This window comes from Chenopodium album, chromosome 25 (genome assembly GCF_948465745.1).
Source record: "Chenopodium album chromosome 25, dcCheAlbu1.1, whole genome shotgun sequence".
NCBI classification, from domain to species: domain Eukaryota; kingdom Viridiplantae; phylum Streptophyta; class Magnoliopsida; order Caryophyllales; family Amaranthaceae; genus Chenopodium; species Chenopodium album.
Window position 1 is genome coordinate 7,703,671 of NC_137858.1, and position 107,987 is coordinate 7,811,657.

A 107,987-nucleotide genomic window follows, 5' to 3' on the forward strand; every position below is an offset into this window, starting at 1 on the left:
ATCCCTTAGGGTCTCAAGGCTTTTCGCCACAGGGCCCTAAACCTCAAATTTTTCTATAAAAGCGTGGATTATAGCCTTCAATTTAGTAATTTTTTGACCTATTTCGCCCGAAATAAAAATTACCAAGATGTTTACCATTGTCCCTAATAACCTACGGGAGTCCAATTGGGTCGGTGGAACTATCCAATATGCCCTTATACGATCATTTTACCCTTTCACAACTTGTAGTGATTTCGTAAACTCAAGCCTACCACGGACGTTTATGACAACATATAATGATCATATGTGGTTTCAAACGGCATTATATGACCCCGAGATGTATCTCTTAGGGTTTCATGGCTTTTCGTCACCGGGCCTCGAAACCTCAAAATTCCTCAAAAGCGTGGATTATAGCCTTCAATTTTGTAATTTTTTGACCTTTTTTCGCCCGAAATAAAAATTACCGAAATGTTTACCATTGTCCTACGGGAGTCCAATTGGGTCGGTAGAACTATCCAATATGCCCTTAAACTGTCATTTTACCCGTTCATAACTTGTAGTGATTTCGTAAACTCAAGCCTACCACGGACGTTTATGACAACATATAATGATCATATGTGGTTTCAAACGGCACTATATGACCCCGAGATGTATCCCTTAGGGTTTCATGGCCTTTTGCCACCGGGCCCCGAAACCTCAAAAGTGTGGATTATAGCCTTCAATTTTGTAATATTTTGACTTTATTTCGCCCGGAAATTAAAATTGCCGAGATGTTTACCATGGTCCCTAATATCCTCCAGGAGTCAAATTGGGTCGGTGGAATTGTCCAATTTGCCCTTAAACAGTCAATTCACCCGTTCACAACTTGTAGTGATTTCGTAAACTCAAGCCTACCACGGACCTTTATGACAACATATAATGATCATATATGGTAGAGGTGATAAAAGTTATCCCGGTCCGATTTTTGGCGGGTTTTGGGCATAATTTTCCGGCTCTAAAAATTAAAATTTTTGGGTTTCTAAGTATATCAAAAGATTCAAGACTGTTTATCTGTGATGTCCCCCTGAAAAGACATTAATACCACTCTTGGTTAATACTAAAATGATTGTAATAATAATTATACATTATTCATTCGTTAGTCACCAATCAATTATGCCTTTATTGATTCAATCAATTATAATTTCAATTCATTGATCTCATAACATTATGTCACAATTTACTCCAAAATCTTCAATCAATCATAGTAATTTCATCAAACCCACAATCAATGCATTTAACAAATCATTAGCTCATAAAATCAAATCATGATTTCTCTATTTTAGTAAAATTATTCCCTTCATTAATCAAAATTTTTATATATAAAACAGCAATTACCTAATATATTAAAATTATAATAGTTTTATATATTACTTATATAGTTATATTAGTATTGATTCACGCACGTACCGCGTCCAAATAAAAGCTAGTAATACTAATATGATGGTGTTAGGTTCAACCTTATATTTACTAGTAGTTTTCTAAATTATTGTTATTGAAATTAAATTATTTTTCTTTTAAAGAAAATAAAAAGTATTTTTTGTCAACCTAAAGAGCCCTGTTCACTTCACCTTAAAAAAAAAAAAAAATCTTCCGTAAAAATAAGTGATCCAATCAATTCAGTTTAGCTTTTAATTTTCTTCTCTCATAAAGTATTCATTTCAGCTCTATTTAGTTCAGTTCAGTTCAGCTCCAATCAGTTCAGTTCATTTTAGCTCGGTTCAGTAAATGTGAACATGCCCTACGTGCTCGTAATTATTAAAGTCCGCTATAACTATCTGAATTAAAACTTATTTTATTGAAATCAACTATATACTATACAAAATTTACTAGTAACTAATTTATTTATTTTTAATTTTTTTTTTCTTTGGCTAAAATGAATTTATTTTTAGTACAGAATTTTAAAATTATATATTAGTGTCCAATTATTTTAGGTTAAAAATAATTAACATATCCAAGTAATCCATTTACCACAATCCGGAGTTAGGCCCTGTTCTTTTCGCCTTAAAAAAATAATATTAAGTAAAAATAATTTCATTTCAATAAAAATAAGTTCAGTTCAGTAAAATGAATTTCAGTTCAGTAAAAATAATTTCAGTTCAGTAAAAATAAGTTCAGTTCAGTAAAATTCAGTTTTCTTAAAGAAGAATTATAATAGAAAATCAGTAAAAATAATTTCAGTTCAGTAAAAATAATTTAATTTCAGTAAAAATAATTTCAGTTCAGTATAATTAAGTTCAGTTCAGTAAAAATAAGTTCAGTTATGTAAAAATAATTTCACTTCAGCAAAATTAAGGTGAATCAAATAGGGGTAATACTCAACTCAAGAGGTAGCGTCTTTATACTCAGATATAAGCAATCTTGCTTCCTCCTTTAACAAAATCCCAAATTCTCAAAATTTCTGCTCCTAATTTTTCAATCAATTGATTTCCTCTACTATTAATCTTTCCCCATTTCATTCAACAGTTTGAAATTCAACTTGATCAATTGTAGATTAAGATGGAGAACCCCCCAATTTAATATTGCACCAATGCGCATCAATTTAGACCTCAATTGCTGATTCTAACCCAAGGTAATTATCCTCCAAACTATTTTTATTTTAAAGATTATAATTTTATTGTCTAATGTTAATTGTAATTAACTAATTTCAATTTTTGTTTGTTTGATTATGAAATTTTGAGTTTCCTAAAATTTCCCTGAATTTTAATGAATTTATCTATAATCTGGTGATTTGGGTTAACTCAATTACATAATTGTTTTCTTTGGTCGATTACATTTCAATTTATGATTGTTAAATTGCCATTAGCTTTTCTTGTTAATTGATAATGGTTGGTTTTTGAGATCATTATACTCCAATCTAATATTTTTTAAAGATTATAATTTTAATTGTCTAATGTTAATTGTGATTACCTAATTTAAATTTTTGTTTGTTTGATTTTGAACTTTTGAATTTCCTAGAATTTCCCTGAATTTTAGTGATTTTATCTATGATCTAGTGATTAGGGTTGATTCAATTATATAATATTATAATTGCTTTCTTTGGTTGATTACATTTTCAATTTTTGATTGTTAAATTGCCATTAGCTTTTCTTGTTAATTAAAATGGTGGTTTTTTGGGATCATTTTGTGTTTCTGATTGAGTTGATATGCTTCTAAAGTTTTACTAAATTTCGCAATTTATATCTTTGTCATGTTTTGAATTTTTCATGATGGATATGGTGATCGTGGGTGAACATATACTCAATTTATATATTTGTCATGTTGTCTTTGAAGTTGCAGTTCTGACAATCAATGGCTTATTGAGTATCATCAAACTATCAAAGCATGGATTATTTTAGTAATTTGCCTGATGCAATTATCAGCTACATTCTATCTTTTCTCTCTACAAAGTCTGCTGTGAAGACGTGTATTTTATCGAAAAGATGGCAGTATGTCTGGACTAAAGTCCCTGCACTCGACATTACTGAAATGCCGCATTCACGTAGAAACCTGAGTGATGAGCAGCAAATTCATTTCAAGAATTTTGTGAATAAGGTTTTACATCAAAATGATGTATCCTGTCTGCATTGTTTTACCCTCAGAACCTATTCTGAGTATGATTATGACTCTATTGAGTCATGGTTGAGAGCTGTAGAAGGGCGTGAGTTTTGTGAGCTCAATGTAAAGCTTCATTGCCCCAAGACTTTTTACTTGCCTAGACAGTTTCTTTCCGGTCAGAAACTTGTGGTTTTAAAACTAGAAGGGTTTATGATTAGTAATATGGGGCATTCTTTCCATCTTCCAAACCTTGAGATCATCCATTTAGTTTCCATTCTGTTTGATGGCGATCTATTTCTAAAGAGTTTGGTGTTGGATTGTATTGCTCTTAAGGAGCTGCTTATTGATGGATGTTATGGTTTTGAGGAAACACTCTATGTGGAGTCTTCGACCTTAGAGTCTTTAGAAATAAAAGAATGCGCAATTAATCGCAGTGGTTATGTGTTACCTTTTATACGCATACAAACACCAAATCTTAGGTACCTCAGTCTCCAAGACGTGCTGGCTAATTATAACATCGGTGAACTTAAGTTGCTTACTGAGGCAAATCTTGATCTTTGGGACAGTGAAGGTTATGATGAAATTGAACATCATGCACTTCAGCTTATTGAAAAGATTTCTGGAGTAAAATCTCTGCGATTAGGAAGAACTGATGTAAGTTTATCCTCTTGCCTCGTATAGTTTTACTAATCTGTGAACTCTTTGACATTACCTATCAGCTGTACTTGTCAAAATTCCAACTGGAATTGTTCAATTCCTTGCAGGTTGTTTGTTGTTTTGAAGATGCTATACCAAACTTTGAAAACTTGATTGAGTTGAAGCTTGCCGCTGATTTTGTTATCCATGAGCTGTTAGAAAGTACTCCTAAGCTGAAATCTTTGATCATTGAGGAAGTAAGCACGTAATTCTTGAATTTTCTTTTAACTTTTTATTACGATTCATGTCTCTGAATGTGATTTTTGTAAAATATTTTGTGTTAATTCGTCAGGTAGATTGTGTTGGTGAGAGTTTTTATTCCAAAGTTGCGCCTGGTTGTATGTCATCTCTTGAACATGTTGAAATTTTCTTGGATAAAAGACATCATGTCAGATTGGCAGAGTATATATTGAAAGTTTCTACCGCCTTGAAGAAGATGACAATCTACTTGCATCCTACGACTATTAAGAGGGGGAGAGCTGTTTATCAAAGTTTATTGAATCTTCCAAGATCCTCACCAATCTGCCAAGTTAAAGTTGTCCATCTTGATTAATAGGTATTGTTGAGCTAAAGGTTTCAAGAAGTTCACTATTAGAGTTACAAGTTTTCGCGTAGTTTTCACCATGTTTGATGAGTGGACGTACTATTAGAGCAGTAAATTTGTAATGCAAGCTGAGCATTGAAATCGATTAGAAACATGAAGACTTGTTAAACACAGCCTACACAGTTTTAAAAGTATGTTCCATATGCATATTGGATGATATTGCATCTTATATATTCTGTGTAAAAACAATTGAAGTAACCTTTCCCTTTTTTTTATTCTTTAATTTTGAACTTTGTTTGGTTTGTATCAAATTCATTACTCTGAACTTCTGAAACAAGTTTATTGGTTATCTTATCACTGCCATTCTTCTGATGCAAATTATGTGTTGTGGCTAAAACTCTAATTTCGTCTAAAATTTTATCTTTACTCGTATGTCTTTTGCCTTCTCATAATTTGTTTTACGTATTCCTTTTCCTTTGGAATAAATCAATTTCCTCTGCTGAATGCTATATAAAGTATACTAGTGTAATTTACTTTGGTGTGAGGCTAATAGTCCTGAAAAAAAAAACAAAAAACAAAAAACTAGCGTAGCATAGCTAGAATTCCTCATGAATTGGGATATAGGATAGGTCCGTTTAAAAAATAAATAAATAAAATTGTAAACTTGTCCACCAAGGCACCAAGTCTAATCTCTAATACGGAGTATTCTACTTTCTAATTTTTTTAAGTGGATTTTTTATTAGAAAAAAATATGATAAAAATTGCAATGTCCAGCAGATTATTTTTAAACTGTTGTGAAATAAAGGGAATAAGAGAAGAATTGAGGAGAGAATAAATCTGTGTATTTCATTTCATATGATAAGGTACATATATATACATACAATATAGTTAGGGCTTGATTGGATAAGAATATAAACCCTATCTAGATTGTTCCGGAATGATATAAAGGAGGATAATGGTCATCCACACGATATTTCATAACACCCCCCCTTGGATGTCCATTATCGAAGACTGTGCCTCGTTAAAACCTTATTAGGAAAAACCCTGTGGGATAAAAACCTAATGAAGGAAAAAGAGTACAACATTCTTCGTAATACGCTCGATATGCTGCCTCATTAAAAACCTTACCAGGAAAACCCAATGTGGGACAAAACCATGGTCAAGGGAAAAAGAGTGCAACGCGTATTTTCTCCCCTTGATGAATACATAACTTGAGATCTTCTAGTGCCGCAACAATGTATCCAATATGTTTGTATATCTTCTCATATGTAGTAAGTAAAATATCATTAGTTGATCTTCAATTCTTTTAAGCTGAAGTTGCATCTTCAATTCTTCAAGTCTTCTCGTGAACATGTGAAGTGTCTTCATTTCACCATACATGTGTTTATCTCTAATATCATTATTTCAAATCTCGATCTGTTTAGTAGTTGATTTAAAAATTAAACTAATACGATTATGACTTCTTCTGGAAGTCGTTAATGATAGAAATTGATAATCATTATTTGATCAAACTTCATTAATAATAATTTGATGACAAAACTTGATATCATTAATGTCATTCTTCAATTTCATATGAATTAATATAACACATGTAATTATATACATTTATCATGGTTCTTCTAGACCATAATAAAATAGTTTCACACATAGGTATCCCGTTGATATTCTTTAGAATATTCATAATTGACATGTTAGTTCTTTGCAAATACAAATAGCAATTCTCACTAACTTTCATATGCTCAATCTTCAGGTTGAGATGTCATTAGTCACATTGACTTATCAAGAGTTTGATAATAATTGAATTGCAATATTCAAGATATAAACTTTGCAGGGCTGAATATTTAAATACGTCGTACATAAGTTCTTCAGGAACTCTTCTTACATGATTTATAACATGCTATTCAATCATCAATATTTTCATCACAAGTATAAGCCCATTGGAACATAAGTATTTCTTTCTAATATTCCATCAGAGTTGTAAAAATGTCTTACTATACTTTGAATGAACATTGACATACACCACAATTATTATATAGATTTTAAAGCATGCAATATGAGATATAAAAATATGATAACATAATTAACAAATTATACAATGAGTAATGCATTTACAACTTCGAACATATGTAATGAATAATCCAATAACCTAAGACTCACACATGCATATGAATATAAATAAGACTCGAAATAATGCAAGTACAGTGTGGATTTTAAAAATCCATATTTCTTTGGACTTCAGGTCCATGATAAACTTTTCTTATTATCATTATGTCGACATTAAAATGGACATATATTCCAGATCCCTTATTCACTAGTCCATTATATCACGCACATGCATTATTTATCGGTTCCATCATATACCGGTATCATCATATTATTCCTCAAGGTACAATTTTAATTTGCATGCTATTTTGACAATGATATCTGAATACATTTTTCATTGGTACCATCATAATTTTTCTTACATCATAGGCCATGTATTATAATAATTCAGATATCTATACCACTTTTAGGGTATTTCATTCACTATGATATTTATATACTATTACACTATTAGTGCTAACTGCACTATCTTGCCAAATATCATATCTATTAAACATATCTTTATTTTGGAACCGATCATATACAACATACACTTCAGGTGTAGTGATTCAAATACAATTGGCAAGATTTTATCTCAATGTATACACATAATTAATATGACCAAAATGTATCTTCAACGCTATGCAACATGAGTCATAACTGAATACAAATCAAATCATAAATGTGCAACATATCTTGATAGCATATGGACGAAAGTTGGCTAGAAAACATTTCAAATTACCATTATTTATATAGGGATCATCAGTTTAATTAATTTTTGCCAACTTACTCCAATTCTTCCCCTAAGTTGGTAAAATATCTCATATAGAGGGCATCACAGTTCTTCACCAACTTAGTATACAAATTTACAATAAAATTCATTTCATGGGAGGATCATAATCAACGAAATTTATCTCTTAGAATAATTATATTAAAACAAGCTTTTATCTCTTCTAGAGAGCAATTTTAAATTATTTCTTCATTAACTATACATTGCATAATACATATGTATTTATTATTAAATCTTTCACAATTTGTTCTCTTTAGGAGATCAATAATTCAACATCAATGGGGAGACATATGTTGTGCAGTTGAATTTCCTTCTTTTCTATTTCTTATGTGCTGACATGCATACAATAGCCCCAATCAAGATAATTGTTATACAGATATAAACTTTCTTGTAATTTCACTAGGTGATGATCTTCGGGATCACTAGAAACATTGATAGTATGATACTATTTACTTAAAATTACCACATATAACTTGTACGGGGTGAGCTTCTGGTCACCTAATATTTGTCAACATATAAATTATTCTAGTGAACTTCTGGCCACCAATTACTTAGAAAACTAATGTATTATCTCTTGAACTTTTCTTTTAACACAAATTATTAAAAAAAAAAAAAATCACAATCCAAATATAGCTCAATCTCAATGTTATGTCTTGCCATTTAATTTATTTCATGTATTTAACATATATGAGAGAGCGTCAGCACATTATTTCTTTCATATCAAATGAAATTTTAGGTTTTCATAACGGGAATTTATTAAACCCCGGATGGCCTAATTATTAATATCACATCCAATCACTTTTCCTTTAATTTTTAACTTATGGTCAGTTTTATAATATTGGTGATCACCTTATTAGAGATACTTTATGCATGGCCATGAATATGATGTGATATAAGTACACCAATGTTTTTCTTTCTATAATTGGCAAGACAATTGACTAATACTCATACTTCAGTAACTCCACTGGAGCATTTATTGTAATCTTGATACATGCTAACCTTGTTGGACAACATTTTATACTCTTCTGGAGTACTTTATATAACCATAACACATTTTAATGTACTAGGAATGATCTCTTCAGAAGATGCATAAAAATGTGTCACTTTCTCAAAATTTGTCATTATCAATTATTGCTCCTTTCCTCTTCTAAGGATTCTTATCATTGTAATCCTTTGGATTACCACACTTCAGGTGTGTTAGTTTCAATATTAACTAATCTAGTCCTTCTAGGACATCAACTTAATATGTACATTTATAGCTAGTATATAGGTAATGACATTTATTCATATCCATCTCCAAGATGGTATCATTCTAAATATTTGATTATCATGTGGCCACTTCTATTAAATAAATCATTGATATTTAGACTAGTGTATGTACCAAACTGACCATCAACATATTTAATTATTCATGTGCAAGGATTACATAAAAACAATGTAATAAACACTATCTCCCCCTAATCCTTGCATATGGGGGTATAAAATAGTCCAATAATATTTAAATCCATTCTCTTTTTAAGCCATAAATTCTTTTAGCAATGCATGTATCAAACAAAGCAAAGTTATCATTTTCCTCTTGCCCAATTATAAGAATCGTTATATTGAAAATTCTCAAAAGTGTGTCATGCTCTTTTTCTTCAAATTCATAAAATTATTTCTTACTCAACTGAATATTATGTACTCATGCATGATTACATTTCTTATGAACTTTTTGATGAATCATGATCAATAAAGTGAACAAACATTCTTGTTATCCTTTTCCATTATACATCAATATCTCATTCAATTCGGGGAATGAGAACAACTTAGTTACAAATAAATTTTTGAAAACCATACTTCATTATTTTACATATTTATGAAAAAGGTATCATATTTCATTCTTCACATTCATTCCACATATTATAAAAGATGAAGTTATAATAGAACAAAACAAAGCAAAATCACCACATATATAGAAGCAAACTTTATAATTAAAGATTCTGAGTTCCGTAGGAGGATGGAAATGAAATATAAAACTATTCAAAAGGCGAGTATGTTGATAAAAATTAAAGAGTATGAATATATAATTAGCATGCAACTTCACCCTCTTTTCAATAGATAAATTAATAATTAGATTTGATCAACCATCTCATAATATTGTATAGTGGTATTAAAGTCTAGTAGATTACACAAGGCTACAATATATAACATATAAATGGAAGCATCTATATTAATATATGCACAGCCACACAGGCAACATTGCCATGATCAAGTTTTCTATAAGTTCAATAATTTATATAACCATAAAACTAGGGTGCTGATATTGCCAAGGCAAAAAAAGTCATTTCCAAGGCTAAATTATTTACCCATTATTTGTAATCTATGAGAATCGATCTATACATGTCAAACTCATTAATTTTGTAATCTTTTAATACCTTTTGTTCCAAATATTGTTTTATAATATTTTGTTACTATAATTTAGTAGCTAAATATTTCAATTTAAATATTTCCCATTCTAAAGACAATAAACATAACCGGGCAAACCAACTAGTCATCATTCTCTGGAGAAATATATCGTACGTCCAAGGAGTTCTACATCATACGATTAATATCCATAACAAGTACGGAGTAGTAGTTTCTCAATGTTAGAGTAATTTTTTTTAAAGCTTAATTTGTATATTATTAAAAAGGTTTAAACTTATACGGAGTACTATAACAAAAAGAGTAAATAACCACTTACATGATACTCCTAAGAGACTAAAAACAATCAATCTAAAAACACATGAGGTGCATTATGATCAGTTGAATTTGGTGCACTATTATCACCATGGGCTAGATAAAAATTAAATGAATCCGGTACAAGGAATAGTAAATTGTAAGAGTATTGACACTCTGTAATGGTGAATAATTAATGGAGGATTTTGACGAAAATAATTAGTTGGTGGAGTTTGGAAAATTTTTAATCGGAATATTTAGCTATTAAAAATTATAGGTAATAAAAGATTATTGGCAATAAAAGATTATTATAAGATTACAAAATATTTCATTGAATTAATAAGTTTGACATTTATAGATTCTTATAGATTACGGACAGTAGTAGATAATTTAGCCTTGGAAGTCACTTTTTTGCCTTGGCAATATCAGCACCCTAAAACTAACTATAAAGAGTATAGTATTTTAACAGTTTAACCATCAAGATAGCACACAAAATAAATACGGAGTATATATGCAGTAAATTGTATTTTGATTCATCAAAGTATGCTATCAATATGAATATATGATAAGATTTGGAATATGATATTTTACGTATTATACCTTTGACAAAGCCATAATGCTAATGCAAGGCCATCTAGGAATTAAAAAAACAAAAAACAAAAAAAAAAAAAAAAACAAAAAAAAAAAAAAAAAAAACAAAACAAAAAAAAAAGGAAATAATAATACAATAGGATTTATGAAGGAAATTGATTCCGTGAGGTTTGCGTTATCATCAAACATAAATACATCATACATACAAGCTAAGAGTTAACAGAGAATCTCCTAACTAAATCCCTTATTACGTGGGTTAACAATTGACTAAGTTAAAGCCTAACTAATTGCTAGACTATTATAAGGCCCTGTTCTTTTGAGCTTCTGGGCAGAGCAGAGCAGATTTCGGCAGAGCAGAGCAAAGCAGAGCAGAGTAGAGCAGATTTCAGCAAAGCAGAGCAGAGCAGAGCAGATTTCATTATTATTATTATTATTATTATTATTATTATTATTATTATTATTATTATTATCATCATCATCATCATCATCATCATCATCACCACCACCACCACCACCACCACCACCGCTGCTACTACTAAGGCCCCGTTCTTTAGAGCTGCTCTGCTCTGCTCTGCTGAAATCTGCTCTGCTGAAATTTGCTTTGCTCTGCTTCAATCTGCTCTGCTCTGCCCTTCCCTGCTTAAAATTAATACTTAATATTGAATTATTATAATAATAATGTATATTTAATAAAAATAATAATAAATAATTAATACTTAATGATAATAATAATTAATATTTAATAATAATAAATAAATAAATAATATTTATTAATAATAATTAATATTTATTAATAATAATACTTCCTCCGTTTTCTTTTACTTGCAACACAGCCTTGTGGCACGTGTTTTGAGCTCTGGTTTATGTAATGTAAATGGACAAATTTTTCATTATAATTTTTACAAATGATACTTAACTCTATTCTAATTTTCGTGTAAAAATTATATTGATAAAATCGCTCGTTTACCCTCACTAATCATCTCCTAAAACTGCGTGCTTAAAAGGTGTGTTGCAAGTAAAAGAAAACGGAGGAAGTATACGATTAATATTTAATAATATAATTAATATTTAATAATAATAATAATTAATATTTAATAATAATATAATTAATATTTAATAATAAAATATTAATAATAATAATATTAATAATAATAATATTAATAATAATAATATTAATAATAATATAATTAATATTTAATAATAATAATATTAATAATAATAATATTAATAATAATATAATTAATATTTAATAATAATATATTAATAATAATATAATTAATATTTAATAATATTAATATTATTAATAATAATTAATTTTTAATAATAAAATTTAATGATTATAATAATAGTAATAATAGTAGTAGTAGTAGTTGTAGTAGTAATAATAGTAATAATAATAATAATAATAATAATAATAATAATATTTAATATTTAATAACAATAATAAAGCACTACAATTATTATTATAGTATTAGTAGTAGTAGTAATAATAATAATAATAATAATAATAATAATAATAATAATAGTAATAATAACAATATTAGTAATAATAATAATAATAATGATAATAAAAATAATAATAATAATAATAATAATAATAATAATAATAATAATAATAATAATAATGAAATCTGCTCTGCTCTGCTCGGCTCTGCTTTGCTCTGCTTCAATCTGCTCTGCTCTGCTCTGCTGAAATCTGCTCTGCTCTGCTCTGCTGAAATCTGCTCTGCTCTGCCCAGAAGCTCAAAAGAACAAGGCCTAATACTATAATGATAATAGTAATGATTTATTATTGTTATTAAATATTAATTATTATTATTATTATTATTATTACTACTACTACTACTACTACTACTACTACTACTACTACTACTACTACTACTATTATAATCATTAAATTTTATTATTAAAAATTAATTATTATTAATAATATTAATATTATTAAATATTAATTATATTATTATTAATATTATTATTAAATATTAATTATATTATTATTAATATTATTATTATTAAATATTAATTATATTATTATTAAATATTAATTATATTATTATTAAATATTAATTATATATTATTATTATTATTAAATATTAAATATTATTTATTTACTATTATTATTAAATATTAATTATTATTATCATTAAGTATTATTTATTTATTATTATTATTAAATATACATTATTATTATAATAGTTCAATATTAAGTATTAATTTTAAGCAGAGCAGGGCAGGGCAGGGCAGAGCAGATTGAAGCAGAGCAGAGCAAAGCAGAGCAGAGCAAAGCAGATTTCAGCAAAGCAGAACAGCTCTAAAGAACGGGGCCTAAGTATAGCAAGATATATACGGTAAATATAACACATATAAAATATACTCCGTATTTATATGTTAAATATATATTCTAACAATTTAGGAAATTATACAAACCGTCGATTTCATGAATATTCACTATATCCCTAATTACATTAATTAGTTATTTCACCATATTCATAAGTCTTATGTCTTATGCGAAACACTGATTAAGAAAAAATAATTATTTCTATTTGAAAAACCCCACATCACGTTACATATATCACAAAGGGATAAACATAACTTCTTTCATACATAATAAGGAATGACAACTTCTTAGATGAATAAGATAACATACATATATATAAACAAAATAGATTTGCTACTCCACATTACAAATGTTCACGCACAATTGCACAAAACATCCTAAATACACTTTAGAGATTCAAACTATATTGGATTTTATACAAAATATCCTATGCATTATCTTACCTTTTTCCTTTTAGAAATAACAGATTTCAACTAGACTTTCAAATTTCAATAAGAAATTAATGCTACATGCACCTCCAGCAGTTTATAGTTTTTAAATTCAATAAAGATAAAAGTTCACAAGATTTAATACTAATAACAATTCTAATTTTCCTTTCAGCGTCAAACTATTATATAGCAATAATCACAAATTATGCTCCATGCTCAATAATATTATCCAAGAAAAGACTATTAAGAAATAAACCAAATAGCATCTGTATCAATTAGAACAAATTAGAGAGTGAAGCAAAGAAACTACAAATCAACAATTCAGCTACATACTAGCCATAGACAAAGATAAAAACTATCATATAAGTATTCTCCGTGAGTGAAGTACACTAACCTTTAATTATAATTAAACACTAATTCAACCCTACTTAACAAATCAATGCATCATACACATATAAAAGAGGCATAAAATAATTATATTATGTAAACTTAAAGCTTAATAAAATAAATGAAATTGTGAGGAAACTTTCCTGCTAACGGGCTCACGATAACTGCATGGATCAATATCGCACGAGCATTTGATACCGCCTATCAATTTTCAAATAGCACCGCTAGTAATTTCCGTTGTATTTCAGCCTAATCGCAAGGTTGATTTGTGATTTATCAATTTGTAGAATGTTCCTTATTAATAGTATACCAAAATTTCAATAGCGACCCTCTGCATGAGTGACAGAATCTTCTTTATGGGTATTGACATAAGAGGATGAAGTTACTACTGGAAATTTTGGTAGGCACTGAGACAGAGAAGAGGGGGTTGCAGAGTGGTCGTAGGGGATGGCAAGGCGGTAGTGCTGCAGTGTTGGCCAATGGAGCAGGGGGAAATTTGGGGATTTGTTGGCTTTATTTGATTGTGATTAAGCTTCGATTGTGTGATTGACTTTTAATTTTAATTATGACTTGAAGCTATGGTGCTGATAACGTGTTGTGAAATAAAGGGAATAAGAGAAGAATTGAGGAGAGAATAAATCTGTGTATTTCATTCCATATGATAAGGTATATATATATATATACATACAATATAGTTAGGGCTTGATTGGATAAGAATATAAACCCTATCTAGATTGTTCCGGAATGATATAAAGGAGGATAATGGTCATCCACAAAACGAAAACTGTAGCAATTTATTAAGCACCAATATGTTGAATTTGTTTCAAAATATACTTTCCATATAAATAAATAAAAATTAAAAAGTAATAATAATATGGAAATTTATACCAAACAAAATATGGAAACCAAGCACAAAACGAATAGAGTTTAATACTTTAATGTATTTATTTTCCTAACTTAACAAGGGTATCATAATTTACAAACATGAGTAACATTAGTACTGATTACATTAGTATTCTACATGATTCAATATTATGTCATGACAAATTTTTAAAAAAAGCCGGTGTTCAGTAAATTAGTGAATGGCGGAAGTTGGGACAACCAACAACTGCCAAACCACCACTCCTGTCGCCACTCCCTTAGCTTCTCCTAAGAATCCGGCGTCCCCCTCCGATTTCGACCTTGCTAACCATCCCAATCCCCTGATTCCAGCGCTTCTGACCTCCCCCCATCCCCCGATTTGTCGAGTTTGAAGTCCGGAATTACAACAACTCCGAATACCTCGACCCCAATTGCATATATACCTTATTGTGGGTTTTTATCATTTCACCTCATCTACTTTGATGGTGGCAAACATGGCAGCGGCGGAGGTGGTGATGACTATGGCGGCAGAGGTGACGATGACGACAACTATGAAGGGAAAAATATGAGGGCTTGCAGTTGGTAACGGAGAGGGAGAAGGGGGTTGAGGTTTTGATGGAGGAGAGAGAATTTGAAGGTTTGTTAATGGTGGAAATGTTTAGTTTTGAGGAGAGATAAAGATACGGGATGAAAGTAGAGCCATTGGGGTAACCTTTGTATTTTGTGTTTATTTTTTTTATTTTAATACTCTGTTTTTGTGAAAAAAAAGGGTCACTTTTGTGAAGAAAAAGGGTCACTTTTGTGGAAAAAAAGGGTCACTTTTGTGGAAAAAAAGGGTCACTTTTGTGGAAAAAAAGGGTCATTTTTGTAAAAAAAGGGTAACTTTTGTGAAAATATGAATCACTTTTATAATAAAAAGGGTCACTTTTGTAAAGAAAAAGGGTCACTTTTATAAAGAAAAAGGGTCACTTTTTCGTAAAAATGTTCGATGTACAATAAAATTACTGTAAACCGGGGGCATGCAAAAGGAGTTGTTATGTCATATACTTTCTTTTTTACCAACAAAGTCTGTTGTTAAGACTTGTGTATTGTTAAAAAGATGGAAGAAAGTATGGACTCACATCTCTGTACTTGATTTTAATGAAATACCAGAATACTATCATACATCAGTGCCTTCATTGTGTGACAAGGCAAAAATTTGTTACAATAATTTTGTGAGCAAGGTTTTAGTTGAGAATGAAATCTCCTATCTACAATGTTTTCGTTACGAATTCTCTTGTGACGATGATATTGAAAACTACGAGTCATGGTTGAATGCTGTCAAGAAACGTGAATATTTTGAGCTTGATCTAAATTTTTATTTTGCTCGATCTCAAAGTTATAGGTTTCTAGAGTTGATTTGTGGTAAAAGGCTTACGATTTTGAAATTAAGGGGTGTGAAAATAGATGATACTCTAGAGTCTTTTCACCTACCGAGCCTTGAGGTCATCCACCTCACTAGAGTAGAGTTTAATGGCGATGAATATATAAAAAGGCTGATATCAAATTGCCCATCTCTCCAAGAACTACTCATCAGCGAATGTTTTGGTTTGGATGAGACATTGCATATGGAGTCTTTAACATTGAAGTCGTTAGAAATATGTAATACCGTAACTATGCAGGGACCTTCGAATATTATCATTAAAGCACCAAATCTTGAATACCTTAGTATTGAAGATGAAGTGGCACATTATATGGTTGATAATCTACCTTTGCTCACTGAGGCAAATTTTGATCTTTCGAATAAATATACCGATCTAGCTAATAAATTTAGAAGCCGTTATGATATAATTAATCTTATAAGCCACGCTTCCAAAGTAAGTACTTTGAGGCTTATAACTTCTGAGGTAAGTTTATACTCCTACAAGGCTACAAATTATATATTACGAGTATAACTTCTGAGGTAAGTTTATACTCCTTATTTTATTGTGTAGTTTTTAACTATTAATGTTTATTTAATTTGATGCAGCTTCTACTTAATTGGAAAGAGATACCAACTTTCGAGAACTTGACTCATTTGGAGGTAAAGGCCAATGATTTTACTTGTAAGTTACTAAAACGAGCTCCCAAGTTGATATCTTTGATATTTGAGGAAGTAAGTACATAAATACATAATTCTTTGTTTATTTTCCCTTCTTACAAAAATAAAATGAATTTGGATCTAATTGTGTCAAAATGTTGATGTTTGTTCATCAGGTTAATGGATTATTGAATCTCTTAATTCTTTAGCAATTGATGGATGTGGGTCGAGCCTTGAACATGTTACAGTCTCGTACGATTTGTATGATGTCAATTTGGTCGCGTGTATACTAAAGGCTGCAACAACCTTGAAGGAGATGACTATCATTATAGAATGTCCGTGTTCTTTAGGAAAGATAAAATTTCTTAAAAAGCTATTGACTCTTCCAAGATCCTCTCCATTCTGCACAATAGAAGTTTTCTTTTCAGAAGAAATAATGGATTCTTAAACAAACTCATCAACCAAATAGGCTACACTGGCTACATTGTTAAATTATTTTTTTGTTAAAAAATACCATTCTTATTTTCAAGATTAATGTTTTGTTTCAAATGTACCTCTTTGTCTTATTATTATTATTATTATTATTATTATTATTATTATTATTTGAGTATGTTATTAAACTTTGAAGAAACAGTGCACTAATCAGTTTAGACATTAAATCATACCTATTAGTATATTACACTGTGTGAAAGTGTAGCCGGATTACGCAAAGTGTTATATATGGTTTACAATGGACTACCTTATCAAATCAACAAATACTCCATAAAGAGATACTGATATATTCATGCAGAACCCTGAAGTTTAAACACGGCCAAATGCAAGTATATATAGTAGGCGTGTAGCATAAAGCTTTCACACTATCACTATTATTCATCCACAATTGAGGCAAAATCATAGCAAGAATGATGCTTAAATTATGTATATCAAATCCACGAATGAAAAGATCAAAAGAATATTTGGCATCTAACATACTGTTACAGGATGTCCAAACTGAATCTCCATATCCAGGAGTGCAAAGATGGGAAATAATGATACATCATAACTTTATTTGGAGGAGACACTAACTATTAAACTCTACATATTCTGGTTTTAACAATCTCCATGTAGAACCACTAATCACAACTCAAAACAATAAGACCATAATCAAATCCTTTAAGAGGAGCCACTTTGAATGCCAAGTAACCCTCTCACTGCCCGAGTAAGAAAAAAATTACATCTCCAGCGGTGGCAATGGAAACAGCAAAGATTAAGAGGCGAACCGCTTCTAGTCGGCTCTTGACTGACCAGCACGGGATGAGAGGATGATACCGACAATGAGACCGTACAAAGCCAAAGCTTCAGCGAAAATGAGGATAAGGATCATTCCAACGAAAAGCTTGGGCTGTTGGGCATTCGCTCTGTACCAAGAAGTAGGTTCATCAGAAGAATGTTAAGGGCAATCTAATATATATATATAAAGGGGAGTTTTTCCCCGAGTTTTTAGAGAGCCACGTAAAATTTAATTTTTTTAGCGCGCCATGTAAGCTTATGAATTTTAGTTGTAGCCAATTAAATAAAAGATTATTAATTTCTTTTAGAATTAATTAATTTAAATGCCACGCAAGGAAAATTGGCGAATGATATTTTTAAGTTTAAATTAATTAAATATAAAATATTATCTTTTGATATTATAAATTTTATCTAAATGTGTAACAAATTTTAGCACATCAATTAAAAAAATTATTTTAAAAAATTCTGAAAAAAAACCGTGCATCGCAAAGGAGAGTTTTTGGAGAGTTATGAGAACGTCCACGTAGAGCACATAAATTTTATAAAAAGATTATTTTAAAAATTCAAAAAAACCGTGCATCGCAATTTTTAAGTTTAATCTAATTAAATATCATGACTTATTTTAAAATAAGATTTTTAAGTTTATTTTTAAGATTTTAAAAAAATTCAAAAAATCATGACTAAAAATTGACGAATGAGATTTTTAATTTTAATCTAATTAAATATAAATTATTATCTTTTGATATAAGGAATTTTATCTAAATATGTAACAAATTTTAGCATATAAATAAATAAAAAAAAAAATATTTTAAAAAATTCAAACAAACCGTGCATCGCACGGGCTTCATCTAGTGATATATCTATTAGCAAATCAATGACTTCACAGCAAGACAGTCACACGATACAACAGACAAGGAAGAGTAAAACAGCTTTACAGCACAGGTTCAGATGGAAATTACTATAAGCATATCATTTCAGAGAAGAAAAAACTTAAACTAGAGGTAGAGTTTACAGTCATCAGAAATCATAGGACGCATAGAAATATGAGAAGTTGTATAGTGTACAATACAGCATATTTCAAGGAAGAGAACAGTAGCAAGTAAATGGAACAGATGATACCAACTGAAAGGCAAACCAGAGTAATCCATAATGGGAAAGCTAAACTACTGAAATTCAAACATGTATGTTCCTAATTCTACAAAAGCACAAAACGTAAGGCACAATAGAAATTAACTACAGAAAATCATACAAATATATATTTTTTAAAAACAAAAAAAAGAATGACCTAAACAGGCTAAAGGAAAAAACAGGAATGCCAGAAAAATAATAAATCTCAACTCTTCTAAAGAGTATGACCCAACGTAAAATCAAGACATGCCATCAGAACCATAATAGTATAGATAAGATCTAAAATAAGGTTAGCCCACCATGTCATATGCTCTCATTTGGTTTTAAATTAAATGGTAACCTAGGAAGTTGAAAGAACGATTTCCATTATAAATTTGGACTTAAGGAGTGTTATATGTCACTGATTGATTGTCAGAGAGATGTAGCATAACTATAAGTAGCATCATTAGATTTATAAATATGTGTACAACAGACACTTTTAGCAACATGCCCAATTAACTGCCAGCCAAGAAAATGTTCTAACTCCTGATTGCTCAATTGACTGCTAACAAATTAGATGGAAAAAAAAAATCCATTAAGCTAATTGTGGACAAATAAACACAAAACTATTTGTATATAGTAAAAATCAGACGGCCAGAAAGACAATAGTACAAATAACCTTATCAATAATCAGCAATACAGAACATAGACCACCAGTGTATAGCAAATTAATCAAGCACAAAACAATCTTGACAATAACATTACTCTCAACCTCAAAAAAAGGTTTTTTTTTTTCTTTCTGTTTTTTTGGGGAGGGGTGGGGGAGGGGGGGTTATTTGAAGATAAAATCACCCTTTACATCCAGTTAGGATAGTGAGTTAGCATTACAATCTTATGTTGGGAACTTGGGATAGTCTCAACTTCTCAAACATTCAGACAAAACAAGACTTACAAGAGTCAACAGCTCAATTTTCCATCATCAACATGCAGATGGTACTATGGGCAGGGATTACAGGTAGACTTAACTAAAATTATGATTAATGGTTTGATAGTACAAGAAGAAAATCGAACAGCAAAAAGACTAAATCTCATGACCAATACCTGGTCTAGTAATAAAATATTAGAGATGCATATTAATTTTAGATGAGATGAAGTCATGAATCCACTATTTTATAAACAACCAAGTCAAAAACAGGCTTTCCAGCTATATTTTATGAGGACCACTTCCTTGATAGTTTTACTCTTCAGTCTTAACACATAGCATTGACCTCATCAAATACTTACCACAACAAAAACAGATGCAAAGGAGTATTCAAGAAATCAAGGAACAATGTAAACAATTAAAACAAATTCCCAGAACCAGAACAGCTCAGCACCACTAAAAATCAACATTCTAACAACGCAACATACAATGGCAAGCTATTACTTCCATTGCAACCTAGATCCTATGAACACTGACAGAAAGATGAAAAATCAACAAACACAGCAACGAAGACATAAATTAGTATCAGCAAATATACTATACCCCCATCATTTCAGAAATCAAAACATTTCTAGATATCCGGGAAAAGTCGTCATCTATTCTTAACATAATGCCACTACTTCAATATACAATTGTAAATTCCAAAATGCAAATACTTAAATCATATCATCATATCCTTAATTAAAAGACACAGCTAGACTAGCAACAATCACAATGCTCCACCTAAAGATCCAAGAACAACAGATAGATAAAAACAACAATTCTAAGCAGATCCAATCCACAAAATCATTCCAATTCCCAATCAAACTAGATCAATCAATGTCATCAACAATCAAACGAAACGATACGAAAGTAGAAGATAGAGTGAGCGAGATATGTATATACCTAACACCAGCATCACCGACGATACCGATGGCCATACCAGCAGAAAGACCAGCAAGACCACAAGCAAGACCAGAAGAAAGATGAGCGTAACCATCAAAGAGGTAGTAAGATTTAGCCTTAGGGTTAATACCAGTACTAATGATAACAGCGATAATCAAACCATAAATACCCAAAACTCCAGCCATAACAACTGGAACAATCGATTTCATCACCAATTCAGGTCTCATCACTCCCATTGATGCCACTCCTACACCACTCTTCGCTGTTCCATACGCAGCTCCCATACCTTCAATCAATCATCAATCAATCAAAATCGAAATTCAATCAAATCAAAATCGAAATTCAATCAAGTAAACCCTAGATCTAAGCGAAATAAGCATTGAATTACATGAAATCGAAGAAAAGAATGGAGGAAATTAGGGTTTGACATACAGGAGAAGACGAGAGCAGCGGCGGCACCAAGGAAGCCGAAGAAGGGAGCGGTTTCATCGCCATTGAAGACAGCAGTAGACATGGTTGGATTGGATCTGAGAAATGGAGGTATAACAATGGCGATTGAAGGGGATGATTGTGAGAAGAAGAAGAGGAGAGAGAAAATGAATGATTATCAGGATTTTCTGGATGGGATCATCACTAACAAAAGAGGTTTTTATTTATTGGAGAGAGAGAGAGTACACGTGGTAGCAAGTAACAAGTCCGATTTGATTGATTTGTGTTTGGGTTATTATGGGCTATATGAGAGTTTTGGCCAAATTTTTACGATCTCCAACACACGTATTAAAACGAATTTGTTAGGGAAAAAGCTATTGTAAAAATTACTTCGTATAAAATTTGATCTCAAAAAATACGGTATTAAGATACGAATTGAAGAAAATTTACGTGACAATATTATTGTTTAAAGAGCAGTGATAGACTAATAGTTCATAGTAATATAATGTTGACTCGTAAAAGGAAAAATAGGCAAATAAATTGAGATAGATGGAGTACCATTTACATACCACAATTACTCAAAGAAAAAAAATTAAAAACATCAAGGTGGTGATTTATAAGTGTGTATATATATCCCCTAAAATCATAAAATCAAGGTGGTGATTTATAAGTGTATATATATATCCCCTAAAATCATTAATTGTTACACTAATTAGTACAGTACAATTATTTGAGACATCAAGTGTTTAACTACAATTATGACAAACACCTCAGCCAATATCAATATGTAGTCAATATGGTTGATACTTGATCCGGTGATCCCCTCACAAAAAAAAAAAAAAAAAAAAAAAAAAAAAAAAAAAGTGGTTGATACTTGATAAATACAAAGATGTCTAAAGTTTAGCAAAGGAGCTCAACTGTTTTCATTTCCAAGTTTTTATTGTATATGAATATATGATCATATATTTGAAATTGTCATTATTGTCTCAAATAAAAGTCCTTGTCAAAAAAATAAATAAATAAAAGTCTCACTACTTTTATTTATTTATTTTTTCAATCAAAATTTCCTTTTTTTTCCTTATTTATTGCACAAAATTCGTGTACAAAAGCAAATGAAACTTTTATATGAAGACAAAATGGATACAAAAATTCTATTGAGATATTTAGGAGGCAAAAGGGAAAAAAAAAATTATACACAAAGTATGATTTAATCATTTTACACAAACAACAACAAAGACTTAGTCCCAAAATGATTACGATTTAATCATTTTATACACACAAAAAAAAAGAAAGGCAGATTAAAATTCTTTAAAGTCGTGATGTGGGTAAAAGACTTGATACAACTGCACAAAACAGTTCTTCCCTATGAGAGCTCTGAGAACGACTGGGGGGGGGGGGGGTGATATTACTCCGTATTACAATTGGCACCTGTGCAAAAGATGTCCTACAATACTCATTTCATCTACATAATTGTCCCATCATGAGTCCAATCGAACTATCAACATAACAACAAATTCAATTTAAACTATCAACGTGACAACAATAAAATCTAGATAAAGGGAGTAAAAGAATTAAAATGTGGCGAAATATGGCAAAAAGTGTTCCTGGGACAAGAAACGGGAATTATTATTGATTCAAAGTTCTATGACATTTACACAGCATGCTATAATGCAATTACATAACTCGGGGAAATAGAAATGAGTATTCAAGCTCAGACTTCGCAACAGGAGAGGGATGCCTAACATCAGATCCGTTTTTCAAATCTCTAGCTTCCAAACGTTCTCACAAACAATCTGCATGCAGAATCACAATTAACAACTAAGATAATAGAAAAGAAGAGCAATAAGAGGACCTTATTCTGATCATCAACAACCCCCAGCAACGTCTCCACGCTAAAATGTGGAAATCCCTCAGGTTTTAGACATGAGAGGTCTGCAAGATAGTGCAAAGTAATGGCAGTTCATAATTACTGCATATATGCTACTGTTTATACTCTGCTCAATAAGTTAGCATAACATATTGTCACCTTGAACGATTTTCAGACATGGTTGGGAAACAAACCATGAGTATGCTCTTCCCATTTCTCAATCAACTATAAGGTAAAAAACACAACTTTACAACACTGATGGCCGGCCACATCACCTCTGCAAATAAAAAGAATTGCATGTCCACCTCTACTCGACTTGAATCATTGAAATTTTAAATGTAATTAATTCAGAACTCAAATTAAATAAAATATAAATACTTAACAAGCAGAAATCTTTATTACCCTCACATCAAAATTATAAAGCAGTAATAGCTATCTCATTTCAGTTTAACCACAAGTGCAGATCTGCAACTCTTTTGAGCGTTGAGGCCTGAAATGTCAAATGAAAGAATTGCACATAACAATCTCATTATTGATTAACTTAATTACTGACAATATACTCCTATTGGGAATCAATAGCCAGATACAATATTACGGATGCCCAGAAAAAGTTGGCACATTTCCTAATAGCATAATGGTTTATGAAAATACCTAATAGGTCACTACATATATTAAAGTGATTAGTAGAGGATTATGATGGCCTACCTATTTTAAAGGGTTTCGCTGTATAAACACACATCCTTAATCATGAAGGATTGGGAAAATGTGAGAGCGAATTGATGAAAGAGAAAGTACTTATTTGATCATTGATAAGTAAAGAATTTCTATAAATGAACTGAAATCTCATATCATCAAGAATCATTCCATACCATAATAAGTTCATAAGCATTAAGTAGAGATATCTAAGAAATTAATTTATTACCTATGCCATCATATACTTCCCCCCTAGTCCACCCAAGCAATTTCTAAAAAATCCCTAAAAGAATCAGGAATTTTTAGATGACAATTCTATTTTTCACTTACCTTGTGCGGAAGCCAAACCAACCACATCGTAGTTTGAGGCTAGTAGAGCTTGTTTACCATGCACGTAAATGATTTGAATCCATCCTTAGCCAAACAAATTGACTTCCATTGAGTCTATCTGAAGAAGGGACATAGAAAAGAAAAAAATAGTCTATAAGTAACATAAACTTCAAAAATATATTTCTTCGGAAAAAAAAAAAACTAAAACTTCAAAAAATCTATATCAGACAAGTTGCTCAAACAAACCAGACATATATTCAGACATGGATGACTTTCATCTACCATTCAATCAGTAAAAATAACATATCTTTCAATCTGCAATGATGGATATTTATTATATAACACCAAGGGCCAAAATACCTTTTCTCACCAGTTTAAAGTGTGTGTGCCTCTCATGCATCTCACTTGTGCCCGCAATTCAATTATGCATATCCAGTGTTTGAGATGCATATGATACACCCAGCCATAAGAAGGCATCAATGCATTTCCTCAAAAAATGATTCCATGATGTAGATGTGCATATCAATACATAAGGAAACATATAGGGTTTTTGTTTTCCAAGCCAGCACAAAACTTGTACCCTTGGTACCAATAGGAGGAAAAATATTTAATGATCTTCCCAAAGAGAAGAAAAGGTGTTGTATACTAATGGAAACAATCCTATTCTGTACAATGTTAAAAGACAAAACTGAGGTTTTCATCTATGAATAATCCCTGTGCAGAAAAAAAAAAAAAAATTAAACTAAAAAAATTTGGGGTGCTCTTTTCCACCCTGAGAAGTACAATTGGTGCAGAAGAAAAGAATGCATTCAAAAACCATGTTTTCTTCAAATGGAACCGGTCTCTATGGCAGATATGGAAGAGGTCGCAACACTTGCTTCACATAATCAGCAGAAGCCTAGACAAAGCTCAGACAGTACTTCTGTGAGAATGTCTGAACAACTTCAGAAATGCCAGAAAAGCTGCATAAATCCACCCACAATAGACAGCGGGAAATGCTCTGATCTGTTTCTCCTTTACATGAACAAGATTATATGAGCTAATTGTCTTAGGCAAATGCCAAAAGATGTGCCAAACAAAGGTTTCTATTGTCCACAATCCAACATCCCCAGTCACCAAGTGCTTTGATGGTTTGTATGTATTGCATACTACAGCAGCACATCAAGGCTTCACTACTGGCTTCATTGGCATGTGTCTCTCGATCAACTTGTCAACAAAAGCGCGAATCTGCAATTCACCAAGCAAAGAGATAGTATAAGTAATGATATAGAACAGCCATTCATATGATACTGCCCGCTAACATCGTCAATACCGATAATCATATAAGAACATTGTTACTTTTTTTAGTTTTAAATAGCATTGTTATTACTAAGCATATTACAGGTATAACCTTCAGGGCAGATAAATAGCACAACTTTCAACCACAACTTTGAGAACCGAAACAAGGGTAATGGGATTCTGCCTTTTGCCCCATTGCAAAACAAAGCCTCAAAGAAAGTCATTCAACAAATAACTACAACCCCACTTCTCAGTTAGCTTCCGCATTTTATAAGAAAGTATTCAAACCTATTTCATTAAGCTTAATCCAACAGGTGAACAAAATAAATAAATAAGAAAAACATAAAGAGGCAAAAGGACAACAGTAAGATGAAAGGCTATCAAAGAAGACATTCTATCCATCCGTAAATAATATAATATAAGTAGACCACAATTCATTAGGAGTGACTGAAAAGAAAATGACTTATATCAGTTATATGTACCATAACTATACCTCACTATATTAATTTTTTCATCTCAAGCCACCAAAGTAATATAATTCTGAATTTCTAAAAATCATTAAGAGTTGTAACGTGGGAAAGTACTAAGTTTAAGGGCAACTCTTGTTGGAAGGCTCATACAATATAGTTGTAGGTGACCAACTGTGTTTAGGGTTAAGTAAATATAACTTCTCTTCTGATCAAAGAATTTGGAGTAAAAAGACAATAGTAAGAAATACTATGGGAGTTTGTTAAAAACAAGAGGGAGTAAAAGTAGAAGATTAAGGCAAGCCATCACAATCAGATGAAGGCAAAGCTAGGTATTTACCAACCAAACAAATAAACAAACAAACAAAACGCACGAATGGCACCAGCTAAAAAGAAACTAAGTGTTACCTTATTCTTGCGCTTAAAATCAAGAAACTCACAGACAGCCATTGCTTTTTCGGCATCAGTTGTCTGCTCCATGACCTGAGAAATTAGACAAAAATGATGTCAATATATTGAAAATGGCACTTAAAACATTTGTGGGAAACTAAATATTCCCCTTGTACTATCTTGGTAGGGCGATAATAATATAAAATATAAAGTAGTGCTTGTATTGAAGATGGCTGTCAATTAAAAAATGTATCTGACCTTTGTTGCACTCTTTTTCATTATCGACTTATAACCGTCTTTATCAATCTTCCTCGCTTTGTACAAAGGCATGAGCAGCGAAGCTACATAATCCACAACACCCTGCTTAATATGCTCAGTTCCTATGTGCTGGTTAGCAGCCAAATCCTTGTTTATTGTCACCTGTGAAACAGAACTCTCATTAACCATTCCTTCTGGCTTCCTTGTGAGATGTCTTGACATTGTGCTTGAATCTTCCTCATCCTCAACATGTATGGAAGATTGATATTCATACTCAGCAGCTGCAGCCTGGCACTGCCATCTCTCAATGGCATGGTAGTCCTTTATCCCATCACTACCAGAAGAATCAACCCAAGCTTTAGTAAATGCAGTGCTGTCCCCAGCCGCACTTTCTCCAGAATTCTCTCTCAAGTTTAATTGGCATGCCATTTCATTTGAATGGCTCCGTTGTGATATGTTATCAGTAGACATTCTTGAATTGTCAATATTGGCACATGTAGCTGAAAAATCAACAGACCAATCTCTAACTCTACAATTTCTTGAGTCTATTTCTGATAAACAGTCTTGTCTTCCCAAAACACCACCAGACCATCTTTTTCGCTCAATATCATCCACTAGTGAATATTGCTCTCGCCTAGCAAACTTCTGAAAAGACGGTACCTTCGGTAACTGCATCATACTCACTCTAGCTTCACATGATGCATATGCCTAGCAATAAGCAACAGAAGTAATTGTTAAATTTAATGACAAACATACAATACCTAATTCTACCCCATCCGAAGATAAGTGATTACTATTATCAAAGGGCCAAATACAGACCATATAAACAGTGATGCCAGTTCAGAATTCAATTGATCTTTCAATATCTTATTAATTATGATGTATCTCACTTAAAAATTTAGTTTTGATACTTCTTGCTTTATCTTCTGGATTTTCAAACTAGTTAAGGCTCATAATATGAAAGCCCACATCTTTTGTACCAATTTCCTAAAGGGCATTAGCAACTAAACAAGGTCATAAACACATGCTTACAGTATACCTTCCTGATTTACTATAATTTCTAGTCATTTTCTTTTCCTTTTCCTTCCCTTATTGTAAGTTGTACCTTTCCATTTATACGCTGAACAGTGATAATTGGGGGTGGGGAGAGAGAGGAGCATACCTCAGCAGCTGCAGCCGCAGCAGCACGGGCAGCCTCTGCAGCAGCAAGAGCAGCCTGTTCTTCTTCTGACAATGGTATGTTCCCACCCTCCTCTAACTTGTTACCAGGTGAGCCATTTGAAATTTGTGATGCTGATGACCGAGCATCCATTTTTGAGCCAGTTGCATTTTCTGACTTCACTTGCTTAACAGCTAGCTTTTTTGAGCTTGAATTGACCTTATTTCCAGCCGCATAATGCTGCATATGTATAGGAGGTTTCCTTGAACCTGGATCTTTCCCTTTTGCTTTTGAAGAATCTGCATTTGTCATGTGCCTCAATAATTTCAAACCACCATTAGTAGCCTTCTCCTTACGGAAAACCTCAATCCACATGTGAACCAACTGGCTTGCGATGCTGCGTATGTCACGACTAGTATGAACGCAGACTTTCTCTTTGACAGTTTTTCCAATACCTACATTAAAAATCCAAAGAATTCATAGGTGAGATATCAGCTGAAATTACCACGTCGAATGCAGGAAACATACAGGCCATCCTAACATCACTACTAGTGCACATAGATCTTATTTTTGCAGGAACCAAAGCAAAAGTGAGTTGAACATTAGATGAGTTGAACATTTGTAAAAGAGATCTATACTGCAAACCAAATATATGCACAAAACTTTAAAAGTATTAAAATATACCTAAGCTGTCAAATGACAGAAAAGGTACCAATGAACAACTTTCTTTGATGTCTAGCGAAGTAGCTAGTAAAAGAGATTTAAACAACTTGCATATACCTGACAACCGGACAGCTACCAAGTCTCTGGAAACCAGCACAAGTATATGGACACAGAGACGCAGGAGTTGAGTTCCATTTTTTCCCATGGAATCCTGTCAATATGTAAGAGAAACGTTAAATTGCAATCTTAACAATCTCTCAACTTCAGTACTAGAGACTTCAAAGCAAAAATACAACATTAGCAATTGTTGTGTCTATCTTCCATTCAAGAGAAAAGGTGTCAGTACAAATCTCACCAATATCCACGAGTTGAGTACACCAAGCCCTTCTTTTGTCCCAGCAACAGACCTCAGAGATTCAACAGGAAGACTTAATAGCTCTTTCGCCAGACGCAATCGTCCAGCTAATGTTTTGGCACTAAAGAACATATCCTGAAGTAGACTTTCCCTAGCAAAAAGCTGGGATCTATCTGATGGGCTCTTATAGCGGACACTGGAGAGATCAATTGCATCAAGCCTTCTTGCAATGTCCTTAACTTCATTCTTCTGACTGCTTGATTGTCTCTGGGCAGCTTCAACAGCTTCTGCTTCTGCTGTGTAATCATTACCAGTAGTCAATAAGTCAATTATACGAACTGCCTCTCGCAGCCCACTCATCATTGCACCACCTACTGTATCTGGATGCTCTTTGCAGGTAGCTTCACCAGCAAAAAACAAACAATTCTCAACTGGTCTACCTATTATATCATAGTCTTCCCCAGAAGCTCCAACAGCAACATAAGAATACGCACCATAACTATAAGGATCTCTTCCCCAGTCCGTTACTACTGATGCAACTGGATCAGGAACAGCAGTATCACCGAATAGTTTACGTAGAACCCTTAAAGCATGATTTACATGATCAGAGGGGCTTATATTCTGTCCTTCTTTAGCTGCTTTACCAACAACTAATGCTATGAGAACAGGAGCTCCAACTGTTTTCTGGATGTTCCAGAACATAAAGCAGCGACCTCTTAGGTCAGAGTGCTCAGCCGTAGCTCCAAAGTAATCTACAGTATCATCCCAAAATATTTCAGGGAACTCCAGGACTACTTTATTGAGAACACCAAAACCCAGCCGCTGGATTGCTGAATGTTTCCACTGTGGCAATGGTGGAGAGAACTTAATGGATTCCGCTTTTAAGCAGCCAAGTGGCACAGTTATCAAGACGGCATCTCCGAAAAACTCCTTGCCACTGAAAGTTGACACTTTTACCTTGTATGAGCAATTATCAGATCCTACTGAGCCCATTGCACCATAAGAAATGTCAGCCACCACCTGGTTCAAATGGATGGAAAGTCCTTGAGCTATTGATTCCACAACAGCACCATAACCTCCTTTAATCATACAATGAGCACCCCCAAATCCTCCATAAATATCATCCTGGTTCCAATGAGGAAGAGATACTTCCTTCAGCAATGCAGCACAACCATACTCTAAGTGAGCGAAATGCCAATCCATAACTCTCCTCTCAAGAGGACTGAGTGTTCCATCCCTACCAACATTCTGCTCTGCAGGATGGTAGCCCTCAGAACCCATTTCATGATTGACAGTGCCAGTCAACGGCCGCAGTATTCCATATTTTCCATTGTCTGTTTCAGAAAGGATTTGACGACGTCTCTTAAGACCATACTCTAAACCATCTTCAAGAGACATTCTTGTAGCACTTTCTCCTTTTTTTGAAACAACAAACACCATATCATCGAGAAGACTATTAAACTCCGCTTCTAAAGCTTCATCAACATCCGGAGGAACCTTTTGACCAGTACTGATATCATAAAGTGGACAATCACTGTTTAGTATTGTCAGCTCAAGACCCAACTGAGCGCAAATCAAAGATGAAGGATCTGGACGTCTTTCACTAGCCACATCAGCCTCAACTCCCGTAATAATGCTCGCCCCAAGATCCACAGGAACTGAAAGTGATGAGCGGTCGGTGTAAACCCGACCACCTATCCTACTCCTCGCCTCAAGTACAATGACAGAAAAACCTTGTCTTTGCAAATGGCGTGCTGCAGTTAAACCTGCAGGCCCAGCTCCCACTACTATGATCCTTTTCTTGCTTTCCAAGTCACATGTATTTGCCTCCAAATGCTCATGAGCCATTGGCAGACAAGGGTCTACAGCATTATCAAGACTCTTCCCCAGTATACCAGCAGTTGAGAAGTCTGATTCAAGATTTTCTGTAGATGCTTTCTCATCAATGCATTGCTCTTCAGGTTCCCCTTCACCTTGGCATTCATCAAACTGCTTATCAGATGGATCAAGTATAATTTCAACACCAGCTTTCACATCTTCTTCTGTGGGGTTCTCATGAGCTAAAGCAACACCATCCTCTGCCTTAGGGAATGTATCAAGGCTTTTGACCTGACCAAGGATAAAAGATACCCCGTCTACTGAGTCAGCAACAGAAGCCCCAGAACCTCCCTCAAATTTTTTTTCTCCTAACAGTTTATAATTCCCTCTAGATTTGGGCTCTGCCTTCTCTTTGTTAGCAGCAATTCCAGCATTTATATATCCCTGTTTTAAGTATTAATGAGAAAAGACAAAAGGGGAAAATCAGAAAAGAAGAAATAAAATTGTGATGGAAGAGATGATGGAGAAAGATGAAGCTGATAAAATCCAGTAAACACTACTCACGCTTTGGTCAAGAAATGAGTAGATATCCCTCAGCAAGGAAGCACGCTGAGGTTCATCATCAGATGGAGTTGCAGCAATGCCACAATCAGCAAGAGGCAACACACGGGTAACGTCCTTGTTCCAAAGACTCAAAATCTTGTTTCTGCATTGCATCAAACCAAGAATTCCAATTGAAATAAATTTTTAAAGGATTAGATACAAACATAAAACATGCAGACATATCACAACAATTCTGGAAATCCTAATATTTTAATCAAACTAACATTCAGAGTTAAAAAAACAATGGTGTCAAAAAATCGTTTCTCATAAAGCAGGTCTGTCATAAGTATGCCTTGAAATATACATAAATTAACAGGACAATGATGTCTACTTTCACATTCCAATAATATAATGGCTTTCTCACATGGAAGAAACAAAATATAATTTCACAACAAAAACCAAACATCTCAAGATTAACAATCAAAAGACCAAAATACAGCACCTGGAAGAACTTTGTCACAATAAAGATAATATGGGGGAATGATTCGAAACTAATCACAACCTGAAAATTAACTAGCACATTAAGTAACGCTACAGCGATCCAGTTCTAAACAAAGTACTAACCTGCATTCCAAGTATTCTTGCAATCCACCTTTGCGCTTCAAGACCTCCTTGAATTTAATCTTCTCCACAAGACCAACTGCGCGAGCTTTGAGACCAACTGACACTGCAGCAGCTCCACCAACCTCAAAGTCAAGGCCTGCATTTGGAGAAGAATCAATTCTCTCCTTTGACTGAGAGCCCAGGTCTCTATCTACAGGATGGTACAAATCAAGAGAGCCGTGCTCATGCATCACAACCTCCCAAGCAACATCACCTTCATAAGCCATGTCGCCATCTTTCCGCTTTTTCGCTCTCCGGACAGCACGATCATTCAACACGGAATTACACTGGTTGTTGGACTCCGGAAAGCATCCAGAATTTTCTTGATAAGTGTCATTCTCACCTGGTGTGATGGGTTGGGAGGGCAAAACTCCATTGGCTCCTTCATTGACATTGATCCTGATGAGAGCATCACCTTCATTACTTTGATCAGAAGCACAGACTGGACCAGCTCTTGAAGTGTCCATATCATGCTGAATACAGTCATTATCAGATATAGCAGTTGCCTCACACTTGGTCGGTCCACGTAATTCTTCCACAAAATCTGATTTGGAGCAGGGAGCATCATTCACCTTGCTTCTAGCATTTAAGGGCACAAAACTCCCAACTCCATTCTGGGGTTGGGCATCTTGAGAACCAGAAATATGTTGATTAAAAGCCTTTGCAACAGGAAACCTTGTTGCATCTTTTTCACAGATTTTATTTGATAAGACAATTTGAGGCTGCTCCTGGACTATTTCAGCCTCCTTGCAAGATTCACCAATTTTGATTTCTACTCTATTTAACTCAGAAGAAGCAACTAATTGGGAAGCTGGATATGAATGGTCCACATCAGAGTTGCAAGTGTCAAGTTCCGTACTTATATCAGTAATCATACTATCAATATGTGCAGGATCCTTGATTGGTACATTTCCAGACCCTTTACCAAGTAAAGTGTCTAAACCCTGATCTCTCACTAATTCACAGTGGGGAGCAATGGAGCTGATTCGGCCACTGTCAATAAGATAATCTTCTGATTTATGACTATTACTTCTACATTTTGCATCTGAAAGAGAGTTCTTTTCAGCTGTAGATTGAAAATCTATGGAAACTCCCTTCCTAGAGTTTGAAACAGAAGCAGCACGCAACTTCTTGCGTACACCAGACTGCGTGTTTCTTAAAAAGGAGGAAAGAGAATCTGTCAAATTGTCATGTAAAGGGCTAGTAGATGCACCTTCCTTCTCCTCTACCTGATCACCTAATGCATGGTTATCTGGTACCTCACTGTCATCTCTATCTGCAGAAACCCTGTGACTCTTTGCAGCTGAAGAAGTCTTGGACCTCATATCCTTCTTCTTATGTTTGTTTTCCGGGCTCATCAAACCTTCCCGTCTCTTGACCTGGTTCTCTGATGAATTACCATCCAGAATCTCAATGTCATCTGCTTCAACAAGCACTCTTGGACTCTTTTCAGCTAATGCAGCCTTGGACTTCTTACTTTTTTCTTTTCGCTTCTTCTCTGACTTTTGACTTATACTTAAATCTGAAACCACATCACAAGCTTCATCCTCAGCACCTTGGACCAGCTTAGTTACGAGACCCTCATCCTTCTGTGAAGCACTAAGACATTCATCTGCAAGTTCGGCCAATTTCGATACCAAGTCCCTCTTCACTAAACTCCCAGGACCACTATCTTTCTTAGGACCCTTCAACTTCTTCCTAAAGCTTGCCAAGGTATCCTCCATTCCCCCTAAATCTCCATCTACAATCTTACCCTTAACCCCTAACTCCTTACCCCTCTCACCATCCGATCCCAACTTAACCTTCTTCGGGTTTCTTTTGCTTTTCAACTTGAACAATGCCCCAATTGGCTCATCATCATCAGAATCTACATTAATCTCAACCCCTTTAGACCTCTTTTTGAGGCCAATCTTTTTATCTTCACCATCCATATTCTCCCTCACCAACCCTAACTTTCACAGCCCTCCTTTCCTAACCCTAACCAAACACCTGGATCAGCAAAAAACATACAACCCTTTAATTTTAATCAATTTGGGGCATTTCCTATCTCCATACCCCAATCATTCACTCCCACAATTCAGCAAATAAAAAATTATTCCTCAGCAAAATCAACAACATTCAATCATTCCAAGCAACACCCAGAATTCCAAAAACAAACCCCAAATCAATCTCCACTGCTAAAACAAAGTATTCTAATTCCTCCAAATATAAAAACCCTTTTCCTGTATAATGCCAATGAAAACAAACAAAACAACAATTCATAAACTAGGGTTTAAAAGTTCTAGAGTAAGAAAAATACTGAAAAAAACAAACACAAAAAACGAAAAGGGGAGATCAGAAATTACCCAAACACACAAATGGAGCAATTTTCCCAATTGAAATTCTCGAAAAACTGAAGCTTTAGATGTTAAAGCTTTGATATAGCAGAACCAGAACACAGAAATTTCACCTAAAGTGAAGAAATATAAAGGGAGTATTTTTATATCTCAATGAATTTTTTTGGGGAAGAATATAACGCATGTGTATAAGTGTTTACTGGGAGGGAAAAGAAAAACGAGGCCTTTGTGTTTTAGGCAGGAGAAACAAAGGAGAGAGAAAGTGGAGTCAGCGAAGAAGAGAGAGAGAGAGGTGGAAAGGTGTTTTGTACTTATGTCTTCAATTCAATTCTTCAATATCCTTGTTGATTCTATGAGATTTTGAGATGTTATTGTATTAATGAAATTTGATGGTTGTTAGTTACCACTAATAAGTGAAATTGGTGTGGAAGATCGATGATGGATGATGTTGAGTACGACGTTTGATTTACAGAAAGGGGTAATCAAGGTGGTCGTGATGTGAAGTGTATGGAAGCTTGTGGTGTGTGATGGTGTCGTGAATAGAGTTATCGTGGAAGTTGAAGTGTGATTTTCTGGGGAAGGTTAGAAAAGATGGTGTGGATGCTCTGTTTTTAATGGCGGATGGAATTGGGATTGGGAATCAGGTAGAGTGGTTCAGAAGAATGGCGGGTTATTGTTTTGAGGTGTAATCAATTGATCGTGATGTGAAGTGTATGACAGTTGGTGATCTGTGATGACTGTTGCGTATAAGATATAATGGTGGCGCGAAAACAATCATCCTCATAGGGTAATCGTTGATGACAGTTGTGTATAAGATACAGTGGTGGCGCGAAAGCAATCATCCTCATATAGTAAATGTTGATGACAGTTGCGTATAAGATATAACGGTGGCGCGAAACTAATCATCCTCTTATGGTAACTTAACCAGCAGTTATGAAAGTCGTTATGAGTATTACGTATTCGATAAAACATGAAATTTGCATTGAAAAAAAACGAAATAATGTATAGTTGTTTACCGCCAAAGGAATAATCAACTAATCGCGATGTAAATTACATGAATAATAGTGATTTATGACACTAGTTGCATTAAAGAAATAATGGTAGTTCTTAGTAATAGATATGATTTATAATTGCAAAGTATACTCGTTAAAGCAATTGTGGGTTGTATGAAGCTAGGGTTTGTGGTTAATACTGCAAAGTGTGTATAAACTATATCTTAGTAGCGCGAATGGTAATTGTTAGTAGACAATATGGAAGAAGTTTTGTGGAGGTTGTGTGTTACATGATTATCGAGCTTGACATTGCAAATGTATAAAACATGTATTAATTGAAGAAATTTAGTTGATTAGTCGTGAATTAAAGTGTTTGTTTGATTTATTTATAAAAACAATCACGTGAAGAAAATGGCACCAAAATAGCCACTTTGACAACGTAAAGAAGTATTAGCAAAAGAAACAAAGGATTTTATATAGGGTGTGTGTTGATTATTTCCCGAGATTATCATTGAAAATTGTACACGTTGACAATCTTACAAATATGATGAAATGAAACAACGCCATTGTAACGCCCCGACTTTTAATTGGCGTTACCGGACCGTACTTAATGCGTCATTCGCAGCGGAAATTAATTAGCCATAGATAATTCTTTACTCATCATACGCAGCGGAATCAATCATATAGATAATCTCATAATCACCAGTGGGTTATGGGCCCATAAATAAACATACTCCTTAATAAGAAAATTCAATAAATTAATACAACTCCAGTCTTCCTTACTGTAATAAAATAACCAATCTATCTCAGCTCTCGATGATCCATAATACATAAGCATTGATTCAATAATCCCTCAACTATGTGGACTCCTTTAATCCTTTTTGCCCTTGATTAACTTGATCTCCGTCATCATTATCCCTGTAATTATCCATAAAAATAGAAAACAGAGAAAACACAGGAAAAATCCAAAAATGAGTGGAAAACTCAGTAACATTACTCTAGCTCGTAAAACCGTTTTTCTTTCAAAATCATTTGAGCACATATCTTATTCCTTATGCATTCATAGTTGTTCAGAAATAATATAATATCATTATTTTAAAAAGTTGAGTCGGCAAGGATCATTCCCTTTACATAAGATCATAGGTAAGCACAGGTTTTGGACATAACATAACCTTCATTCGTGTGGGATTAATTCCCCATTTCATTAACATACTTTCCTCCACCTATAACTCACTTATTTTCTATGTTCAGTTCATTTTCCATTGTCGACAAATGTAACCTCGTATCATATTAAATCATTTCTGAACAACTTTATACCTCATATAAATTCATAGCATGTTGGCACAATTCATAATCATTCATTCGTAACACTTAATTGAATAAAATAATCATTAGCGTTAAACATTTAACAGGGGCATAACATAACAGATCACATCCACATATCTTATAGATTAATAAAATAACTAGAAATACTTGTTATTCATAGCATTCTTATCATCTTGTACGATGGTAAAACATCTTTATGAACGATCGTACATATCAGGATATCGTAAAACTCATTAATAGAGTATCCTTGTGAGTTCTCATAAGTCCTTTAACAAAATTCAAGTATTCGTAATCTTTTTGGTGGACATGCTAGTCGCTGGACAGTATGACATGGCGGAACGTCTTCCGCGATGGGCTGGTGCCCATAACATAGAGCTGGTGCTCGACATAGTTGGGCAGGTGCCCCATGGGTACATGCATTGCATGACCGAAACATAACATATACTGCCAGACGGACTAGGGCTTTCACTTTCATTTATCATGTTGTGTACCTTTTAATAATTTATTCGTAGATTATTAACATACTTTCAAGAGATCCACAAACCAATAGAACATTGTATATATATAAAATCATTCAGATAATCATAAGACTGAAATAATTCAATAAACATGTTTAACATATTGCAAGTTATTCAAAATATATAAAAGGATATAAAAGACATGTCATGTCATTTGCACATACCACGCTTTTAAATCATAACATGCCAAACATACCATACATGCATACGTATGATACAATAACATGTCATTAAAATTACGCACGTGCACTCATAATAACTAGATATAATTGTCACACATACAGGTCTAAACACATGCAGTAGCTAAACATAATAGTTACAGATACGGAACTGAACACAATTGCAAAACATAATGGTTACACACACAGGGCTAGACATAATTGCTAGACATAATGATTACCTCATTTGATCATCTTTAATCATCTCACTTAGCTTATTCTCCCATAATTTTCATCCGAGCTCTTAACCTCCATCATTAGATTCTCATTGCTATGACTCATTCGATCACACCCAGTAATAATAAATATTCATTAGTAACCTCTCAATTCAAAACCTTTGACAGAACCAATATAAACTTATCTTTATAGAATAAAACAAGTATTACATTACTAGAGTAAAACAAACACTACTATGAAAATAGGTACTACTAGTCTACTACTATTCATATTACTAGTAGAGAAATAGATTAAAATCATATATACTACTACTATTCATATTAGTAGAGTAAAAGGATTCAAAACTCAAATCTCTTTAATAATTTAAGTATGAAAGCAATAACAAGACTCATTTTAGAGAATTAATCATACGAAATACAGTAAAATCATTTCTTATGTCAAGTGATTATTTTAGATAATAAACAAGTATAAAATAGCATAACATAGGTACTACTCCTGTTATTATTATCAAGGAAAAATAATAGTGAAATCCAAAGTATGAAATCATTCTCATAAGAGTCATAACTAAAATTAAAAGTAACAAAGTAAACTTACTTTGGTGATATTGAAAAGAAGTAGGTTCAATTCAAGAACTTGGTTTTAAAAGACCACTTGTGTCTCGGTAAGAACAGAACATATATATCACGAACATGGAGAAAGAAGAAGAGTGGGCTACAATCAGAGGCCGCGTCGGGGTGACTTGTCAACGGCAAGGGAGGGGTGGCACCGCCTTGAACAAGTACGTAAGGGGTGGCGGTGGTTGTGATAAAGCTATTAGTGATATTTCTTAATTTAGCCGTCGAACTTTTTGGCTATTCTTATACTTGCTGCTAGGAAGAAAGAAAGGATAATGACCAAGTTTGCTAAAGATAATCATAAGTTTTTAAGCAACAAATAGCAAGAAAGCAAAGCTAGACTAAGCTAGTTCATTGCTTAGCCGTGAAGAATGGAAGTAAAATGAAGAGGCAAGCTTTGTCTTTTGCGAGCAAGGACATAACGGTCATTTCACTATCTCGGGTAAAAATAAAGATCCGATGCAAATCTTTCAATATTTGACAAAACATAAAAATATGACTTATTAACCCGAAATACATTTTAAAATAATTACTTTGCTTCGTATAATTAGCTTCCGAAATAATATAATCATAAAATAAGATTAAGACTAAAATAGTCATGCTTGGTAAAACATAAATTAAACTTTAATTAGGCTAATAAAATAAAATTAGAGTATGATAAATCAAGTTTTAAAATCTCGGGTATTACAGCCATGTATATGGAGAGAATATGGAAGAAAAAGAAAACTGCCATGTGGCATGTCCAGCGAAGTGACAAAGTTGACGAAGGCGTTTATTTATAATTAATAATATACTTAGAATCTCATAGAAAACGGAGAGAAAATAAGATTTGTGTGGGGGGTGAGAGTAAGGGCAAATTGGATATTTCATAGGGCAATATGAAGTAATATTAGGTGGTAAATAACAATACACCAATCTTAAATAGAGAGGTACAATAATTTGTATGTCCAAGAATAATTATTCTAATAATACAAGAATAATTCTTTACCAAATTAAGAACAATTATTGTAGTACATGTATTTAATAGGCATCTGAAAGGAATGTTGTAAATCAATTGCCAAATTTAAGGGTAAAAGTTAATGCTTAATACTTGAGACTAATCATAGACTTAGGCCTCGTTCACTACTTCACCTTATTTTTGCTGAACTGAAATTATTTTTGATGAACTGAAATTATTTTTACTGACTTTCTTTTGTAATTCTTCTTTAAGAAAACTGAATTTTAATGACCTGCCTTATTTTTATTATTTTTACTAAACTGAACTTATTTTTACTAAACTGAAATTACTTTTTTTAATTTAATTTTTTTTTTTAAGGTGAAGTGAACAGAGCCTTAGACCTCTATTTTATTCTTCTTTTTATTCTTTTTTTTTTTGACAAATCTGTTTTGTTCACCTTGTATTGCTAAATTGAAATTATTATTTAATCGCTCAACCTATGTTATTTTTACATAACTAAATTGAAATATGCTAATCTATATAGGTGAAGACATGAGCCTGCCACGGGTTATCATGACTAGGAAGATGATATGGTGCCTTGTCATTCCTTGAATAATTCTTATAATACCAATTTAAGAGGATGTTTAAGGTGATTAATCACCACCATTATTCTCTTGATAAATAACTCTCATAACCCCCCATTTAAGAGGACGTTTAAGGTGATAATTCACCTCCCTTGATGCTTGGGATTCTTTTTCCATGTTCTTTCATGTTTCTCTATAAATAGAAGAAGAGTTTTTTTTTTTTTTTTTTTTTTCCTCCTAATTTTTACACTTGAAAAATACATCAAGCATAATAGTCTAAGCACATTCTCTATTGGGCATAAGTTACTTGATAAATCTTCCACCCAAAAGTGTCTTTATGTGGAAGTGGTGTGTTTACCTTAGGGTTCGTGCCGACGAATACAATTGGTCACATTGGTTGCGCCGAAAATTTGTTTTCAAGTCAGTGATTTGCATCACGATGCACCGATATTATTTTATTGTTTGTGATATTATCTATTTTATCTTACTTAAATGTTTTTATACTGTTTGTACTAGATTACTCCTTTATTTACAACAAATGCAACTAATTTAATCTATATTTGTATTTTATCACAAATTTTTATTATAAAACCTCATTTATAATATGCATATAATGACCTGGGGTATTATTCGGGCCAAAGAGCCTGTTCTCATTGACTGAACTCAGCTGAACCGAACTGAACTGAACTAAAATGAATATTTTATAAGAGAAGGAAATTGGGAGCTGAACTGAACTGAACTAAGCTGAGCTAAACTGAACTGAATTTCAACACAAGAGAATAGACCCAAAAACTAGTTCAAAATCCTAAAAAAGGCCCTTGAACTGAATAGATCTAATATGGTTCGAATTAGCAAGACCCGACTCAAACACCCGATTTCACAGCCCTCGAGGCCTTTGACTAATAGACCCTAAAAGCTAGAAAGTCCAAACCCCGATACCCGTCAAACACAACTTGGCTAAAGTCTTCCTTTTGTTCATTTTTTCTGTTGTCTTTCATCGTCGGTCCTCTCTGTTCAGTGTTAACTCTGATTTCTGGCAAGGCAAATCACCAGGTACATAACAATTTCATTCATTTTTTTTTAATAATTTTTTTTAAAATTTTTTGAGTGTAATTTCCATTGTTTCTTCTTGGTCAATATGCTTAGCGCATATACTGTAGTTATATTTTCTCTTTATTGATTTTTCCGGTATAAAATTAAAATAAAAACTTTGGGAATAAATTGAAAAATCAGCTAATGTTACAAGTTAATTTGGATGTCAAATCTCCGGTAAGCCACCAATTTTAATTGGGTAAGTTTATTTTCAGTAAATAAATTAAATTTCCTTGAAATATTATAAAAAAGATGGCACTGTTAAGTGTTAACCTGATAAAATTTTCAGTATAAAGAAGTAAAAATTGAATGATTCAAGTGCTTCATGTTGCAAAGATATAATCTTTATATGAAAATGTAATAGGGGCCTCAACATTATATGGGTGTTAATTTATATGTCAAATCAAAGATATGATGAATGCTTGCTGTTAGATAATTTCCGCCTTTAGAATTGCAGCTTACACCATTTTTTTGTTGTTGTAATTGTTGGGAATGCATAGTATGCTGCTTGAAGAAGTATAAGAGTTTATTGGGAAAGAAGAGAAGTTCAATTAGGACAAATTAGTTGCAGAGTGAAAGAATGAGCCAAAAGAGACCACCCCCTGATCCAATTGCTGTGCTGAAAGGGCACCGTGCGTCGGTTATGGATGTTTGCTTCCATTGGAGTAAACCCTTGTTGTTTTCTGGGTATATAATTTACTCCTTCAGTTATACTCTATTGTGTTAGTCATTGGAACTTGAGATGTTATTTTACTTACAAAATGTTGTGGATGGTTAGCAGTTCTTCGGATGGTGAGTTAAGGATATGGGACACAGCGCAGCATCGGACATTAAACTCTTCGTGGTATTTGTTTCATCTTGGCAATTTTCTATTTACAAACGGTTGTATCTTATGTATGTTACAGTCAAGGCTATTTCTTTGCCCATGTGCTTGTACCTTGTGAACTCATGGGTCAAAAATGGCCTTGGTCTTTGTACAGTGAAGATCCTCTTTCATCATTCACAAGAATCATTCATGCGCCTTTGGTTTTGATTGATTTATCGAATTGTTTTTGTATGAATAAAATGTGAATTGTACTAGGTGATTTTTTGTTGTTGTAGGGTTCACAGTGCAGCTCATGGGATTATGTGTGTTGCTTCTGATCCTTCTATTGGAGTTGACAAAGTTCTTAGGTTATATTACTTCTCTTTAATTTCTGTGTAGAAATCGAATTGGTGCAATTTTGTGGTGACATTTTGGCTCCTTTTTCTCTCTTTGCTGATTGCTTGGGTTATTCTATGTAGTCAGGGCAGGGATGGAACAATAAAGTTGTGGGATTTTGAAAAAGGAGGACTTTCCAGGTATTTAGACCCTAATTTCCTTCTGCAAACATATTTTGTTGCCAACTTTGTGTGTGCCTTGCTATTTAATGTTGTTCATGTTTGTTTAAGTGGGCTTTTAAGCTTCTGATGTTAGATTCTTTTTGGTAGGACACCCTCGGTCACTATCAGCACAAATTCTTACCATTTTTGCAAGCTATCATTGGTGAAAAGGCCCGCTGTGAAGTTGAAGCCTACTGAACCTTCCATTAAGGAGCAGGACGTGGATTGTAGTGGGGATATGTATGCAAACTTACTGTGTGATTCTACTAAGAAGACAGTAGAAAATCAACCAGAACATTCAGGTGAGCTTAGCAGTCTTCCGTTTTATCATTTGAAAGCACAAATTTTCCCCTTTCCCCAGCAACATAATTGTAATCTTTTCTATCCGCGCTGCAGATGCGGATCATAGGATTTTGTCTTTAAATCTTACTTTTCTTATTTCATATTGTATTAGATGCTGGTTTTGTCATTGGTTGACGAAACGTTGCTTCTTTTCGAAGCATTTGTGCCTTTAAGATTTACTGTATGATGTAACGTAATGAATATTAGAATAAATTGTTTTATGTTCGTATTAGGAAGCCAATGAATGAGGCATTTTATATGGTTCAATCCAGCTAGGAATTAGTTTTTATAATCGTTTCCCTTTCTCTAACGGCGATATGTTGATGCCCTCAGGCTATAAGTAGTAACAGGCTGGGATGTGGACCTTCTAAGTTTTTACCCTCATAAAGAAAAAAGTGGAATGAAAAAATGATCATCGTCTTTGCCTTTTGTGACATCTTTATTTTAACTTTGGCTAAAGCATTCCATCTTAACGAAGAATCTGTAGCTAATTTACCTTGAAAGGAATAATGCCAGTTAGTTTACCTATGAAAGACCAGTGCCATTGTCGTATTAGCTTTGGTTCTAATCATTGTCACCCTAATTCCTAGCTTATTAGGTCTATCTAGGACTTAGCTTCTTGAATCATATTCAACAATTTGAAGGTTGAAAGTATGACTGCTGAATCTTTCTCACTTTTTTTCATTGAACTACTTACAAATTAATGCTTCCTCTTTAGTAACTTGTAGGTTAGGATCATATTGCCTCTTTTACCAGTACCATATGTGAAACTTATTTCTATACCATCTTTAGTATCGATCTACTATCGACAATGTCATATTGCTGTGTTCATTTACTTTTCTGCGCCATTTTTGACATCTGCTCTCATGATTAAGCTCATCAACAACAGATGCGCTTATGAGCTGTATGTATTTAAGCTTGTCATTCATTGTCTTGCGGCATATCCATATTATATATGTCTGATAACTCATATTTTAGGGGTTTTGGATTACCGGAAGAACCCTAGATGTAGTGGGCTTTCATTGACTTGGGGAAACCTTCCATTCGATGTAGGTTACAAATATGCTGTTGTGCCATGCTTTGTTTATATTCTTCAAGATATCTCTAAATTAAATAATGTAGTGATTCTTGTAAACTTTTGAAATATCCGGTTCTAAAGCCTTTTCTAGTTTACTCAAAGGCAAATTAGGCTTGCATTTCATGTATCATGCAACACCATGAACTCTTCTTTACTTACTGCTTCAGGAGGGGTACAGATTCTGGAATTTGCAACTGACCGATCTTGCATTTGGTTTGGTAACTGTTGCCCTGTTGGTATATTACAAATTTATAACAGTTTATCAAGTTTCAGTGTCAACTCCTTAGTGAGTATAGGACAATCTTTTTTCGCTACGGTAAAAGTTAATCTTGGCGAGTATTATTACCTTGCTCAATTATATGTAAAAGCCACCACTAAGTGAGAAGAAGAAAGGGAGGAGGGGAGAGTGGGAGACCCATTCTTTAGTCTTTTTGACCTTTAATTATAATTTATGTACTGGTTTATTAGCGTGTGGTTCGATGCACAAGTATGGAGCCCACAACAAAATAATCGATCACCACTCTCACGTGCTCTGTACCACTATGTCAAGGCCATGCACCCCCACAACCACAAATGTCCCTCCCCTCCCCCCATATTTCCTAAAATACCTATATTTTGCTAAACAAGGTTAGCGATGCATCTTAGGTGGTAAAAATGCTAAGTATGGGATTGGCCATGGTACAACGCCTAATTTTTGGGGCGTTGGATGGTGCATCCTAGCTAAGGCACGACCATGTTGTAGGTGTGTAGCATGTGCACAGTGCACAAGGACAAGCCATTAAAACACCGCATCCTTACAAAATCATCTATTTTTGGCGATTGTAGTTAGTGTGTCTTAGGGCTAAAGCATATGCAAGGACAAGTCAAGGCAATGCAAGGCTAAGACGAGGGAATCTTAAGACTTCATGATTAAGGGTGTACCAAGGCATGAAAGAGTTGGTTTCGGACACCAAATAGGTATCCCAAGCTCTCTTAGGAAGCACCTCGATGCATAATCTTGTTAGGCTCAAAAGTGTTCCATGGAAACCAAATCTGATGGCTATAAGACACTATATCGGACCAATTTAAGAGGTTCAATATTCGGTGCCGAAAACTCACGAAATCATAGGGGATGCATCTTGAGGTCATATTATGTCATTTTGAACCATATATGACCATTGGTCGGTTACATAGAAGCCCGTGGTGGCCTATAGCCAATAGAAGGAAGTGTATACAAAAGCAACTATATTGACTCTTTAAAGGCAAAGTGGACAACGCCAACCACTCTAATGGCCTCCTGGAGTGTCGTGGGGTCCATGGGAAAAACCCAGCCAAATTTCTTTCCGGGTGTGGAAAAGTCTAAATATTGTTCAAAATTGAAGGCTATTATCCACGCTTTTGGATTAATTTTGGGGGTTTTGAGACTTGGTGCCGAAAATTTTCGAGATTGTAGGGAATGCATCCTATGGTCATATAATGTTGTGTGGAACCATATATGACCACTAGTCGATCATATAAAGGCTTGCGGTGACCTTAAGTCAATTAAGGGAGGTATGTACGAAAATGGCTAAAATTACTAATTAAAGGCAAAGTGGATGGTTGGAACCATCCAATTTACCTCTTGGGGTTTCGTGGGATCTATGGGAAGAACTCCTACTAATTTTGTAATCAAGTCCAAAAGTGAAGGCTATGATCCACACTTTTGGACTGATTTTAGAGGTTTTGGGACCCGGTATCGCTAAATCTCGGGAATGTAAGGGATGCATATCAGGGTCTCTATAATATGTTTAGAACCATACATGACCGCTAGTTGGTCATATAAAATCCCACTCAGTAATCTGTCGTTTGAACTTATTGAAAACTGTAGGCCAGATTCGACTTTTATCATTGTCGATTCTGTTAATTATTTTCCACCAATCAAGCACTAAATTGCAGTGTTTTAAAATGGAGGTAGTTGTGTATTTTTCTTCTGCCAACTACTCCATATGTTTTATAGGTCCCCCTCCCTTCAATGAGACATGGCTATGAATGGATATGTTGTAATTTGTGTTCAAATTGTTTCTTAAATTGCAGTTACTTATTCTAAGTTTTCTGCTGGATATATGTGTGAGGCAAGATTAATCGTTTGTTTTCTATCTCTAGATGATATACAGATTGAAGGACCAAAATATGTTGCAGTTGCAGGAGAACAACCCTCTCAGGTTGATGAGTGTTTTGCTTTAGTAATCTATTTCTTCTTGTATTCTAAGTTATTTACGACATCGATGCCGTTAATATGAAAAAGGTTGAGATTTGGGATCTCAATACTGCAGAAAGGTGTACGATACTTCCTCAAAGTTTTTCAAATGGAGTTGGGAGTGAATCCGAAAAAATGAGAGGTATGTTATATCAGCATTTTACTCAATATTATCTCTTGGTTCAGAGTTTTCCATAGTCAGTTATGTAGCAAACAGGACCTGGGCATAATAGAAAACTGAGAATAAAAAAGGAATGGTTGATGCTAAAGATATTGTGATTTTCTTCAGTAAGAGCTTCCATAAGGAGTTAGTAAAAAGTGATCTTAAGCTGCTGAACCTGAAACCTTCTTTTCCTGCAGAGCTATATTTTTCACCATTTTTGTTTGTTTCTTGCCTTTGTTTTCTTCTTTAATACTTTTATAGGATCACAGCAGAATCTGTTTAATTTAATGTTATAGTGACTGAAGTTTGTGCACGCAAGCCCTTCTCCTGTACTTGGAATCCCATCTTATGTCCCAACACACAGGGGTTACACTTAAGCATAAGATGAGGCATTCAAGAGTTTCTTCAATTCTCTGTTATAGCCTCAGCAGCAATCATTCTGAGTATACATACTTTTGGTCTTGTTTGGGGATTAACTTGTGTTTTCCAGATTAACTTTGTAATGCATCTGTATATTTCTGCAGGAATGTGCATGGCTGTTCAAGCGTTTATACCATCTAAATGCCAAGGGTCCTTACATATCTTGGCAGGGTATGCTTTTCAAAAGTTTTTATTACTGCTGTCTTTCAATTTATTATAGGTTCTGATAAATGGAAACCCTGCCATGATATTCTTGTCGTTTCTTCCACATCATTTTCTCCCCTTTGTACTAGTAATCTTTTCAAGGCATATTACATTCTTCTTAATAGGGATTTTTTTTTCTTTTAACTATGGGTTTCCCTTCCAAAGAGGTTTCAGCTTCTTACGTTCCTTTCTCTCTGGGGTATCTGGAATTATTATAAAAGACTTTGGAGTGTTTTCAACGTAGAATCTGGGTAAAAGCATTAATATGACCAAATATAACAAAACAAGGGCACTTATTCCCCATCTTTTACTTAAATTCTGGGTATACTTATTTTTAAAGTGCTGGATGAGCTTGTTTTGACGACTTCAGAGTAGCTGGGAGATTGGCATCAATGGAGTTCTGTTAAGGATTTAAGCTAATGAAGTTACTGATTGATGGAGTTTTTTTTTCTTTTTCTTGCAATTCAACCTTTTATTGTACTTATACTAATATCGTATAACTTGCATACAACAGCTATGAGGACGGGACTATGGCATGGTGGGATATTAGGAACACCGCAAAACCCTTGACTTCTGTAAAGTACTATTCAGAACCAGGTTTTGCTGCCCTCTTCCTGACATGGAGATTTTGTAATTTTCCATGAATAGGTGTGATATGTGTCAATTCTTGCATGCAGTTATTAGCTTGGCAGTTGATCAATCATGCCAAGGAGGTGTTGCTGGCGCTGCAGATGACAAGATCCTTCTATTTAGTTTAGATTACGATATGGTATTTTCCTTTATTCTGTGCACAGCTTATGTTCTATTGAAGGCTACTGTTATGTATAATTATCATGTGTCTCATATTTTGTAGAGCATATTGTCTTATTAGGCCTAGACATTAGGATGGAGTTTGATCAATATAATGGACAAGCTAACCCTGTTTTATAGATTGTTACACCATTATGATACGGGGCTGAATTTGATTAGATCCAGATGAAGATTACTAGTGCATACAGTAGAAAGGATGTTTTGCTCTAAGATCTCTAATGTTAATATTCCAATGTCATAAGTAGATTCTTGTTACAATTTGCTGCTTCTAGTTAATTGTATCTTTATTTTGTTTTATCAGTTTGGCAGCGTTCATTTCTTGATAGTTTCTACTACTACGTATTATTTACTTTTATGGGAAGATGGTATATCATATGGTTTATCAATTTTTGTTCTGTACTTAAAAGGAACTTAATATCCCTTGCTGCTGCTAATTTGTCTGACAATGTTTCTTCCAATAATTGCTGTCGAAGTCTTTGTTGTAATTGAGATTTAGATGATGTCGTTGTCTACTCTATCTAGGGAACTTGTGTGGTCAGGAAAGAAATTAGCTTGGAGCGACCTGGAATAGCAGGCACTTCAATTCGTCCAGATGGTAAAATTGCTGCTACTGCTGGATGGGACCACAGGTTGGTTGTTTTTCAATTTCTTTTTAATCTGCTTAAAACCTATGCGAGTGCTTTTCTAACTTCTATGTTAATGTTGTTGAATCTTGTCAGTGTCTTTCCCTGTTATTGGTTACGTTTGACAATCTAATCATTGCTTAAGTCATCTTGCTTCTGTTTTGGTGACAATTTGTTACCTACACCGATTGAGTTAATTCCTTCCTGTTTCGCCAATCTTCACTTTCTACTCTACACAGGCACACAGCTCACAACTGCATTGCATCTTATAAGCAGACAGACTTTTTAAATGACTAATTTTCATTCAATCCAAACCATTGAGTCAACTCTTAGATATGATCCATTGCCCTAGTTAGACAAGAGTAGAACAGAACTACCCAGATTTCATCTGTTTGTCACTGCCAAATCTAACCTGAATTTTGTCCTTCCCTAATCTGAATAGCACAAACATCAAGCATGGTCAAACAAAATTATATATATTATCTTATAATTTCCTGAATATGGATTTGGTTTTAGGTGGATTTTGGGTAAGCCAAGATGTGTGCTATTTTTTTCCCAAATCAAGTGGTGTGATTCTTCAGTATACCTGTATGTTATTCATTATTGAGATGAAGACCCTATATGGCACTGCCATCAGCTCTTTAATGATAAACCAGCAGCGTCAATGGTAAAGTCTATCAATGGGCTATATGTCTTACAATTTACTGCAAAGGGTGTTGGCTCCAATGCTGCCGTCTGATACTCTGAAGCATTTGGAGCAGAGGAGTTTGTTGCTTTAGAGTTACCAGATAAGAACTGTAGTGCAGGAGTCAAAATATTTAATATGGGAAGTTGACTTCCATTGAACCATAACATGCAAGAGGCGAGGCTTCAATGTTCAAGCATGTCTATTAGAGGCATTGGCTGTCCTTGTGAAGCAACAGTTATGAACGAGTTTGTAAAATAAACATTACGGTGAAGGTGATAGGCCACTAGACACATGGTCCATATAAAGCTCATTTGGGACATGGACCTTTTATTTGGAATTTGTGGCACTCATCCCAAGGAACGGACCATCTTCTAGCATTAAGCAAAAGCTGGTTTGGTGGCATGCACTCCTCCCTGCTCCCACTTATACCTTGTGCTACTGCTTGTAAATGCCTTGATTACTTCTACTGACTATACTATATTACTACCACCCCTTTTCATAATGCTTTACTATGAGTAAAGGTTATATCAATCCGAGTTGAGCTCAAGTGTATTGATCTTTGCCATTCCAGACTTGGTTCGTAACTCAGCTTGACCTTGAGTAACTCGAGCTTTCATTACAATCTCCAACTAAGAAGATACATTCCTAAAATAGTCCTATTTCCAAATTTTGCTGACCTTTGAGATCCTCACAAGTATTTGTTAAAATTTCTCTCTTAAAATATTCCTATATCTAGGATTTCGCTAACCATTTGAGATCCTCATAAGTATTTTTTTTAAATATACTACGTATTAAGCCTGCTTCTTCGACTCCAGCCTAGCTCTCTTTGGTCTCAGCCCCATCTTTATCAATGTCAGGTTCAACTAGCTTTGGAGTAGGTTAGACCGTTAAGCTGATTGTTAGTGTTTTAAAAACAATTTTCTACCAGTTTGTATATTTTAATCAATGGTTTCTTGCTTGGAATCAACATTTTGTGAAGTTACATCTTACATGTGTTCCTCTTTGTTTATTCACGATGTGACAGAGTCAGGATATACAACTATCGGAAAGGAAATGCTCTTGCTATACTCAAGTATCACAGTGCATTGGTATCTCTTTTGCTTGCTGTTACAAAATTGCTTGGATTGTTAAGTTTGCCACTGTTAGTTTGGTATATATGTCTTTGTTTATCCTAATACTTGCTCTTTGTCTTGTTGCAGTGCAATGCAGTGTCATTCTCTAGGGACTCTAAGCTGCTCGCTTCTTCATCAGAAGATACCACAGTTGCTCTATGGGAGCTTTATCCACCTCGAAACACTGACTGAATCAAAGTGGTGCAATTAATGATTCAAGTAATCTTCTAATCAAGTCCGAGTTCTCAGCTGTTCTCATTGTTATAACGAATGTCTTACAATAGGTGATTTAAGTACTACAGACTACAGAGTTTTTGCTCATGATAGTTGTTTTTGTTTATAAATTAGTTACCCTGCATTTTGAAATTATGTTTTTTTTCATGACAACTAATTTACTCTTATGTAAATTGAAAAGAGGGATAATTTAGAAGAAAATTACAAAATAATACTTTTCAAAATGCATAAAAGGAAAAAGAATCTCCTTTTTTTCAGTTATTCTATATCTTTTTACAAAAGGAATAAATTTGAAAAAAAAAAAAAAAAGAAGCCAAACAATGAAAGGTAAACAGATGATCATGTGCAATAAAAAAAATAAAAAAAAAAAAAAAAAACCTCAGACTCAGATGATATACACTACTTATTGCAGCTGAAAAGATGTTAGCATCTTTTCGATTTAAAGTTCAGATTTCTCACTGAACATTAATCATGGACATATTCTTCAGATCGCGTTCTAATCTGGCAAATCTTTCCTTAGCTGCTTCACCATTGCTTTGCCAGACATCACCACATTCACCTGCGCATGGCTGGTAACTTCTTTGGCACATCTCACGATTACAAGGGGTGTTTCTAGATTGTTATCGATGACACTAAGCTATGGTACGTACAAGCATACAATAGCTTGCTTGCATATTTTCCCAAAGTTCTGCAGTATACGCATTACTTAGAGTTCTTGATATAGTATTGCTTTGCTACCATTTGAGAGTTCAATCTAGTTTTAACATACAGAAACAATTACTTCGGTATTTTCCTTGAGCTGATCATTGTTACAACACTCCGGTTGGGTTCACAAAGTTCGATCTAAACAAATTCAGATTCATTTTACATTCTTGATAATCACTCACTCGAATACATAGCATGAAATCAGATCAAGATGACTCATACTTGATCTTAAAAAATAGCACACATCCATATGTAAAGATCATAAAGGGTGAATTTTTTTTAATTCCATAATAATATTCAACTAATTAAGCACAACTCACATTAAAAAATCGAAAATCTTTTATAAAGATCTGCATGGCATATTAGCATGAGCGTTGGAATTTTTGCATGGCATGACAGTTGGACATAACTGAATTATTGATATGTTGTAGATAAAATTATGCTACTTAATAGTTAATACTACATAGTATTAGTAACAACTTTAACATTATTACATGTACATTTAATCTGTATATGAGGTGTTTATTAGCAATTGGAATGTCAAACATTGACTCAATATTTGAATAATGTCAGTAAGCCGTAAACATAGGAATGCAAATTATTGTTACTGATGAATTGATGATTGAATTGTCAAACCAAATAAAATTAAAAAAAAAAAAACCATGTATGTGCATAATATTATTCTTTGCATTTTTAGACTTTCGTATATATTATAAATAAGAGTAATGAGACCTTGAGATAACATATAATGATTGATTGATATAATTTCATAAAACATTACATATTCTAATCTAATTGAGTATAATTATGTATGAAAATTAGAGCCGGCAATTAATCATGTTACTCTTACTCATGTTTGATTGAATTGGTTTTTGTGTTGGTGTCGACTATACACGAGTAAGTTAAATCATACGTAGTACGTAACTTCATAACTCATAGCCTAATAACCTTTTTTAATTTCAAAAAGGAAAGGGTCATGACGATGACTCACCAATATCTTCTTCCTCGAACTCGAGCTAGTCACTATCCTGATCAATATAATGCCTATTCGTAAACCTATTTAATATCATGTTTGCATGATTACAGTTATTATGATATAAACATTCAACATCCAAAAGTTATAGAATAAATTAATAAAATCATAGCAAAATGAACTGTAATAATCAAAACGTTGATGCTCCTTAGAAAATCCCATAATTATAGGGACTCAGATTCTATGTATGGGCTACTACTCGCAACTAAACTATTTATTCATATAGTATTATATGAGGAACATGGCTTAATGAATAAAAAAATAATATGGTTTATTCTCTCACTAACTACTAACATTCCTCCCAAACATAGGCTTGTTTTCTTACATGCATGTGTGTGTATATATATATCCTACATATCATCTTTCATATTTCACCATCAACAACCTCAAAAACCACGTCTTACATTTATTTTCTAACTCGATTTGTATTATATACTTATCTTAGCTTATCTCATGTCACATATGTTCTTTTTATTTTCTCTCTTTATTCTTCTTCCCCGCAGTATAATTGCTGCAGGGGGAAGCCGATGGCATCTCTTACAAAAAAGCATTGGCATTTCCGCGATGCATATGCAACTCCTAAATGATGACCGTGTCATTATATATGATAGAACTGACTTCGGCCCTTCAAACCTCACCCTTGCCAACGGCAAATGCTTCAAAAAAGATTGCACAGCCCACTCCGCAATATACAACTCTATATCCAACACGTTTCGGCCCCTCACGGTGTTAACCAACAATTGGTGCTCCTCCGGTGCCACCCTCCCCAACGGCACCCTCGTACAGAGTGGCGGGTACAAAGATGGGGAACGCGTGGTTAGAACATTCCAACCGTCTTGCAAAACATGTGATTGGGTTGAAATCCCTAAACAATTGTTGCAAAGTCGATGGTATGCTACTAACCACGCATTGCCTGACGGAAGAATGATAATTATAGGTGGTACAAAAGCCTTTAACTACGAATTCTACCCTAAAACACCATCCTCTAAACTCTTTACAATGCCCTTTTTAAAGGACACAACTGATCCTAAAGCCGAAAACAATTTGTACCCTTTCGTGTTCCTTCATGTAGACGGGAACTTGTTCATCTTTGCTAATAATCGAGCCATTCTATTCGATTATACTAAAAACGAAGTTGTACGAACTTACCCTACTATCCCGGGGGGTGACCCTCGGAGCTACCCTAGCACGGGCTCAGCAGTTCTCTTGCCTTTAAAGAATTTAGAAATGGGTTCGGATCAAATCGAAGCGGAGGTGTTGATATGTGGTGGTGCACCCGCGGGCTCTTACTTAAAAGCATTAAACTCGCACAAGTTTTTGCCAGCTCTAAACACGTGTGCACGTATGAGGTATACTGATCCTACCCCTACTTGGACCATCGAGACTATGCCAATGGCTCGAGTCATGAGTGACATGGTGGTCCTTCCTAACGGAGATGTTTTAATAATTAACGGTGCAGGGAAAGGTACTGCAGGGTGGGAGTTAGGACGCGAGCCAGTCCTAACTCCCATGATCTACCACCCAAATGAAGCTCCCAGATCAAGGTTCGAGTTACAAAATCCCGCTACAATCCCTAGGATGTATCATTCATGTGCAATTTTGTTACGAGATGGTCGTGTTTTAGTAGGGGGAAGTAACCCTCATGCTTTCTACAACTTCACAAATGTGCTCTTCCCTACCGAACTTAGCCTAGAGACATTTTCTCCACCATACTTGGATTCGTCGAAAACACGGCTTAGACCCGTTATAACCACAAAGAACTTAGGTGGTAAGATCAAATACAGGAAAAATTTTACAATCAAATTTTCAGTTAAAGGGTTGACTAAGCCGGATTCAATTAAGGTTACCATGCTTAGACCACCCTTTAACACACATTCATTTTCTATGAGTCAAAGAATGTTAGTTTTGACCAAAAAAGGGCCAATTATGCCTATTGGTTTGGGCCAGTATAAGGTCAAGATTGTCACACCTAGGTCCACTAACATAGCTCCCCCTGGTTTTTACATGATATTTGTGGTGCACCAAAATATTCCTAGTAAAGGAATTTGGGTTCAACTTGAATGATTTTTTTTAATTTTTTTTATTAAAATAGGAAAAATTGTCAATTAATTTTATTTTGTACCCAAGCCAATCTTGGTTAATATTTTAGATTAATCACATGTACTTTCTTTGATTCAAATTAAATAACACATTATCTTTTTTCTATTTCTACACATGTTGTCTGTCCTAAATTTTCAACACGCACTTTGATTACTGTTATTCCTGGCTTGTAAATGTATATTATTCTATTTATAACACCAAAGCGAGTAATTTTAAACACCAGCTTGTATACGAAATTGAACATATGAAGAAAAATATCTTGTGGAAAAAAAAAAAATTCTATCATGAGATAGGAAGCCTTTTAGATTCTATTGGTTTATTTCTGAGAAATGGGGATTTTTTATATTTTATTTTATTACTTTTACCATATGTCCTTATAGTAGTATAGATGGAGAAAGTGAGAATAAAGCAGTCATTGATTGGGCCTCTGTGTAAGAGGTTGCATGGCCTTTCTGATTAAATAGTGCACCTGATACAGTACAACTTGCTATATTGTAAACTGTAAAGTTGAACACCAAATATAAATTTTATGTAACAACTCACAAGTGTTTTGTACCAAATTGATTAGAACAAATTTGTTAGAGATATGAAATATCGGAAAATATATTTGTAATAATAAAGCAATACAAGTCATTCTACTCTATCTATTTCTTCTCTAATTCCTCAAAATTCGAGCCAAAAATGTTTTTCATGTCATATAACTACATATTGCCATATCGTATAGCATAATGTAATTAATAGGACTATGCTATACATAAATATCAAATATGTACTGTAATTGATATCTTCTTTTTGTTCCTTTAGTCCATACAATGTTTACCACTTTTTGAGTCAAAAAGTGAAAGTAGTAACTTTATTTATTAGTGGTCAATATATATAGAGGCTTAAATAGAGCAATCCACCACTATTTATGCACTTGTGGATCAAATTATATTAGCGAAAGCATTTTCTAGTCGGTGACCCCAGAATATACAAGTTTTTTAGCTGGAAAAATAAAGGCTCTGGGATCTTGTTGAGTTGTTGTACTAATTCTACACATGTATTAGATATAATACGGTTGCAAAATAGAGTATGATAGAATAAAAGGCACAAATTAGGACATAGCTACATACAAAGTAGTTTTACAAGTTGAACTTCTTTAGATAGATCGATATAAAACTTTAGTTATAATTTCAAGATCAAACTCATACTAAATTGAAATAAATTTTAAGCATGCTATGTATTGATTTAATTTGCTTCCATTCATTTAAACCGCTAGCAATGAACAACATCTAATATGACATTTCTTCCTCAAATAACGGAGATAGTATAAAACAGTTTCTTCAAAAAATCAGTAGAAGAAAGAGGACCCTCACTTTGCATGATGCAAATTGTAAGGGGCAAGGCTCAATGATGAGCTAATAATATGTGCTCTCACTCCCTACCAATAAGGCTACAATAATTCCCACTAAAATCACTGTCTTTTTTTTTTGCCTTCCAACATGTATTTCGCATAAATCTCCCAATTCAATACAACCAACTAAATATAAAAAACATATATAAACAACACTACCATAGTTATGTACACATTTATTTCTCCTATATAAATTCTTCCTTTAACCAAACACCAACCAAAACCACCAAAAAAGACTCAATTACTTTGATACTCAATTTTTGATATCTCATTTCATGTTACATACTCTTCTCCTCTTATTTACCATCCTCGTCCTATCCCCCCGTAGTACATTTGCTAAGGGGGGTGGTCGATGGGAGCTCCTACAAAAAAGTATCGGCATTTCTGCCATGCACATGCAACTTTTAAATGATGATCGTGTTATCATCTTTGATAGGACCGACTTTGGTGAGTCAAGACTCCCCCTACCCAAAGGCCATTGTCGTAGGGACTCCAACGACGAGGCCTTGCAAGTTGATTGTACGGCTCACTCCGTAGAGTACGACTCTCTTTCCAACACCTTCCGTCCCCTCACCGTGTTAACTGACACGTGGTGTTCCTCCGGTGTCACCCTACCCAACGGTACCCTAGTCCAAACCGGTGGTTTCAATGATGGAGTTCGCGTGGTTAGAACTTTCCAACCGTCTTGTAGTGGTTGCGATTGGGTGGAGCACCCGAACGAGTTGTTGGAACGTCGGTGGTACGCCACGAACCACGTCTTGCCTGATGGTCGGTCCATTATTATAGGTGGTCGTAGGGCTTTTAACTATGAATTTTATCCAAAAACAAAGCTTTATAATTTGCCATTTTTGTCACAAACTCATGATAATCAAGTTGAGAACAATTTGTACCCTTTTGTGTTTCTTCACGTGGATGGAAATTTGTTCATTTTTGCTAATAATAAGGCCATTTTGTTGGACTATACTAGAAATGTGGTTGTACGGACGTATCCTACTATTCCGGGTGGCGAACCACGGAGCTATCCGAGCACCGGATCCGCAGTCCTTTTACCAATGAAGAATTTGGAGCTTGGATCGAATGTTGAAATGGAGGTTTTAATATGTGGAGGAGCTCCGCCCGGGTCATACTTGAAGGCACTTAATATGGGTCAGTTTTTGCCAGCTCTAGATACGTGTGCGAGAATGAAAATTACTGATCAAAAACCCACATGGGCCATCGAGACTATGCCAATGCCTCGATGTATGGGTGATATGTTGATTCTGCCCCATGGGGAAGTCCTATTAATTAACGGGGTAGGGTCAGGTACTGCAGGCTGGGAACTGGGTCGGGACCCAGTTCTCAGCCCGGTGCTCTACCACCCGAATAATGCCCAAGGGTCTAGGTTCAAAGTCCAAAAATCGACTCAAACCCCAAGGATGTACCACTCGAGCGCGATTTTACTACGAGACGGACGGGTTATAGTAGGTGGGAGTAACCCTCATAGATACTACAACTTCACAAATGTGCTATACCCTACCGAACTTAGCTTACAAGCATTTTATCCTTCATACTTGCATCCGAGCAACGCCGAGCGTCGCCCGAATATCACCTTCCCACTTTCGGGCTATAAGATCCATTACGGAAAAAATCTCAAGGTCAACTTCATGGTTAAGGGGTTGGTTGACCTAGATTCAATTAAAATCACCATGCTAAGACCACCCTTTAACACACATTCTTTCTCAATGAGCCAAAGATTGTTGGTTCTAACCAATGTAAACCTTGTAAAGCACACGGGTCCGGGTCAATTTAAAGTCGAGGTAAAAACACCCGGATCCGTTAATGTTGCCCCACCCGGTTATTATTTGTTGTTTGTAGTACACCAAAATGTTCCTAGTATAGGGATTTGGCTTCAAATTGCGTGATTTTGACTTGTACGTACTAAAGTTTATGTACTAGTTTATACAACTCAATTGATGAATAATTCTTTTTTTTCAAATACAAACTAAAAACCAAGAAAGAAGATGTCAAATTGTCAAATGTACAAATTTTGATCTCTTTAAGAAACGTTGGTATAGAATTTAATTTATAGGGAAGGTGTTGTACATATTAAATATGTGGTCCAACCTATAACAAACTTTTAGCTATGTAAATAATTTCGAAGTAATTTTATTTTGTTTTGAGAAAAAAAAAAGTTGAACTATAGGAAAATTATACAGTGTAGCAGCCATGAATGGAGTGGACGGTGCAGTGGACCTCCATAGCTTTCTAACGAATTCAATGTTATGTACTCGATCCGTAGTTATTTATCATGAAGATTTTTTTGCGCTGAATTTTATGTCTCCGCCACATTTACTTTAATTTAATTGTTATAGTAGGTGCAAGAGAGATCAATGAACAACACATAAAGATACATACATAGACTTATGTGGTTCACTATTGATGTACACATATGCACTAAAATCGCTATACGGACAGGAATAGGTCGTATAAATAATTTAGTGCATGTGTGTAAAACGATTTTAGTGCATGTGTGTATGTACAAAGTAGTCCAGTTGACACTATCACTTTGATTTTGTCCAAGTTAATTTGATTATCCAAAGCAATACACATTATTACTGCATATATTAGAATTAATTGTCATAATTAAAAACGTCTTTCTTTGTGATCTACTAATAGCTAGAAGATTAATGCATAATTGCAACTTTTATATAGAATTTAGCAAAATTAAAGGCGACTACAAGTTAATTATCGTGACAACTCATAAAAGATTATAATCAGCCTAAAATGCAAGCAAGCTAAGCATTATACGGATATTATTATGCTGCATGTATCAATAAACGCAAAGTATATATGTGAAAGACAATGAGTCAATGACACAATAAGATTATTATCAAACATGAAGAAACTTTAAATACGATTTTAGTTAATAAAATCGTATTAACTATCTTTTTTGTAGTGTTAAACCAAATGACCTTTATATTTTATAAAGTAAAGTCGTTGGCAATACGCATCCCAAGTTTGATAACAACATACATTCCTAGATTAGGTTAATTAGTAAATATTCATCCTTTGTAACGCATTGTCTTATTTGGTTTATTTACATATCCCTCTTAATTCTGTACACAATCTATAAAAGCCTAAAAGGTAAAGATCTGACCTATAGAATTACCATATGTATATATTAATCAAAGCGTTTACCTCCTTCTAAAGTTCTAAATCAATTAATTTCGTTAATTCTTTTTCTTTGTCTTTTTTTTTTTTTTTTTTTTTTTTTTTTTTTTTGAAGTAAGTTAATTCTTTGTCCTTTCTAGTTCGTTCTGATCCTACTATTATATCTTTTCTCTTTCCATGGTCAAATTGACGATGTGTAATAATGTCACGTTAGTATAAAACAATATCATTTGTGTAATGTTTAAGACGTTTAGCATTGTCCAACTTACACAACAAATCCTACATTAGCTTATATTTATTCTCTTTTCTTCTTTCTTTAAGGGAATTAAACCCTCACTTAGCTTGAACTTAATTACGTTGATTGTAAAATGCTTATGGCCCAAAGCTTATACAGTAATAAACACTAAACAATGTCCAATTTAATAAAGCTATCGATTATGGAAATTGAATCGATTGTAAAATAATAAATAAATAAATAAATATTTTTTGGGCAACTTTTTCAATAAGATTAACGTATCTGTCCTTATTTGCATTACGTCCTATTTACAGAATACGGTGCAAAAGTTGAAAAAAAAATTAAAAGTAAACAAGTTTACTTAGCATTCCATTAGTTCCGCGGTCATAATCGAAAGATACGTCTTTAACGTGTTACGTATATGTAATAGACTTTTATTTACATTGCCAATTACAGGCCTTGGTAGTTGACTAGTTATGCCGCTTACTTGTGCAAGAAACAGTCATAATTGCAATTCCTTAATTAAAGACAAAGCCCACAATTTGTCTCAATCTACTCATCACATCAACTTCACAACATGTCTATATAATCCAACTTAGTGTCCCCTCTCAATTTCTTTACAAAAATACAAAGATATCAACCATAAACTTTGCTCAAAGTTAGTCATAGATACTTCCTACAATCAAAACCCCCCCAAAAAAAAAATAATAATAATAATAAATCAAGTATCATTCACACAATTATATTATCCCGTTTCATGTCAATAATCCCCGTCTTCTTCTTCTTTCTCTTTATCCTTATTCTCATCCCCCGCAGTATATATGCTGCGGGGGGTGGCCAATGGCAGCTCCTACAAAAAAGTATCGGCATTTCTGCCATGCACATGCAACTATTAAATGATGACCGTGTTTTAATATTCGATAGGACCGACTTTGGCCCTTCGAATGTCTCGCTTCCTAACGGTCTATGTCGTAAAAACCCTCATGACTTGGCCTTGAAGACCGATTGCACGGCTCATTCCGTGGAGTATGACTCTATTTCAAACACCTTTCGTCCTCTCAATGTGTTAACCGACACGTGGTGCTCCTCCGGAGCCACTCTCCCCAACGGCACACTTGTTCAAACCGGTGGTTACAACGATGGAGAGCGCGTTGTTAGAACTTTTCAACCATCTTGTGATGTATGCGACTGGGTAGAACTTCCCAACAAGTTATTAATCCGAAGATGGTACGCTACCAACCATATTTTGCCTGATGGTCGTATAATTGTCATTGGAGGTAGAAGAGCCTTCAATTATGAGTTTTATCCAAAAACAACACGTACTTCTTCTCAACTTTATAAGTTACCCTTTTTAGTACAAACTAATGTTCGTAACGTTGAGAATAACTTGTACCCTTTTGTATTTCTTCATGTAGATGGGAACTTGTTTATTTTTGCCAACAATCGAGCTATTTTGCTTAATTATGTAAAAAATGTTGTTGTTCGGACCTATCCAACTATCCCGGGTGGCGACCCGCGTAGCTACCCTAGCTCGGGGTCCGCGGTTCTTTTACCATTGAAAGATTTGGAGTTGGGGTTGAATTTGGAAGCGGAGGTGCTAATATGTGGGGGTGCACCACTAGGTTCATACTTGAAGGCACGTTCGCGTCAGTTTTTGCCAGCTCTAAACACGTGTGCCAGAATTAAGATTAATGATCCTAATCCTACTTGGGCCATCGAGACTATGCCAATGGCTCGTGTCATGAGTGACATGGTGATCCTTCCCAACGAGGATATCTTATTAATAAACGGGGCAGGTTCAGGTAGTGCTGGGTGGGAGCTGGGTCGAGACCCAGTACTTAGCCCAGTAATCTACCACCCAAGCAACGTTTTGGGATCTAGATTCGAACTCCATAACCCTACTCAAGTCCCAAGGATGTACCATTCAAGTGCAATTTTGTTACGCGATGGGAGAATTTTAGTGGGAGGGAGTAACCCACATAAGTTGAACAACTTCACCAATGTGCTATATCCTACCGAACTTAGCTTGGAGGCATTTTCACCCCCATATTTAGATCCCTCCAAAATAAAGTTACGACCCGTTATTGTCACCCCGGCTTCTAGCTCTAAGATTCAATATGGAAAGCTATTAGAGATTAAGTTCACAATTACCGGGTTAATTGACCTAGATTCAATTAAGGTTACCATGATTAGTCCACCTTTTAACACACATTCCTTCTCAATGAGCCAAAGATTGTTGGTGCTAACCAATACAAAGCCTATGGCGGATTCGGGTCGATTTCAAGTCAATGTTAGGACACCTGGATCCATTAACATTGCTCCTCCGGGCTTTTATAGTTATTTGTGGTTCATCAAAGTGTTCCTAGTGTAGGCATTTGGGTTCAACTTATGTGATTAGTCTTAATTTTATTTAATTTTTGTTAACTTAATTGTTACATAGTAATTCCTCTTAATTTTGTAAAAAGCTACAAGAAGAGAAGTAAGATACAATGCCAAATTAACCTTTTTTTGTTAAAAGTTGTGAGATCGAATTTTCTCTATACATATATACTATAAGCTAGACGTATACGAAGTATTAATTAAGGTTAAATTATGAGGCGGATTACAAACCTAATACTTTGTAGATGTACCAAGCAAGGTTTCATCAAGTACTAAAGATGGAGTACATAAACAATTACTCCATAACATACAAGATGTGTCGATTTAATAGGGTATATATTCTTCCTTATCCACCTAAATAATACTTCGTAGTCGGTATATAACACAAAATTACGCATGTGAAGGCATATTTTGGGGTATACATGAACAAACAAGAAATTAGCAATCCCAAAATATGCTACTTGCAATATTCATAATGATACATGTGAAGCAGTGAAGGTTGACATTCATAAGCTCATACAAGGTCTTTGTCTCATGACATTATAACTTAAAGGAAATGAATTCTTTGAACATCTAGTACACACAAAATGAAATATATTCGATCTATGGATCACTGGATCAGGCGGTCCATATCATCATTGCATAATTTTGTGATGTAGCTAAGTGTGGTACATACAAATACAATATGATGATAGATATTAATTAGTGGAACAAAATTGGATATATGATGTAATAAAGTTTATTTAGATATGTTGGATGCATATATAGTTGTATTTAGATATATAATTATTGCATTTGATTTAAATTCCTTTACTACAATATAGACACATGGAAAGTACAATTTGTTTCTTGTTGCATACTTGCATCTCATGACTACTCAAGCAAATTAAGATAGATCCACACCAGCTTTGATGCAAGGCAAGTCATATTAATTACGATATATTCAATTGCATGTTCTTTACTTCTATAGATTACACGGGCAAGTCATACAAATTACGATATACTCAATTGTCATTTTACTTATTTAAATTACACTATTCACACGACTAAATACTTCTATTAGAGTGAGCATTTTGTTGAGTGTTAATCGACTAATAATTGACACAATTTTGCAATTTAGCCTCACTCTACATGGACTATTAGAATTAGACCTTGTCGATCAAACTAGAGCTGCCAGGACAGTCCGTGAATCATTAAGAAGCAAAAACAGAAAATTGGGTTGTATTACCCGTGAATCAATAACATACAAAATCCAACTTATAAATTTGTTTTTTTATTGAGGGGAACTACTTGCTTTTGTACATAAAAGTGTTTGACGTCTACGGTCTACTATATCGAGATATATATATATGGACATATCCTGTGTATGTCAAACCATGAAACAATGCAGAACTGTAGTATTATGAATTGACTAGAGTTACTAGACCCATCTAGAGGTTTTTTTAAAAAAAATAAAAAGGAAATTTTGACAATTACCGCCTTTTGTTATATCCATTTTAGCAATTATCACCTTCTATTTTTTTTTTTTTTTTTTTTTTTTTTTTGAAAATTACCACCTTCAATTTTCAAAAATATCAAAAGTTACCACCTTCTTGGCCCCCAACTACCACGTGACGTCATTTTGGGCTTATTCTTTCCCTTTCCACTCTATTTCCCTCACATTTCTCATTCCTCTTTGGATTCTCATCTCCCCTTTCACTTTTTTTCCCCCAAACCACCAATAATTGTTCGTCAATTTTGATTTGGAGGAGTGAATTGAAGTGTTTTTGATTGTTTGGGGGAAAAAGAAGTGAAAGGGGGATGAAAATCGAGTTAGGAATGAAAAATGTGAGGGAAATAGGGAGGAAAGGGAAAGAATGAGCCCAAAATGACGTCACGTGATAGTTGAGGGGCAAGAAGGTGGTAACTTTTGATGTTTTTTAAAATAGAAGGTGGTAATTGCTAAAATGGACATAACAGAAGGTGGTAATTGTCAAATTTTCCATATAAAAATAAACTAAACTAGACCCATCTAAAAGTGTTAAAAAATTATCCAACCCAATTGTTATATAGACCCAACCTGATTCAAAATTAGTTAACCGGATTTTAGAATAATTCTCACGGATACAATGATTTAGACAGATTTAATTCCAATTGATCCAATTCCCACCCGATGACCCAAATTAAAACATATAACCCTATGAGTCTATGATTCTATCTTAATTTTATAACTCCCCAAATAAAATAAAATAAAATAATAACAATAATAAAAAAAATCCCCATATTAACACCTAAGCCCTATCTTAATTTTATACCTCCCCAAAGTAACACCTTTAGTAAAATTATATTAATAAAAAATTCCAATGTAGTACCTCCCCAGTTTATAATTGTCTGGTGTAAATTTAAGTTGGCCACGCTTAACTTGTTAACGAAAAACCATTATACAGTGTAGACATATAGTGGTACACTAGTACGCGGTACACTTGTAAACCAATTTACATGTAAAACACCAAAGCAAATTTTGACTAAAAAAAATAATTTTACTTTTGAACTTTTGTGAGAGGATTTATTGGTGTGTAACAAGTTCACTTGCATGTTTGCGGGTAGAGATGATTTCAATAGAAAAGAAGCCAAGCAAGAGAAATTAATAACTTAAGTGTTCCCAAGTTTATCCTACTATACGCATGCTATGGTACTACTATCAGCCCATCAAGAAACAACTACCTTCACGGCTACACAAGCTCCATGGAGCAATAACAATAATCCGATTGAAGTAACACTACCCTATTCAAATAAGCTCATTAGCTCAGGAAAATGAGTTTAGTTTAACGTTCGTAAGGGCTAGCCAAGTTTACCAAGTTAAAATACTTTCAAATAAGTTCGGATGAATTTAAATTAGATTAGATAAGTGAAAATTAGACAAGTTGTATTGATGATCACGGCTATTCAAAATTTGTGGGTTTTAATGGAAGGAACAGATCAAAGTGATGGGAAAGTAACACTATGTTTATTTCCTCTTAAATTTGGAGGAATTTTGAAGAAAATAGATATTAAAGGCAACCAATCTTATTTTCTCTCGCTCTTCCTTTATCTCTTTGTTCAATAGGATATCTCGAGGGAGAAGACCCCTTTACACCCTCTACTAAAAATTTAAACTAAGAAACAAAGATTATGTCATAGATATCTTATTAACTTTTAAAATTGTTTGCCTGTTTATGTATGTGAGTTAGTGATGAGTATGTGTTTGTAAGTGTGTCATCCATCATACATCATAAAAAAATAATTTTTAAAAAATTTAAAAAAAATTAAAAAAAATTCTCATATCGTAATGCTTGTACTTGACATGACGCACATCATCCTAATGCGATAGGAAGAAGTTCAAGATTCAACCAAATAAACCAAAGTTGCAATGGCAATGATCTTAAGCTTTTAAAAGTAAATTGGAACGTAAACTATCTATTGATTCTTAACATAATTTCACACCATCAAAAAGTAAATATGAAACATAAACAAAAATTACCAAATCAACATGTACTATTAATTGAAACATTAGTAATTACTTCATTAAGTACTTAACACAACCTAAACCTTCGATGATTTATTTATTCTAGATTACCCTAATTAAAATCCTTCAAAAGATAACATCAAAATAAAAAGTACCTAAAGTACTACATATGCTAACACTTGATAATAGAGTTTAATACTATGCACACCACACCAACTAAAAACCTAACTTCATTGATTCCTTCATCTTCAATCTTCTTAGAAACGCTCGCCGCGAATACGACGAGCCAACTGAACATCCCTAGGCATAATGGTGACCCTCTTAGCATGAATGGCGCACAAGTTCACGTCCTCAAACAAGCCCACAAGATATGCCTCGGCCGCCTCCTGGATTGCCAACACTGCGTGGCTCTGGAACCTCAGTTCAACCTATTCATCCCAAGATAACAAACACATACAAAACCCTAATTAGTTTCACACAATATTTGTGCGATATTTAAATTCAAATTTTAATTTTTATAAAGTTGTTCATCATATTTTACCTTACTAGTTGTTGGCCCGCGCGCTACGCGCGCGGTCCCTCAACGGTGATCCTGCTTCTGTGATTAGTGTCTAATTACCTGTTGTGTATCCTTTAATGTAATTCGCCATATTTCGATTGTTTTGTTGCATGCTTTGATTGATTATGAGTTCTGTATAATTCGAAGGTGTAGTTTCCTAGACTATTTAACTTTGATGATCATGCTATAGATGGGGACTCTAATTGTTTGTATATCAATGTAAATTTCACAGTAATCAACAAAATATTGTGCTTCTATGAGCTTTAGATTCTGATGGGTCGGTGTAGCCTCAACAATTGGGCCTATCTGGATAAAGCCAAGGCTCTACTGGACTTGGTTTGAACCCTTGAGGAATTTGTCCCCATTTTGAGGATCTAGCCCAAAATGTTATGCTCTCCCCATTTTATGTTATTTTTTATTTATTTATTTTTATTTATTTTTTTTATTTTTTAATTTTTTTTTTGTAGACAAAATTGGTTAAAACAATAAGTATATGAACCGAAGAGAGTAGAAAAGTCTTCTTTCAGGTCTTACAAGGATATGAGTAGTAACAATTTTTTTTTACTGATGTTCTCTTTGATTATTACCTTACTATATAACAATTCCATGAGAAACCTTTTTACTCCAACTTTTTTTGCTTATTGGAATGAAACCATCCTAATAAATTAATCTATCTATAGCTAACTAAGATTAACGAGCAAATGAAACTATCTTGGAATTATTGAATATTATTGATAGGAAGAATATTTGTTTTTTTTTTTTTTTTGCAATGCGAAAATACATTAAGTACGACATACAAACTTATATTGATTGTACATTTGTTTTTCTAAAATTATTACATAAGAAATCTATTTCATTTTCGCCTAACATACAAATTTCCTTAAATTAAAGGATTTTATATGTAGACGTCGTTGTCCCAAGTTAGTTAGTAGGTGTTGGGTTTATCCGGTGAAAGATTTTTCCATTTCTTTCTTGTAAACACCAATACCATTTGCTTCAACGCATAACTTGGGCGTTATTAATAAACTTTAATACAAGTATGGTGCCGACGGTGTTGATTAAGCCGTTGGTGACATAATTGTATTAAAGAATATTTTAAGGGAATACGCTATCACAAGCTCTGGCGATAACTCCCTTTTTACTATCAACTTTGGGGTTGAGCATGTCTAACCTTTTGTGTGTAGAGGTATCCTTAGGAAAGCTATTAGTGATTTTAGATTGATGAGAGGAGGGAGGAATGTATTATTTTTTTGGGTTGTTTTTTGAGCCATTTTGTAGATGAGAGACGGTGAATGATATTGTTGTGTTATTGTTGTTGTAAATGAGAAGTTCAAGTGCTATATTTATAGCCAGATCAAGATAGAGAAAGAAATAAGAGAGGGCCCATTTTTAAGTATAGCATCTAAAATACCCCCATGAGTAGATTTAAGTGCCCCACTCAGACAACTATTATTTGTCGGATATACCCACGTGGCCCACACTTGGTTCCCATCAACTCAATCACAACCGTCCAAAAATTTACATGTGAAAATGTAGCTTTTTAATTTCTTAAAGGGCAAAAAAGGAAAGTAGGCAGAAAGAAATTAAGATATTAACGAAGAAAGAAAATCAATTAATTTAGTGTTTATATTTTAATTAGTAGTAGTGTAATAGATTAATTGGACCCAATTAAGCTAAGTCTTACTTCTACTTCCTAAACTCACTCTCATAATATATAGTCCTCATAGAACGCATTAGAACTGTTATTCAAGTAAGCGATGTACAAAGTTTATAAAATGGGTTAAAAAAAGCATTTTCTAAGCCCAATCATAAAAAGTGGTTATCGGGAACAACCGTTCTCTTTTCCCTTCCACAGAAGGAATATGCAATGTATATCCTACTTAATCGTTCTATTGATAAAGCAAAGAAACACTTTTTAAAGCCAACCGTTTGTTTTTTTTTTTTTTTTTTTTTTTTTTTTTTTTTTTTTGTATAAAATCATTAATTTGCTTAGAAACTTATTTATTTATACATTATTATGACTGAGTAGTTTTATAAAGATTTCTGCATTTCAATTACAAGAACTATTAATGATTCCAAAAAATTGAACATGGCTTGAGAACTACCGTGTATAGAAAAAATAAAAAAAAATCCATCAAATCACCCAACTAAAACAATAAACAACCACATAAAAACAGATTTGCAAAGTTAATAATAATTCTATTGCTTTATTGAAACAATATTTAAATTACATTAATCCTAGAATACATAGAAAGTAATGTCGGCTAATTTGTGAGAGCATCTAAAGTACTAATGCTTGAAATCGTAGAAATGTTTATTTTTTTTTTTTACCCCGGCATCCATAATCAGTCGCCTTTGTGAATCTTTCATATTGGCACACTTCTCTTAAGTTATTCGTAGGAAATTGTTGAACCGAACGGATTGCACGGTGTTTTTTTTTCGTTGTAAGACCCAAATCATTGGCTTCAACACGTAATTTGGGTGCTATTTAGGTATGTAATTGCCAATATTTACATAGGTTTTTCTATTGACAAATTACCTAAATAGCCGTTAATGAACTCTATTACAATTACGTAGCCTACGCAGTGAATTCAACTGAAAACAACGTAATTGCAGTAAAGTTTATTATTAGGGAATACATTACCATTAACTTTGGAGTTGATTCCCTTATTTACCATTAACTTTGGTGTTGATTTTTAGTAATTCGATATATAGAATGGTATTTTGAGGTAAGCCGGTATTTTTTTTTGGCTAATAAGAGGAAGGTGAAAGCTAGTGTGATCTTGCATTATTTTTTGAAGCATTTTGTGAGATGGGTGTATTATACTTGGTAGAGGATTGTTTCTGTTTTTTTTTGTTTTTGTTATGTGAATTGCAAAGCAATAGCTCTATATTTATACACACAATCTTTTTTGTTTTTTTTTTTTTTCTTTTTGTTAAAAAAAAATAATGTGAATTGCAATTGCATGCATTGCACGTAGGTAGTTCTATGAAATATTTAGGAAGTTTATATCCATAAAAAAGGTGTATATATGTTTGTAGTGTTATAATATATCTCTATGCTTTTTTTTTTTATTTTTTGTCTTATTGATAAAATTGGAATCCTATGTCTATATGTACAAATAAATTGTATGATTACTGATTTTAGACATGCTGAAGTGTCCTTTTTTTTTCCATGTTCTCGTTTATATTTGTTTCAGGCTATAAATATATGATGCATTGTTAAGGCTGACAATATGTGAAGAAATTCATCTTTATCTATTTGCTTTTATTGGATATTATAAGCTGAAAATTTATTCTTGCTGTCGACATTGTTCATTTGCATGCTTATCTTTATTGCTTTGTTGTTCAGTGGGTATGAATGACAACTCTTATTGATTTGTCATTAAAATTACTACTCACTGAAAGCTACGACCAATTCAGTTTCTATGAATGCAATGTGATATAATAGACTATATGGATTATCCAATAAATTTATATGAAAGCTACGACCAATTCAGTTTCTATGAATCAACTTGTGATCATCATTAAATTGATTATCAGCATAATTGCATATAGCAATGGACAAGCTCTTTATTCTATCTTTGAATGCTTAATTGCGTTCACAACTGACAAACCAACCCATACTCCTTCCCCAACCTACTCCCACTCCCACCCCCAGCAAAACCACCTAAATTATCAAAAAAACAAAATGATCCATTAATTTAAAATGTTAAAAAAAAAAAAAACCAATCATACCCACATTAACCCCAATTAAATCGTAAAATTCAACTTGAGGAAGGTAGAACTTTGAGCCCAAACTTGAGGAAGCTTTTTTCTTCTGTTATTTTTTTGTCTTCTCTGCATTGATACATCAATGCTGATAAGTAACTTACTTTATGTTGTAGTTCACATGGCTACAGTTCACAAAATAAAATCAATAAACCAAGTATATTGTCCTTGAAATCTGAATTCATTTGTCCTTCACTAATATCTGTATTCATATAAAGAAGCTAGCAGAGTGTCATGGGTACAGCTTTAAACGAATGGTTACAGCTTTAAACGAATGGTGGATGATAAATTGCAATGGCTGTCCTCTCTGAATAAGTGTCATGCATGCTTCTTTTTTGTGCTGCAGTATCATAATACCTTATGGAGGTGCTGCTTTCAAAATTGTTGAAGTTTATTGTTAATGTGAATTATTTGTATTAATGACTATTTCTTATAATTTTATGCAGTTCTTTGAAAAAGAGTGTAATAATAAATTGAATATAAGCAACATATATAATCTACTATATATTTATAAATATAATTTAACATCTGCTTTAATTTAGCAATACATCAGATCATTATCCTGGTACGGTGTTTCCCTGGAACAACAACTGCTGTTACTGTTCCTGGGAAACCCTCAAAAGATTAACTGCTACAGCATTCTACTCCTATATACATGAAATTATGAACCTAAGCTGTAGATTAAGTACTACATGATGCTGGAGTTTTATATAAAATACCTGGGCAACTATTTACTGTGCTTAGTATTTAGCAAAAGCAAAGTTCTTATAGTTGCCCATATATTTATAGTCTAGCAAAAGATTTAATATTTAGAGGATGTGTAGGTAGTGCACCTTAAATTTCTGTTCTGCAGTACTTCATTAGGCTACTATATATTTTTTTGTAGTCTAGAGACGATCATTGTTCGTGGCAGATTTGATGGAAGATTATTTCAGTTTCTCAGTCTTCACAATTACAGGCTTGGCTTGCTTTTTCTCAGTTTCCAGAGGCACAGGTACATCTTGAGCTTGATCCTTTTCTGGTGATATCTCTGGGTTGTGCTTCTCTGGAGTCATTCCGCCAAAGCAAAGTTTCTTCTTTGCACGGACTTGTGATAGCGGTGGCTGGGACTCATTTTCGTCACCTTGGAATTGCACAGGGCTTTTCCCTAAAGATTTCTTGCGCTTAAGTGATTCAATATCTTGCTGAGGTGACTCCAGCGTTTCAGTGAAATGTCGTTCTTGTGTATGCTTTTCTGAAGAATCCTTCATGTTTGGGGTTGGAATGACTGGTTCAGGATTTGCTAGTTGCATTGTCTGTTGTTTAGCTTTTTCATTGGCATCTTTTGCTTTGTTGGAGCTGCTATCAAATGGTTGCAGAACTTCTTGTGTCTCAAGATCTTCCTTCAGCTCAATACTCTTGAGAGTCCATTCCAGGACATTGTTTTGGCCTAAATGCAATGTGGGGCCTACTTTAATGAAGAACGGCTTGTTGCTAAGCATGTCTTGAATTGGCCTGAATGCATCGTGATCATCCTGCATTGTGTTTATCATCATGTCAAGCATTAGTATTAACTTCAAACTTGTAACCGTTATAATATATATCTTTGGTTGTTTATTATGCTAATATTATCTACTTAGATGACTATATTTCTTCTCTACTCTATTTTTACTTCCTTTTTTTTTTGATATCTCTTTAGGTGAGACTGATTAGCAGGGTTATTCTACAATTCATGCTTAATTAAGGGATTGTGTTCTATGTTACTATGGTATAAGATAAGTGTGCTTGGCATTTTGAACTTTACTGGATCGTTAGACATGTCAAGGCTGATTGCTTATTCAAAAATCTATATTCTTTATTTATCTTATGTTTAACTATGCTCTTGTTTGGTTAAATTGAATTTGGTTAATTTTAAGCTTATCAATTTTCTTGCTTTTAATTATAATTTTATAAAGTTTGAACGTTCGAGCATTCTTTGGAATTTTACAAAGCATATATAAACTGTTTTGAAAATTAGAAGCTAGGTACATGGTAAGTGTAATTTACCGCTTCTTTTATGGCGTAGATTTCAGCTGCACTTCTCTTAAACAGTCTTTCAGTGTCATCGTTGAATGTGGTGAATGCCATAGTTCCTGTGCCATCGCTAGCCTCAAACTTAAAGGTAGTCCTGGCATAAATTCAAAGTAATTTTTGTTAGGTACAATATTAACAGATACGGTTGGCTTTAAAAAAGAGTATTTGTTATACCTCTCAGTGCAGATGCATTCTTTTTTATAACAAGAAGTGCAAGAATAACGCTTCTGCAGTGGAAGGTTGGTGCGTTTCCAGCAATTCGAACAGCCTGTATATGCATTCACCTTTTCTAATTCTGCATTCTGAATAGTTACCTCTATCCATAGAAGTTCTTCTTGTATGGTGTTGCTTGGCTACAAATTTATTATAAGTTACAGAATATCAGTTAGAGCATGCACACTTAAGTACCACTGAGTTGTGAACTTCTGAGAGGCTGTAATGAACTATTTTTTACCTTTTTCTGCCGCAGCTCAGCGATTGAAACAACTTTCTTGTTTTCACTTGGGTACTTAACATCCAATATTCTAGCCTGTCTATCTAATACCTTCTGGTGAAAGAGGTTAGCCCTGCACATTGTTAATTATAGAGACCATCAGCATACTATAAAGGTTGTTGTTTTTGCTTAGCTAAGTTTTGGAGATTACCAGTCAGATAGCTCACGTGCACGATCTCCTTCAGGTTCATAGATTATTCGAGTGGACATACCAGAATTCATTGAAAATCCTAAATAAAATAGATAGTGTTTATTTACTCATAGCAACAGATCATTCAAAGAACTAAAGTACAGTAGCTTTTGTCTTACTACGGCGAGTATGTGGTTTAAGAGCCCTGAAACCTATAACCTGGAATGCTTCTGCCCAATTAGTTAACTTGTCAAAGTATTTTGGTGCAGTTAGATCATTCCACAGTGAGATGGTGAGCGGCTGATCACAACTGTTACATGAAATGGTTATTGTTAGTGATTTCAATTTGTAACATGTATCCAATAATATTTTGAGTATGCCTAAACATTTAGCTGTTTTTATTTTAACCTTTGATCAGTAATGACTATTTCTCGCACGAAGCTTTCTCGCTTTCCATCTCTGGCTTCAACTTTCCTTGCTTCTTCTTCCACATATAACACCACACCCATCACATCTGTAAATTCAGACAAGTTTGTTAATGTTCTGTTAATTTTATTTTTTTGTGAAACTGTTATGTGAGTGTAATATACCGCATTTCTCATCAAGATCAATTGCACGAGGTATACTCGCTATTGGTTGATAGTTAGGCAGAATTGGTCCGAGCTCTGGATGAACTGGTTGGATCACAGTTCTACTACCAAAAGTCATTTGGTAGGGAAATTGATCAAGTTCAGTTCTCCATTTTTCGTCAATGAACTTAATAGGTGCAGCAGAAATGTCGTATTCACCTAGGTACTGTAATGCTTCTTCAAATGCTTCAATTTGATCGCCGAATAAAGTACCTCGCATCCTATTACCCTATAAAGCAGAAAATGATAATGAAGTAAGTGTGCCTAATAACTATATTATAAACTTCCTTAAAATTATTAACTATACATGCTTTGATATTTTACATGTAGAATAAGTCTTTTTATGTTTGAGATTTAAAGTGCACAGAACACGTTCTTTCTGTAACATAATTTTTGCTAAAACAAAGTGATTTTAGCACTTATGTACTTTACATTATAAAAGACAAAAAGAAGGTTACTCAAAATATCTAACTATATTAAGCTTTGTAGAATAGCATATTTAGAAGATGTTTTGAGATTTTATTGTAAGGTAAATCGATATAGTTTTTAAAAAAAAATACCTTGAATGCTTGATGATATAATTTGAACATGATGATATAATTATAAAACTAAAGTTCACCTGACTCATGCTTGATGATATAATCTAATTACCTTGAATGCTTGATGATATAATTATAAAACTGAAGTTCACCTGACTCATGCTTTAGCTTTAAGTGTACTTTATTTAATTGCATCTTAAGCTGAACATGATTATAGCATAAGTAAAAGCATGATTATAGCATAAGCATGATTATTATAAAAGTAGTTGATATAATTTGTCTATAGCCCACCATAACTATTTACACTATATGCTTGTCTAATTTTTGTACAGCCTACCATAATGCTTGACATAATTTAGACTATACTCAGGAATATTCTTTTAATTCTATCATAACTGTAATAGAGTTAGTATGAGAAGTAATAAATACATACCTTTTCATCCTTTAGAAGTAAAGTTTGGAATCTAACTGTTTTTTTGGAAGATAGTGTGTCCCTCCCCTTTTCAGCAACAACTACCCTTACTATATAAGCCTTGCTTGCTGCATTTAACTGATTCAAGTACACATACTCTGGCTTCTGTCTAGCCGTTTTGTATTTTTGATCTGTGTGTATAAATGGTTTCATATTATTTTGTATAGTAGTAGTTTTAGTTAATGATGCTAAATTTTATAACATTTAAAATTAAATTTTAAGATTAATTGAGCTAAAGGATAATGTAAGCAAGCTGTAAAAGAAGAGACCATACCTGCCATGGCTGAGCAAGGCACTGCTACTTTGTTTGATATCTTCTGTGAAAAAAAAAACGAAAGGCAAAAGAGCAAATACCTTTATATGAGTCAGGACAGATTTTTAAAATAGAGAATAGAACACAGTAATTAGGGAAGCTTCTGGTTACAGTGTTCAGAATAGCAAATGTTAATTTTTTATTCTTCTTACTGTTTGTACTGTTCATTCCATACTTTAGGTAAAGAATTCCAGCTCCCTACTGTACTTTTGAATTAGCTTTTAAAGCTTGCAAAAGTTTACTGTCTTTATAAGTAATAGAATAATAATATGTTATTTTTATATAATAGACAGTCATATTGTAGTAAAAATATTGCAGTACAATCTTCCTTTTTTTAAGGGAGTGGCTTTTACAATCTGTCATAATCAAAGCAGACCTACAATCTTCCTTTTTTTAAGGGAGTGGCTTTTACAATCTGTCATAATCAAAGCAGACCTATATTTCATAGCATTTCTTTCACACACACACATACACACACACACACACACACACACACACACACACACATATATATATACACACTCCACAGCTCTTAATATCAATTTCTATTTCATGTTTGAATACAAAATTTATACATTTCAATAATTTTTGGGCTTTTAAATGCAGACTCTATGACAATCCTAATATATATCTTAAAGATTAACAAATATCCTGTTTTTCCTTGAGCACAAAAGTATAGCTTTTTTAGATCTTAGATGCATTACATTGAATGTAAATGCGGATGAAGTTTACCTCAAATCGTAGATTGTCAAATTCAAACTCAATGGTCATAAAGAAGGATAAAAATTTACCGTAGATTAAACCTATATTGATTATACTGACAACTAAATGAAAATATGAGTAAAATTAAACCGTAGATTGTCAAATTCATACTCAATGGTTATAAAGAAGGATAAAAATTTACCTCAAATCACAAGAAGTTTCAATGTAGGAAGCTTAGATAACGGTTCAATGCGAAACTCGGAGTGCACCACAATAGAGGAGAGAGTGAGAGGACAGAGACGTATTCTGGAAATTAGCTGTGTATAGGAAATAGAGGCAAAGCTAATAATCTCTATCAGGCTTTATGAAACTCAGGCTCTTTATCGAACCTTAGGAGGTTCGAAGCGCACAAAATGTTTATATATGACATGTGCAATATGATACCTGGCTTGTCACTGCATGTGCAATATTATACCGGGCTCTTCACCATTGGCAAGAACAAACTTTATTGCAGCTTCAACACTCTCGAAAGAAAACATTAGGTCTAGAATTAAGTTCTGGCTTTCTAAACAACTTCTAAGCTGCATTTCTCAACTCAGGGTGCTTTAGCTATGACAAAACCATGCTCACAAAATTGCTCTGGAGCCGCTTCTGAACTTTTGAAGGACCTGAAATTGAAATATAGTTAAATAAACTTGGTTGAGTTTCAAATCAACAAGACAAGCTCTTTGAAAAAATCCATTTTACCCACATCTAAGTATCTTACAGTAATTGACAGCATACATATACAAAATTACAATTTGCTTCATTTACCATAAAACACAAAGTAACATAGTACAATAACTAATAGGCAAACAAATTCGATAAATTTGGACAAATTACCCATAAAAAATGTCATGGAGTAGTGGAGTAGCACCTTACACCTACCATTGTCTAATCATTCTTTTAATCAAGAACAATTTACAGTGCAACACAAAGACCAAGTAACCAAGTATTAATTTTAAAACAATTTCAGTCTTTATTTATCACATATAAGAAACTCTTCAAATCACCTTAGTTCACCTATAAATGTATGCTCTTTAATGCTTATCTTATTAGTAATTTGTTTGTCTAACTTTCTCTTGAAATTTTTTGCCCTGCAATGTAGTAAAGTTAGACACGGAGAAAAATCAACTTACTAAGCTTGGTTGGTGTATAATCACCTAGATTACTCCTGCTAGCTTTAGGACAGCATAAGATACGACATTTTTAACAGAGTTCTCTGAATGCTGTAAAGTAGGAGCTACTGATATAACCCTCACTTTATCTGCAGACCGTGCACGTGAAAGAGCCACATATAACTGACCATGTGAAAAACACGAACGAGGGAGATAGATTAACACTTGATCTAAAGTTTGACCCTGTGACTTGTTAATAGTCATTGCAAAGCTCAGCTTGATAGGAAATTGGTTCCTCTGAAATTGGAAAGGATATTTTTGAGAACTTGATGGTCTGAGTTTAATTCTGGGTATAAATACATGTTCTCCTTGATATTGTCCGACAGAAATCACGCACTCAATTAAATTAGGGAAAAACCTTTTACATATAAGGCGTGTTCCATTGCATAAACCAGAAGACGGCAGGAGGTTTCTAAGTAATATTACTGGGCAGTTTTCTTTGAGCACAAGATTGTGAGGGCTCATTCCACCCGGACATAGTTTATTCAGGAATTCCGTAGGATATACACTGCCACAATCATCTAGAATACTGTCATAGCTTGTATAAGATATGGCTTGTCCTGGGAATCTCTCAATCATGAACGAATTTATAGTGTCAACATCGTCGTTTATAGGTGTTAGAACAGCCCTTCTTGAAAAGATTTGAGGATCCAGAGCACCTGAACCAAGTTCTGGAAAAGAAGATTCAAGTAACTTCTCTATTGGATCAGCATCAGGTTGGAAAGTCTGCACTATCTGAGGCGGCAACTCAACAAAATCACTTTCCTTGGTCTGCAGTTCACCGTTTCCCAGTGCAAGTAAAAACTGACAGAATGAAGGATCTTCCCTAGCTCTTAGATTTTCAGTTAACCTGAATCTCCTCAAATGCTGCCATATATAAGAACTCACTACACTTGCTTCGACTGCTTCTCTCTGAGTCTTGTTAGGAACAACAGGCAACACTTGTCGAAAGTCTCCACCGAAGACAATTACTTTCCCACCAAATATCACATCACTATCACATATGTCTTGTAATAAAAGGTCTAGAGATTCTAGATTTTGCTTGTTTGCCATTGATGCTTCATCCCATATTATAAGAGTTGTTTCTTTTATTAACGCTGCTAAGCTACTTTGCTTAGAGACGCTGCAGGCTAATGAAGTATCGCTGTCCATTGGAATCTTAAATCTTGAGTGTGCTGTTCTACCTGAGGGAATATTTGCTGCAGCTATTCCAGATGTAGCGGTAGGTAAAACAATCTTATTCATAAGGCGGATCTCAGCATACAGCGCATTATATAAGAAAGTTTTGCCGGTTCCACCAGGACCATCTACGAAAAATGCCCCTGGTTTTCCTTCCACTATATGCTGCATAATACATGTAAAAATTTCTTTCTGCGCTGTATTTAGTAGGCCACGGCTGTCTATACAAGCCTGAGGAATTGGAGCATCTAAGGCATCTTGAATGTCTTTTGTTCTATTAATCTGGCTATCATCGTCATCCATTAAAACAGCCAGACCACAGGCAGATAATGACTTCCCCATAGCCTCTAGATGTTGCTCCACTGATCTGATAGTTAGTTTTTTAATTTTGGCTTCTGCACCAGAGTTTTTTTGTGCAAAATCTTCTGACAATGCAGAATAATATTTGCGCCACAGTTCTTCAGGATCACTCGGCTGACAAAATATAAGAACAGTTGCAAATAGCCGGCGTAGAGCCTCAGGGAGCTGAATTTCAGTTGCTTCAGCCAAACAAATGCTTGCAGCATCATCCTCTTCTAAAATGCCAGCTTTAAGACATGCTTCCTTGAAAGTTGCACATACATAACCTTGAACTGTGCGTAAGTCTGTAAAAGATTTTGGACTCCTGACATGCAGTAATAGCAGTCGAAGGTAAAAGCGTTCACCTTCAGAAGGAGACACAAAAGCTAATCGCCCAACCATCTTTTTTTTATTTTGTCGGTTGGACCATGATTTTGCTGAAGCATCCCACTTATAATGTTCTGGAAATTCTCCATATAAGTAACCAAGACCATTATCAGTAGCTGCATTCATACGGAAGAACTCTGTTAATTGAGTCCTAGCATAAACACCGCTTGCAATACCTACATCCAGACGTTCATACGGGCGTACACAGACAGTATTCATGTCTGGAATATGAACAGACAGAGATAAGACTGGTGGATACATTTCAAATAAATCAAACCCGAAAATTCTCCAAGCCGCTTCACACGGTGACACCCACCGTCCTGACTGAAACTGAGCAATTTCATCTCCAGAATTTCTATCCTCAGCCGAAATATTGAAGGCCACTCGATCATGCCCTTTGTAGACATATTTATATAAGTATTTCACCGCTTTTATAGTTGAACAAACTTCTACATTTAAATGACAATCAAAGAGTGCTGTGAGGTAAGGGTTATAAGGTACAACCCATCGATTATCTAACTCAGCATTTCTGACCTTCACTCGTTCTCCGGTATCAGTTCTCTTATAACAAGGATAACCATCTTTATTTGTTGTTGTTTGTACGGTGAATTGCTTTGGATATCCATTTTTACAAGAAAAGTGATTATCCTTCTTTCTCATACAAGGGCACTCTGGATTTAATTGGCCACATGGTCCATGCATCATATGCCTTACTACAATCTTACGCAGTTCAGGCTGAGTCACAGGAGGTATCTCTGCACAAACATACTTATCATAATCAGCAGGAGATTTCATCTTATGTTGCTGTTCCAGAATCAACAGGAAATGAGCATGTGGCAATCCTCTTTTTTGAAATTCTACAACATATATCATCGCTGCCACTTTACCAAATACCATGTCTTCCTTGATTTTTTTTTTCAGAGCAATTAACTTTGCCCGAAATATACGAGCTACTAAATCCGGTCGGTCTTGTGCAGTCTCACCAGGCTCTAGTTCGGCTTTTATCTCAGGCCAATTTGCATTGCATGTCATAGTGACAAAGAGATCAGGTTTCCCGTATTTCTGCACAAGAGCCATTGCATTCAGATATCTCCTTTTCATATCACGAGGGCCTCCTATAAATGATGGTGGCAAAATGAACTTATGACCAACATCAGCCGCACTTGTCTGTCCGCTCTCCACTGTGTCAAGAATTCCTTTATAAAGATCGGCTCTTATTGTATCTTGATTTTGCCGGAAAAAATCTAACCTTGTATTTTCAACCTTGATATACATGTCTGTGATATATTGCAGAAATGCACGCCCAGCTCTTAACAGCATGTTTCCTGGTCTAATTTGAAGCTTATAAGCATAGTACTCCCTTGCGGAGATATTCTTATCAGCTTTGGTATGTCTTCCGGAAGCACCTATATACATTAAAATCCAAGAAAAAATCCAAACTAAGCAAATTCTAAGGAAACATAGGCAAAGAAGTAATTAACCCAAAAAATCCCATAGACTTGTTAGGGACTTACGAGCAGCTTCTGCATCCAGGAAATCTGCCGGAGTGTGCACTGCACATGAATGAATAGGATCAGGTTCTGCTGCCACTTGCCTATCTCCACCATAAGAAGTTTTTTTAAGACCCTGATGCCAACCGCATTCGCCTCTTGGAAAGAGCAGTGGATACTGTAAAGGATCATAGCACCCATAAAAATGGGCAACTCGATGGGATTTTGCAGATTTTGCTGTCACAAGAATATGTGGCCATGAACTCTGACTCGATGAAACACTATCAGGCCAGATAACAGCAACTTCATCTGAAGTGGGAGCATTATACACCCTTTGATCTGGCACAGTGTTTGAATTTATTACAATGTTAGTACTTTCATCAACATTTACTTCTCTCAAAGATCTGAAAAATCTTGCATATGGATTATCTTTAGTTATTTGCATTAATTTGTCTATAACATCCTGTCTTAATTCAGGAAAGCAATTTGTTCTGTGTTTCAATTCGTTTTGGCCATCATAGAAATAAAGCTGCAGATACTTTGGACCATCCTCATCTGGTATTAATTCTGGTACAGAATGATATATTTGGCCATGTAATTTAAAGACATATATACCTTTATATGTTTCTCTATCAGTCTTACCTCCAATGGAACTAAAGGCAAATAAGTTATTGTATAATCGAGCATACTTTCTAAAATGCACAGCATCTTCATCCCTTGAAGTAAAAAGTCTCGCTAATTCAGGGTGATATTCATTTGCAGCTATTTTAATATCACCATTGCCACAACAGAAATGCAAGGTTTCAAACGCAAACTTTTTAGCCCCGCATTTAGCACAGTAGGTAGGCGGAGATAATTCTAGGGGTTGCGTAGGTAATGGTTTTCCTATAGTAGCCGCAGGGATTTCTGCAATAATATAAAAGGATATCTAGAATAACTGTATTGTGCAACAACATATATGTGTTAACTCTATTAACTGAAATCACGACTAAGGCTTACTTTTAGCAGCATCCCTTAGCTGCTTTGAACTCTGTGCATTTGATGGTGCAATTTTAAGAGACACGGGTCTTTCTGTAGCAGTACAAAGAGAAAATTACGCCAGGTCCGATTAAAAAGCACCACATATATATCTACTTTATAAACCTAAACCAAGGCAAAATACCCACTTTCAAGTACAGTGTATGTTGAAGGCCTTGATTTCGCCTTTTTGGAATTTGATTGTTCTGCTTGACTGTGGAAAGCATAAAAAATTTATGAATTTTCTTCGCAAAAAATAAAATCCATTATTATAAGTCATCTATTTTACCTAGAAGAATTATAAGCTGATATCAAATCACTCATTCGCTTTGATTTCCGCCCTTTACTTGATGGTCTCTTAAAATTAACAGGTGCTTCAGCTATCATATAAATATTTAAAGCAGTAACTCAGCAAATTAGACACTAAACAAACACCATAAATAAGTATAGCAATGAGCATACGTAAAAAAATCCATCCTAAACATCATGTCAATTTTGAGACATACCCATATTACTTTGGTGCAGATCAAGCTATCTCAACATAGAATGTGCACAAGATACTGATGATTCCTGTTTATGTCATTTACTGTAAAAAGAAAACATATTAAATTCTCCGTAGTTGCAATTCAGAAGATGTTTTTGGGTCTGTAAAACGAGCAGGTATTTAAAAGGTTCTGCAAATTAAATCTACAAAAGTTCCAACAACCTGATACATCAACCTAGATGTTTACCTGTTCTAGTATTTGTTTTGCATAACATCCTGTGATCAAGGCAGCATCAATACAATAATTCCTGAATGTGATCAAGCCCCCTATTTTCAATGCCATAAAACAAAACAAAATGAATACTATTAATCTACTACATTGCTTTTTTTCTTTTTAAGAAATTCTGCATATCACTAACAATATTTTCCTTTCGACATTTTATAAAGCCTCTGAAATTCGTCACCTTCCCATCCTGTTACCTCTTCTAAGTTTAATCTTACCTATTCCAATTTACATTTTTTAAACTACAAAGAGAAAAGGAAATGCATAAATCTAGTCCATATTTAAACATTTCATATTGCTTCTAAAAACAGAAAGCTAAACATATTCATCAAACATGAAAGAGCATTATTAAATTAAGAAGCCATACAATAAACAATAAAATTATAAAATATTCTAGACCCAACATACAAATCAAAAGTTCGTCCATTTATTACTCGAAATACACATTACATTAGATTTCAGTTACAGCATACAAGTCTATTTTGTAATGAAATATTTCAGCCATAACTATTCATAGACTTAAGCACTAAATAAAACAAAAGGAAAGATAGAAATCTAAATAATACTAAGCATATGTCAATGCTAAACCTAAACACCTTTAATCAGGCAAACATCTTGCTACCCAAAATACTAAACTAAGACTCCAAATAGCCTAAGCAAACTTCGTGCGCTTCCAAACAGTCTCTAGTTCAGGTATGCCAGAAACCAAAGGCTCCGAAACTCTAACAGTAGAAGAAGATGCAGCATCTAATGGTGTAGCAGAGCGTCTTTTCATTGGAGCAGGTGGAGGCAAACCAACCTTAGGTATCTGAAACCTTTCAGAAGTGGGAGTCAAGCATTCATCACCAGCAAAGTTTTCTTCTCTGGCAGCCAAGTGCTCCTTTAACTGGTAAAACCTACTCTTTAAAGCATTACAAGCAACACTCTTCTCCGAAACTGCACCATAATTAGCATCGACAATTTCCAGGCTATACTTAGTCACCAGGTAATGTATAGCTCTTTTAGCAGCCTTTTCCTTTGCACCAGTTACCTCAGGACAAGGATCACTATAGATGCATTCCATTTCAGCTCCATTATGTGGGCAAGACACTGTCAGCCAAGACACGAAACCCAAATCTTCAACCCAAATAGTCTCTAATGGACTCACCTCTGCCCCAGTCCTTGTAACAACAACTCCTAAAAAGCTCACAAAATCAATCGTCACATGGACAACATCATCAGATGGTTTTTTGCCCAAATTCTTCTGTGCAACAGGCATTTCTATTCCTTTCTCACGACATAACTCAACAACCTTATGCTTAAAAAGCTTACTGCATAGCTGATACATCCTTTCTCTATCAGATGAAAAATCACTCACCTTCACCCCAAACTGGCTCATCAATTTTTGCACTGCTTTTTGAGCAGCCCTTTCTTGTGACTCCTGAACTGTATTAGCCTCCCCACCGAAAAATACAAATTCAGACTTCCCACATTCAGTTTTAATACGAACGCAGGCATTGTTCCTATCCTTATCTATAAAACCATAAATTGGTTTAGGAAAATTTAAACACTCAACCAATTGACCTAAAAGAGGTCGAAATGGAATGGCAATTTTGCTTGACTGAATAGTCATAACCTGTAACCGGCAAAAACTAAAATTAAACAAACATACACATCCACTAAACCAAAACCACAATCAAATTACAGCTAAGTTAGCATATCTAAGAAAACTAAGTCACCTTGTAAAATCTCAATTTAAAAGAACTCAGCAAACTTACCAACAATAGCAGCAAGCAATTTTAACACCACAGCCAGCTCCAACTGCACAGTCCTACAATATTTCTGTTTTTTTTTTCATTTATTTTTCAAAAAAGGGGGAAAAAAAGGAGAAAACAGAAAACACAGAAAATTAAAAACATAAGCTATCTAACCAAATCCAAGGTTCCATAAATTAACTTTAAATAACACAAATGCATAAACAGCCAATTTCAATTAATCGTTGTAGATTATTTGTAAGAACATCATAATTGTAAAGTGAGTAATTGTAGATCAATATATGTCCAGGTGATCATGTAGAGTAAAAGTTCAAGATTCATTAAGTCAATATCCAATGTTGTCTGTACAATTGACATCCATATGGAATTTCAGCAAGCATATTACATTTTTATGAGAAATTTACAAGCTAAACAATCACCGCAGCAAGGTTTCAGAAACCAACCTTCTTTTCTCACAAGATAAAGAAGAAGCAAGCCAGAAATCAAAAAGAAATAAAAGGCAAACCAAATATGCAGCACATATAAATATAGAATTTGAAAGCAAAGGACATATCCATTATATTTTATTAGCCAAAAAAGCTACACCATATAAATTGATCCAGTACACCACAAACAAATATCTCTCCTCTAAAAACTATTAAATAATAGATATGCAACTTAAAAGGACATATTAAATATATTTCTATTATTATAACCAAAAAACAGCCATCTTTAAATCTCCTCGGGGGAAAAAAAAAAGACAATAAGCACACACTAAAACCCCTCTGTCAAATTTTATATACACATACACAATACAGTACCAGACAATTCCCTGTATAAATACTGTATCTAAACAGTGTAGTCTCCAAAGCAAATTTCCTTTCCCACTGTAACCTCCAAAGCCAAATTTTTATTAACATACTTAATGAGGCTAAGTTAATCTCTAATTAATTCATAATAGAAATCTACAGGAAATTAATTTTTGTTCACAATTTTATTAGCTAAAGCTAAAACATAACATACTTAATTAGGCTAATGAACTAATTAACTAACTAAACTAAAACAACATAGCAATGAACTAATTAATTAATTAAATCAACCAAATCACATTACTCATCAAACTCAACAATAATTAAACTAAAATTCGCCAAAAAATGCGAAACAATAACTAACCACACCTCACACATAGCAATAACCAGATCCACAGCTGCGACCAAAGAAGCTCCATCAAACCACTCCATGAAATTAACAGCTGCCAAAACAAAAAAACACTATTATCTATTTACAATTAACAACAAGAAGCGGGGAAAAAATTGTTAAATTTTAAAACAAAGCCATATACCTTACAAAGCACATTAGAGAACATCACCTTAATACCTTATACTCATCCCAACATGAAAATTTCATCCACTAACACAAATAAAAATATACAAAGTGATAAAAGTACATCAATTTATATGAATAATATGCATAATTTATCACAGAAATTACCCAATACTATAAAGTTCCATCAAATTGAAATCAATAAACATAATTACAATCATAATTCTACAAATTGAATAAACATTAACCAATGTTAATCAACAAAATTGATATTTTAACATTAAAACAAAAAAATCTTATAAATTTAATCGAATTACCAAGGAAGACCAGTGAGGTCATGGAAACCATCAAGAGCAGAGACAAAATAACGAATCGGAAGAGCAGAATCATCTAGAAGGCGATTAACAACATCAGAAATCTGAGAACCGTCGATAAACCCTAATCTACGAAGCTCCGATTCAGTGACCGAGTTGAGATGGTGAGTGAAGTCCGAGTCAGAAGGTTGAGAGGAGAAGTAGCGAAACGACGTCGTGGAGGGGGAAAAGAAGGAGGGAGTGTGATCGGAGGGGGTCGGCAATGGCGGAGAAGAGGAGAGAGAAAGTAGGAATGGGCGGAGGAGAGAGAAATGAGTGCGGCGGAGGTGGCCGGAGATGAGCCTCGAGGTCGCCATTCTAAAAATGGTAATAATTTTTACATAATTAATGCAGATTTTTTAGTTGTTGATGGCACTCATCGAACAATTATTGATCGGGATCAGATTGCTTCCCTCATTTGTTTGATTTCACGCTTCAGCTCATTCAGACTAAAATAGCACCGGCAATTACAGCAAGCAACAACGACATCCAAAGCCACACCACCAGCAGCTCCATGAAACCTCGCCATCGAACTAATCACTGCAACACCCATTTAAAATCAAGAAGGAAAAACAAAAACGAAATGGAAAAAGAAAGCAAAAATCAGGATGGAACAATGAAAAAAGAAAGAATACAAAGCTAATCAAACAGGATGAATGCCACGCGTCAGCTCACTCACAACAGCTGGAATGGCAAAGCGAAAAGACCGAACCACCCCTGGCAATTTTGGCAATCAGGGAAGGGTGGTAAGGGCAGGGGAGGGCAGAAAAGTCAATTTCCTGTTCATAAGGAACAGTAAATTTGGAATAGTAAGGGTGGTTGGGGCTTTTATAAGGGTTATAGATAATCTTGAGCGATTTCGCGAACAAGACGTTGGAATGGAAGTTTACGGATCAAAAGGTCAGTGCTCTTCTGGTACTTGCGAATTTCACTACATCATCACAAAAAAAAAATGATCAAACTTAAGACATCATCATTCATTATCAACATTAATGCACTATCAAACTAATTATTTTTTTTTTTTTGAAAAAAAACAAGATTTAAAATTACAACTACGTAACAAAAAAAAATTAAAGGATCATCAATATTAGTAATTCAACTAGAGTGAACCATAAAAATAAATTACCGAAGAGCGACAGTGCCGGGGCGGTAACGATGAGGCCTCTTAACACCACCAGACCTTGGAACAGATTTTCTTGCAGCCTTCGAAATGATCGTGTACAAATCATCAATAGAAATGAATTGATCAAAAAACGTACAAAATTCAAATAATGATCATAATTACAAATTAAATCAACATACAAAACCCTAGAAATCGAAGAAAATGATGTATGATGAATGTATGTATGAATGTACCTTTTGAGCGAGTTGCTTCCTAGGAGCCTTACCACCGGTCGACTTACGTGCAGTTTGCTTCGTACGAGCCATTTCGAATCAAATTCAACACTAAATAAAACTTCAAAGAAGTTTTTAAAAACAAACACACACAAATCAAACTAGAATTAATAAACTCGTGACAAACTAAGAACAAATTATATGAACATATATCATAAGATTATGATATACTGATAGATATTAAAAAGAAAATGAGAGATAATTAAATACCTAAAATCGGAGAATTAGGGGTTGAAGAAAGGAAGAAGAATTTGAGAATTTATGAAGCAGTTGAGAATGAGAGTGCATGGAAGTATGGAGTTTGGGGGTTATTTATAGGAGACTGAAAAATGGAGGGGGGGTAAGGCGGTTGGAGAGAAAAAGGCAGACGTGGCTATAATAACCGTAATTTTTGACACGTCATTAATCCAAATAATTAAGTTAATTCTGATTACTCAGTTTTGATTGGTTAGTTTTATGAAGACACGGATTAAGGATTTTTTTTTTTTTTTTTTTTTAATAAGAGTAGTTTTTGTGTTTCTTTTGTGAGTAGTGTCTATTTTCTTGGTTGAGTGAGAAGCAAGGTAACGGTTTTTACAGAATTGTTTGGACCTTAGATAATGAATTTAGTTCGATTTCATTATGTAATGTTGTAATTATTGTAATGTTTGATTCATGTGATTATTATCATTATTTCATTCAATTTAAAGTGACATGGTACTTGGTACCATTGAAAATTAGATGGTGTGATTACATAACAAATTAAGTCTTTCGTCGGTGTGCTTTGGAATTTGAGGTTCAAAACTTTACAAAACAAAGGATAATTTTCTAATAGAATACAAATGTAGCCGGGGTAAATATCTCTAATCGATCTATACCGTTCAGTGTTAATATATTCATTCATACCCTCTCATAACGTCGTCATGATATTGACCAAGTTTCTATTAAAGTGGATTTTTTTTTTTTTTTTTTTTTTTTTTTTTTTTTTTTTGAAAGGAAGTGGATTTTTTTTTTTTTACATTGAAAAAAATGTGCAATTTTTATTTATAGTGTACACAACAATTTTATTTGGTATCAAAGATAACATAGAGATATTAAAATGAAATGAGAATCAATTCAGATTTTGCACGTTGGGATGGAGATTCATTGGCCACCATAAATTAGGGCAGTCGAAGTTTGGGCGGCATTAGAGGAGAAAGGCTAAAGAAAGATGATCAGAATCCACTCCAGGCCAGCCATTGTTGATTTCAACAGTAGTGGCAGACAAACTACCATACAATCGCCATTTGCCTACAAAAATCAAATTGTTGATCATCGATCTTATTTGCAAATAATCTCATACATACATGCTTATAATGGCAAACCTACCAAATGGTTGAGGTTATTTATTGAATTTTGACGGTCAAGATTGAAAGACTAATTATAATGGCTACAAAGAATTAAAATTGTAGCCATTGAAAATTGATTTTATAAAAATAAAATTAAAATTAAATCAAAACAACGATGTGCAATGTAGTAATCCAAAGGGATTTTACTAAAATATCCTTTACGTAACAAATTTTAAGGCTATGATGATTTATATTATACACCATATACAATTTCAATCGAATTGAAGAAATTTCCAACTTGACATACACACTTTTAATTTAGTGTGAGAGATCATATAAGACCAACGGAAACACAAGTACACAATCATGCGCAATGTGCTCTAGATGGAGTAATGATAATGTATTAATTCCAACTAATAAATTTATATAAACATATATTTAGCCATCTACAATAAAAACTTTCAAACCTTACTACTGAAGTGTTATTATGATTAAAATTATATCATTACCATCACAAGCTTCTGTCAATTGTCAAATTTTAACTCAAATATAACATTTCGTCACACTAACATTGTAACATCATTCCCATAAAATTGAGAATATAAGTCATTGTACATGTCACACATTCTTTAAACCTTTGCCCAGTTCAAGTTATTAAACCACCTAATAATTTAAATCAATCAATTAACATATAAAATCACACAATAACGAACCAAACAACAAAATACGAAGAATATTGCAAACACGAGCAACTACACTAAAAGCAATTTTATTGACTTAATTGTTGAAAACAACTGCAGACTTCCCTAATACAATCTTATTATCTCAACTACATAAAATGCAAAAATTAATATCCAAAACATTATTCAACTAGCTACATATCGACTATCAAGTGTATAAATGTATATATGTACGTATGCATGTACGTATGAATGTATTATACACCATTATTACGCCATATATCACTAACATAGAACAACTCCTACATACAAAGTTCATTCAACACACACTTTGCTAAACACTACATCCTTGATCCTTTAGATTGTTGAATCTTTTAAGCACGCTCGCCTCGAATACGACGAGCCAACTGCATATCCTTAGGCATGATGGTGACCCTCTTAGCATGAATGGCGCACAAGTTAACGTCCTCGAACAAGCCCACAATGTACGCCTCAGCCGCCTCTTGGAGAGCCAGCACAGCGTGACTCTGGAACCTCAGCTCAGTCTGTTATTATTCATTCAAGAAAACAATACAAAACCCTAATCAGTTTCAAATAATCATTAATATTAAAATCAAGATTTTAATAAAGTTGTTCATTGTAATTTTACCTTAAAATCTTGGGCGATTTCACGAACAAGACGCTGGAATGGGATTTTACGGATCAAAAGCTCAGTGCTCTTCTGGTACTTACGAATCTCACTACATCATCACAAAAAAAAAAAAAAAAATTGATCAAACTTAAGAAATAATCATTGATTAGCAATATTAATGTATTACAATAATTTTTTTAAAAGAAAACAAAAAATCAAGATTAGAAATTACTAAAACGTAACAAAACATTTTACAAAAAATCATGAAATTAGTAATTGAACTAGAATAAACCATGAAAATTACCGAAGAGCGACAGTTCCGGGGCGGTAACGATGAGGCCTCTTAACACCACCAGAATTTGGAGGAGATTTTCTTGCAGCCTTGGAAATAATCGTGTACAAATCATCAATTGAAAAGAATAGATTTAAAAAAAAAGTACAAAATTCAAATAATCGTAATTACAAATTAAATCGACGTACAAAACCCTAGAAATCGAAGATTATGATGTATGATGGATGAATGTTAGTATGTACCTTGTAAGCGAGTTGCTTCCTAGGAGCCTTACCACCAGTCGACTTACGTGCAGTTTGCTTAGTACGAGCCATTTCGAACACCCAAAAAACTTCAAAGAAGTTTATAAAAAAAACAAACACAAATCAAACTAGAATTAATAAACTCGTGACAAACTAAGAACAAATTAAATGAACATATCATAAGATTATATATGATCGATATTATTAAGAAAATGAGGAAGAATTAGAAGAAGAGAAAGATAATTAATACCTAAAATCGGAGAATTAGGGTTGAAAAAAGAAAGAGGAATTTGAGAAATTATGAGTGCAGCTGAGAATGAGAGTGCATGCGAGTATGGAGTTTGGGGATTATTTATAGGAGACTCAAAAATGGAGGGGGTAAGGCGGTTGTATGGAAAGACGTGGCTATAATAACTAATTTTTGCCACGTCACTAATCCGAATAATCAAGTTAATTCTGATTACTGGGTTTTGATTGGTTGGTTTATGGAAGACACGGATTAAGGTTTTTTTGTTGATGTTTTTGTGTTTCTTTTGTGAGTGTCTATTTTCTTGGTTGAGTCAGGAGCAAGGTAACGGTTTTTATCCAATTATTTGGATTTTTTTTTTTTTTTTTTTTTTTGACAGAACAATTATTTGGACAATTGGACCTAAATATTGAATTTTGGTCCGATTTCATTATGTACGTACTATTGCAATGTTTCATTCAAATGATTATAACGGAGTTTATTTTCATTCAATTTTAAAGTGACATGGTATGTACTCTTTCATTGACGATTAGATGCATAAATGTGTAAGCGCCTCCATAACGAATAAGTCTTCCGCTTATGTGCTTTGGGATTTGAGGTTCAAAACTTCACAAATCAAAGGATAATTTTGCAATGGAATAAAATTGTAGCCATGGTTACTATTTCTAATTGATCTATTGTTAATATATGCAATCACAATCACTCATGAGGTCAAGATATTGACCTAGCTTCTCTTAAATTGGATATTTTTTTATTATTGAAAAAATATTGCAAATTTGCAACTTTATAGTGTACACAACAATTTTATTTGACATGATAAAAAACCTCTCCAGTATTTGCCAAAGAAACTTGAATTATTGTTGGTCATCTTATTTGCAAATAATCTGATACATACATTATACAGTACATGCTTAGTTGTTTTTACCATAAAGTCAAACCTATCAATGGTTGAGATTATTTATTGAATTTTGACGATTAAGTTCGAAAGACTTTTAACGAAAAAATTTTAGCCATTGGGAAAATTAATCAAAATTAAAACTAAGATTAAAATTAAAACAACAATGTGCAATATAGTAATCCAAAGTGATTTACTAAAATATCCTTTACATGAAATATTGCATATTGATCCATTTTAGCTAGCCGTCCATAATTGTGAAGGTACCCATTAGCCAGTACTAGAAGGTCCACAACCTTGTTGGAGTATTTGCTTCTGTCTAATCCTAAGGCTTAGGATCAAACCTTCATAGTTTTAAACATTTGCAACAAAATTTAAGGATGTGGTAATTTATTATACACCACACATACATTTTCAAACGAACTATAGAAATTTCCAGCTTAAAATACCGAAAGTCTACAACCTTGTTGGAGTAAAATTTTGTTTAGAAAAAACCTTATATGTTTAAAGTGGTCTAAAAGGACCCTATAAGTTTCTCTAGTTGTTTGAAGGGACGTTAAGGTCAAAATCCAACAGTAATTGATGTTTTCCTCCGATGTTAGACCTCTCACGTGACCTTAAAAATGAACCCCTTTTCTTTACTTTTTTTCCCACGATCTCACTAAGGCATTCCCATAAGCTACATACACTCTACATTGTCTACATTACCACATATATGCCCAAACCGAGTCCTCGGCCACAAGTCAGCCAAAATGCACGCATCGCACAGCCCAGAGGCCAGAACGTAGTGTAGCATGTACATCAACTGCATCATCAGCTTCTGTACAACAGAAAACTTCAAAGCTTACTACTTCCTAGTTTGTACCAGTACATACAACCCAAACTAGCTTTATATCAAAAACAACTTATTGAAACAACTTATTGAATTGAATTTCCTTAGCATTGACTATTAATGGGATTTGTAACAAACAGGGTAAAAGTAAAACTACTCAAATACCATGGAAGAACTCTAACTTATGAAACAAATCAAACAATCACGCCATAAACTATACCAAATTCTAAAACATGTCACAATATCATCGAATAACTACAACAAAACATAGCAGTAAATGAGATACATAGTGAACAAAATCAAACATCCAATCATGTAACCAACAAAACAAAACAGAGAGCAAAAGAGTGATTGAGATGAATTCAGATGCAATAACTTGAAAAATTCAATTGATTGGTTCAAAACAAATCCGAAAACCATAAAACATGTATCCAATAGCAGGTATAGAGTATATACACCACCACACCAACAGACCCACTAAATGTTCCTGTATCTTTAACTTAATCTATCAAACTCATCCTAAAAACTTCTACTCATCATCCTTCTTCAATCAACTTAAGCACGCTCGCCGCGAATACGACGAGCTAATTGAATGTCCTTGGGCATGATGGTCACCCTCTTAGCGTGAATGGCGCACAAGTTGGTGTCCTCAAAGAGACCTACAAGGTATGCCTCGGCTGCCTCCTGAAGTGCCAATACGGCGTGACTCTGGAACCTCAGATCAGTCTGTTCATCATCAACAACACAAAACCCTAATCAGTAACAATCCCCAAATTCCAAATAATACTAACAACAATTCATTGTATTCCCAATTTTGATTGAATTGTAATTGATTTTTACCTTGAAATCTTGAGCGATTTCACGAACAAGACGCTGGAAGGGGAGTTTGCGGATCAAAAGCTCAGTACTCTTCTGATATTTGCGGATTTCACTGATTATCAAAAATAGATTAGAATAATTAGCTGAATTCATAATTTGATAAAATAAAAAATAAAAAACATAATTTGATTAAATTAAAGATAAATTTTACAAAATTGAATATTTACCGAAGAGCAACAGTTCCAGGACGGTAACGATGAGGTTTCTTGACTCCACCGGTAGTTGGAGCTGATTTTCTAGCAGCCTTCATTAAGAAATTAATCAATCAAAAATTGAACGAGCTTAATCCAAATAAATTCTAATTCAAATAGAATTGAATCGAAAAAAATACCCCAAATTTTTGAACGAATTGAATTGAATCGAAAAATATCCCAAATATTTGAACGAATTGAATTGAATATTGAAACAAGAACCCCAATTTCTTAATTAAATTGAATTAAAACAAACCCCAATTTCAAAGCAAATTAAATTGAATCGAAAAAAAAAACCCAATTTATTTAACAAATTGAATTAAATCGAAGAAAACCCAAATGATTTAACGAATTAATCAGAGGAAACCATTAGAAAGATGAAATACCTTGGTAGCAAGCTGCTTCCTGGGAGCCTTACCACCGGTAGATTTACGAGCAGTTTGCTTAGTACGAGCCATTGGAAATCAAAATTCAATCAAAAAAACTGCAGAAAAAACCCAGAAATTAACAAAAATCGGCCAACATTCAAACAAACAAGAACATCAAATAAAAGAAATCAATTAGAATAAGAGAGATAGAGCAGAATAGAGGAGAGATTGTACCTGAAGATCGGAAATTAGGGTTTTTGAAAGAAGCAGGAATTAATTAAATTGGTTTGATGTAGTTTGGGAATTTGATATTGAGAGTGTATTTATAAGAGAGAGAATAAGGGGTGCGGATTTGTTGGATGTGAAGGGGGTGGAAGTGGGGGGCATGGACACGTAATCGTTACTGTCCATCTTGACACGTCATCGATCCTGATGTTTGAGATACTGAGTTCTGATTGGTTGGTTTTATGAGTGAGCGGATTAGTAACACCTTTTGTGTTTCTTTTATCTAATCACAGTAATTAACTACGGAAGTAATTATATCTTGATTAATTCTCTAGTAGGTCGGTAATTGTGAGATTGGTTAATGATTTACGTAATTGTATGGATCTAAATGTGAACTTTGGGCCACGTTCATTTTGTTCAATATTTCCAATTTAAATCTCAATTGGATGGGCATAGGCCCAGGTGTTCAATGAAAAGCAGCCTCCACTTTTTTTTTTTTTTTTTTTTTTTTGGATTTTGAGTGAAAAGCTAATACTATCATTAAGGTTTACTATCTACATTGTGGGTTATTAGTATAGTACTTATATTCCCTTTTAATATCAGCGTCAGGGTTGGTAATATGTCGAACTATAACGACCATATGCTTAGTTTAACTAATTTTAAGAAGTATAAAAATTCTCATAAGTGATAGATGTGTCATGTGAATTGGGCTATTTTGAGGTTATCCTATTTTTTGTTCGAGAATCGAGACTATTAGAGTTTGAATTAGATTTGGTTAAGAGATAATAATCATTCAGCATATGTTAAAAATTGAAGATAGGTTAATAGGTCATGTAACCAATCATAACTCTAACTTGTAAATTGATTCCCATGCTACATAAGTGAGTAATCAAATATGAAGAAGGTGAATCCAACAGCTAAAACTACACATTGCATTTGTCTAAAACTGTTCTACAAGGGAGATGATAACCTATCTTAGATATAAATCACTAAGCATATGTAATTTGAACAATCAACATTGCTGCACACCGTCTGGTGGTTGACATTCAAATTCACATATAGAAAAGTACTAATCTATAGAAAGTTCAAGTTTAATGCTGTTATATCACTAAGCAATTCGGGATCATGAGTCCATGAACATCATAAGTGAGTTTTAAAGCTATACTACTTTTCACAAAATGGAGGAAAATGATTGCTAATTATTTTCAATAAGTAAAAACAATTTTCGTGGTTGTGATTTTTCATAATTAACCAAACAACTTGACTCACTTCGAATATAAAACCCCATACAATTTGACAATTCAATTGGCAACACAACCACTTACTTTCTGTTAGGAGTATTAGGACTCTTGAGCTTTATTGATGGGAATAATGGGTAATCCATGGGGACGTGTTAGTTTATCAAACTAGCTTATTAGCTAACACTTTCTCCATCTAATTTTATTACCCCCGCTTGATTTTTCACAATCTCAAAAATGAGTCTTAAAACACATGTACTTTTAATTTCGTAAAATAAAATATATAATGAAACGAATTCAACAAAAAATTACATGACTATATTAGCTATAATAGATTAACAAAAATTTATGATCAAATTACTCCGTATTAAAGTTTTAGCCGATTATGTTTGAGTCATATTGTTTCGAGTTGATTATGGATTTGGGTCGGATTAAAACATGCTTATTTTAATGATATAATCACTTTGATTGTTGGGTGATTTAGGTTGGGTGAGGTTGGTTAGAGTTGAGTCCAATAAAATCCGTAACAAGAGTACCGTAGTATTTTGACTTTCAAGTCGGGTAAACGGATATGGGTCAGTTTTACCTGACTGGAGTGACATATTACTCGTATGACTCTATGAGTTGATGGGATCACATCTTGAGACATCCCAGCAGCTTGGAGACATAGATGGAAAGTAGGGAGAGAGAAAGCAAAGGTTACGCATGGGCAGTAGCAGCGGGCTTTACCGCAGCCTTAGCTGCCATTTCCGCAAAGTTCTTCTCTTCTCAGGTGTTAAATTCTTTCCTTCTTTTACTTATTTTTTGTCATAATTTACTCATCAGTGTATTTTCTTGTGATTTTATAATGGGGTTTTGATTAATTAGATTAGGTTCTGAGAAAAATTGAACAAATCAAGTTGCTTAATATTTTGGAACAAATTTATTAATTGGTATGTGAATTTGGTCATCCAAGTTGCTGAATTCTGTTTCTGTGCAAATTCATAGACTGGGATTGATTTAGTTCGGAAAATTTGGGTTTTTGGGGGATCTAATTGAGCAATGAAGATCATATTGGAGCTTGATTTTTGTTCTGACCTTGTTAAGTAGACAACATCAATAATTTCTGGTTAATATTGAAATGCTGCTGTTTTTTTGACATGGAAAGGGCTTTGATTGTGAGGGTTTTGATTGGAGTTTGTCGCATTGAGAGATTTGGCTTGTTTTGGTGATGCACTCGAAGATCGATTGGCTTCCTTCTATTCTAGGATCTTACCTGTTGGTGCTCTACGCGGGGCTTTGTTGTAGGCTAAGATGCGCTGTAATGGACATTAACAAGAGATGTTTAAGGTGATATCACAAAAATCAGTAATACTAATTTATGCCGTATGAAATTAGTTGCCAGGCAAAATACCATATGGGAAGTACCATAGCCAGATATTGGCTAAGCATTGGCAATTTGGCAATGCCTGCAAATGTGAAACATTGGCATCACAGATCACTGGCAACTTATTGGGCAACCGGTCATACCTGTTGAATGTATGCCATGATAGTAGTAGTGAATATGGCAAGATAAGTATGTTGATCTTCAATGTAATATAATGGAATATAATGATGGGAATTGGGAACGTAGAAAGAGAATTTATCTCAATAACATATGACTATATGAGCAGCTTGCATAGAACTAGTTTTATCAACCAAAACAAGTTGCTTCAACGGTCATGAGTCTCCAGACTTATAGGCTGTAGACAACTTATTTCAGCTGGAAGTGAGTATATTATGGATAATTTGATAAGAAAATGACATTGATAAAGAGAGAGCATAAAGATGGTAAATTGGAGCTTACTTGCTTATTCTTTATAACCTACCTAGAAGCGCACAGGAAGAATTAGAGGATGAATAGTTAGAATTTAGTTTGCCTTTCAACACAATAGTTAGCAGTGATCCTAAGTTTGGCTTAGTAATCGTGTATCACACGATTCCAATATTAGTATGTTACCAACCCAGATGTTGACTCTAATTCTTCATTGGAAAATATATTCCAAGCTGCCTCCCTTTTTCTTTTTGGCTTTTATTGCTACCTTAGCTCAAAAACTTTTTGGTACACTTTTATTTAACGATGTTGAATTCCTGCTTGCTAGTGATTTTTGAACCCTATGATACTTCTTTGGGTTCTGCTGCAAGTTGCCTCAATATTTTAATTTCCTGCTGTATGAATCTCATCTCTACTTGCCAGCTCAGCTTGTGGATTTGACAACTTTCAGTTAGTTTTTTCTATTTTAAGCTCTGGAGTCCATTAGCTTAAATAGTCAATTACGCTATTTTTTTTCTCTCTCTTCTGGTTTGTATGGGAAGAGCTCCCTTACACCTCATTTCTGTTACTGTATGCATTGTAATGAAGCTACAATAATGTAAACCCTATTTTACTGCAATAATAGAGCTCTCATCCTGATGAGTGATGATACACACCAATGAGGGTTTGATACTTCATTCCTGACGCATAAACCTGATGTGGTGTAGATGTGCATATCATACAAATTGGTCTGAAATGGCATGTAGGAACAACACTCTAGTTTGTAACATCATCTCTAATGGAACTTTGTTTTTGGTTAGTTTTCTCCAGTTTTAGCTAAGGCAAATAGGCAATGAAGCAAGGCAATCCCAATATAGTCTTGTGTGTTATACTTGCAGCTATCAAGCTGTGCTGGGTAATGGGTATTTGGGCCGGGGTGTCATTTTTGTTATCATGGTGAAATCATGTCTGTGTATTGAGCATTGCGTTGTTGCTGAACCCAAGTTTGTAATTTATAAGAAACTTAAACAGTAACTAATGTGGATAATTTTGTAACCAGCTTGTCAAATATAGCCTTGTAATTGCGTTTAATGTGACAATGTGGGGATGCTACGTCAACAGCCTTAGAGCACTTTCATCTTTGCAAGCTACAGTGACAAACTTTGCTACAAATTTCCTCTCCTCTGGTCTGGCCGGTTTCTTTTTATTTGGAGAAACATTATCAACCAAGGTAAAGAAAGTCTCATTCTTTTGAATTTCCTTTCTTCTATATATATTCTTTTATGCATTGCATATTTGGAAAAACCATGTTGGCAATTATATGGTTTTAGTTTGACGACTTTGACCATGATTTATTGATGCTCAATGTTTTCCTCATATTAAGCTAACTATCCTAGTTCACTTTTAAAATGGGTATCTTCATGGAAAGTAACTAACATATAATCTGATAGTTCTTTTTAGATAAACTAAAGATTAATATGAACTATATTTATATGAACTTGCTTGGTCTTATAGTTCCAATGGATTAGTCTAAGCATTGATTTGATTTCCCATCTGACTGAAGCTGTTTATTTGTGTCGATCAATGAGATTCAATTTTGTATAATATACTGGACAGATGTAGAACAAAGAAATACCACACTCTGGAGTTTGTTCTTAAGACTCTTAACCCCGAGAACTCGTTGCCATAGTTGCACAACTAAGAACAAAGTAAAAATCACACATCTTAGTTATCATCATTAGTACATGTCATTATTTGTTGAGCTATATTTTTCAAAGTTTTAATCTACTGGTACTACCTGTGCTTCAATTTCTTTTGGATGTCTGGTGTTCTAGCCAGATTCCACTTCACAGCTTCATGCATTGTCCATATTAAATCTTGTCAATCATCATAAATGCGTATGATATTTGTATAATGCTTTTTATTATTGCCGTGCTAATGTGCTATTGAAAACTATGTAATTCTCGATTCTGGCAACAGTGGTTCGCAGGTGCCTTGCTGATTGTAGTCGGTGTATTCATACTCACTAAATCAAGCGTAGAGAAGAAAACAAACACCGATTAGATGCTTGTGTCTGATGGCTTTGTGCAGCTTCCATGTTTGGGTGCACATCAGAAAGCAATAACCTTAGTCATTATACTGCTGTAGACAGCCAGTCACGTGCAATCAATCAGATACTTTTTGCCAATTTTTGCTCTAGCACTTGCACCATTAGTTTTGAATATGCTGCACAAATCCTGGATCGATTCAGCCTTTGGGAAAGAAGATGAACATTGGACCACCCATGCTATGCTTTATGTCACGCCACTCTGAAGAACTTCTATATTACCGAGATTTTTTTAATTTTTCTGTAGGTAGCAGTTCCCCCTCGGAAATGTTGTACTCCATAACTTCCTTTACTTTTATCAGGTACAATGATTTGTATATTCTCAAGTAAATTGAGGCATGTCACTGTTTTGAACCCTTTTTAAGTGAAAGTATAAAAGTGCAGAATATGATTCTTTTAATCTTACCAGTATAAGACTATAAGATTAGTAAGTGATGCACAGCTAAAAGGAAAAATGAGTCATATTGACACTAAGTTTCAATTAAAATGGAAATCACTTTAATCTTAGCATATGTAAGACGTATTCTACTATACTTGGGACCCCATAGTTTGTTGTAATTACTTTATTTGGGAAATTAGAGTTTTAACTGGTCATAATAATTTTCCCCTTTTATTTAGTCAAAGGAAGTTTTATGTCATTGTAAATTTGTAATTAACAAAGATCAATGATATTGACCTTACCAATTTGTAAATATTTGTTTTATTTTATTTTATCTTTACTATTGTACATTACCATAAAATATGGCATAAATTAGTGCGATTGTAAAATTCTTTACCCGTTCATTGTGTTTTTAGTAAGTGTAAATTTTTTAAATACCAATTACATTTTTTTTATAGAGGGGGCAAAAACCCCTTAAAAAAAAGCAAGTAATGAAGTAAAAAGTAAACAAAAAGGCAAAACTAACAACCACAAAATAAGCTAAAGACAAATTAGTTAAGCTGTCACAATCGACATTTTTCTAGTTGATGTCACTCCGCTAAAATCCTCAATAAAATACTAGAAAATCCTATTGAAACCATCTAAAAAAACATTCAAACTTTGATCCGACTCAATTTCATAGTTATGACTTACGAGTCAATCCATAGCACAATTAGATTCGTGGTAATACTGGTGAATTGTGAATTTGTGATACTCCAACTAGGACAACGGATCATAGGTTACACTTCCTAGTGATACTTCAAACTAATTACAATTTGATTCATGGTTATTTTTTCACTCCTTAATTTAAGGTGACCAATCAAATCATTCTACAAAATAATCATGAATTAAAATTTTGATTATGTTTTATATTTCGTATACCGTGGTATCGGAAGTTTATACACATGTGTAAGTGTGACAATTGTCATAACATTTTCATCTTAAACTAGTAGTGACACTTGGTTGGATGACATGCATTGTCATAAATTTTAATAACATTATACAGCACTAGGAAGGTATGTCACTTTATTTGTTTATTTTTTATAAATATTATTAACCCCTATAGATGTTTAGGGCCTGTTCTCTTACGTTGAAATTCAATTCAGTTCAGTTCAGTTCAGCTCAATTCAGTTCAGTTCAGTTCAGTTCAGCTCCTAATTTCCTTCTCTTATAAAATATTCATTTCAGTTCAGTTCAGTTCAGTTCAGTTCAGTTCAGCTGAGTTCAGTTCAGTTCAGTTCAGTTCAGCTGAGTTTAGTCAATGAGAACAGGCCCTTAGTGTCAAATGGAATACAAATTATTAGTCAATATTGTAGGAGTTTATAGGTACTACGCAGCGGAAATAACATACATGAATCATATTCAATAAAGTACCTAATCCCAAGAATCGCATGCATAACACACAAGACACATAATCATACCTTTGAAGCGTGAATTCCACGAAGCTATTCGACAGGCAAATCAGGGAGAGAATAGAGCCCCAAGTGTTGCTCCTCTACTTAGTCCACGAGATTCGAACGAGCCGTCCACCAATACTAGATTGGTCGAGTGATTGAGGAAAACCGCGATCACCACCTTTTCGGACAACCGACCACCGCACGAACCACCACCACCACGAGACACCACCGTGCGCCGGGAGGAGGAGAGAGCCGTGAGAGAGGGAGTATGAGAGGGGTTGGTTTCGTGTTTGCTAATTAGGGTTTGATCTAATTGATCAGTCAATTCCTTCTTGCGTGCAAACCTAGGCACCTAGTCTATTTATAATCTCATTATAATTAGACTAGGGCACGAAGCCCAATAGCCTCTCAAAGCCCCATATGGCCGGCCACCTAGAGAGATGAGGCCCATGATGGGCCTCGTCCTCTAATGCTCGATCTAGCCCCTTTGTGTGACCTTATAGGATCCGTCCAATTGGGCTTTGGCCTATTTTACTAGTCCAAAGATCGTAAGTACCTCTAGCTATGGCAAAACGACGACCCAAATGTCCGGACTTAATTATCTCCATAATTTGATCCAATTATATATCTAGTAATTGCACACGACGAAGACATAACTCCTTCAATCTCCCACTTGTCTGAGACAAGGGTGCAATATTCAAATTCCTTAAGTCAATGTATATGTCGATTTGATAATATGATTGCATCACATGTCGAGATCATATTAATCTACAAATCGTTTCTTGAACTCTGAGTTAGAATTACAAAACCAAATGATTACTGAGTAATGCATTTGAACGCGGCCACGTATTTTCTGAATTCTCCCTCTTCAAGCGGCCATGACACATTTCCTAATTTAATAGGTAGACTCTATCCAATCTTGTGGCAACAAGCCTCCCACTCAACTTCTGAAATAACCAGGAAACACCCTTTATAATCTCCAGTTACGGGAAGACGTTTGAATGTACCACAATTATAACATCCATTGAATGAAATCAATGTTCCACTCATGTCAAAGGAATCCACTAATATATACGGAAGCTCTATACTTGAATTTCAAAGTAGGTCAATAGTTCAATCATGCATCATTCATGCATATCCAAGTGATTGATCGAGCATCACTATGCCCCTATAACCCATGAAACCGAGCTATCCAATCAATCTTACATGCTAGTCCATTTATTGAAATCATTTATGTCCACTTTAATGATTTCGAACTAGGAACTTAAATAATATATGGATTTTGTTCACCTGTGGGGTTTCATACACCAGGTCTCTATCTGATAGACAACCTGATGAGCCCATCAATCCATAATTATTTTGGACATTTTATTTAATTTCAAAACCATAATTAAATAAGAGAAATAATAATTTCTGTTTTAAACATAATTCTGCAAATTGATGTATTTTCTCATGTAATATGTTTCCACAAACATACACAACTTAAAATTACATAATTTGCTTCAATCCAAGACTTTAATATGACTTTCATACCTTTGTCTATGGAAGGGGTTTAGTGATTTCTCACTCATAATAAAACTTCGCAGAACGTGACCTTCCGCCGGTCAATGATCTCATAACTGAGGCGATATTTTATATCCATTTGTTTGGATTTGTAATGTGACCCTGGCTCCTTTGTTCTTGGGCAAAAGTAACCCTTTAGTCATATGACATTTTAATCCGAACTTCCTCTAAAACTATCCGACTATAGTTTAATACACATATTCTAACATTGAGCATGCAATAGTGCTCTGCTTTGAATTCTTCAAGCTCACTGTACTTCTCCATACTGACAAAATTGTGCGTCTAGATCAAAATCTAGAGTCATCTTGCCTGTTTGGAAAGAACTCGCATTCGTAAAACTTTTGACAAACTTGTTTACCTTTAACACCATAAACTAGAAAAATTCCTTTAGTGCTTCTCAAGTACTCAAGGATTTGTTCTTGGTAACTTTCTGTATGCTTATTCTGTATTTGCTTGAAACTTGCTACACATGCACAAGTCATATGTAACAACTTGCTTCGTACATTTCATGGCACATGTAATGGTCCCTTTTGCAAAAGCATTAGGTCCACTGCCTTTACAACTCAACTCAACTAGCTTTTAAGGCACTGAGTTTTACTGAGTGTAAAACCATGGGACATGGGAAGAGATCCTCTCTTAGAATCTTGCATCTTGAACTTGTCAAGAACCTTATCAACATAAGTCTCTTGATTAGGCCCAGTCATCCTTCAAGATTCACTTTGTGGATTTTGATTCCCAATATGTACTCAACATCTCCTAAGTCTCCCATATAGAAACAATCTTTCTAACCATTTCTTGACTTATTCAAGTATTGATATGTCATTTCATATGAGATGTATGTCAACTACATACTAGACTAAGAAGACCAATTGCTCCCACTAAACTTCTTGTTTGTACAAGATTTCTTTTCATTCTTCCAAGGTAATCAAACTGTTTGATTTCCTAATGAATATTTCAACTCCTTAATGCTTACTTCAATCCATAAATGAATTTCTGAAGTTTGCAAAACTTTCTAGGACTTTCTGGAATTCAAAAACTTAAGTCGTATCATATACATCCCATCCATCAAGAACATTTCATGAAGGTGATTTTGATTTCCATGACTAGAAATAATCCGAATAGGCTTACATGACTAATAGGTTTAATCCTATTTGTAAGACTATCATGGACTAGCACATCTTTACAGACATGGAGTCCATTCTGGATTTCTTGGCCTTAAGCCATTTCCTGAGTTGGCACTTGTCCAAAGCTTGCTTGTAGGTATGGATTCCAACCATTCCAATAGGAAAATTTTAGAATCCACCTTTTACTAGAATTCCAACAAACTGTTTGTTTTAATCCTAAGTAACCTACGATAGGTGTGAGCGACAATAGAATTATTCTCTTCAACTCATTGAAGCCTTTCATTCTAGTAGGACGATAGAAGTCTCGCTAGTTGAATTAGCTTGCTTCGACACATGTTTGTTCAAATTAGCTGATTTCATGCGCATTCGTCTCTGATGTAGTGTTATCTACATCCCTTTGTTGCTCGTCTCGAATCTCATCGAGATCTAACTTTACTCCCACTTGGCTTTGTAGGAAGATATTTCTTTCTATAAAGACACTATCGCGAGCAACAAACATTTTGTTTTACGCGATTGTAGGAATAATACCTCTGATTTAGGGTTTATTATGTCATCTTTGTAAACATTTTACATAAATTTCATATTCCCTCAATCCTGTTTAGAAAAGATTACTTTGGAACATTTCCAGTCTTTCTACTGCTTTGGTGAAGTTTCTGTTTAGTATATTCGCAATTGTTGTTGTTCTAATGCATATCCTCAAAACGATATTTGTAAATCATTAAATCTTGGATCGAACCATGGCAAGCAAAGTTTGATTCCTATTTTATACATACATTTTAATTGTAATGTTCCTGGATTGTGAACTAATTCAACAATTCCTTTAGATGATCATTTGTTTTGAGTTAAATATTTATCACAACAATCATATTGTGGTGCTAAATTGTTTATCTCAAACTTGATTTTACATTTCATTTTTGGAATTTTGAACATTTCAATGATTCCAACTTTTATTTCATTAAGTAATTATCGACATATTTACTTAAATCGTTAATAAGAGCAATGAAATAGTTAAATCCTTTTGCTATATCTTGAACTTATGGTACACACACATCATATGTTTGTGTTCCAAAAGGTCATTTTTAGCTCTTTTACCCTTTCAACTAAAAGGAAACTTGGTCATTATACCTTATCAAGCATGACTTCTAATTCTTAAGTGATTCATAATCATATAAGAGTAAGAGTCCATCCATAACTTTGGATGTGCAAATGGTTTATGTGACCTAACCTTACTTTGTTATAAGTATGTTTGCTTTGAATCATCTAAATTTACTTTTGTGATCTACATATATCAATGTCATAAATAAAATTAACTCATATCTAGCAAAATGAAAACAATTTATTACCTTGGTCATGGATCAACATTTGTCCAAGCCAAGTAAAACAAATCAGTATTCAAAACAAGAAAACCGAAATATTGTCTCACCAAAAAACTGTAAATAGTTCTAAATGTCATGATAAACTAATCAGAAATTAAAACTATGAAGCTATCTCTGGCCACTCAAATACTCCTAGTGCACCTTCAAGCTCCATCTCCATGCTAGCTTCACTTGCATGCAGTTCCTGTGCAACATCATAATGTTAAGCACTGCAACTTGGTATCACATACCTTAGTGAAAGTTAAAATGTTTATAACATAATACCTGAGGTTGATGCTCCATTCTTCTTCTTGAGGAAATCAAGGTATTTCTGGCAATTGCGTTTCCAATGCCCCTTCTTCTTGCAGTAAAAGTATTCACTCTCACTTGCAACTTTGGGTTTTGGATTCGCCTTAGGCTTTTCAGGAGCCTTGGCAACTTGCTTGCCCTTGCTCTTGGCATTAGCCTTTTGCCCCTTCTTCTTGAACCCCTTTCCCTTTTGGATCATAAGAACTTCCTTCTTAGGTTCCTTAGGGATTTGTTTCTCAGCACTCACCAGCATTGCATGCAATTGACTCATAGTCTTTGCATCCGCAGTCATGTTAAAGTTCATGATAAACTGGTTGAAACTTTCTGGAAGTGAATGGAGAATGATGTCTGTTGCCAAATCATCACTAATTGGGTACCCCAGTTTCTCCATACTTTGAATTAGGCCGATCATTTTGAAAACATGATCATGAACTGTGGCACCCTTCTCCATTCTACAATCCATAATCTCACGATGAAGCTCATACCTTTCAACTCTAGCTTGTTTCTTAAACAAAACTTTGAGCTCTTCCATGATTGAATAGGCATCCAGGTCCTCAAAACGCTTTTGAAGACTAGGTTCCATGGTAGCAATCATTAAGCAAGTGATAGGCATAGCTCTATCATGAGCTTCCTTGTGCTTCTTGATATCTGCCGCAGTTGGATTTTCTGGCAGAGGTCCTGGTAATGGGGTATCAATGATATCCTCCTTGCCCTCAGATTTCAGAACAAGCCTTAGCATTCTTTCCCAGTTGGAAAAGTTTTCCCCTGTCAACCTATCCTTTTCAAGGAATGGTCGCAAATTGTAAACGTTGTTGTCATTGTTATTACGGCTACCCATCTATGTCAAAATAAGGCAAAGTTTAAAAATTATGTTTAATAAATTAAAGTACCATAAAACATTCATTTGGTAACTTTAAAACACTTTATTCAATAATTAAATGATCCCAATTGAATTTTAAGTGATTCCAAGATCCTTTATTTGTGCAATAATTGACCGGACTGAGGCCCTGCCATCAACCATTACATTTTCAAGGTGAGTAAACTCTTTACTGATTACAACTCTTGTAATTCTTGGTTGAATAATTAATCATCACATGTTTAATTATTACCCTTAGCTTCAAGGTTCTAAACTGATCTTTAGGTAACCTTGTTGAATTTAACCAATTAAAAGTGTAGAACGTGATCTACCCCCACTTCCCCAAGATATATTATGATGCTCTGCTGAGGCCGACCCACCACAAACGATCAAGGTTTTCATCGGGTTTTTAATTGGAAAAGCTGCATCAATATTGCTGGGATCTAGATTTATTATGTTGTGATTATTTAGTGAACTCTAGCGCATCATCAAACAACATAAATAAACCTAAACATGCATAATCTTCTAATGCAATAAAATAAGACATAGTATGGCCCCTTAGTCCTAGGAAAACTAGAAATGAAAATGCTCCCACTTGAATCATCATGGATCTTCATCCACTTTGCTCCTTTGGGCCTTCACTTCATGGGCTTCTTTTGGGCTAACACCATTTAAATAACTATTCTATTTACATTAAATAAAAGTTATGAAAACACTCAACGGTACGCAGACCGTATTTAGATTACAAAAATACATCACGATACGCAGATCGTATTTAAGAATCTATGGGCCATACTAGTCTATATATAGCAACATAATATCATATATTAGAAATGTGCCATATAATAAATCACTCAACATGCTTGTCTAAACTACAACATCGAATGTTCATAATAAAGTCAACGCATTTCCTAAAATATCTTATATTTTAATCATAATTAGATAATATCATATATAATTCATGACGGTTGATAAAATATCATATATTTAATTTAGTCATGAGATAGAATCAAATCATATTTTAATCTAGAAAGATAAATCATATTTAATCTTCCATGATTATCCTAACTAATTTAGGAGATTCTATCCTAATTACTAGCCAATCAAATAATTTTAAAATCAATTACATCCTAATCTAATTATGGGATAATCACATTATTTAAATCAATTATTATCCTTTTTGGAATATGCTCAGAATATCCTCATCAATCTTATCCTTAATTAACCACTTTAATTTAGGATAATTATCAAAATAACAAACTAAATATGGATAATATCAAATATGACAACTTTTGAATATTTGATTTTATCCTAAAATAAAAAGATTTTATCCAAATAAAACCAACTTTATCTTTTAAAATAAAAGATCATATTTTGAAAATATTTTAACTTATCCAAAATAAAACCGATTTTATCCCAAAATAATTCGTAATTATCCTGAAATAAATTTTTTTAAAACAGAATTTTTTTTTTTTTATAAAATCGCAACCACCAACGCCGGCCACCGTGGTTGGCTAGCCGAAGCTAGCCACGGTGGCTGGCTGCCGTGACAGCAGCCACTGCCGCAAAGGGCAGCAGCGTGGAGCTGCTTTGCTGGGGCTGCAGGCCACCGTGTGTGGCCAACCGAGGCTAGCCACGGTGGCTGGCTGCCTTGCAGCAGCCACTGCCGCACAAGGCAGCAGCAGCACCTAGCTGGCAGCCGCGGCAGCAGCCGTGCAACGGTTGCACGCTGCTGCCCACAGCCACCCTAGACCGCCGCCCTCCCTTCCCTCCCTCTTGGACGCCACCTGGTCGGCAGCCGCCGTGGCTGCGCCACCCAGCCGCGGTTGCCGGCCAAAATAAATTAATTTTTTTTTTTTTGTGTGTTTTTAATTTAATTAAAATAACATTTATCCTAATTAAATTAAATTAGTCCATAAGATTAAAATTAAATCAAATTCAATTTTAAAATAGGGTTCATCATAAAATTAATCCCAATTTAATTTTAACATTTAAAATTAAACCTATGATCATACATAAAACATTTTTATGCATAAATCAATTCAATTAAAATTATGAAACATAAAACAAATCGAATAAAACCAAAGTCAAGCACAAAAATCATATTTTAGGGCTTGAAATTTTCGAAATATAGGGTTAGGGTTTTCGAAATTTTCGAAAATATTAGGCATAATTCGGTCCTCTTTATGGCTATTTGAGCATAATTAAATCATATTTAACCGATTCCAAAAGTTTAATCACATTAAATATAATAATTGAACCATAATTAAATTAATTTCTCCCTCTTAATTGATTATAAAATTAACGTGGACATCAAATAATCGTATTATTATGATCTAGCGCGTTAATGCAAGAGGCTAACTGATACCACTGTAGGAGTTTATAGGTACTACGCAGCGGAAATAACATACATGAATCATATTCAATAAAGTACCTAATCCCAAGAATCGCATGCATAACACACAAGACACATAATCATACCTTTGAAGCGTGAATTCCACGAAGCTATTCGACAGGCAAATCAGGGAGAGAATAGAGCCCCAAGTGTTGCTCCTCTACTTAGTCCACGAGATTCGAACGAGCCGTCCACCAATACTAGATTGGTCGAGTGATTGAGGAAAACCGCGATCACCACCTTTTCGGACAACCGACCACCGCACGAACCACCACCACCACGAGACACCACCGTGCGCCGGGAGGAGGAGAGAGCCGTGAGAGAGGGAGTATGAGAGGGGTTGGTTTCGTGTTTGCTAATTAGGGTTTGATCTAATTGATCAGTCAATTCCTTCTTGCGTGCAAACCTAGGCACCTAGTCTATTTATAATCTCATTATAATTAGACTAGGGCACGAAGCCCAATAGCCTCTCAAAGCCCCATATGGCCGGCCACCTAGAGAGATGAGGCCCATGATGGGCCTCGTCCTCTAATGCTCGATCTAGCCCCTTTGTGTGACCTTATAGGATCCGTCCAATTGGGCTTTGGCCTATTTTACTAGTCCAAAGATCGTAAGTACCTCTAGCTATGGCAAAACGACGACCCAAATGTCCGGACTTAATTATCTCCATAATTTGATCCAATTATATATCTAGTAATTGCACACGACGAAGACATAACTCCTTCAAATATATGGAATATAATATAAACTGTTAAGCAGATTTGTAACATTTTAAAGAGTAATTACGTTACGTTACATGATTTGAACCTCGGTGTCAATGTGACCATTTCATTTTTTTCACATATATTTCTTATATTTCATATTTTAAATAATTTAACATTTTATTATTACTATTATTATTGGATGAAACACTGTATCAATTTGAATGCCCTACATATTTTGACGAAAAATAGTTCTTATATTATCTTACAAAAAGAGTACATTTATCTTTCAAAATGATACACATAAAAGGAAACTACTAATTAAAGCTTAATAGCAATAATTATTTTCATCAACTCAGAAAAGGATAGGGCAAAATAAATTACCTATTGACCTCATCATGA

The 107,987-nt window shown here is 34.1% G+C and overlaps 10 protein-coding genes, 1 long non-coding RNA gene and 3 pseudogenes across 15 annotated transcripts; 6 read left to right on the forward strand and 8 right to left on the reverse strand.

Annotated features, from left to right (window-relative positions):
- The first annotated feature begins 2,383 nt into the window (after nt 1-2,383).
- On the forward strand, nt 2,384-5,138 carry LOC145615235 (F-box/FBD/LRR-repeat protein At1g78750-like). Of its 2 annotated transcripts, none has more exons than XM_081670302.1 (4): nt 2,384-2,587; nt 3,289-4,206; nt 4,317-4,445; nt 4,541-5,138. In XM_081670302.1, the coding sequence occupies exons 2-4, from the start codon at nt 3,340-3,342 to the stop codon at nt 4,799-4,801; spliced, it is 1,257 nt and encodes a 418-aa protein (XP_081526428.1). In that variant the 5' UTR covers nt 2,384-2,587; nt 3,289-3,339; the 3' UTR covers nt 4,802-5,138. The 2 variants fall into 2 exon arrangements, with proteins under 2 accessions (XP_081526428.1, XP_081526427.1); XM_081670301.1 differs by having other exon boundaries at nt 3,295-4,206.
- A 12,778-nt stretch (nt 5,139-17,916) lies between these two features.
- LOC145613309 (V-type proton ATPase 16 kDa proteolipid subunit) lies at nt 17,917-21,901 on the reverse strand. The gene is made up of 3 exons (XM_081668394.1): nt 21,698-21,901; nt 21,266-21,551; nt 17,917-18,419 (listed from the first exon to the last, which is right to left on the reverse strand). Exons 1-3 carry the CDS (start codon nt 21,777-21,779, stop codon nt 18,287-18,289), a joined length of 501 nt encoding a protein of 166 aa, XP_081524520.1. The 5' UTR covers nt 21,780-21,901; the 3' UTR covers nt 17,917-18,286.
- A 1,404-nt stretch (nt 21,902-23,305) lies between these two features.
- LOC145613399 (lysine-specific histone demethylase 1 homolog 3-like) lies at nt 23,306-34,837 on the reverse strand. The gene is made up of 9 exons (XM_081668498.1): nt 34,524-34,837; nt 32,140-34,400; nt 31,537-31,678; nt 29,155-31,416; nt 28,917-29,010; nt 28,140-28,591; nt 26,978-27,685; nt 26,738-26,812; nt 23,306-25,811 (listed from the first exon to the last, which is right to left on the reverse strand). Exons 2-9 carry the CDS (start codon nt 34,107-34,109, stop codon nt 25,746-25,748), a joined length of 5,769 nt encoding a protein of 1,922 aa, XP_081524624.1. The 5' UTR covers nt 34,110-34,400; nt 34,524-34,837; the 3' UTR covers nt 23,306-25,745.
- Nucleotides 34,838-36,171: 1,334 nt separating this feature from the next.
- On the reverse strand, nt 36,172-37,864 carry LOC145613167 (uncharacterized). The gene is made up of 2 exons (XR_014106882.1): nt 37,751-37,864; nt 36,172-36,424 (listed from the first exon to the last, which is right to left on the reverse strand). It is a non-coding gene; the product is annotated as an uncharacterized LOC145613167 (long non-coding RNA).
- Nucleotides 37,865-40,820: 2,956 nt separating this feature from the next.
- On the forward strand, nt 40,821-50,824 carry LOC145614760 (protein DECREASED SIZE EXCLUSION LIMIT 1-like). Of its 2 annotated transcripts, XM_081669826.1 has the most exons (15): nt 40,821-40,933; nt 41,473-41,659; nt 41,754-41,816; nt 42,074-42,145; nt 42,257-42,313; nt 42,443-42,636; nt 45,876-45,934; nt 46,018-46,111; nt 46,657-46,723; nt 47,271-47,353; nt 47,434-47,525; nt 48,089-48,195; nt 49,902-49,965; nt 50,077-50,208; nt 50,712-50,824. In XM_081669826.1, exons 2-14 carry the CDS (start codon nt 41,553-41,555, stop codon nt 50,179-50,181), a joined length of 1,164 nt encoding a protein of 387 aa, XP_081525952.1. In that variant the 5' UTR covers nt 40,821-40,933; nt 41,473-41,552; the 3' UTR covers nt 50,182-50,208; nt 50,712-50,824. The 2 variants fall into 2 exon arrangements, with proteins under 2 accessions (XP_081525952.1, XP_081525951.1); XM_081669825.1 differs by lacking the exon at nt 50,712-50,824 and having other exon boundaries at nt 50,077-50,434.
- A 1,590-nt stretch (nt 50,825-52,414) lies between these two features.
- On the forward strand, nt 52,415-54,025 carry LOC145615491 (aldehyde oxidase GLOX pseudogene; annotated as a pseudogene).
- A 1,664-nt stretch (nt 54,026-55,689) lies between these two features.
- LOC145613585 (aldehyde oxidase GLOX pseudogene) lies at nt 55,690-57,355 on the forward strand (annotated as a pseudogene).
- Nucleotides 57,356-59,716: 2,361 nt separating this feature from the next.
- LOC145615500 (aldehyde oxidase GLOX pseudogene) lies at nt 59,717-61,210 on the forward strand (annotated as a pseudogene).
- A 3,749-nt stretch (nt 61,211-64,959) lies between these two features.
- Nucleotides 64,960-85,618, reverse strand: LOC145613586 (histone H3.3a-like). The gene is made up of 5 exons (XM_081668689.1): nt 85,524-85,618; nt 85,294-85,370; nt 85,016-85,098; nt 79,590-79,597; nt 64,960-65,130 (listed from the first exon to the last, which is right to left on the reverse strand). The coding sequence occupies exons 1-5, from the start codon at nt 85,593-85,595 to the stop codon at nt 64,960-64,962; spliced, it is 411 nt and encodes a 136-aa protein (XP_081524815.1). The 5' UTR covers nt 85,596-85,618.
- On the reverse strand, nt 69,554-71,962 carry LOC145615604 (uncharacterized). Its single transcript, XM_081670677.1, has 5 exons — nt 71,729-71,962; nt 71,539-71,650; nt 71,259-71,437; nt 71,058-71,178; nt 69,554-70,546 (listed from the first exon to the last, which is right to left on the reverse strand). The coding sequence occupies exons 1-5, from the start codon at nt 71,797-71,799 to the stop codon at nt 69,959-69,961; spliced, it is 1,071 nt and encodes a 356-aa protein (XP_081526803.1). The 5' UTR covers nt 71,800-71,962; the 3' UTR covers nt 69,554-69,958.
- On the reverse strand, nt 81,164-85,072 carry LOC145614161 (uncharacterized). 3 transcript variants are annotated; one of them, XM_081669165.1, is made up of 4 exons: nt 84,132-85,072; nt 83,670-83,743; nt 82,516-82,579; nt 81,164-82,373 (listed from the first exon to the last, which is right to left on the reverse strand). In XM_081669165.1, exon 4 carries the CDS (start codon nt 82,368-82,370, stop codon nt 81,411-81,413), a length of 960 nt encoding a protein of 319 aa, XP_081525291.1. In that variant the 5' UTR covers nt 82,371-82,373; nt 82,516-82,579; nt 83,670-83,743; nt 84,132-85,072; the 3' UTR covers nt 81,164-81,410. The 3 variants fall into 3 exon arrangements, with proteins under 3 accessions (XP_081525291.1, XP_081525292.1, XP_081525294.1); XM_081669166.1 differs by having other exon boundaries at nt 83,834-85,072; XM_081669168.1 differs by lacking the exon at nt 84,132-85,072 and having other exon boundaries at nt 83,670-83,813.
- A 2,061-nt stretch (nt 85,619-87,679) lies between the features above and the next one.
- Nucleotides 87,680-89,008, reverse strand: LOC145614423 (histone H3.3-like). Its single transcript, XM_081669479.1, has 5 exons — nt 88,965-89,008; nt 88,715-88,803; nt 88,485-88,561; nt 88,199-88,289; nt 87,680-88,094 (listed from the first exon to the last, which is right to left on the reverse strand). The coding sequence occupies exons 2-5, from the start codon at nt 88,784-88,786 to the stop codon at nt 87,924-87,926; spliced, it is 411 nt and encodes a 136-aa protein (XP_081525605.1). The 5' UTR covers nt 88,787-88,803; nt 88,965-89,008; the 3' UTR covers nt 87,680-87,923.
- A 2,015-nt stretch (nt 89,009-91,023) lies between these two features.
- LOC145613231 (histone H3.3) lies at nt 91,024-92,431 on the reverse strand. The gene is made up of 5 exons (XM_081668295.1): nt 92,361-92,431; nt 92,145-92,242; nt 91,735-91,811; nt 91,529-91,619; nt 91,024-91,414 (listed from the first exon to the last, which is right to left on the reverse strand). The coding sequence occupies exons 2-5, from the start codon at nt 92,214-92,216 to the stop codon at nt 91,244-91,246; spliced, it is 411 nt and encodes a 136-aa protein (XP_081524421.1). The 5' UTR covers nt 92,217-92,242; nt 92,361-92,431; the 3' UTR covers nt 91,024-91,243.
- A 1,800-nt stretch (nt 92,432-94,231) lies between these two features.
- Nucleotides 94,232-97,929, forward strand: LOC145613233 (uncharacterized). Its single transcript, XM_081668296.1, has 3 exons — nt 94,232-94,361; nt 96,421-96,591; nt 97,341-97,929. Exons 1-3 carry the CDS (start codon nt 94,260-94,262, stop codon nt 97,422-97,424), a joined length of 357 nt encoding a protein of 118 aa, XP_081524422.1. The 5' UTR covers nt 94,232-94,259; the 3' UTR covers nt 97,425-97,929.
- Nucleotides 97,930-107,987: the final 10,058 nt, after the last annotated feature.

Bases quoted from the DNA above. Each gene is read 5' to 3' on its own strand.
- LOC145614161 (XM_081669165.1), bottom strand. From the start codon at position 82,370: ATGACTATTCAGTCAAGCAAAATTGCCATTCCATTTCGACCTCTTTTA.
- LOC145613233 (XM_081668296.1), top strand. From the start codon at position 94,260: ATGGAAAGTAGGGAGAGAGAAAGCAAAGGTTACGCATGGGCAGTAGCA. The intron at 94,362-96,420 runs GTGTTAAATTCT...TTTTGTAACCAG, and splicing joins CAAAGTTCTTCTCTTCTCAG to CTTGTCAAATATAGCCTTGT. The intron at 96,592-97,340 runs GTAAAGAAAGTC...TTCTGGCAACAG, and splicing joins GAGAAACATTATCAACCAAG to TGGTTCGCAGGTGCCTTGCT.
- LOC145613586 (XM_081668689.1), bottom strand. From the start codon at position 85,595: ATGGCTCGTACGAAGCAAACTGCACGTAAGTCGACCGGTGGTAAGGCT. The intron at 85,371-85,523 runs GTACATTCATAC...ATCATTTCGAAG, and splicing joins GGAAGCAACTCGCTCAAAAG to GCTGCAAGAAAATCTGTTCC. The intron at 85,099-85,293 runs GTAATTTATTTT...GTGATGATGTAG, and splicing joins CCCGGCACTGTCGCTCTTCG to TGAAATTCGCAAGTACCAGA.
- LOC145615604 (XM_081670677.1), bottom strand. From the start codon at position 71,799: ATGAATTCTGGTATGTCCACTCGAATAATCTATGAACCTGAAGGAGAT. The intron at 71,651-71,728 runs GTAATCTCCAAA...AACAATGTGCAG, and splicing joins GCACGTGAGCTATCTGACTG to GGCTAACCTCTTTCACCAGA. The intron at 71,179-71,258 runs GTATAACAAATA...AATTTATGCCAG, and splicing joins GAATGCATCTGCACTGAGAG to GACTACCTTTAAGTTTGAGG.
- LOC145613399 (XM_081668498.1), bottom strand. From the start codon at position 34,109: ATGGATGGTGAAGATAAAAAGATTGGCCTCAAAAAGAGGTCTAAAGGG. The intron at 31,417-31,536 runs GTGAGTAGTGTT...TACTTAAAACAG, and splicing joins ACTCATTTCTTGACCAAAGC to GGATATATAAATGCTGGAAT. The intron at 27,686-28,139 runs GTATGCTCCTCT...GCTTATTGCTAG, and splicing joins CTGCGGCTGCAGCTGCTGAG to GCATATGCATCATGTGAAGC.
- LOC145613309 (XM_081668394.1), bottom strand. From the start codon at position 21,779: ATGTCTACTGCTGTCTTCAATGGCGATGAAACCGCTCCCTTCTTCGGC. The intron at 21,552-21,697 runs GTATGTCAAACC...GATTGATTGAAG, and splicing joins CGCTGCTCTCGTCTTCTCCT to GTATGGGAGCTGCGTATGGA. The intron at 18,420-21,265 runs GTATATACATAT...TTCTTGGTACAG, and splicing joins GTCGGTGATGCTGGTGTTAG to AGCGAATGCCCAACAGCCCA.
- LOC145613231 (XM_081668295.1), bottom strand. From the start codon at position 92,216: ATGGCTCGTACTAAGCAAACTGCTCGTAAATCTACCGGTGGTAAGGCT. The intron at 91,812-92,144 runs GTATTTCATCTT...TTCTTAATGAAG, and splicing joins GGAAGCAGCTTGCTACCAAG to GCTGCTAGAAAATCAGCTCC. The intron at 91,620-91,734 runs GTAAATATTCAA...TTTGATAATCAG, and splicing joins CCTGGAACTGTTGCTCTTCG to TGAAATCCGCAAATATCAGA.
- LOC145614760 (XM_081669826.1), top strand. From the start codon at position 41,553: ATGAGCCAAAAGAGACCACCCCCTGATCCAATTGCTGTGCTGAAAGGG. The intron at 42,637-45,875 runs GTGAGCTTAGCA...TTCTATCTCTAG, and splicing joins AAATCAACCAGAACATTCAG to ATGATATACAGATTGAAGGA. The intron at 46,112-46,656 runs GTATGTTATATC...ATATTTCTGCAG, and splicing joins TGAATCCGAAAAAATGAGAG to GAATGTGCATGGCTGTTCAA.
- LOC145615235 (XM_081670302.1), top strand. From the start codon at position 3,340: ATGGATTATTTTAGTAATTTGCCTGATGCAATTATCAGCTACATTCTA. The intron at 4,207-4,316 runs GTAAGTTTATCC...AATTCCTTGCAG, and splicing joins TGCGATTAGGAAGAACTGAT to GTTGTTTGTTGTTTTGAAGA. The intron at 4,446-4,540 runs GTAAGCACGTAA...TTAATTCGTCAG, and splicing joins AATCTTTGATCATTGAGGAA to GTAGATTGTGTTGGTGAGAG.
- LOC145614423 (XM_081669479.1), bottom strand. From the start codon at position 88,786: ATGGCTCGTACTAAGCAAACTGCACGTAAGTCGACTGGTGGTAAGGCT. The intron at 88,562-88,714 runs GTACATACTAAC...ATTATTTCCAAG, and splicing joins GGAAGCAACTCGCTTACAAG to GCTGCAAGAAAATCTCCTCC. The intron at 88,290-88,484 runs GTAATTTTCATG...GTGATGATGTAG, and splicing joins CCCGGAACTGTCGCTCTTCG to TGAGATTCGTAAGTACCAGA.